A 143,877-nucleotide genomic window follows, 5' to 3' on the forward strand; every position below is an offset into this window, starting at 1 on the left:
TTCAAAAATCAAGCATTGCATACAGATGGGGTTTGCACTTGTCCGGGTTGAGGTATAATCTGTGCTGGACAGATGCTGCTCTAATGTAAGACTTCAGATGAGCATCCAACAGCAGTATAGGGCCCCGAGTCCCTCAACACATTTATGCAGAGCTTTTCCATCCCTTTCAGTTCATGGACCTCTGCAGCTTTTCCAAATCTTGTGGTTTTAAACATGCTATACACAACCCCATTTGTCTTAGTTTCTTCTGACAGACCACTCAAATGCTGGTGCTCTGGCTGAAAACCTCATGCGACCGTAACCCTGCAAAATACCCAGTCCCTGAGTAACACAGCTACTTTTGTCTCTTTGTCAGCAACAGCAGCATTTTGATAGCTAAGGTGATGAGCCACAGCACAGCAGCCAGGAGGAGAGCTGGCTGCTAATAGCTCGGTTGGGCAACACTGGCTGATGGGTCCTCAGCTGGTGGAAGAGCTACATGTGTCTCCCCAGAGACCTTGGCTTGCTGGAGACACGGTGAGTCTTCTGGAAAGAGGTAGTGGAGCTACCAAGCTGACAAAGCCACTCACCCATATAAATAATGCTGCATAGTTTGGATTTTGTGAGCAGACCTCTGTGGTGTATGGAAAACCTGCTGAACCAAGCTGGGTGTGGAAAAAGCCCCGTTCCCTGCTCTTCTGGAGCTGCTGTTTCACTTCCCTCCAGGGGCATCGCTGTGGGTTTGACTTGCAATTGGTGACTCAGTTACTAGAAAATGGAGAAGGAGGACTGAGGTTAGGCAGCCTTCCTCCCTCACTGCTGACCTCCTCCTTAGGGACAGGGCAGCACACACACCCTGTCTCTATTTTGGATTTAGGGATGGGACTCTCCATGGAGCAGTCACCTCCATCCACTCCACTGCTGTCCCTGGCCCTGCAGAAGGGGAGGATGAAGCAGGACTTCATGTGGTCTTACAGGACATAGGTGGCAGTGCGGAGTGGTAGCAAAAAGGGATGTGCAGGAGTTTTTGGGGCAGGCAACATGTGCCCCAGCAGAGTCTGTACTCCCTTCAGCCCTTGCTCCCTGTCCCTACGCTGTCATCCATGTACTTCGGTTTCTTTGTCCTTCTCTGAGTAGCCAAAACAGATTGAGAAAGACTTTTCTTTGAATTAAATGATACTAAAAATGAATTATATCAAGTACACAGCACCAAACACGCAGCACGTTTTTTAAAGCAAACTGTGTTATTTTTACAGTTTACGTTTAAAAAATAGCTGTAGTTTACATGCCAAAGTTCAGCTGTTCAAATAAACCCTTAAGCTCCTTTCTTCAGTGGCATCTCCCAATAGGTGGGTCGTTTCGGCTGCGGTGGCTGCTCTATATGTCATTGCAAGCACTTCCCATCAGCTGTGCTCCCTGGGAGCCGGAGAAGGAATTTAGCTGATAAAAACTCTGAGGTAAGCAAACAGCTGGCAATGAACTAATTTTCTAAAATATTTCTCTTTGTCTGTACAGAAACAACTGCAATTTATTTCTGCCAGGAGGCTGATGGAGCTGAGCAGTGGAGGTGAGGGTCATCCTTGAGCCCGAGCCACACACCTCTCCCAGGAGCCAGGGCCACCATCGCTGCAGGGCACTGCCGGGCCACAGCATCGGAATGGAGGATCCATCCATCCCCACGGAACAGGAAGGGGTCCATGTCCAGCTCTCCAAACACATGAAATTCAAGAAAATCCAATTTTAACTGACCTTACAAAGGTCCAGCAAAATAGCCCAAAAGGTCATGCTGGGCCTCCACCAGGATGGCCTTGGTCTCCTGCTGGTCCATACTGGTTGGACGGGGAGGGACATTGGGTCCAGCACTAATGTTGCACCCACTCCTTCTCTTAGGAGGGGACAACCCACCCTGTGTTTCATTAACACCGGCTGCAGCCTTTGGAAGAGACCAGGTCTGTTAATCCTCTTTTTTAAACAGAGGAAGGCACTAAATCACCAGAACGACTCAAGCAATTTGGTGACTGAAGGAACCCAGTGTCCCAGTTCCAGCCGCTCTGCGGGAATGTCAGGGATGCTCCTCTGGGACCATTTGGAAACGCACAACTGTCTGGGCAGCTTAGGGCCATCCTGTTGCAAATTTTTTCTTAAATCTGCTTCCTGAGTCAATTAAGTCATTGCATCAGCCCACAAAATGAGCTGAGAACAGATGTGAGTGATTCCAGTGTCAGGGGTTTGGACTATAACCACAAATGCAGGCATAATTAAGATTTTCCTCCATTTCTCTTATGTGCTAAATGGAAATATTAGATTAACTCAGCTGTGCTGTAAGACTAACTGCAGAGGGTCTCTGGAAGATGTGTTCACATGGAAAAGGTCACTACGTTGCCACTGGATCGTTATTTCACTTACTTTACCCAGTAGTTAAAATGCATGTTTTCTGTCTTTCCCAGACCGTTCATCTTCAATCGTCCAGGCAGCCAATAAGGCAGAATAAATGAGGATCATCAGAAAGTTGTACAGTTTAAGGTTTTATATCATTATGCAAAATCTGTATCTTCATTAATCACCTTTTTTCTTAATGAATTTGGGGACTAGTGTTTCTGCTGCTAAGTACTCAAAGGAGTTATTAAATTTCTGGCTGTCTGGTTCCCCCATCTGTTTCCGTAAAATTTACTGCAATTAGTATTTCAGCAAAGTTTCTAAAACCAGCCAGATTTCTTAAGAACAGGGAACCCTACTGTAAGCGTGAGGGGGAGCTTATGGTGTCTGAGTGGCAAAAAATGATCTAAAATCCACATTAAACCAGCCTTTCCTGTAGTTTGCAGGAGGGTTAAGGCAGCAAAAGGGAGAATGACAAAATGAGGAGAGGTTGGAAAAACTGCTGCCCATCCAGGTCCAGCTGTCCTCTGCTGGCTAGATATTGGGATAATATTTAATTCTTTTTCATTTTCCAAAGGAGGCAGATCCAGAAGCACATGCAACAGCCAGGGAAGTGGGCAGAGGTCTGCAGCACAGCTACTGAGTGTGCAGAGGGGCTATGGGGCACCAGGCAATGGGGTGGCTGCTGGAGGTAAGTGCCAGCCCTGGGTGTAAGTCCTGGGCACGGGACTCTGCTTCCTTGCATGAGAGCCCCTGGTCACTTGGTGTCAGGGGACCTCTTGGATTTTACTACGCTGAAGCTGTGGCCAAGAGCATTGCTGCCCTGGCAGAAATAAACTGCAGAATTTAAGTCTGTGCTTCTGCAAGAGTATGGCAGAATCCCTTGCCTTAGTGTGCGCACGTCAGGTGTTTAAGGAGGCTGGTGACAATGCTGTGTCCTGGAGTAGGAAGGACCAGTGTCACACCTTTCCAGTGCATGGAGCCATGCCGCTCTCCTATGCACTGATGTGGTCTCAGGGAAGGCCCTTTGCTCCACAGTAATTTCACAGTTCCGTAGCTGTTTGTAATAAAATGGGACAAACAGGTTTTTGATGGCCAAAAAGTTATGTTTTGTTCCTAGACCCTGAATTAACAGGCACCCTCTGCCACACTGTGCAGTGCATCACAGCCTCTTGGGTGCTGTATGGGGCCATATCATTGAAATTCCCCTCCAGGTGGCCTCCCTGGCCACACTATGTACATGCTTAGTATCAAATTAAAGGGATCCCTGCGTATTTTCACTATATTTAAGCCAGGATAAATTTTTGCAGCTGATAAATTTCCTTCTGCTTTTCACAACAGTGGGATGGGTCTGGTTTCTCAGGAAGGAAGAGTTGCAGGGTGTTGTCTGAGCTGAAGCAAAAACAACGATCCAAGAAGGGCTGACTGACTGGAAAGGGTTGGCTCTGATGTGCCTGAATTGCCCAGGAAAAAGATAATAAACAAAACAAGGAGAGCAATTGCTTTAATAAATAAACTGGAACATGTGTGTGACTGATAGCGCCAGGGGCTAATATATGCCAAGAAGTCTGTTTCTAACATCTGCTCTTCAGCAGCCTTAATATGTTATGACCAGATCAATATATCTTCTGCTGCTGGTGTCAGATGTCCTACAGCAGCTAGAGACTGGGCAGGGAAATACACACAAACAAGCACAAACACATGCATACGTATACACACACAGGCATTTTTGTACATGTGCATTGTTGTACCAGTGAAAGGATTAATAATGGAAATCGATTCAAAATGGTGCTTAAGTAGCCCTGACAAAGAGAACCCATCAGTGGCTGATATTCATTCACTATGATCTCTCTTTTTTGCAGAGTATAAGCTAGAGGATTGCTATGTTGTTGGCAGCTCATATCCCACTCAGTGCATCCACAGATGCAGTATGTTCTTTATCATACTGTAATTAAAAGACTTTTCATCTCTTGCCAAGGCTTTTATGTGCTGCAAAGGCTCAGTGAAGCAGGTAGGGTGCTGTAGGCATAATGGTCATTTTTAAAAGCACTCTTACCAGTCTGCAGCCATGGGCAGGAAAGGGCAGAGAAAGAGAGGAGCAGGGAATGAAAAAGGAGATGAAAGGAAGAACTGAGCAAAAACCCGGTGGCCACCAAGCTGCTCTGGTGCTGGCAGAGTCAGCATTGGCAGCAGCATGGACACAACTGTCTACTCTCTCTTCTGCTGCAGGGTATTGCACCCACAGTGCTGGGTAAAAGCACCACGTGGCTGTTCCTCAGCCTCACCAGCTCACCCTCCAGCCCCTGAGCTTCAGCCACAGCTGGAAGTGGGTTTGGAAGAAGGTACAGAACCATGAACCAGCTGAAAATGGGGTTGAGAGAAGGTATGGGACCATGAACATCTGTTGTTCAGGCACAATCAGGCATTTCCTTTGCCTGTGCTAGGTTTTTCTGCTCAGCCCACCTTCTTTGCTTGCAGCAGAGATGCTGGGCAGCACCCGCAGCGTTTTCTCACAAGGTAGAAAGGACGTGAGAAAACAGATCTCTTTCTTCATTCAACTTACTCTGCAAGCTTGGGGGGGGGAGTCCATTGAAGGACTTCGCACAAAGATTAATGTTTGGCCTGCGGCATTAAGCAGAACTTGTTCATTTAAGACAGGATGGTGGCTTGGAAGAATAGGAGGTTGTGACCTCTCCAATGCAGCAGCAGTTCTTCTGACAGAAGGTGATAAATAAAAAAGTCACTGCCACAGAGTGTATCTGAAAGCTTTGCACCAAGCAATGTGAAAAATGCTTGCTATGACCCCAAGAACCTTTACATCAAGAGACCTCCTGGGCACACTTGGGGATTAAGGTCTTATTTTAAATGTTGCCATCAGTGGCTTGTATGGGGATAGCAGTAACTCTAAAAGCATGCTTCATTTACTGCAGATGTTTGATTTTTCCCTCAATATCACTCCAAAGTACCTAATTTAATGACAGACATGGACTTGGAAACTGAGGAACTTTCAGCTTTTCTGTTTATTTAGCCACTTACCAGAACACCAGCTGGAAATGGAAGATTTCAGATAATTTTTATTTCTGTCTAAATAGCAGGGTTCTTTCAGAAAGCCAGGTACTCTGCTGGGTGTTACTATAATAGCTGCTCACAGTCCAGTCTTCGCTATATTACAGCTGAAATATGTAATTGTGGCTCTTGGTTCTTCCAGAAATCAGAACCAAAGTTTCCAAGAATTAATTCCCAGGACAGCAAACTGGCCTGCCTTAGGCTTCACGCACATTGCAGGCTTTGGAGGAAAGGTGGTCAGACAGCCATACTGGGGACAGGTGTCAAAGTAGTCCACTTGTTTGATCATGTCCTAGTATGAAACCAAGAAGTGATCCTCAATAAACACAACAAAGCCTAAATTAAACTACTGATAACCCACCAAATTAACGTAAAAATCGTAAGTTAGGACCAGAAAACCAAGGACCTGCCTTAAAAATCAAAGGAGGTTCAGAAATATGATACATTCAGTTTCTTTCTATTTTTGCTTGCAGAGCTTTGAGCTTTTCACTCAAATGAAAATGAAGACTAAATGAAAATGAAATGAAAAATGAAAGACTAATATCGCCTGTCTCTGGGGTCTGAGGCAGTTCAGAAAAAAATCATAGCATTGCAGGAGAGCTGTAATAAATTTGCTGGAGTTGGCAACTCCACTTTGATGCCAATCACCACGCTGCTGAGGGCAGATATTACAGGACAGCATGGTGCTTCCCACCTGCAAACACCCTTAGCAGTTTGATGAAGAGCTGAGCTGCCTGAAGGCGGTTACGGATGCTGAGAACATGAGGCATCGTCACATCCTCTGCTGCCTCGTCCAAAAGTCATCCCAAGTGATATCCTTGCAGCCAAGGAAATCTTGAACTGAAGCCTGCTGATTTTCCAGCTCTGCATGCACTAGAGTGCTCTCCAACATTCATCCCTTCTCCCTCCCCTAGAATTGTATTTCCCGTAATTTCAAGTGTGGCTTCCTGCTGGGTGAGGATTATGTTAGGACTCCATGCCAAAATCCTCTTTGCAGCTTTTGAAACCGCTGTGGATTTGAATGACCATTGTGTAAAGGGGTAGAGGCCTCAGAGACACAAATACAAAAGCATTTTTGATGGGAGTGAAGAATGGCATTTTCCCTGCCAGGGAGAGCTAACGCACCTCCTGGGAACAGGCAGAAAGGATGACCCTGTCCAGGAGGATTTATTCATTTCCCTGTGCATTGCTCCAATCTGCTGTTCACAGAACGGCCCGCGGAAAGCCCGCACAGGACGGTACCAGCAGGACCACACGTAGGGTGTCTGCGCTGCAGCCATGAACTGAGGAAAAACCCTAAGTGACTTCAGAAATGCTTTCCCCTCAAAATGCCTTCTTTTCCAGTGGACTTAGGTTTGCTTTCTGAACAGATCCCAGGGGCAGCTGGATGGAAGCACAGTCACGGTCAACACCTCAGGGCCACCTGGGCCCAGCTGCACCTCAGGAGCCAGGGCAGCAGGAACTGCCTCTTCCCCGCTTTTCTGGAGCAGCACGGCTGCTAGCGCACAGCAAATCACCGTTAAGTAATAACTAAATAACGCTTAGTGATGGGTGTTTCCGCCTTTACAGCGGTAACACTTTAGTGCGAGGCTCCGCACCCGGCGCCCCGCTCGCGCAGCTCTGCGGCCAGACGGAAGGGCGACACTGAGGGCAGCTGCCTCGCTGCCCGCCGTGCGCATGTGCAGCACAGGCGCAGTACCGACACGCTCCCGCCTGACCGCGGGTCGGGGCAGCAACATGGCTGCGTCCGTGTGCTCGCCCGGGGCACGGCTAGAGCGGGGGGTCTAGTCCCGTCCCGCGGTGGGGAGAGCCGGTCTGTGCCGCGCCGTGTCGCTGTCCTGCTTCGGCACCCCTGCATGGAGCCGCGGGAGTCCTGGGCGGCCTTGGCGGTGAGTGCGCGGGCCCGGGCCTGCCCGTTGCCAAGGCGACGCGGCGGCCTTGGCTGCCGGCCCCGCAGGCCTGAGGCCGGCGCCACGCTGAGGGGCGGCGGGAGTGCGCCTTGGTTTGTCTCCTCTTGGCTTAAGCAGCCGCCCCCGGGCGGGGGGTGTCGGGGCCGTGGAGAGGCCCGGGCCCTGCCTTTGCTGCTGGGTGTGGGCGCAGTGAAGCGCTGTGCTTCAGCCCTAAAAGCCGCTTTTCAACGCGTACTCCCAGCAGCGTCGCATGCAAGTGGGTAAAGCCTCCAGTCTTCATAGCTAGGGACCATCTGGGAAATACCCGCACTCGCTCTCAGTTCTCTGTGGAAAATCATGGACGTGGTGTCCTGGGCTAGCGTGAGGAGAGCTGCGGGCCTGGGCCTGCTGGGAGAGTTCAGCTCCCGGCCCCAAGCACTCCAGGGGCACTCGGCTGCCGTCCGCAAGATCATGGTTCAATGCATTTGAATTAGGACCTTATTTTATTTAATTGTTTTGCTGGAGTTAAGTTTAACGGATATGTTCAACTTCTGGTAAAGGTTCTGCAGCTGTTCAACTTCTGATAATGCTACTGTTACTGCAAAGTGGGGGAGAAGGTGCATTTTAGCTATCTTATTATCTAAAAATCATCCCTGTTTTCTGTGGATGGTGTAAGCATGCAGGTGTTGTTGCCCTCTGGCAGGTGCTCTATTAGCTGCTTCATGAATTTAAATGACATTTAAGATACAGAACTTTGAAAACTAAAGAAGCAATTAGTAACTTTTGATTCATGTTTTAACAGATGGCTAGATTAAATCTGATCAATGTTATTTTGAGCACATAAGGATTTTGATGAAACAGAGTAAAGAAAAATCAATGCATGCAAAATAGTCAACTAGATTAAAAGAGTAATTAACTTATTGATTAAAACTTTAGTAGTAGATAGTGAACACCTCTCTGAATTCTCTGTTGGCCCTGAAAAAAAAAAAAATCAGAGTAACACACATGTGATTTTGTTTTCAGGCAGAGTTAAAAATCTTGCAGCTGTTCTGTATGAGGTAGACTTCACACTGTGTTTTCTGTTCTGAATAACAGCACATCTAAATAATCCGTTATGAGACATTAATGTTAACTATTGATATTTTTTCTTTTCTTTTTTTGAAGTGAGTTTTTTTATTTGTTTCCATCTCCTTCTCCTGTTTTTGACAAGTAATTCTTTTCTACAGATCAGCCATATCCTGGGGAAACAAACAAACAAAAGTCATCTGGAAACACAGACAATGGAAAAAGATTGCACTTTAGTTGAGACTATTTTTTTAGGGTTTGGTTTTAAGAATTGCTTTGGATGAAAACCTATCCCTTTTCCTTATGACTTTGAAAACATCTTTATTTAATATGATTTTTTTTTTTACTATAGGCTTTTGTCGGCAAAAGAAAATAAAACAGTTTTACTTTAGGCTTTGTTCAACAAAGGAAATGGGGTGGTGACACTTTGAATGAAGAAGTTTGCTAGAAAAATGTGAATGTGCTTTCTAGAGGTGCTAAGAGGGGGAAAGCAGAATTGTTTCTGTTTTTCCCTGATCTTATCACACAACGTTCTAGAGGTGTTGGTCATTCTGTGCTGTGTCATCTTGACAAGTGGCATTCACTGTCTTGCTTTTATGTGTAGTGGGTAAGAGTTGCATTGCTTTGCTTGTACTAGTCAAAACGCTGAGATTATTTTGAAAATACCTTAAAAATGGTTTAAAAGTTGTAATATCTATTACTTTCTCTCTTTTGTTGAAGCTTCCTGGTTATAGCTATAGAAGCTATTGAGGTCCAGGTAAGACTATCAGTTTATCATTTGACCTCAGAAAGGATAGAGTCAGTAGTGCTTTGGTTTAGGCATGCCTCAGTTACATAAGCACCACAGCTTCACCCCTATGAATATTAATGCACTTCATGGTTTTGTCTTGAAGGCTGGTGGAGTTGCTGGTGTCTGTGTTGACTTGATCCTTTTTCCCCTGGATACTGTAAAAACAAGACTGCAGAGTCCTCAAGGATTTAGGAAGGCTGGTGGTTTTCGTGGCATCTATGCTGGTGTTCCTTCCACTGCTATAGGATCCTTTCCAAATGGTAAATTTTCTTTGGATTATGCTTTGTCTTCTTTAAGTGGGAACTTGTGTAGTATAGGACATTCATGTCCTTGGCTTCCTCTCCTGCAGCTGACTGTTTGGATTCTGTGAGTCCATGTCCAGCTCTGAAGAGCAGTTTCCAGAACTGTGCAGTATTGAACAAACTCTTTGAGCAAGCCTGGAATGAAGGCTGCTGCATGTTTACTCTGAAAAGCAACCCTTACTCCTTGGAAGTGTTCCTGGATATGTCTTACAAGTCTGTCCTTACCTATAGGGGCACCCTAAAGCATTTCCAGGTGCCAAAGAGGCACAGAGTCTTGTTTGCCCTGGACACTTTTGTCATGACCCACTCTTTCATGGCATTGGAAATGAATCAAAATTCAAACTGCTTGAGCACTAGAGGTCTTTGAACTAATTGCCCTGGGGATACTATGCCCGTCTCTTTTTTCCTGGAATCAACAACACGTAAAAGGAGAAGACATCAGGAATACTGAGGCTTTAAAAAAGTAAATTCTTGTAGTCCCTGGAGAGAAAATTCCTAATGCCTTTGTCCATTTTGTCTTTGTAGGGAGAGATAAAAAAGCAGCAGGCTATGCTGTCAGTAGTAAATGTTAGGAGAACTTTGCTGACAAATCCACTGACACCTTCAGATGTTTGATGTCCTTCATGAGATGATATAAAAAAATTCAGTTCTTTATCTTGTCTGCTCTGTTATCTCCTTTTGAGATGATAAGCATCTTTTGATTAGCAGAAGGCAATTCACATAGCCCTTCTTTACAATTAAAATCTGTTCCCCCGCAAGACATGTCAGTTTTTTCAGGATTTACATCTTCAAAATCTGAACTGTGGTTTTATCTTTCCAACGTATGACTGAGAACTGAAATTATCTTTAGGAGAAGGAGTAACCCTTAAGGTGCGAGTGCCTTTGTAGTTGACTGTTGCAGTGAATAAACACAGCTCATGTTGCTATGCTCAGTTTAATTTTGTATGTTTCTTCTTCACTGGACATGACTTTTATGAGTCCTTCAGAAGCTTGGAAGAATTTTTTTTATGTAGCTGAAGTGCAAAATATTAAACTGACAATAGTTAGGAAGAAGTTATTAATAACTGCTACTGGAACGGTTGTGCACTGTTGTACAGAGTGTTGCATGGTAGCATACTTGTATCAAGTACCTTGATGATTTTTGTGTTGGGGTTTTTTTCCTTTTCAATTAATCAACTTACTTGGCTTGGGTTTTTTTTACCAAAAAAGAAAGACCATTCATCCAAACAACCTACTCTCTACCCTTCCTATCTGTGAATATGGAAGATACGTTTTTTCAAAACATACTGGACATTCGTTACTAATTAACACATCTTTCCTTATCTCAATACTAAATAAGGCCTTGAGTCGTGACACCTTTGATATTAATGGGAGGTTTGCCAGTGATAGGCAGGAACATGAACTTCTGATGCAATTATCCCACAGATTGTGTTGATACTGTTACGCTCTTTTGGGGCAAAAATACCCTGTTTTCAACTACAATTGTAGAATAATAGGTGACAAAATCCACCTCTAAATGTTTTTGTGCTAGTTCTGTGATGGAGGAACAGTTAAATGACTGCATGTATTCTTGAATTTCAGCTGCTGCATTTTTTATCACCTATGAGAATGTGAAATCCATGCTGAACCATGGCTCTACATCTTGCTTGACTCCAGCAACACACATGCTGGCTGCCTCCCTTGGGGAAGTGGTAAGAAAGAAGTTCATATATTGTGTGTCTGTGGGAGGAGAGGAAACCATTCAATTATGAAAACTCAGGTTTGGTGTCATATCTTACTTTCTTGAGTGTTGACCGTCTTTGTACTTGTGACAGTTCTTACAAAAATATTACTTATTTTTTAATGAAGTGTTGGCACTTGTGAGGATTCTTTCAAAGCAAATGAGTTAGTAGCAATTCTTAGTAGGCCTATTGGCTGATCTTGCTGAGTCAGTAGATAGTTGAAGTGTGCATAGTTCCGAAACATGAATACACCTTCACATTGTAGTGGTTGTGCGTCAGTGTTAATATTCAGGAAAGGATTTTACAGCCTTTCAGCTTCATGTGGGGTAGTCATGGAAAGGATTTTTCTAGCCATAAGATGATGATGATATATGTAAAGTAGGTAGGTGCCATCATCTGAAACCCATGCACCTTGATGCGTAAGAACCAGTATTAACTAATTAATATTTATCTCCCTCTCCTTCCCTCCGTGCACTCACATTCAGCCAACACCATTTACCAAAATATTTTATTATCTGTATAAACAGACTGTCCTAGTGGATGTACAAAGTGACATGGCAGGTTAGGGCAACTGGTGGCTCTGTAACTTCACTTACCAAACAATGTGTAATGCTTTTCTGATGAAGCCTGTCTCAGTGGAAAGCGTCATGGGTAACCTAATGAACCTTTTTCCCTTGGGGTGGACATCTGTATATTTTAGTGACAGCTTTTCACATGGTCTCTCTGATAGCTGTAGCGCTTAGTTTAGTGTATTGGTTGGGTTATTGCAGGATAAAGATACATGTGAATAACGAAAAGAATTTCTATATACAAGCTTTTTGAAAACTCTTTCCCCCCACTTTTTGGAAAAGTTGCTGTGTTTCTTATCCAGTAAATCCATTAATTTGTTTATACCAGGTTCTGGAACTGGAAGTAATGGCTTGCTTTGCCTAGGTTTATGCAGTACGCAGAATAATTGGGACCAGATGCTGTTGAACGCTTTAGATGATCATTAAGGAAGGTCACAAGAGAAGCCTCTCTTGTTTTTTGATGCTTAGATTGCCCTTGTCTTGTTAACAGCATGGACTTTGCAGAAATTAATTGTGTGTGTGTTTGTTTTATGTTGTAAGTTACAAATGAAATAGCATTAACCTATTGAATTTAAGTAACAAAGTAACTCTTGCCCTCCTGACTTTCCAATCTGGCATACCTAGTTTGTTTCCCAGTTTATATTGACTGCTCCTTAGAAATCATCTTTTTTTTTGAGAGAAAGAAAGTTTTCAGTACTAAAGAAATGTCAAGGCTGTATTTGAAAGTGACTTTATATTCCAATTTAAGATCATATACTTAATTTCGTTGCCAACATGCAATACCAGGATGACTGGAGAACCTGTAGATCCACAGAGCTGAAAGTTTAGCTCTGGCAAGAGCTAGTATGTGACACTCTGTAAGAGGAACTTCTGTGCAAATAGTCTGTAGCAAGTGTTGAAAAAGAACACTTCTCAATGGGATCAAATGATGACCATTCCTGCCTGATCCAGATACAAACTCGTTTATAGGTAAATACTGCTTTATCCATATACTTTATCCTAGAAGCTTGAATATAGTGTTTTTTAAAGACTGTTTCTGAGGTTATTTGCAAACAAAAAAAGCAAGGTTGCTTTGGGTTAGCTGAATCAAATATATTCCAGGTTCAGCAAAATCCTTCTTTCCCCAGATACTCCTCTCATTTTTAACTGCAGAGTTGGCACAGTGCCCTGGCAGTGTTCGCGGCTGAGTGTTCAGCTGTAAACAGTCCATTGGTGTTCCTGCCAGCGCTGTCCACCTCCTTTCTCCTGCTTTTGTCACACTGGGTGTTCCCTGGCACTGCAGTGATGAAATGGGGTGCAAATTGCTGTATCCCCACAAGTTTGGGGGAGGGAAATGAGCTGCATGAAACTGGCTTTTCTGGCTCTTTTGCAACTTAAACTTAGCCCATGATGTGGGGCAGAAGAATGTATTGTGTCTGCGGTTCCATGTTCTGCTTTTATTGACTGAGTTCTTTCATCTCTTGTGACACTGGCTTCTTTCACTCCATTATAGGTAGCTGTGTATTTATACTCCCCGTGGTGGCTCAGCTTACTTGTAGGGTGGTCCCAAGCTACCAGGAGTGCAGAGGGATCTATGCCATTTTAGCTTAGCACCAGGTGTCTCGCTATTGTAGCAGCATAGCCTAGCTACTTCCCATGGGGAACAGTTCAGCTCTCCCTGCTCTCTGTGGGTTCAGCTTTGATTCTCAAGTAATTCTTATTCTTATGTGAAAATGATACTGATTAGATTGAATGGGACTTAGCCAGGGAACTTAATTTGACATACCAAGCGCATGAAGATAGCTGAATGCAGCACCTACTACCCACTCTGGTAGTGGTTATAGGCAGGAGTAGATAGAAGGTGATAGATTTAGGGCTGGGTGGGATATGTTTGTGTTGCTGCCTCAGGTGGATTCTTTTTGATCTTGATTAGAGCCTGTGCTGTCAGGTTATGACTTCTAACTTAAGGCAATGCACAGAACTGATTTCCATTGAAATTCTATAAAGGCTGTTAGAAATCAGCAAGAAGTTCTTCACTATGACAATACATAGCCCTTAAATTCCTTGTTTGCCTGATATCTCATGGAACAGCAGGTCCAAGAGGTGTTTTAAGCTTCTCAAGTACTGTTTCAGAATCAAGCAAAATGACAATTGTGGTTGTGAAGAGGTGAAAGGTCTTTTCTTTCGCGAATGGGTTATTTATAGTGTACTTCCTCTGCCTGTGAGGATTCTGTGAGAAAACTGTAACCAGGAAATATAATCATCAGCAGCCAAAGAACAGTTCCCTACAGATGACTCCTTGCATGATTACAGAACCTGTTGCCTGTATTTTCCAAGGTGGTCTGTAATCTCATGACCCTTACAACTCAGGCACTTACTGCTTTCATTTTCAGACTGACAAATTGAGATTCAGCATAGTTAAATGAGTTGCTCAGGGCTCTCATGTGCTTGGCTCTTGCTACTTTAAGGCCGGAGAAATATATAGTGATAGCCATTGAAATGGCAATCTGACTTTATGGTGTGGAAACTGTGATGGTGTAACACCCATTTTTCAGCTAATAAGATTCTGTTCTTTGCTAGCTTTTCTTCTCCCATCACACCAAGAGGAGAACTAAGCTGTAAAATAATTGAGATAGGGATTTAGAGATTTGCTACAACAAACCTGTAATAAAAATAGCACAAAGCAAGATCTTCTCACATTTGTTTTATATAAAGCCTTAGCCGATCAATAGAAATATATAAACTATTCCAAATTGCATCAGGGTGAAAGTTATAATTATAGTTTTATTGATTAGTCATTAAGTTTTAATCAGGGCATAACCACTGGGACTATTATTTTGTCAGTAGGTTTTTTTAATACCTACTTTTCCTCCTTTGTACACTTTAATAATTACTGTGATATAAATTGCTTTTAAGTGTGAAATAATAAGCCAAAGACTCTGTCATGTTAGGATTCCCAAGGCATCTCTTTGCATTTCCAAACTGTCTTTTTACAAAATGGAGAAATTAAGTTTTAGAGCAAGAAACCGATGTTGGATTTCTAGGTTTGCTGCTCCTTCACTGGTGAGCATAAATGAGTCAGCTACTTTCTTGTGCGTTAATAAAATGTGAGTATGTGCTAAGCTTAAAGGTATGTTAATGCTGACTAATCTGTGTTTTCAATGTGACCGAGTAAAAATAATAAAATAGGTAAAGAGGAAAAAATGCGAAGGTTGCTTCAAGAGATGTTGCAATATACGGGAAAAATTGGTCAAATGGGAGTTCTTAGTTTTTATAGCAGCCACTTTTCCGTATTGTTTACAGCCTGTGTAAATTCATGGGAAATACATTGCCCTGGAACTGGTTTGGTCCAATTTCTCAATTCCAGGCTAGGAGGCACAAAACCAAGCAGTAAAAAGGTAGTGGCTGTAGCGTGGTGTGGTGTGTTTTTTTGGTTTTTGTGTGTGTTTTTTTTTTTTTTTTTAAGGCAGGAGGAATATAGAAGGCTAACCTCATTTCCCGGAGTGAGATAAAGGAAAGTACATACAAAATCTGACCCTGGAAAACACAATTATTTTTTCCTATAACTAAATCATGCTGTACAGGGACTCTGAATATCCCATAATACATGAAAAATTGCTTACAAAGACACAGCCAAAACTCCAGAGGGCAGATATATGATATCTCGTCAAGGAAGAAGAAGGTTGAAGAATACGTGAGTTACCAAGGTGGGGAAAACCCTTGTTATACCACTTGTGTAACTGAAATTTGGAGATAGGAAACACACTTAGTGCATCCAGGGCTTCGGAATTTTTCATCTTGACTCTGCACTGCCCTGTATGTTTAGTCTGCCTGTATCTTTACAGTAAGCTGCCAAATGTGGTTGGAAAACATGATATCATAGGGAGTGGAAACGAAAACCAGATGTTCTAAAATTTTACTTTTAATATTCTAAGGCGGTGTAAGTAACTCAGAGAAGGATCAGTATTTTTAACCTACTAGGGCCCATTTTGAATAGTAACCAGGTGTGTCTCGCAGATACAGAGTTAATTGTACAGCTCCAGATTGATTTGTACAGAATTTTTATGTCAGTTTAATATGACAGTGTATACTATTAATTACAAGAAACTTTGATAAAGAGAAGTCCCTCTCTGGACCTCCCCAACCAACCTCCTGCAAACATGGTTTTATGGGACAAGTTTGAGTTTGTTCCAGTTTGACCGATGAGGTTTCCTTCATGAGTGCCAAAGTGCTTGGATTTGGTACAGTTAATTTTACATCCTGCTGGCTTTTCTGTGGAGGTGAGAATAAAGTTGTTTAGATCACGTTCTAGAGAAGCTAGCTGACAACAGCCTTTTCCATCTAATATTTAGGTATTGTTATGGTTACAATCTGAGCTTTGCAAGATATTTAGTGAAAGTTTTGGGCTGTTGCTTGTAAATATCAGGTTCATTCTTACCATCCTTCTGACCTTTTCTTTTATTTTTGATTGGCTATTTTTGGTGACGTTGTCTTTTTTCTTCCTACTCTGTAGGAAAGCAAGCTACCTGACTTTCAGCTCGCTTGTGAGAGAAAGTGTAGGGGAGGACTGAGGACCAGGATGGGAGGTAGATGTCCTGTTCTTTTGGCAGCTGGTAGCAATGACCATGCTCTGGAAGTAGATTACCATCTGAAGTTATTGAGCTGCTTTTGTCCTTTTGTAAGTTTGCAGAGTTCTTTAGGATTACAGTGCTGGAGCTGTGTTAACACTATGCAGTGCATCCCCAAGGCTGCAAGATCCCAGGTTATTTGCAATGAATTGGTGTGTCTACAGAGTATGTCATAGCACCAGACAGAAAGAGTAACTCGGATCCTGAAAGTTGCCTAGTCACATTAGTGATGCTGTGCCTGCATTTGTTTGTCCTGTTAAATTTTTAAGCTGATTCAGCCATGATACTTTAGGTTCCTCATCTGGCTTGTTTTCATTCTGCTTCAGTGTCTCTGCACTGTGGTCCCTTGAGTTGTACAAATACTGGACAAGCTCATGGGTCTAGAAAGGTGTTTCTGGTCTGGCTGCAACAATGCTAAAACTTGGGCTACCTACTAGGCTTCAGTGGAGCATGAACCTCGTAAGAAAAGATGGAAATCTCAGCTTTGCTCTTCTGAGACAGCTCTGAATGGTTAGGTAGGAACTGCTCCCTTTGAAGATGATAGGCTTGGCTGTCCTCAGCAAGAAGGATTTTGGCATAGCCTCTCGCTTAACTTTTTTCCAAAATTTTAGAAAGGAGGAATGTTGAATCAATCCGAATTGAAACATCCAAAAGTTTGTCGCTTCGCTGGGGAAAGGGGATGAGAATGGCTGACTTGTCATACTTCACATAAGCTAAACCAAGTAGCGGGGGAAACATGCTCAACAGAGCAACAGCTAAAACGTGGAAATGCAGTTGGACATTCATTTCACTGCCTCATCTTGGCTTAAATAAGTAGGCAGGTGGTGTGACATTGTCACCTCATGTGGCTCCACAGGGTAAGGTGAGGACAAGTATTTCAAGGTGAAATTCCAAGCTCTCTTGTGTACTCCAGCCACTTAAGATACTTTTGTAATAAGAGCAAAGTGTGTGGTTCATCTGTGATTAGCATCTGACCCTCAGTATTAATAACTTGGGAATTTTTTTTATCTGCTGTTGGGATGTGTCAAATAGAAAAGCTTCTTAATGCAGGAATTATCTTCCTGGGGAATTCAGATAGCTTTCTCTACTAGTCCTAACTTGTTTCTTAGAAGAAGCCAGCCCAAATGCAAGCAAGTTTACAGTTTACAACTCATGATTCTGTAGAATGATACTTTGAGTGTGGTTTTAATTCAAATAAAGAAGGAAAGTGCATGTTTTATATTATTTTAGGCTTGGGATTTTTTCTGGAAAGACATTTTAGACATGATAACATCATGTCATCTATCTCTCTCCGTGAATCAGCCCCTTCTTCCCTCTGCTCCAGCAGTATCTTTTTGAAACAGTTAACTAGTTTCAGTTTAATAGAAGAACTACAATCACTAGAAGTGTATTGGTGTGAATTCCATGAGAGGAATTCCATGAGAATTCCATGAGGTCAGAGAAGAAAGTTGCTATTAATGCCTGTTTTGAGGGAAAGGCAGAAGCATGAGTCAGACAATTCCACAGAGTAATGTCATGAAAGAATCTCCAGCAGGATAACTGGTCAAGGCTTTGCATCATTGTAAGTCCTAGAAGATCAGCTTGCAGGAGTCCAGTCTAACAAAGATGAAACAGCCACTCGCATCAGACATGGAGTTAAGATTTTAGCTATTTGAAACTCCAAAACTTGCATATTGGAAGATGTGACTTTACAGTTCAACAGGCAAATTAGATGCTCTAGGGAGAGTTGCTTCTAAATCAACAATTGTCTTCTGCAACAAAGAGGTGATTTAGCACGTATTGTGTCTAGACTTTGGGCTAATGGCTTTGAATTTTTGACTATCGCTCTTCTAAGAACTGAACTAAGATGGACAAAACTGTTTAAAAAGAGAAAGCTGCATTTTCTGCTTTGCGTCCTGTGTCCTCGCAACCAGTGGAGTATGGGTTGGCAGACCATGGTATTCAAAGTAGTATCTGAAGTCTGACAGCAGTCAAACTTTGATGGGACCTCTTCCACAGTACTTAAGCTTTTTTTTTTTGGTATTTTCATTGATCAGTGCCTGTCATTTTGGGTGTGTGTCTCTCTTACGCTGTGCATATCTGGATGCATATAGGCATTGAGAAGGGGAACGTGCCGACCCTGGCAAGATGAGCGATGGTCGGGAATGCAGCAATGTAGGTGGTCTTTTGAATTAATCATGGTGGATTTTGCAATATTCGTAAGTTAATCTAGGTGAGGTCAGGTCTGCAATACAGACGCTGCAGGATTTTTGCCAAATCCTTACGCAGAAGCGTAGCTGAGCAGTGGGTGGAAGATAGTTGTGAAGGTGAGACTGCTGCCATTAAGAGGTAGTGGAGAAGGAGCATAGTTAGAGTGCATGGAAACTCAAATTAGAGCTGCAGCTGGAAATTGCTTGTAAATAAAGATGAATGGAGGCATGAATCCACAAATGCTGCCAACAAATTCATCACACAATTAAAGGCTGAAACAGCAAATTAAGAGCTGTCAAACACCTAACCAGCCACCCATGCTGATCTTCTCTTGTATGCTCCATGTTAACTGCATGTATTACTACTTTTTCATCAGCTGACCTTCCTAGATTGCTTTGTGTTATCTACTCGATTCACGGCTTAGATGGCATGCTGCTTTGCAATACAGAGTAGAAGCTTGATGGTTGTCATCTTTTTTCTTTCAATCCTAGGGCTGATATTCAGCTGATTTAAAATATTTGTAACTCAAAGTGTTTATAGAGGAAAGCTAATTTGGATTAAAGAGTATGAGTGAGAAATAAATAATTTAAAAGTATTTCCTGATGGATTTCCTGGCTTGCAACATATTCTGCTAGAGTCGGCTTTGGAAATGTCTGTGATTGTTTAAGGTAAGTTTATTCCAAAGTAAGGTTCTGTACAGGGTTTGTCAGGGATAACTATTTTTGAATAGCTCCATATGTGGACAAGCCCGTAATTCTTTAAGTGAAAAGACTGTAGGAAAGAGTAAGGGATCAATTAAAGGAAAATACGTGATAAAATACAATGTAGTTGAAATTTCCATGATCTGGGCCAATGTAACCCCAAGAGACTGAGCAAACTGTAAAATACCAGTCATCTTTCAACAGGAGACTTAATGAGTTTTCAGAAAATATTGCCTGTGTTCTCTTGCCTGGAATCTCATTAACATTTGTCCTCCTGTAACACAGCCTGACCCCACTTGGCTCCTTGAAAACAGTTTTATGCCTGATGGGATGCACCATGCTACTTCTGCCGAAAGAACAGTTTGGCTGGTGGATGTGATTAGTTTCTTAAGCTTTTTAAAATAAGTTTAACAGACTCTCAGTGGTGGAAGAGTTGCTGGGATAGACTGGATCGTGCAGATAATTCTGTATATTGAATTAAGGGTCTACTCTTCTTTGACTTTAAGGATTTCTGTGTTTAAATGTGGTAGTAGTTTATGATTCAAGCATCAACCAGGATTTTTTTTAAAGCTATTCAGCTGTCTGATTTTTGCCACTCGAGTTTAAACCAACTGCTTGTGACAGTACTGAGGGACTCCAAAATCTGTGGAACACTTAAGTCTGTGCTGGAGTACACAAGAGATGTGCATAACAGCAGGCCACTTCTGGTAACTTTTAGGTTTAGTTTTAAAAAGGAAACAAAACTCTACACTGATTAAACTCTGAAAGACCAATTTAGTTATGCAAAGCACACAAATGTTCAAAACATCTGCAGTGAGAAGTACTTCTGTAAAGAAGTATTTAGTGTAAGCTTTGTCAGCTTCACAGACTTTCCCTGTTCTTTGCCCATTAACTGATGTAACAGTTTCTCCTTGAGAGCTCAGCCCAAATTTTCACTGTTTGAGGACAAAAGTTTTCCAAGATGTACCTGACATGGCTGGGGAGCCCACAGCAAGAGTTGGAGGGCATGTAGCTGGGTAATTGAAGAGCCATGTGCAGGGGAGGAAATCAGAGTGGCAGAAGCCCATGGTGAGAGGGCCACTGAAGTGATGGACAAGGAGCCAGCTGAGGACTTCAGGCAGCTGGGGTGAAAAGGCTCAGCCAAGGTGGCCATTGTGAAGGGAGAAGTGTGTGGTGGTGCAGATGATGCTCTGGAGCAGGAAGAAGGGAGTTCTGGAAAGCAATCATAAGGAGCTGACTTAGGTTTGATGATGACAGGGTGAAATAACACTCTGCAAAACAGCTCTGCAGATTTCAGGTGGAGTCATCTAAGGTGGAAACTTGGAGGAAGTTGAAAACATTTGTGTAGAAGATCCAGTTTTCCAAATGCTTGTGACATCCAGTCCCTGTGAATGGTCTTATCTCCAAAATAACATGTTTTTAAGCTCTGGGAAGTGTGAAGATCTGAGGCATCTTGCTGTGTGAGACTGCTCTTTGAAGAAATGTTTCCTGCTAGCATACAGGGGAGCTGCGGTTAAATTAATGAAGGCCCTATTGTGTCAGTCGGAGGAAAAGATGGGACAAAGAGCTTGGCATTGTCTAAACTTTCCCATCTAGAGCCCATTAGTCACAGAATCCCTAAGGTTGGAAAAGACCTGTAAGATCATCGAGTCCAACCATCAACCAGCAAACACCACCATGCCCATTAAACCATGTCCCATGATGCCTCATCCACACGTTCCTTGAACACCTTCAGGGATGGTGACTCCACCACTTCCCTGGGCAGTTTATTGCAGTGTCTCACCACTCTCTCAGTAAAGAAATTTTTCCTAATATTGAGTGTAAACCTCCCCTGGCGCAACTTGAGGCCATTTCCTCTTGTTCTGTCACTTGGGAGAAGAGGCCAACACCCTCTTCTCTGCAACCTCCTTTCAGGTAATTGTAGAGAGTGATGAGGTCTCCCCTCAGCCTCCTCTTCTCCAGGCTGAACAACCCCAGTTCTCTCAGCCGCTCCTCATCAGACTTGTGCTCCAGACCCCTCACCAGCTTCGTTGCCCTTCTCTGGACATGCTCCAGCACCTCAATATCTTTCTTGTAGTGAGGGGCCCAAAACTGAACACAGGATTTGAGGTGCGGCCTCCCCAGTGCCGAGTACAGGGGCATGGTCACCTCCCTACTCCTGCTGGCCACACTGCTTCTGATACAGGCCAGGATGCCGTTGGCCTTCTTGGCCACCTGGGCACACTGCTGGCTCATCTTCAGCCGGCTGTCGATCAACACCCCCAGGTCCTTTTCTGCAGGGCAGCTTTCCAGCCACTCATCCCCAAGCCTGTAGCATTGCATGGGGTTGTTGTGACCCAAGTGCAGGACCCGGCACTTGGCCTTATTGAACCTCATACAACTGGCCTCGGCCCATGGATCCAGCCTGTCTAGATCCCTCTGCAGAGCCTTCCCACCCTCGAGCAGATCAACACTCCCACCAAACTTGGTGCCCTCTGCAAACTTGGTCTCTCTATGGGGTTTAAATTAGGAGTGGAGTCACCTATTCATGACCCCAGCAGCTTTGCACAGGACTGAGTTTAACTATGCTGGAAGGGCCCATCTGTGCTGTGCTTGAGTGTGGGAGGGGAAAACAGGATTAGCATATTCTGAGGTTTTATTTTGAAGATGAACTCTTTTTTTCTCTGGGGCTAGCACTTAAGGCAGAAACTGATAGTGGACAGCACATCTATTGGGCAGCTCCTGTCATCTCTGGAGACAATCTCCTCATTAAAACAGGTGTTAATGCTTCAGTTCTTCACTTCACTTGTACTTTAGCAGGTAGAACAGCCTGCTGGCAACCATGTGTGGAAGGACTTGTTCAGAACTTGAGTTGTGATCTACAGCAAATTACAGACCGTAGAGACTTGTATTTTTGTTCTGTTTTGGTCAAAAGGGCAGCAATTATTTAGATGAAGATTTATTGGTGTTTGAACTGTTACAGGTCTGTGACTGCAGCACTTCAAGCTTCTCTGTTCAAAGAAAATATGAAACCAAATGACCAATGCTTATTTCACGTTTCTCTGCTTTTCTGTTAATTTTCCTGGTGGTGAAAGGGGTTAGGCAGTTCATCTTCTGGCTATAGATACAGCTCATGTTCCCACCTCCCCCACTATCTAACATTCCCAATCCAAGAGTTGTGACCAGAGTTTAGAAACACTTATTTGGAGGAGGAAATAATTTCCTGACTCGTAATATTGCATTAAAAAAGTTCATTTTTTCTCTTCTATCAGAGAGGGGAATCCCAGTGAGATCTGAAGAACCAAACATAAACTTACAGAGTTTGGAGAGGCATGGAAACCTGCAGTGCTGAATTCAAGGTTTGTTGAAAGCCTCTGACTTGAACCAAGGGGGAAGTTTCCCCTTCTTTTTCAGGATCCAGAGGAAATCAGTGCAATTTAAGATCTCTTAATTTTAGACTTGCCTGTTATTTTAATCATTCAGTTATTTGAGGAATGGAAAAGGACGTTCTTCATGTTTCACATTAAAAATAGTAATTTCCTATTTACAAGAGAGCATCTGACATAGAAATTGAGATGCTTAGATTATGTCATATTTATGAACCTATTTTGGGAAGCAGCATTTTTTATATTAAAAAAAACCACCAAAAAACAACAACAAAAGAAACCTGAGCTATAAGGTACCTTTTGACTGCAGAAGTATGGCCAGGACTAATGCAGAGTGCACTTAAAAAAACCAAACCAACAAAAAAACCCCCACCCCAAAAGCAAACACCCCACAACACCAAAAACATCTTTGTTGCTTCTTCTCTTTGAATGGGGTTTTAGAGTTGCTCAGTTTTTCTTGCTCTTTCTATGTTATGTTGGAGCAGGCAATCCTTCTGACTCTGAAGAATGGGGTGAGAGATTAGGATTTTGTTGCCAGATTGACTGCAGCCTAAACATATGCCCTTTGGTAAGTCGTAGCCTCTTTGTTGTAATTTTTGTGCAGCAGCTTTTTCTCCTGCATGGGTTAGTGATTATCTTGCACAGGTATTGTGAGGTTTAGTTTAAAGTCTCTGCTCTGTGGATACAAAGTTGTATAGTGTCATAAATTAGATTCTTTTTTGATTAAGAATAAACTTATGCAAATGTCATTTAAAAGTAACTCTCCCCAGGTATGTTCTCTTAGTTCTGTATCAAGCATTAAATTATATTTATATGGTGAACATCAATTAAAGCTTCCCAGCCTACTCAGACAGATAAACTCATTAAAACTAACCTCCTGCTCAGGAAATTTAAAAATAAAATCCTTTAGAAAGACAGCATTCTAAAGGGTTTCAAGCTGCAACACAAGTTTTCTGGAGCTTACCACATGTTTCTGTACCCAGTTTGCAAAACGGGCTTAGATGTGCAGACCAGAGACTTGCTTAGAGTCACTGAGCACAGGTTCCTAAATCACCAGCCACTAACGTATTCCAGAACAGTTCTCTGTCAGACTACTCTTCTCCTGTCTTGTAGCAGAATGGCTGGGTAATTACTAAGTGGAAAAAATTTTGGTTTTGATCCTCACCCAGTCCCAGGTTAGTGCAGAGAATAGATCAGCTTGTTAGCCAGGAGCACGTCAGGTGCTAGCATCTTAACAGAATGGGCTCTTAGTCTTTGCCCTTCAGTAGCCTGTTGTTTATGCATGGATAATACCTGTATCTTGTTAAAGATAAGAAGTGCTTAGACCGTATGGTTGTGGGAGCTTTTAAGAGTGTGAGTCATATCAGCTGTGCAAGGTGCATGCCAGGCTGCATAAGATGATGCTTTCTCAAGCTGCTCTCCTTAGAGGTACAAAGCTGTGAATAGTGTTGTACCAGCTGTGTCTCCAGTTCTGAGAAAAACCTGCTGTGCATCAACCCAATTTAAATACCCAGCATAAGCCCATGATAACTGCTCTGTCCTCGTTCAAATGTTCCTGGATACATCTCCTGCACAGATCGTGCCTGCAAGGTTAGTGGTCAAACTGTAGCACAGGTGCCTAAAAACAAATGCACATGTTATCTTTGGATTCTTGGCTAAATCCTACAAAACCAGTCACGTAGAAAATGGTTAGCCTGGAGCACAAAGGATGGAAGCAAAAGGCTGTTAATCTAAATGGGATATGTTGATATTTGGATAATAATATAGCTCTGAAGACCAGGAAGAGTTGTTCGCTTTTCTAAAGATGTTGTCATGTCTTACCTTTGGCTTTGCCTAAAGAACATAGTGGATAGAGGAGCAAGGACCAGCTAGTGAACTAGAAGTGGTGTCATGGTGGTTTGCAGATAAATGCTCACTTCAGAATCTGCAGTGGCAGTGCAACAGGTTCTTTCTAGTCCAAACAGCTGCTTCAGATTCTTTGTCATGTTAACCACAAAATCATCAAAAAAAAAATAATCTCCTTTTGGTTGGGATTTTTCTTCAGCCCTTTTCACAGCAGGCTGTCTTTTGCTCCCGGTTTCCCTGGATGAGCAGTGAGCTGTGTATATCTCACAGCTTCCACAGTTCCCTGGCTATTGAATCACCAAGGCCTGGATGACCTACTTGCACTGAACCCCCTTGTAAGCAGGGCTATCCCCTCTTTGTTCTTTTTTTGTTATGTGTCCTGTGTTATTGTGTAGAGAAGAATGCTTGGTAGCCTTGTGCCAATGAATTAGATGAGTACTGCCTAATTTTGAACAGCTGCTCCAGCTTTAAGCAGGATTGGCCCCTATGTAGAAGTTAGTGATTTAAAATAAGGTGTTTCCAATAAACTTAGGTGAGCCCATGCAAAAGGCTTTGTGCAGGTTCCTGGTGCTATTTGAGCAGATCTTATTTTCTGTTCCTACAGCCATGTAGGAACAGGTTTCAGATATACTGAAATAAACTGTTTAAATCAGTGTATATATATAAAGGCTTTGTGTTGGCTTTAAGGCACTTTTGAGACTTTAATTGCACTGGTCATTCTTCACCATCAGTCTGGACATCGCTCAGACCAACCAGGAAAGTCTGGTTCCAAAATGAATCTGACCAGGAGATGGCAGCATTGATGCATACAAGGAGTATCCAAAAGTTAAAACACTTTTCTCTGAACTGACAGAGGAAAAAAATTGCCTTAATTTAATTGCAAGATACACTGTCTTAGCAATATATAGATAAATGTTAAAAAAATAGTCCTATTTTTAGCTTTTGTCCCTAACTGGCTAATGAAAGTCAGTAAATTAAAAATGCATTTAGGTTTGTATCTAAATACTGGAGTCACTCTTTGACCTGGTGATGATTTAAGACAAGGTTTTTGAAATTCATACTCTTTTGTTCAGAAGTGGTTATAGTATTAAAAGGCTAGAAAGATAATAGATGCTAATATTGTCACTTCTGCATACCTGCTCTGTAAACTAATAATAGCTTTGCTTGCACCTGTAAAATCAATGTTTGTTAAAGCTTAAATCTAGAAATCCTTGAGCTTTTTGTTTCAGTGTTATTGTCTTCCTGCCCTTATGGTATGTATACATGTGCATTGACATGGGGGAGAGAGTCTGAAAACTGGAGGACTGTATTACCTGACCTGGTAAATAAGGAAGGAGCTTATATGGCAGCACCCGTTTTTCCCCTGAACTTGGTCTGTAGGACCTTGATTCTGTCTTTCTGCTCCCATCAAAAGACGGGAATAACTCCTGGCTCTAGAGCTTGCTTGGAAAAATGAGCGTGGCCCCTATCAACAGGGTGCTGTTTTCTGATGCCTTAATGTCGTCCGAGGTAGCGGAGGGCCCACTGCTCTATCCTCTCCATGGCTGTCTATGCAGGTGTTTGACAGAGAGCTAATTCATCACAGGGTCATCTCCAAAACCAGTAGGATGCACCAGGAATGGCCTGAGTTTGGCAGGCTGTATTGTGCTCTTCTGTGGCAAGCAACAGACTAGATCTATGTGAACAGTCCACAGATTAAAAAGCAATTTCTTCCCAGGATCTTGGTGATTAGGGAGGTAAATGGGCTCCCACCGTGCGAGGTCACATTATTATCTGTCTTCCATGTCTATTTATCTAGTAGTTGAAGCAGGTAAAACCATATGTGGACAGTTACTGCAGACCAGCCATGCAATTTTTTCTTTCACCCTTGCTCATGCAATTTGCTTATAGCTTTCAGATGTCTGAAAATTTAGGTATGAATTCTTTTGGTGCAGTGTTATCATATTGGTGCTGATTGAACAGATTTAGCTAAGAAAGCAAATGGTGGAGATGTGTGTTGTGTTTTTTCAACTGTGGCAATTTTATCTGGAAGGTGCTGCAGTGATTGAGATCTGAGCATAATAGATTGGAGATTTTTCTGCACCCATCTGTCCCAGGTTGTTACTTTTCTTTAACCTTGTGGGCTAATAAGCCATGTGTGAACTTAATCTTGTGTACTTCCCTTTAGAGACCTGTGTTTGACTGACATCAAAGGACTACTCAGATTGTTATTGATAGTAAGGTACACATGTAGGAACAAATAAGGTAACACATTGTAAGTTCAGGTGCACAGTGAAAATGTCACTGTTCAGTCTGATGTTGGCAGTTGCAGCTTGTGGCTTTTTTAGTACCAGAAGTGCCCTGTGGAGCCAATCTGACAGTGCAGCCTGGGTGACACAAGCTTTTATTTCCTTTCATAACAGCCCAATGTAATCACTGTTTTTGTTCTTGTGCAGCCACAGATTCACTTGTAAGCGCAAATTCAAATGGGAGAAACATGAAAGTTAATTTGAAATGAAATGCACCCCAAGTAGTCCGAGGGAAATGGAGACATTACTTTGTAGCCACCCTTCTCCTGCCAAAACTGCAACACCCCAGATGTCAGGAAGCCATGCTGCGCTCTTTGTCTGGTCTTGATTGACTAGATTGTTTTCATCCAAGCCTTTTTAAAGTTTTCCTCCTGCCTCCATATTTTTAAGGAATAAAAAGCTAATATAAGGACATGGAGTGTTATGAAGCATGAAGTTCTATAAATATTTATGCTGAACTATCAAAAAACTTGACAGTTCTTATTTTCTTGACAGATTGGGGTCGGTTGTTATTTTTGACCCTGAGAATTGAAGAGCATATGGAGTTAGATCTGTTTGTAATGACTTTTGGATATTGTTGTCTGGTAAACTTGTAGGAATGTAAGATGATAACGGGCTTTTTCTTGGACTCTTTGTGAAAATGGAACTTAAACCTTGTACCGTGTTACCCGCAGATGACCATTCAAGTTACTGTCTCTGTGCAATCTGGCAGTGAATTCCTGAACTTCCTTTGGCACATGAGGGTTTCTGACTTAGCAGCTTGGTTTGCCACTTCAGATGGACAGCTTTTACCTAGGTTGCTCTTGACTTGAACTACTTGGTGACCACCTTGATGTCTAGGGACCACTTTCATCGCAGTGTGTTCCTGAGCCCAGCACAGATGGGACTGAGGAAAGCTAAAAATCTGATGAGAGCCTGTGGTGTCTCCAGTGTTTTGCCACCAGTCCCAGTGCCGCTTTAAGTATCTCTGGGGCCAACTGAAGGCAAACTCTTCTTCAAAGTTTAAGTGCTGATAAAAAGGCATTTTCTAGAGAGGTGAGAGGCTTGTAACTCTCCGACACTTCAGGATCCTTATTTCTCAAAACCATGTGAACGCAAGCTTAACTTGTCCCTGAAGTTGTAGTCACAGGTGAACATTTTAAAGCCAGATCTGGCTTTTTCAGAAAAGCTGGAGCTTTGTGGTGGCAGCCACATTATTACATCCAGCTGCAGGGGCCTTTCTTGCCTAGTAAATTCATTGTGTAGGAAGAAATCAATCCAGTGCTTCACTTTGAGTGGAATCAAGTCTCTGTTTTAAGCTAAACGTTGAATATATTGTGTGCATCTAAAGCTAACCGGGAGTGTGTCTTGCTGTCAGTCACTAGAGGGCACAAAGGAACTACCTAGGAAAGAAGTTTGTTTTTCAAGTCCTTACTCTCCAGTTTAGATCTGTGAAAGTGGAGGAAAACATTCCCGTGGCTGCCAAAAGGCAGGATGGCTTCAAAATTGTGGTTTCGTTGGTGATTTCCACACCCAAATCTACTTCTGGTTTGGAAGTTAAAAATTTCAAGGGTACTTCCATTTTTCTGTTAGTATAGTTTTTGTTCAGAATGTACATAGCGCTCCGAGCAAATACATAAGCTGCTTTTAAGTTCAACTTGTATAATTACAAAAATTATTTCCTCATTTCTCAGGTTTCCGTACTTGGAACAACTTCCAAATGTGTCCACTATATGAAGAGTAAGGCAGCAAAAGGAATTGCTCTTTGAACGTATGGTTCTTTTGCAGGTGGCATGCCTCATACGGGTTCCATCTGAGGTTGTCAAGCAAAGGGCCCAGGTTTCTCCTTCCTCAAGTACCCTCCGGATTCTCTCCCACACCTTGTATCATGAGGTGAGTTCAGAGCAAAATTTCAAAAGTTGCTTCATTCTTCCTGCTCAGTGCCATCCATGTCCAGAAGCATTCCTGTAACTTTATTCCAGTTCTGTGCTCTCCCAGCACTTTCCTATCTATTCTTCTGTTGTTAAAAGCAATTGGCATATTATGTTTAAGAAAAACAACCCCCCACCTCCCCCATTTGCATGCACTTACATGCACACTCTAAACAACTCTTTTTCCTCCTCTTTTTATATGGGGTACCTACATTTAAAAAAAAAAAGTGATGTAGTTTTCCAGTTTCCAAAGCTCTGCTTGTATTTATGCAAACAGTTCTTCTCTGGGACAACAAAACTTTGAGTATCTGTTATCTAGAGTTTTGCTGAATGGTTTCTAGTTTTTGAAGCAGACTTTGGAGGGGATATCCTAAAAGCACCATTTCAGAGAAACTCTGTAGGAGCTCTGGAAATGAGTGCTCATTCAGTATTGGCAACTTTTGAAAAATAAGGGCTTTTGTCATCTTTTCAGTAGTTATCCTGTTCATTCCTATAAAAACCTGTTCCCCACTGTTTTTACTAAGTCTCACAAGGGGAGTTTTTCAAGTTGTATTCCAGAAGAGAAAGTGGCTCCTGAAAACACTGTGGGGAAAAATATTTTACATATTTCCGTGTGTAAAAGCCAGGAAAAGGATGATATAAATATGAGCTTTAAATGAGCCACTTGATTTTTATTTGCTTGTAAATGAAAACTATTGTGATAACCCTGCACAAGAGGGTTGCTGGAACTTTGTTCTGTGACTTGGTCAGTCTGCTCTAAAAGCTGGTGCTCTCAAAACCATATGTTTTTCCCATTCTTTGTAGCTGGCCAGAGACCCATAAGACTTGCCAAACACTGGAATAAACTGTCCTGTAAGATAATAAACATAATTTTATATACACTTATAAAATAAAATTTTAATTGTTTTTAATGTTATCAGCTGGTTAAAAATACAAAATATTTGTCTTGATAAAAGCTCTGAATCAAGGCTAAGAAGGTGGATATAGGAAGCTGTCATCCTATGGGTTCATTTTGCATGGGCTATTTAAACAGAAGGGTAGTAGTTTCAAAATATTTATGGGATAGTGGATACTTCTAGACTAAAATATTGGGCAAGTAGAGTTTGAAGTAATGTGTTTTTGTGCCTTCTTCCCCTTTTAATTTTAACTGTAAGGTATATTTTCTTCTCTACAACTGATTATTCTGAGCAGTGGTTAAATGATCTTTGAAATGAATATAAAACCTTCCAGTACTGCAAATCATGGAATACCATATACAATGTTATAATCAATATAGTCAATTTGCAAGAAGTAAGGCTGTAATGCTTGCCTCGTAATCACTGATAGATTGTGGTCTTTGGCAAAGTAATTCCCTATAGCTGATGCTTTCTTTTGTTGGTTTACAGGGTATTCAAGGACTTTATCGGGGTTATAAAAGCACAGTATTAAGAGAGGTAAAGCACTTGTCTTTCTCCTTTTTAAATTTTTTTTAAAATTGATTACTTTTCCTCACTCTGTTTTTTAACAAGAGATAGTAGTACAACTGAGATCAATTTCTCTAACCATAAGCTCTAAATCCTAGCATATTTCATTCTAGGTAAGTTCTAGTCTGTAATTTAAATAGAATGCTGATAATGAGCACTAAGAAAACCTGTGATACATGCAAAAAGTCATCTACCATCCTGTCTCTCAAATCTGTTGCTGCTAAATTGTAAAAGGATGGAAATGTATACATTAATATGATGAAAACCATAAAATAAAGTACTGGAAACTTCCTCAAGTCTTGTGATTGCATCATGTGAAGTATGTGTGCCAACGATGGTGAACTGGTGGCATCAGGCCAAATTTGGCACAGACAGATTTAGTCTTTCTTTAAATATATTTGTCAGCAGATGCCAAGAGATTATCTGTCATCTGTATATAGGGAGGATTGTGCTTTTTTTTTTAGTGTGAAAGAAATGCATTTAGTCATCCAGTCTGTAGATGTGATATGGCATTACTTAACTGTAAATCAGAAGTACTTCACTGTTGGAAAAAAACTGGAGCTAAAAATATTTTGGCCTGCGTGGCAGAAAATAGTTCCTAAACTAAAATCTCTTCATAAATGTACTCTGAATTACAGGATCAGTGTCAAGGAAGTGTTTGATATGCTGTGTGAACTGAAGGCAGATTATAAAAGAAGTAGAAAATAGACTGATGAATTCCCAGTCTAAAATTGTTCCAGAATCAGATCCCAGGAGGTCATCTTTTGACAAAGCAGAAGTTGCACCATGAGTACCTCAAATAAAGAGATGAGGCTCGATTCCTATGAAAGCATAACAGCTATTGTCCAGGAAGGGTTCTTAACTGTGTTCAATGTGATATGTGTGGGTTTGTCCTCTCCTTATAGAACTCAGCTGAGTATATTAGGTTTGGATCTTTGCTTCTTTTGTTTTTTTTAACACAGGATCAGACCTGTTGGCTGTGTTGCCATTGATAATAAAGCCAGTTGCAGAGGGTTTTTAGGCCTTCATTCAATAGCACTGCTTTTAAAAGCCTTTCTTCATGCTGAAAACTGGTTTTAGGACAGTTATGTTACCCAGCTCTTGTTACAACTGCGGAATAAGAATGGATATTACGTAAAATGAGAAATACCAAATTTAGTGTTCCTTAAAGTGCTGACAAATGATAATGCACTGCAGTCTAGTTTAGCTGTTTTGAGTGTTTAAAAATTTAGCTATTTGTGCAGAGATGGCACCTGCTTTTCTGACGTGTAACCCCTACCATAGCTTCGTCCTGTACTTATTTTCTGGCTCAGTAAACACATGTTACTCGCTCAGATTTCATTTGGAGACGGGCAAAAAAGGCCCACGAATAATTTTGATTTCTCTGAGGGGTTCTGAATAAATGAATAAATTTAGGTCCCATTGAATACAGATTTTGCATACTAACAGGTAGATAAAACACATGGTTACTACTAGGTGCTCTTTTGCTTAAAATTTGTTTTGACATATGTCAGAGTGGTAATTAATTTGCAGACCGTATTCATGGCATAGTGCGTGACCCTGCTGAGATAACTTTGTTTACTCAAAATGGCAGCACTTTGTTGGAAATTTAATGGGGGTCCTCTCCATTATGTATATTCATAAAAGATCCTTCAGAACTGATTTCAGTTGAAGTATTGCTTTTTGGCAGAATATGTCCAATAGAATGAGAAATAAATGATTACCAAATGAAACGTGCTTTCTCTTCAAAATGAAACAAATCATAAGTGATGTTAAAAAAAAAAAAATCTTTGAATCTTTGCATTTAACACCCTGTTAAGACCATTGCATTTTCTGACACTAAATATTGTAAAGCAATGTCCATTCAAGTAAGAACATCGTACTGAAGCTTCAGCTGGAGCTGTTGTAAGCCTGACATTTAATCTGGATATTTTCCCTTCTCATTACATACACTTCTTCCTTTAGGGAAAGTCTTTATTTTTAGATAAAAATCTATATTAATTCATTATTGGACATATCCAGGTAGCTGCATAGCATATATAGACTGATATTTAATTGCAGCTGACTTTTATACTTACAGCATTTGTTTTCATGCTTTGGTTCTTTACTTACACAAAACCCTTTGTTTAGTTACAGGGGAGTGGGATTTTTGGATAGAGGGGCTTCAATGCATGATTTTTCATGTAAAAAAAAATTGGAAGAGGCTGGGAATATTGATGCTTATCAGATGATGATCTTCTTGCACTGGCAAAATTCTTGAGCTGGAATTTAAGAAAGGTTAATTTTAGTTGTTGCATCAGGATAAAATCTTGTGTATTACCTAAAGCAGTTTTCAGTGCCTGGACAGGGATCTGCTTGCCAATTGCTTGGACTTAAGTGAAAATGAGTCTGATTGTTTATAAAGGGAGTGCAATGTTAAAGCCTCATCTTTTTACTATAGCATAGCAGATCTCTTCAAGACAACCTTATTCTGCTCCATGAAATTTGCATTAGCTGCTGTGCTGCTTCTGTTCTGGTGCAAGGTAGTTGTTTCATCCTTCATTTTTGATTCTCACTCTTTTATTTACACCCTTTGTCTTCTCATCAGAATACTTTCTGTACAGATGAATATTAGAAGAGAAAGAAGATAGCTAAATATATAATGCTTTTGGAAATAACTTTGAGTGAATCTCAATGCTTCGAAGTTTTGGCTGTGGCTTTTTCACCTACCTCCTTTTTGGTGCCTCTTCTCTCACATCTCCATTATTACATTTTGGTCTTTACATCTTCCTTTGATGTAGTTACACTGAACTAATCCTAAAATTGAAAGGGAAGTGAGGTACAGTGCATCATTCTGTTGGCAGTAGTAGCCCGAAAGAGACATCTGTGCTCCAAGAGGAAAGCTTTTCTGATAAAGCACAAAGTGGGAGTATGGTTATTAGGTTGCTGAATGACTTTGAATCAATGGCAGAAATCGGAGGCTGTGAAATGACGTGGAATTCCCATGATGTAATTTCCAAAGCAAATCCAAGTGAGAATTGTCCTTTCCTATGGCTGTAGTGTACCAGTGTGCATGGGTGTGGAAACTGGGTCATGCTATTAAGAACAGCCAATGAACAGGTAAATTTATTCATGTTTTCTGCAACAGAGACAAGTTCATTTGTAAAATCTCCAGCCATCTTATAACAAGGCAGGAGCAGACTATAAATCTACTGTAAATCCTCTAGAATTTCTTAATGGGAATGTAGTTCTGCTGCTGAGATCTTATATAAGCAAATGGAGCCAGATTTTTAATTCCTGCATAATTCATTTTATTAACTATGACCAAGTAGAACATCTGTTAAAATTCCATAATGTTCAGTTCATGGGAAAAAGAGAGAAACCCCTGAGTTCCCGTTGGAGCTTTTCCATTTCCATTAATGTTACAGGACTCTAGCAGATGTCTTAAAGGACATTATTATGAATGAGAGGACAACACAAAAGAAAAGGAAGTGCCTTGTCCAGTTTCCTTGTGTACAATAGCTCACTGTACAATGAGTTACTTCACTGTCTGTGTGCAGGTTGCAGCTGCGCACAAGCAGTGCCACGATTAACTGTAGTGTCCCTTTTGTCATAAGTTACCATAGTTTGGAAGAATTGAGTGAGTCCTGCGTGGGTATTCTGTGTGTTTAATCTAATTTGTCACTTCTAGAAGTATTGCAGATGGACTGGGCCCTAGCCCAGAAGTAGATTCAAAAGGAGCTAGAATTAATATTAAAAACTCTTCCTTAAAGACAAAGGGGATGGAGGGTGACTGGCTCTTTATAATTCACAGATGTCTTGAAAGAAGACTAAGAATCGCTTTCAAATGTCAGTCTTTGCTGTGCAGGTAGCCCTGAGTAAGCTTGTCTGCTGTGTTGCCTCATAGGCTCTTCTGAGACAATTCAGACTGTCTGGTGGCAATGTGAGGTGGCAATGATGTTTTACTTGACAGTGTTGTTCCAGAATTAATCTCAGAGCTCTGAATTTGAAAGACGACTACTGATAAATCTGAACCCACTCTTGTACAGCATGCTATTGATCTTAGTTTCAGTGAGATAGCCTAGTCATCACTTTTGGGACTCCTAGTTTTTTTAAGTTAGTACAGTTGTGGGCTGGGTTGGAATTATTTTTTTTCCCCTTCAGTATATGCAAGTCAGAGCTCTAAGTGGATAAAGGCAGCTACTGCCATATTGGGAGGGAGAGAGCATTCCATGCTGTATTAATTTTGTGGAGAAGGACAGCTAGTTCCAAGTATGCTGTTGCGTTAATGAGTGGCAGCAGTGTGACAAACAGGCAACAAATTCAGGGTCTTTCTAATCTCAGAAAGCCAAGAAGTAATAATGTCTCCTGAGGAGGAGGTACTGTTTGTTGTATGTATGCTGCAGAACTGATGTCCTTTTATAATGTGTGTATCAAAACGGATATGGAGGATACGTGGTGCAGCCTATGCAGATGAAGGAGCTAGCAATAAAAAGACGAACAAAAAGTCCCCTTCTTAAATGACTTACTACCTGGGAGAGGGAATCTAAAGTGACTAGTGGCAAAATGGTTCTTAAAGGCACACCTGCTGCATTTTCTTAAATTCAAAGGGTCAGTGAACAAAGGATGCTGAGAAGGGTTTGTATAAAAATGTGAAACCCAGCTGAGATACATTGACCCTGTTGACTGAGGGAGGGAGGGGATCTCTGAGGATTGAGCTTGATAGGGAGCAGTCTGCAAACAGGGAGCCTAGTTTGTTTATCCACTAGAGGTAGTTTTGCGTGCTTTTCTTTTGTTAGGACATCTTTATATAAATATCCTGTTCTCCGAGCTGTTAGAGGGTTTTTTTAAGTTTATCTCTGTTACTGTAGGACAGAAGGAATGTTATTAATACATTCTTTTACTTGCACAATTAAAACTTTGATGTTCTATCATTCTCTGTGTATTAAAGAGCAGATGCTGATAGAAATAGGCAAACAGGACACTGTCTTAATACAATATTTGGAAAAATAAACATCCTCCTTAATGAAATATGTGCAGTATCTCTCTTTTGTTATCTTCTGGAAAACTGAGCTGGCTTTATTTTATTTTGCGATTCTAGAGCGGTTAGGTTTAACGAGGAATTTGCCAGGCAGGATCCATAATACTGGGGTTTTTGACTTTTACTGAGCAACCAGCATTTCTTTGGCTTGGGTGTTTCTATATAAAACAACATCAGTCTCATGAAAGGAATGGGAACTGTAAAATGGATTAACTAGCTAGTCCCTGCTGTGTGGAAGATTGTGCAGAAGTTGTGTGACATGATCAATGGGAGGAAAGTTGAAAAATAAGTCCCTGCTTTCCCCTGCCCTTAACACTACTCTGTCTTGGAAAGCCTATCACTGGAGTTGTATCAGCTCTTGTATCACTTGTACACTTCTATCCTAGATCTCTATATTCAACGGATTTTCATTTTGAAAAGTTTATAAGGGTTAAAGGCAATTTTTGTGGGGTAAGAGCAGGATAAGTGCTCTGGGATAAGTGCTCAGGCACATCCTAGCTCATGACCTGGAACACTGATAGATGGGCAGAAGGAATAACTGCCCTTTGCTGTTGTAGGTTATGCTCGTTTACCTTCTCCCTGCAAATGCTGGAATAGTACTTGGAAGTGAAAATGGAGATCTCAAAAAGCACTTACAAATGACTTTTACAGACCACAAAATAACCCTGCATTTTCTAATTTATCAGTTGTGGGAAATAGGCTTTGTGACATGCCTGAATGGCAAATAAACTGGCCGGGGTGGACAGAGACCTAAAGCAAATTCCTTGTTGAAATTTGGCAGGGGTGTCCTTTTTTTTGTCAATCATGTGCAATGATCTTAGGTTTTCTGGTTGAATGCTCTCTCTTTCTCAGGCTAGGTGCAGTATCCATATATACTGGTTAGAAGCAGAATGCAGCCATCCTTCCTGCCATTGATTTGCAGTTTACCAATGGAGCATGCAATTATAGCAGCTGTCTGACATCAGTGGATAGCTTCAGATGAAAAGAATTTCATATGTGCAGAGTGTTTCTGTATTTTGAAAACTACAGCCTTGCATCTAGGGTCTTTGAACAGAAAAAACACTTTGAAAACTATGTGCGCTAAAAACGGCTTATGTGATTTGATAATGCAGATTCTTTCCAAATGAATGTGTATGCAAGCAGAGTCTTGCAGGAAGCATACTCTATTGCATGCTTGAGAGAGAATGTATGGAAATAGTATCTCTAAGCAGCTTACTAAAGCATTTTTGCAAGTGATGTTTTCTGCAGCATTCATCATGTAGGAATGTGTTTTGTGGGTCGGTAGCAACACTGTAGGCAAGAACAAGTTGGGAAGAAGAAAATGCATAACTTTGTCCTGGTTTTCTTCGTGCTGTGATATATTTTTGTTTCTTTGTTTTCTTTGGGTTTTTTAATTTTAAATAACCTAAGAACTATATTCTTTGGTTGCTTTTGATTTTTACATGTTTCACAATGGTTTGAAGAGCACACTCCACATGCTGTCTCCAGTGGAGAATGTGAATTTCCCCACTCTGTTGCCCCACCTAAATAAAATTATCTGTGACAAAGGATCAGGAAGTGGTTGCAAATCCCTCGTGAAGGAGAACACACAAAAAGCATCTCTTTCCCTGATGAAAAGGTGGGACTGTAACAAGAGGGAGGACAGGCACCAAGAGGTAGTCCTTATTTTAAAAGGATGAGAAAAGGTTTAAAATAGTGAAAGTAGTAAGTAGCAAATAAAATTGATTATAAGGGGTATTAAAAAAATAAAAAGCTATCTGATGGTGTCATTGGACGAGTAACATCTTTAGAGCTTTCCAGGGCAAACTAAAGATATTAAAGTTAATGGAATAACTTTGAATCTCTTCAGTCATTGTAGCCTGATACCATGACACTGAAGTCAGGGGAAGCCACTCCATGTCTAATGGGATTAGACAGTTGTGCCTACTTCTGTAAAATTTGGCTGGCCTTAACACTTGTGGCTGTTCAAAAGCAAAATGAAAGAATCAAACAAAAATGTGTGGAATTTTTGTCTGAGCGGTGGCTTTTAGCTTTAATTCCACAGCTACATTCCACTATGGGCAACTGTATTTTGTCTGTCTAAATTCTTTCTGTAGTTCTCAGTGGGAGACATGATTTCGTGTTTCACTAAATTGTAGAGTTACCCTGCCAGTGGCTGAAGGGTTGCCGGGCTGTAGCCAGTGAAGACCTTGTTTTGTTCATGGGTGAAGCAATTTCTGTATACCTGTACTGAAGTGGGTAATTCTCTAATCCTAAAAAAAAATGTAGTATATCTGTTTATATAAAATCTGTACAAAGAGACATATGGATACATGTAAAGTATGGTATTGTTTATTAATAATACCTTGTCAAGGGTCTTGCACTCTCTGAAGCAACTAGTCCTGTAAATGTGCATGATCGGTCTGGAACAAGAAGCAATTTAGCAATTTTCTGAAAGTACAGGACTGTCTTTCAAGGATGAAATTCTTGCCTGAAGTAGACCAAAGCATGATTTTTACAGTGGAAGACTTCCACTGGCAGAATCACACTGCTGTCAGTATTAATAGCAATTATCTGGTTTTCATACTTGGGCTGCTATTACCTAGTTTCGCTACATCTGCTAAAAAACAGAAGCACAGTTAAAAGAATTAGCAATCCAAGATCAAAGGCTCTTTCCTAAAATTCCTTGTATGTTATTATCTCAACCAGCAGTTCTGCTTTAACACAAAGACCTGAGTGTCTGCATTGGTCAAGAGAAGATGCACTTCAGGACCGGAGGGCGTAGTGGGAGTTCTGAGGAGCGGGGCTGGCATGGGACCAGGAGCCCGGGCTGTCTGCATTCTGCCTGCCCTTGAGCTTGCCAGTGACTGAGAGCCTTTAGCACTTGCGAGCCTCCAGCTGCAGATTGAGTGCTGGCTGTCATCTTGCTTTCCCTTTTATCAGAAAGGTGATGTTTTCAGAAAAACAATGTTTTTCTATTCTGTAGGTTGTTGAAATAGTTCAGCAAGAGGGAGGGCTGAGGGCATTGACACATGAACTGTAGTGATTGTGTCACTGTAGTCCCCTCCTTTTTGTTGCAGGGTTAGCACCTCTGTAGCTTAAAGTAGCAGAAAGCAGTGGGCTTTGAGCTGGAGTTCAAAGGAGGGCCTGACATATACTAGCATGTTCTGGTTACAGCGTAGGGAACCTCTGGCAGTGGGGTGAGGCAGGCAGCTGGGGAAAATCTTTCAAATCATCCTAGCATTGATTATAAGAATCTGCCATCCATACCCTCAATATGAAAATTTGGGTCTGTATGTATCCATATTAACATGCCTGTCAGTGGTACTGGTTTTGGTGGGAGCCTTAGTCCTTGAATTACCATTTCTGCAGATTTTTGAAGACAGTAGTGATCATGATTTTTCATCTGTGGGTACAATAGCAGATTTAGAGGGGTGTAGCTAAAGCATGTAGAAAGGAAACTGATTTTAATCTAGACTGCTGCTGCTGAAACCATGCCTTCATTTGACCATAAATAATACCACCCAACCTTGACATGTCACTAGATTTTTTTTTAAATACATATATGTCTATAATACTTGCTCTGTTACTTGTTTATATTATGTATAATGTATAAATAAGTATTAGGCATCTACTGAGAAATGTGAAACTGAAAAGTTGAATCGGAAATCCAAAGGTTATGGTAAAGGTGTAAAAAAGAAACCAGATCTGTGGTAGAGAGCTTATGTACTTTATCACAGTTATGATAATGTTTGGAAGCACAGCTGGAGAGGCATTTGTCAGAGTCTGCTACAAGAACAGTTCTTCCAAGTGCTTAATACAGATCATACTTCAATTTTTTTGAAAGAGCAGCTTACTATTATCTTGCAGGAAATAAGAATTGATTCCAGTGTTTTGAGTGTAGGAGAAGTGACCCTCGAAAAAGAAAATACTGAAAGTCATACCTAGCTTCAGAATATTTTAAGGGCCAGATGTGTTGGTTTTAGCTAATAGATGAAACAACTTTCCTAGCTTGTTTAAAGGGGAATCTTCGGAGTGCACTAGCAATCAATCCTTAAAGTAAAAATTTTGGCTGGTTAAGGGAAGAGAAGTTAATTTTGGGCATGGGAACTTTTGCTTCTATTTAAAAAAAGGAAAAATTGGAGCACGGTGACCTTTCTTCGGTTTCTTCCTTGCTACGGGCATACTGACTTCAGTGCTACAAGCCATCATACACTAGAGGGCATGCAATGCCTGCGCCTGCCACAGTGCCAGCCCAAGGAACTGCCCATCACAAGGGATCTCATTTTAGGATGACCTGTGGATCTTGGAATTGACTTTGCTTTAATCCTGCCTTTCAACCCAGTTGCAAAGGGAACACAAAATTTAAAATGTTATTAATTTTATTGGACTCTGGGGGCTAGTCCCATTGAATTTCCTGGGACTAACTTGTGTGAGTAAATGGACTGAGATTTAGTTTGGGAATGATTTTATAGATTCCTATTTCTTAAAACTGACTAGGTTTTCATTTGATACAAATTGATTGAATAAGGTCTGTAGGTATGTAGCATTCCCTGTGCATTCCTGCCCAGTGCAATTATGCCTGTGTGATCATAAAGAAGAGAAAGGAGGTTGTATGATCATGACATATTATTACAGTGTCCATGCTGAGACTTCACAGGTTATGTAGTAAGCGATTTAAATTTTATTTTAGCATCAGTTTTTGCCAAGATTCTGCATTTCTTTAGCTTATCTAAGACAAATACAGTAAGCTTTATAATCTTTGGGATAATCACCATGTGGTGTGCACCTTAATTTGAGAATCCCGTGTCACTTTGTATGTAGTTGGGAATGCTTGTGGGGGATGGAACGGGAGAGATGGCTGGTAACATGATTTTCATTATTTTTATAGAAATATAGGGAAAGCAGGCCTGGTGTGTATACTGCAGGTGGAAATAGTGTTAGTAAACCAGGTTCTTATCTCACTTTTATTTTTCTGTTAATTTTATAGAAACCAATAAAGTGTAAGCTCTGCAAACTTTCTTTTCATGCTGGTTGAATATGTGAAAATTGCATTCTTGCTTTTCAAAGCCAGCCGGTCTAGCCGCAATAAAGTAGAGCTTGGCCTGAATGTTTTGGCATCACGCTGCAGATACAGCAATGCTTGGGTCACTCTGCCAGATCTGGCTCTCCCAGGCTTGAATCTTTCTCAGTTAAAGGCTGCTAGTGATGCATAACACAATATGTGACACAGATGAATTTCTGTCATGAGTAAACTGAGGCTTCTCAATGCTCTTTCAGACAAAACAAACTCCCCAAAAAGAGGGAGAAACGTAAGTCAGGATACTACCCCTGCTTTCCCATGCGAGAACAGCTAGTACATTGTATTCTGTGTTTGCATTTGACATAGTGCAGTCTCTTAACTTAAAAAGTGAAGAGCAAATAAAAAAGTATCCATACGTATCAGAATAAATAGTATGCTCGTACCTTAGCGGGAGGTTATCTGCTGCGTTCTTGCTTTTGCTGATACGAAATCCTGAAGTGCAGGAAAACACTTTAGGAGTCTCATGAAATATAAGACCTTGAGGCACTTAGCTGAATCTTGTCTTGCTGACTTTAAATGTACTGAATGCCAATTAAAGCAAGATTTGGCCCAGTATTAATTTTGCCACTGGCTACATACCTCACAAGTTTTGGGTGGATTTTTCTTCTCCTTTTTCTCCAACGTTCCCAGCATTTTGCCTTCCGGCCTGTACAGCTGTGCTGCTAGTATACTTCCTATTTCTGGAAATGACCCATGCAGTTAGGTCAGTTTGTTTTAGCCTTGCTCCTTGTTGCTGAAGTAGAATAGCGCCTTTCCCTTAACTGCATGAAAGCCAGGGCAGACAATCTTGATAAATATGATTAATGGGCCTCTTTGGTTTGCTCTGCAGCTGAAGGCTTCCTGAGGTTCTGTGTCAGCTGGGCTACAGCTCCTCAAACCAACCTTTACATAGAAAGTATGCCTTAGGTTCAATAAGTTGTTAAATATATTTTTATTCGCAGCTTTTGCTATAGGAAAGTCTTTGCAATTGAAATATGGTAATAAGAGTCTGAAGAGGTAGTATTGGCAGGAAAAGCGATTCATAAATATGGGTGAGTTGGGATTTTTTTTTCCCCTTCTGTCTTGTTACCTAGAAGTTTGTTGGTTACATTTCCTGTGACCGAAGTTAAGTCTGGGGTTAAAGAGGTGTTTAATTCCTTGCCCTGATCAGCAGGATAGTAACTATGATAGGAGATAGTAGCAAGTGATGGTAGCTTTGAGTTGATTATAACTTGCTACTACATGGAATATATTTGTAGGTTACTGTTATGTTTATTTCCAGTAATGTGACTTAAATATGGCATTCACAGAACTTGACAGAAAATATCTTTTGTGTTGTCACTTTTGTTAGAAGGAAAAACAAATGAAGTATCACACTATCTTGATGAAAAATGCTATCCAGAGACTCCAGCAGTTATGTTTCCCCTTCAGAAATGGAATTAAAGAATATAGGGGGAACCCCCCCCCCCCATTGATGCGAGTGGTAATAAAATAAAATGTGTGATTGGCATCAAGGAACATTCAGCTTGCATATCTCTTAATTTTTGAACACTCATATTCATGAGGGTACTCTGCAAGTTGTCTTTAAAATTCAGAGGCCAGACTTCTGCCCTGCATGTGGGAATTGCTGGCTGCAGCACAGGCTGAATCCATCTAGCTTTCCTGATGACTGCTATGCAATTGTGATTGCAGGAGCACATCAACATTCTCAGCAATTGAGTACAAGTCTTAATAGCAAATAATCCTCTTGAAGTTGTTCCCCCCCCTCCACTGCAATCAAAGGAGGGCTTTGTTAAGGCTTTACCAGTATTTAGCAGCTAATTTGTTAGTTAATAACCTATTTCCCATAGATTGCATTTTAATTATAGCCTAAGCTGTGTGATTCCTGAAATCACTTCTTTGGCAAACCAATGTTTGTGGTCGTTTCCAAGCACTGGAAAGTCTTTACTGATATCAGAACACACTTTGCTTATATATTCCTCCCTGCAGAAATACTTTATCAGTGTTTCTTTTCACTGTTGTTAGTATTTTAATTTAAATGTATTAGATTGTGCTGTGAAATTGTTGTTTTAGTTTTACTTCCATGTACAATATGTCCTCATTAGATTTTTAGACAGCATAGATATTTTTCCACTTAACTGTTACATGAAACTTTTCCTATGAGGGAGGAGGAATTAACCACTTTATTTTTATATCTATTGGTTAATGCAGACTATTTATTTTGCTAATCTGTGTCACAGCAACCGTTTAGAAAACTAAATGATGTTTGGTTTTTGGAGGGAGGGGGTATTTTTTTGTATATTCATTGCTTTTCCTCCCCAGGTTTCAATAAAGGCTGCATGTCTTCCAATATGTCATTCTGCTTCCCTTCAAACCTGACTTTTTTATAAGGGAGCGCAGCCATGAAAATTGGCAAGCGTTAAGCATGATAATTAGTTCAATATAGTGACCAATTCTGTGAATTACGAGTTCAAAGCAACATATGGACATGGATGAAATCAGATTTTGGCATTTCTCACTTAGATTGTTTCAGGACACTGCTGGAGCTTCTTTGATCTGTAAATAACAACTGGAGTTCAGTGCCTTACTTAAAATACATCAAACGCATTCATGACTTTTGCTTTTACATATAGACCTCACTTCTAGTTACAGTTTTGAATCCGATTAATAAAGCTATTCATGTTTTGAGATTTCATAGAGAAAGCTACCAAAGATAGCTCTTTTCATTCTTCCTGTTTTAAGAGAAGCAGTAAACATTTCTCTGTCTTAATGTGCACCCCAGACTACATCAACAGATGCTTTATGAAGTCAAAAGCGACCACCTCCTGTATTGCAGATCCTCTACAACCTGATGGCAATGGGTGTCTTCCTTTACTCTTTCAGCAGTATAAAACAAGTGAACCAAAAGTTTATTTTCACTGCACCATTCACTAACTTACTTCAGTAACTCCTTTCCTGGCTGTAGCTTGCACATAACAGCCTTTTTCCTAGTTCTGAACTTTGTGGTGGTTTGAACTGTGATGTGCCATCTAGCAGACAGTAGCTGGAGATAACCGACAGGCTCTGTTACTCCTTAGAGATATACACAGCTGCTGACCTAGTTCAATAAGCAGCATTGCCTTTCAGTAGTTCATTAAATGCGCTACCTCTGCGTTTACCAGTTAGTTATGAAAGGGCTGTATGATTTCTTGGTAGCGAAGGAATGTGGGGAATTACAGCTTCTCAGTGTTTTACCATCAGCTTTCCAGCTGGGTAACTCCATTGCTTCTAATTTAACTCCCAGCACTTTGCTTATAAATGTTAAGCATTCAGTGGTAGTGCAGTGTTGTTTTTTTTTTTTTCCTGCTGCATAGTTACTGTAATTACCTGAGTTCTACGCAAATGCTTAAGAGTTGTTTTCATAGTGCTTTAGGGTCTCTGGGGATAAAGTTCTTGTCCTATACAACCCCTAATATACAACTTTGTACTCAGTGAAAATTCACTGCAACCCTCCATCCCCCCAAAAAACCCACAAGCTTGAAACTTAACTGAAAGACAAGCTGCTTTTCTAAGCAACCCTGTCCCATTTCTGTTTAGAGTCCCTCGATAAGATGGCAGATGCCTCACACTTGGAGCATTTATTTCTGAGAGTGACAGATGAGAAAACCTGAGCAGGCAAGTTAGACTTTGCCTGATGGGATCAGCCCCATGTTCTGTCCAGTATCTTGTCTTTCCTTGGGGCCAGATGTGAAATCCTCAGGGAAGTCAGGAGGTAGGAAAGGTGCCCTGCTGTGTTTCAGGCTCACAGCTGGCAGCCTGTTAAAAGGCAAGCATTCAACCTCCCTTCAGTGAGTCCTTGTTCCTACCAGCACCCCCAACAAAAATGACTGTAGAAGTAGGTACTAAAAATCCCAAACTTTTACATTAACCCTTTTAAATGGATGCAGCTGGCTCAGATTTCTTATACCAATGATTGACATTTTTTTGGGAGCAGCTTATATTTATTACCTGGAAAAACAAATGATCCTTCCTACTTATTCCCCACTTATCTTTCCCTTCAAGCCTTTCCTCCAAAACACCCTTACTTATTTCTGTATCCTGCCTTGCAAAACATCATCTTACACAGCTAAAAGTTTAAACTTTGTGGGCCAAATGATGCTCCCATCAGTGTTTTCCTGCTGACTTCCCTCTCAGCAGAATTGTGGGCTGACAAGTTGGGCACAACCCAAGACCACGTGTCTCCCGGACCTGTGTGGCAGAGGCTTCTCCAGGGTGACTGCATGGTGGTCCCTCCCCTTTGCTGCAAAGTCTTCTGAACATTGCAGTTTGTTGTCTGAAAAGTAATAACCAGAAGAAAAGCTAACAAATGTATGGGCAGAGAAGATGTTTCAGAAAGAGAAATTCTCACCTTGAGAATTCTTGGTAGCTTTGGAACAACTTCATCCCACACCTGCTGTGCTTGGCAGAGGATTTCACTTCCGTGCCGGGGGGGGGTAAGCTGTACACATCCAAAGAACCCTGAGGTATGTAGATACAGTGTGATGTGAGAGAAAGAGTTGACATCAAAATTCAGCTGGAGCTGTCATGAAAAAGAAAACAACAGCAGAGGACAAGGAAAACCTGAGGAGGGGCAACAGCAAGAACATTGAGGTGCAGTGAAAGGAACTGGTGCTCTTAGTGTTGTGTAAGGTCTTGTGTTTAATTCCAGACTTGGTCAAAACCTGACAATGGGAGGAAGATTTTTCAACTGATTTTGTGCTTTCTCATCTCCATTGATTTCCCATTGGGAGCAATGCACTGGCTCATGGACACTTGAGGGTTCTTGTCACGTGCTCTGGCTGTCTGTAAGGCCTTGTGTTTTGCCAAGGGAACACCCTGCAGAAAGGAAATGGGTAACGCATATAATTTTCAACATGAGAAATGTTTGTGGATGCTTTCAGTGTGGTGTTTTTTTCTTGCCAGTTCTAAAGGCCTTTGGTTTCTGTACTGGCTTTTAAAAATGAAGAGAGAATGCCACTGCAGGGACCATCTGTCTTTCTGGTTTTAATTCCTTCAGAAGTTTTGATAGACTCTGCGTTTTCTAAGAGAAGTGATTCAGTGAAATTTTACTCTTTAGCTTGAGTAGCCTGTATCATTGAGCTACTTCATTTTTATTTTGCTCAGCTGGCTGTTCAAGCTGACCTTGACCAGTTGGGAAAAGATGGGCTCAGTGGGTTTGGAATTGGCTAAGAGGGTATCATGAAGAGGGAAAGGACAATGAGGGCTGCTCTGAGAAGGTAAAAGGGGTGCCTCTGTGAGGGCTTTGGGATTGAATCTCAGCAGGATTTGTTTTGTAAGTTAATATCTTAAGTTTCTGGGATTTGGTAGAATGAGATTCTGAAGAACGTTATTCCTCTTCTGGTCGTCTCTAGTATTTGAATCAAAATGGTATCGCACAAGATTATATTTTATGCATTTTTACTTATTCTTTTTTTTCCCCATTTATTTACCTTTTTTGGTGCTCCGAAATGCATGCATGTTTTCTATGAGTGCTAACACTTCATCTTAAAGTAATAAGTAGGAATTTTGTTTTGGATTCACAGGTCTGTCACCAATGCTCTCTATTGTTTTTTCACTTTGGTTGTAAGTATAGATGTGTGTTTAATATGTTCATTTTGAATTTTAGATAGTTGAGAGATACTTATTCCGAATATTTAACAATACTAACCGTTATTTTCAGAACATGTAGTTTCTGAAAGAATGCAATTAGAAACTAAGCCCAGGAATTTCTGTGGCAGGTCAGGCACTTCTGGCCTCAACTGTCATTGACTGGAAGAAGAATAAAGCTCACAGTGCCTCTACAAATCACTGAAGCATTCCTTTCCCTGATGTTATGATACATGTCATACGCTCTGTTGAGAGACAATATGAATGTGCCTGGTGTATAAATGTTCTCTGGATAAACTTGGATGTTACTGTGTCTTCTCACTGTGCCTGTTATGATCCACACCTCTCAGACTGATGTGAATATGTAAAATATTAGATGCTTTTAAAAAACCAGAAGTGTGTATACATCTAACGACCATGGAAAAAATGTCTGAGAAGTGTAGTAGATGCTATGGTGAAGTTTCAAACACCAACTAACAAAAGAGCCCTGATGTGTTTGTGTTAATGCCTGTACTTTTTAGAGCCTATTTCATGATAGTTGATGCTTGATTCAGAATTTTAGGAGGGCACTCGAAGAAGGCAGTGTAATTGTGTGATTTAATAGGCTGGTGAACCGCTGCGGCCTCTGTGCGTGGTGACTGAGAGTAAACTCACCCTGCCTAGATATTCCAGATGCCTATGAGAGAAAATAAACAAGGGAAAACAACAACAATTTGGGGGAGGAAGAAATACTTAAATAAATATTTGGGATTGGCAAACTATGGGGAGAGAATTCTGCATGACATCCTACAGGGCAGTGGCTTTTTCAGAGTGGTGAAAGGCAAGATGCCAAAGATCTTTAATCCTTTTTTTTTACTCTAATATCTGAGTCAATATGTTGCACAGATCCATGGGTCAGGTGAACATAAACTGGGCTGTTGGAATTTATCCGGCCAGTAACTTAACCTCTGACTCACCCCAGCAATGGTACAGCATTACAAATGTAGTCTTCAAGGAAGGATGAACAAATTTCTTAAGCCATTGGGCACAAGTAAAACCTTCAAAATCAGTCAAGAATACCTCCTTGTTCCACTGCTCCATCACCCCTCATGGCCTGGGATGTAGTTACTGCGGCCAGCGCTCAGAAAATTCAGTCTGTCCATTTGTGTTCTGTGCTCGTAGTGACTTAAAGTACCTTTCCTTGTTTTGTCCAGCTTGTGTTTAGTTCTGTGTCCTTTTAAAAATTTCCAGACCACCAAGTGTGATGATTCTCAGCTAAGCATATGACTATCCATGGTTTGACAAAATAAGCTCTTTTGTTAATTTACTTCAACAGAAGGGAACATAAAGAAGGGAATGCAAAAGCATGGTTTTCTTGACAGTCCCAGCAGTTTAGGAATTAACTAATTCAGGCCACAGGAATCCTGTGCATTACTAAGGGACCTGAAAAGAACATGTTCCCTCACCTGTGATTTTCATTTTACCTTCATGCTCTTCAAAAAACCACCAGACATGCAGAGCTCCCACTAACAGTGGGGAAGGAGCTTAGTACTTCCAGATACAAATAAGGCTGCTTCAGTGCTTAAATATGGTTTAGCTCTTTAACTGCTAAGTATATGAGTTGGAAATGTCTCGTTTGTGTGTAAGGGAACTATTCCCATTGCTAAATTTCCTTTCTCTGGAATTTCCCCCCATTTTTAATTAAAAAAGGCAGCAGAGCTGGGTAATATTGGTAGGAAGAAGCCAGCTCAAGGATACAGTATGAATTTTGTGCAAAGTAGGTAGCTGGAAGATCCTGCCTGGGTTATGGGGCAGACACTGAACCATGGGACCACTTGCTGAGGTTAATGTTTGATGGGATGGCTTTGAACAATTTAAAGTATTTATTTTCCTAAGGCCTGTGAATTGCCAACACAGGGAGGACTTTTACTGTAACAAAATACTGTGCATTTAAAGAGAATTCCTTTTTTCTCAGGACAAATGTGACCTTGATTAAATTATTTCTATTTTTAGTCAGCTTCAAGGTCCCTGGAACTTCTAAAGTTCTTAGCAGCTGTTCCTCAGATGTCTGCTGGCCTGTTGGCCTCACAGATTTCCCCATCTCCTCAGGAGGACTACGGACTCTGAACACGTCCTAAACAGCCAGAGATAACATTTTGTGGCCACGAAAAGAGTAAGTGGTGCCCTGAGCTTGGGAAAGGGCTCTGTAAATGGTCTCCAGAGCTTCCCCACAGAGGCTATATGTTGGAGAATCCTGTTAAAGAGCACTTCAGCTTTAATAGTTGTACACTGATCCCCAAACACTGGATCTTCTTTCTGCTGCCAATCTTTCTTTTGTGCGTTATGTTTCCTTTGAGAGCAGAATACAGGCAGAATCTCTTAGGCTCTTGCTTTACTCTTTAATCCAGCACTACAAACCAGAAATCCTTGGGGTTTAAGCAGCTTCACCATTTATTTACACAGGTCTGCAGTGGCTTTTTGTTTTCTTTGTTGTTTCATCTGTGGTTCCCCCCCCCCCCCCCCCTGTGTTTTGGATGGTTCTGTTTTCTGTAGGAAATTCTGAAAGGCTGTTTAGCTGCATGCATCCCGCCTTCCCTGTACATTCACCTAGTCATCTCTGCACATGGTGCAATGCATGTCCAGCATACTGTTCTCAAGGCCGTAGTACTTTTACTGAAGTAGTTCAATAAACAGCAAACCCACGCTTTCCTGTGGACCTGTAATCCACAGCGCCTCTGCTTTCCCTATTGCACTGGTTCCAGCTCTGCTTTCACAGCCCCCAGGCTCCCTGCCACAGCCCTGAGCTGTTGATTGAGCAGGTGGTAACAGATGCTGAGATGCTTCCCCAGGTATCCATGTGCTGGTTGCCTGCCTGTGCGTACTCACTGATTGCCTGGCTGGCAACCACACAAACTATTGAGCTCCTTCTGCAGCCTTTCCTGCAAAGTGGGCTTGCCAAATTGAGTCTCTCGGCTCAACCAAGATGCTTACAGATGTCTCTGAGATGCTTCTTTGATGTTCACAGAAGTTTTAGGAGCTTTGTCCCTACCTCTGTCTTATTTGCCTGAAATCAGATGATGAGTTCAAAAGCTAAGGAGAGGGAAAAAGAGGGCAATTTCATGCACTGATAGCAAAGCAGTGTGAAAATGCGCCTCTATACAGTCAGAGAAGAGATGTCAGTAAATATCCTATTGAATGGCTCATGTTCCATTACTTACTGGTACAACAGTGAAATAATTAAATTTTTTGAGCCAGATTATAAGCATATGGTGGAGATGGAAACCGTAGTACTAATTAAGTATTATTATCCAAGTGATTAACTAAAATTTTACCATCCAGACATTGTGTAGTTGGAGCTGGTGGAAGGCAAAACCCAACAATGCCAATGAGATTTGGATCAGGCCCAAGTTATAGTATTAATTATTGGCAAAGGCACTGAATTTTACTGTACTAATCAAATATTGTCATTTATCGTGTCTCAGGCACCCATTGAATATACATGGGCTACAGTCCAAATACCTGTGGAGATTAACAAGTTGAAGGTTTAGTTCAGGGCATTCCTGAAACCACTCAGGTATTAAAAATGAGGAATACTTCTTGGTACAAAATGTCCTCAAACTTCATCAGCGCAGATGTCCTTTCAGTAGTTGTTATGGATAGTCTGCGAGTAACCAAACCATGACGCAGGTCTGAGGTACCACTTTCCTTTTCCTGGTAGATATGAGACTGTTTAATTGAAGACTTAGTTACGGAATTTTCTCTCTATGAGCAGAATTCCATAGTTTATTATAGTGAAATTCCTGAAATAGCACAATTAAAAAAAAAAAAAAAAAGAAAAAGAGGATCAGGGAATTTAAAGCCAAGATATTAGAATTGCATGGTGTTGTATGTGCATTGGGTTGTAATGGCCCTTACCCATCATGAATTAGACTTGCAAATGCTGTATGTTTGCAGAGGTGGAGTTTTGCCGTTGTTGGTTTATTTTCAGTTAGTTGTATCCATACCAGATAACTGTTACAGGTACTTGAATGGGCTTAGAAATCTTTCTCTTTTGAGATGTCTGGTACTTTGCTGCTTTTAAGCTCTAGCACTGGTAGTCAGGTTTTATGTAAATCTATCGATGTTATTTCTACCATTGGTGATCTTATTTTTGACTACAAGCATTACTATTTAATTCTGTCAAAGGTGTTTTCGTAATTAAATCTATAATGCAGCTTAATAACAGTTTAGAGAGCATAAAGCTCCCAATGTGTTTTAGTTCTATTTGAAAATGGATACCTAGCCTACAGTTTGGATCACAGACAGTAAAATTGGGTAGCATTTTGTGACCCTAAAGCTTTTCTGTTCAATCACGTCTTAACATTCCATGTTACTAGAATGGAAAAGATTTTTGTGCAAGCATGTTTTGAAGTATTTTACTACAGTAAAGAAAAATCACAATAAAATAGCACTGTTGGCATTTCTCTGTGTTAAGAGCTGTTCTGCTCTCCAAGCTCCTGTTAAGTGTGAACTGCTTGAATGAGATGTTTGCGGGGTCAGGCTGCTTCCAGGCATCTAGATGGAAGAGATCCTGGTTTTCTTTACTTGATGAAGCATGTTGAATTAACAGGAAATTACTAGTACCTCATCTCTCTCCTTCTTGTATTTTTCTATGAGAATAATCAGGAGATAGAAGTTTATTGCCTAACAGAGAAATGATAAAATTTTCCTTTGTCAGTAAAGAAATGACAACATTAGAAAATCCTATTGACCAAAAAGTATTTTGCAGGTTTTGGAAACTGAAGTATTATGAATATGGGCACAGTGCAGATGCCACAGCTTGAGTAAATTTTCTGATCAAACATACAGGTGTACCTTTGGACGAAAGAATGCAGAGTTGAGCATTGCTCCCTTTTTAGCATGAGCTTTACCACAATATATCCTTTAATGCCTGTGCTTACACTGACAGAAAACCTTTTGATTACCAGTGCCTATAAAGAGCAGATGGTATCTTCTGAATGTGTTTTAATATGAGAAGGTATTGAGTATAGATTGAGACCGTGCATATTTTAAATCAACTGTGTCTGTAAACTCCATTTCACTGTTACCTGTGCTTTGAAGAACTTAACGATATTTAATATGTCTACAGACATCCCATAAATTCTTATTCACCCCACCTGCCTCCCTGTGCTAAGTTCCTGCTGTTACAAGTAGAGCTTTGATGAATATTTAGATTGCACTATAAAGTTCTTTCCTTCAAAGGTATGGATTTTCCTCATGGAAAAAGCTTTGTTTCTGTTCAGAAGCATATAGGAGAGAAGGATTGTCTTATGTCCACAGCTCACCAGTGTTGCAAGTGGGGTGGGAATGACTAGTTCTTCCTAGAGCAGTACAGAGCAGTGAATACAGTTTCCTATTACCCCAAAAGCTTGGTCAAAAAAACAAGTTTAGTATATACTTAGGATTTTTGGTATTAAAGCCATCTCTTTCCTTAGTTCTGAAATGATTGCAATAATCCTCATCCTGACGGATATTGTTCAGTGTTTGTTACATGCTTGTTAATCTTGTGACCTTCCCTCCCCACCCCCCTCCACCTTTCCAACCATCCATCAGAAGTATCAGCAGTCTCAGTCACAGGAACCTGGCTAGGTAGGCTTTCTTTGTTTTCCCTCTTCAGGAATCAGCTATTTAATATGAGATAGAGTTTTACATATGCAGCTGTCTGAAATTACTTTATTATGCCTCTTCTGAAAGGGGATGTTTACTGCCTCGTTAATAACAATTCGAAGTCCTACTTTATAGCATTACATTAGTAGGAGCAAGGTGGAAACGTTAGTGGAAGGCTGAGGTCTGAGATTTGCATTAGTACTTTTGAGTGCCGTTACTGTCCTTGTAAAGCTACAGGTAAGCCAGTGTTCTTGTGAGAAATGTGTGCCCCTTATCTGGCCAGATGGTTTATAGAGCTTTAGACTTATCATTTATCACATTCCTTGTCTTTCTACACAAATGACCTCTTTGTGAAGCTTTCTAGTAGACAACTGTTTGATCAGAGTTGACTTTGAGAGGTGTCCCCTAGAACTTTCTGGAAGACCTCATCATTTAATGGTTTAATTTTATCTTGAAGCATGTGGGCTCCATGGAAAATCTCTTGTATGTGTGTACATACACCCCGTAAGAGGAGAGCTGAGATCTTGCAGCTACTAAAAATGTTTGTGTTACAATGTCAGGATCTGACCTTTTACAATCCTGATAGAGGGCTCAGCAAGAAACCTGGATCATGTACATGCTGCTTTAGTCTTCAAAGCAAAACTGGAGATCTGCGGACAGAATATGAATGTCCCTTGTGTTGCTGGCGAATAAGATCCATAGGTGGAATGTATTCTTATAGAAAATGCTTATCCAGAAATGTTTCTCTTCAGGGAATTTATGCTTCTGAATGCAACAGTAATCATTAATGGAAAGAGGTTGTGTTCTCAGGTGGACTTCATGTGTGTTATCATCGCACATTTCAACTGGCACGTTATGTTTGGGTCCTTCAGCCACTTCTGTAATATGAATAATCCATACAAACCAAATCAAAAGCAAAGCCTTACTATTTTACTGACTGTCCTCTCAGCAAAAGGTCATCTTTGAGCTGATGACCTTCTAGTCCAATGGACAAGATGAAGGGCTGCCATTTTTTCCAGATGTCAGATCCAGAAAGATTGAGTGCTTTGCCTGAGGTTATGCTCCTAACTTCCTATGCAGTTGGGGAATTCTCATTGCCAGACCAGTTTCAGAAATGAAAGACTATCCTACTGCCTCACTTAAGGGTTTTTGTTGTGAACTAACAGTTGAGCACGCATATGGCATTTTGCAAGGCTCTGAGGGTTGAAACTGTCACACTGTCTGACTTAGCTAACGATCTACTCAGAAATTCAGTGTACGTATATGGTGACTTCTCTCCTGTTCACTTTTGAGCCCCAGAATAACATAGTCCTGTAGCTCAAGCTTCTGCACCGCAGCATGCCTCAGACTACACAGGCTTGCACAGACTCTTAGGGTTATACTTGTTTCCCACAATTTTCTGCATGTTTGTCTCTAAACGAACCATGAAATGATTCAGTGCCCGCATGTGGTTTTAATAACAGGCGTATGTGGGCAAATGAGAAAATACAGAATGTTCGACTGGAAGTTTCCAGCATACGGTATGGGTTAAAATCGAAGTAGGTTTGTAGTACAGTCTTTGTCAGAGTTGGTTAATTACTTCTGGGTTATATGACATTTTAGATGAGACTTCTCTCTATAACCTTGTAACAACTGTTGAGTGGTGGAAGGCTCCATACTTAATCAAGGGCAGATTTGGAGCAATAAGCTCCAGTTTGATCTTCACTGGGATCTGATTGTTTTTCTGGGAAGTTTGTCTGTTGTTGTTGGCTTTTGGGTTTTTTGTTTTGCTTCTTGTTGTTGGTTGTTGGGGTTTTTTGGGGTTTTTTTGTTGTTTTTTGGGTTTGGGTTATTTTTGAGAGAGAGAAAGTGCAGCAAGTAGCTTTCTGATCTTGTTTTACCTGAGAGTTATGTCAAGGGCTTATACTTCTTTAATAGAAAGTCACACTAGGCATCCGCATCTTGAAAACTACAACTCCTGTAGATACGTTCTGGCATCAGGTGGTCTTTTCAGAGTCCAGAGCAATCCTTCCCTTCGTCACATATCCTCAGCTTTGCAAAATGCTTCTGAAAAGGTTTTGTGTCTTTCATTATTATTTTGTTAGACAGCAATAAGTTCTCAGACTTTCAAAATATAGTTTTCTATTCTTTTCTCCCACCTCAGACATGTTCAGCTCTGATGTTCCTTCTTCTGTGCATACTGAAGGGAGATTGTGACATCCCACTAGTCCGAAATTGGAAGAAGAAATTTATTGCTGTCAGATGAGAGAATCTCTTAGGCTATTCTGACTCTATATTTTCTTTTTCTCCCAAACTTGAAGGGTTAATGTTGGTTTAGACTTAACCAGCTTTTGCTAACAATCTGGCTTAAGCTCGCTGATGAAATACACAGTGAGAATTGCCTTTGGCAGTCTTTGAGACTGATGTCCTTGTGTGCGAAAGGGAGGAAAAGCATTGGAAAAGCCACAGGGAGGAAAAATGATAAATAAAGACAAGTACTTGAAAATTTTCTGCGAAGGAGAAAAGAAAAATCTGTTCCTATGCCTGTGATGAGAAGGTGAAGAAGTAATGACTTGAATTGCTCTGGGGAACTATCCAACAAAGCAGCACCTGAGCTGATCATCTGTGCACTGATGATGGGAACAGGCCCTGCCCTTGGTCAATGGCCTTTGGATCTTGTTTTCTCCATAATACTGTAACTCCCGGGAAAGGCAGGTGTAGTTGTAAGAGAAGGCGAACAAGAATACAAGGGAGCAGAGCTGTTCTTGTGACAGCAGTGCTTTGGGTATTGTGTAGAGTAACAGACTTATGTAAAGCAGGTGGATAAAGCCTACAAAATTAGTTAAACTCTGCATTTCTCCACTTGTGTTACTGAAAAAATCTCCATAGAAAAACAACTCTTCAGTATCTAAATGATGCGTCAAGGTGACTGCGGTGTGTAGAGGTACCTGAACTTGGTGCGTGGGTATGGATATAAGCTGGGCTGGGCTGCATTGGTTTCTTCTCACTGTGATCTTTGGGCACCAAACTTGAGGAGGAGTTACATGGCACACGTATAGATCTTTTTGCTGCACTGTGAAGAGTGTAGGTCTGCTGGAAGCTCTGGTCAGCGTAGAGGTCTGAAATGACAGCAAGGAAACCGCAGTAAAATTTGCTACAAATCCTGCCACCTCTTTAATTGACTTTCATAAAACTTCCAAAAAGTATTTTTTGGCCCAGAAATTTGAAACCAGTTGTATGTCATGCAGGCATATAAGCTGGAGAAGGCCAAGTGGTCTGTGTTTTGGGAGCGCAGAAGATTTCAGTACACTGAGGTTGAGGGAAGAGTAGTTCCCCATGGCTGTTGTTGCTTTCTGCCTTTCTGTGGAAGCGGACCCAACCCCAGGCAGTTTATGGGACTTCTCATAAAGTAAGGCCTATAGCGTCGAGGCAAATATTTGCATGTTCTAGAGGGGAAATGCACTTCTCTGAAGCACAAACATCCCAAGGTGTTGTAGATGGTAACACCTGTATGCAGTTATTTTATCTCTGGGCTCATCGGGCTTTAGGAGTGGAGCCATATCTTAAAGGAGCTGTCACAGCAATCCTTGTTTGCCTCCAAGGTGTCTCCTGAAGTGCTCCTGCAGGTAATTAATCACCTAATAAAATACACTCTTTGACAGTGGGTGGAATTTGGAAATTAATTTGCACCCCTTAAATGAGGCTTCTAAAACTATAATTATCATGAAAGGAAGGAACGAGCTGTGTCAGGTGTATAAATGATTTATTTATCAAGAATAAGCTGTCACCAAAGTGGCACTTAAACTTGCATCGTCTGTGCTGCATTTCTTTTAGGTGAATTAAGCAATGACATTTGCCTTCCCTCCCTTATTTGCAGGTCCTGGGGCAAATCTTCAGTTGTTTGTGAAGTGTTTGGTCCAAAAGTGACCTGCAACAAATTTATAGCCGCCTTTTTCCACATTCTCTTTCTCTAATGTGTGATCACTTCTTGCTGCCCCATCATTCCCTGCTCAACGTCTGGCTTCCCCAGAGGACGCTACAGACCTTGTGCAGCCCAGGTGGCCATTCAGATTTCTCATTTCTCTCTCCAAATGGTGGATTTTGTCAACTGGGTGTTGGTAGCATCAGGAAGTAGAAAGGAGAGGAAGTTTTAACTAGTTGGCTGGACTGTGTATGGTATAAGTTGCCTTGAGTAAGAAGAAAACAAAGATATCTGATTCTTTTTTTTTTTTAATGATACAGGTTGAAAGATGCCAGAGAGATCTATTTTTGAAGGTTGTGAGAGGGCAATTCTTTTTTTAAATCGAGAGAAATGTGAGAATAGCAACATTTTAACAGTGAATCATTTACAAAAATATTTACCTTCAAAATTGAGCAAATACCATGCTAAAAATGTGTTACCTACGTGTCTGACCTGTGCACCAGAGCATCTGAAGACTTATTTCAGCTGTGTGGGGAAAGGGGACATGGGCTTCACTGCAGCCTTCACTGTGAAATGGCCACTAACAACTGTTCTAGTTGCTACAACTGAAATGTATTTGTTGCTGACAGTGTGTAATTTCCTGGGTTCAAAGTGCGCATGGTGTGCCGATGCAGTATATGTAGTTTGCGTGACATGGAAGAAAATTGTCTCATTATTACATATTAATCTTACATTATTGGTGCATTAATTTCTGAGAAAGCCCAAGAGGATTTCTATTCGTGTCAGACTGACTTCTCTAATGCACAGCTTCTGGGAAGGGCCATGCCTGATTATTTCCCCCATACTTGTTTGCCTGAAGTTAAGTTGGCTTCAAAAAGGTATGAGGGTGCTCAGCACCACTGGCTTGATTCAAAAGTCTTTTCCACAGAGTGAGAAGATTTCTTAAGGCCCCTTGAGAAAAACTGGAGTAAGAGTGAAATAATTTACAGTGCGCTTTTTATTTACATTTTAGTAATGTTGTCTCCTACCCCAGAAGTGGCTTTTGCTGGAAAGCATCACAAACACAAACAAAATAGGCTGCCATTCAAAAAACTCCATGTGAAGCTATTAGATTGGAAATGCCATATTTTAGTTATGGGAACTGACAGATTGCAAACAACTTATGTGAGCAAAAAATACTTGTGATTCTTACTTTTTGCTTAGGAGTGTAGGTTGGAATAATGCTGTGCAAAATCCTTTCAATATAAACTAATACCTTTCTTCTCCCTTCTCCAAAGTTTTACCACAAAGTATTTTTACTGGATTGCAGAATTTTGTGGAAGTGTACTGGAAATATTTTTCATGAAAACCAAGTGGCAAAAATTAAATGCTCTGGAATGCAGCTGAAGGGGCAGTCCAACTACCTTGAGCATGTCCTGGTTTGCTTGAAATATGGTTGCCCTTTACAGGCACTCAATTCATCTTGAGGCCAATTTTAACAGTGCACAGTGTAGAAATGACTAACTGTTATGACATGCCCTGAACCAGCTCCAGTTCAGCTTGTGTAAATTCTACATGTGGGGTGCTTTTGGAGCTGACAGGTGGAATTTTATTGTGATTGTATTTAACTATTCCGCCACAGTAAAGGCTTTTGTCATTTATCTTACTGAGTTGCTACGTGTTGCAAAGCAAAGGCACGAGTTCTTTACTCTTTTTGTTTTTTTCTTTCCAACCAGCACATCTCGTAAAGATGACTGCTCAGGGTAGGATCTTCCCAGTGTTCAGCTACGCTTTCCAAATGGGTACTTACCAGCTGGTCTGTGGTTACAGGGCATCGCTTCAGGGTCTTCTCTGGGATGACTGCTGCTGGGTGCACCATGGTGATGGTGGAAATAGCTCATCCTTGGTTTAAGCCTGAGAGTGATGTCAGCCAACATTGTCTGTACCTTAGGCCGTCCTCAGAGATCCTCTTCTGGCTGTATAGCCGGCTGAAGAGGTTACAGCCCCCTGTTGCTAGTTGCCATCGTTAACCTGGCTTATTTGGCACGAAGTGGGGACGGAGCAGTTATGTGAGGAGCCAGACCAGCGCTTGGGACAGACGGAGACAGTAATGTATGGAAGGGGTTGTGATAAGCACTTGGGAGCAGGATGAAAGTGGTAACCAACCCCTCTATCCCCATGGCTGCAGTTGGAAGAAGTGCAAGCAGACAGTAGAGGTAGAGCTCATTCTGTCTCAGATTCCCTTTCTTAGTCTACTGAAAATTTCCTTCCAGTGTAACAGGCTGTTTGCACCATGTCTATCAGCATTTCAGCATGAATTTGGGAACCTCCTTTCCACCCTAGGTTAGTCCTAGGCCTAAGACGCTGATAATATTCACTGCAGGACTTCCAAATGAAATCGAGTTATTTACTGGCCTCGTGTCAGCTGAGCTTTTAAAATTGTATGTGTGAACACAGAATCAGCACACTGTTCTGCAGGTTTCTTAACTCTTTTCATGATCCCAAAGACCACTACCAGCATTGGTGGTACTATTTAAAGAAAGGTGTTAATGGTATATATCTTTTGATTGAAAGCCACAGTTGATTTTCGCTCTTGTATGGGTTCTGCAGATTTTGGTTGTTTTGTCTGAAGTGGTCTATTAGTACTTGCGCTGAGATAAAAATTGTGTTTTAAGTGAAGAAAGCATTCTGGCACAAATTAGAAAATCCCAGGGAAGATAAATGAAAAATGTAATTAGATGCCTTGAGGTTGAAACATTATGGGAATTGTAATGTATAGCTTGCTAATCTCATTAGAAAAAATCCTGGTTTAAGTCACCTGGATATATTATATGCTGCTAATACCAGTCTGTTCCTTTTCAGCCCAAAAGGTTACGAACATTACACTGGAAAAGTAATTTGCTTTAAGATCAGCTCATTCTTTGTGTTAGGCAGTAGCATTGCTTTCTTTCCTTTTTTCTTTGGTCCTTAACTTGCTTGCTAATTTTTCTTTTCTGCACTGCATGTTGCCCAGTTCTTTGAGTTCAGCTATGTGCAGTGCAACCTCAGAGACACCATGTCTTTGAACAGGATTAGTATTTTTTTCTTCAGATGCTGCCTTGCAATTTTGTTGAACTAATTTGGACAGATGCATCTCAGTTAGTCTCAGGGTGAGAGGAGCATCATGCATGTGTTACGGGGTCTGTGGGTGGCACCCAGAACAAGGCATCCAAATGCTACAGGAACAGAAACAGTTCTAGAGACCTACGTAAGGACAGGTTTCTCAAGAAGATACTAAAATACTGTCCACTGAAAAGATAAAATTTCTGGGGATTCCTCATGGTTAGGGAATGTCTGGCTATTTCCCCAACCAACATTTTCGTGTTTGATTTTTCTTTCCCCTCAAGTAATGCCTGTTAGCATGAAAATTATTTCATTGCTGATTTTCTGTTTCCCAGCTGGAAAACAATTTGGAAGACTATGGTTCAGATCATATATATGTAAATGCCATCTACTGCTGTGTATCACAGCCAAAAGCCCATACTAGGCAACGCAACTTAAGCCATTGCACTGTGAGTTTTATGAATCTACCTATGACAGCAGGGAATTGGCGAATCTGCCGCTTGGCTGTGATGGGCATTTGACATTGCTGCAAAACCAATGAGGAAAAGAAATCATCTCAGTGGAACCTTCTGGATGCAAAATGGCCTTTAAATGAATTAAAGCTGTGAGAGCAGCATTTCCCATCCCTTTCCCTCTAGAGGCCACACTGCAGTGGGCGTGCAATTTGGCTTTCTCCTTTTGGTGTCAATGTTTTCCACAGAAGTACGTTTCTTAAAGGGACCATCAGTGCAACAGATGCTGTGCTCAGACCTGCTGCGTGAGAGAGGAGCGTGCTGGAAATGGTGGGATCTGATCCCATTGTGGGGCCCCGGCAGTTACATTAACTGCTTGGATTTTTCTGCTGCTAGTTGCGATGCTAAAACCTCTTGGTGGAGCTGCAGTTGTGTTGTTACCTTGGCTTATCCTCTGTTGGGTGTTTGAGGTCACTTTGAGTTCTTTGTTGTATATCTAAAGTAACCCACAGAAAAGTTGACACTGTTTTCTTTGGCTTTTCTCTTCATTCACCACATTGGTTACAGCACCAAATTAGCAGAAAACTTTGTTTAGGCATCAGTTCAACAAAACACTTTGGCCCAGCTCCAGCTCTGGAAGAGCTTTTAGATTAATGGGAAGTTGGGAGCGTAAAGAAGAGTATGGAGTCTAAAAATTTGTTTGGGTCCGGTCTTTAATGTTTTTAAAGTGTAATCTTGTTCCTATTCAGCAACAGTGAAAGTTAAGCAAGTGCTTAAGTGCTTTGCCAAGCATGGAGGCAATGATTTATACTGGTAAAGTGGAAACTTAATAGTATCTACTTTGCTGATCACAGCTATAACCAGGATTTCATAGAATAATAGTTAGCTGCTGTCATGCTCTGTAGTTCAGTTCCGCTCAGGCTCTGAAGACAGCACAAACCTATAGCTGGGATGGGCGGACAGCCCTGAAGGGTAAGCATATGAAGAAAATAAGGGTTTGTGTGTGTCTGGGATGTTCCAGTTGTTTAATTCCTGCCCACCAAAGCACCCTTGCTCCTCTGGATTCTGTTCCCATGCTCTTGTAGTTCGGCACACTTTCCTCATGTCCAAGCTGGGTAATTGAGTGTGAGAAATAGTTTTGGTTTCGTTTTATGGCTTCACATTGTGGTTATGATAGATCCTCAAGGCAGACAGAAATGAGATGGCTGTATAAAGACATGCAAATGAATTCAAAGGCTTATGGTGAAAGCATCTTCTCCATAAATGAATGAAAACAAATCATTGAGAGTGATGGCTTTTATTTCCACAGGTCTTACAATGGTGGTGCTGTTGTGCAGGCAGGGTTAGAGTCCTTTGAGGAAGCCTGCAAGTGGTTCTTGAAAGCAAACCTCCCTGCTTTCTGCACGCTGGATTTGCGTATGCAGCCAGCCTCGACTAAAGTTTTTTCCCAGCTTGCTGACAGGCAGGAAATTGGGGGATGCAGGCAGCAAGACGGCTTTCCCAGGGGCTCGATTGCCGTGGCTGAGTCTGCAAGTCCACACCTGGGAGGGCAGCGAGTCCCAGGCGGCCCTGCAGTGTCCGACCCGGCATCGGCATCGTGCAGCTGCTGCCTTTGGGTGGGGGTGGAAGAAATGCTCCATTAGGAGCAGAGTAGCTCTCCAGCTGCATAGGCAGGGAGGTCTGCCGGGTCCAGGGGGCTTCCTGTTTAAATAGTTACAGAGTCTGCAGAATTGGTTAAACCATCAAAAAAAAAAAAAATCATAGAGGGTAAAAAAAGAATAATAAAGGAACCATCCTTCCTGTATCTGTACATGCGTTGTCTAACTGTTTATTTGGGTTTGATCAAATGCTTGTTGAGATTTTTCAATTCACTTTAATGGGTTTTAGATTAGGTCTTTTGTAATGTAGAATCAGGTTGAAGCAGTTCGGGAAAGCTCATGCTTTAATGCATAAAAGCCAGGAGAGATCATTGCATAAGCTAGTAGGTTCCCCGATGTAACATAGGCAAGTCATTTCACTCAGTGACTTCTGCAAGCCCATGTCTTATGGTTGGGCTAAAGCAATGCAACTGTTTATTAAAAAAATAAAAAAGGTAGATGAGGGAGAGAAAATAGTCCAGTCTTATTTCAGGCACGCAGCATAGTCAGACTATTCAGTACAGGACTTAAGGACATATTTAACAGCTTCTCTGTAAAAAGGCGGGAAATTAGACATGTGTTTTAGTGCTTTGCAGAACCAACTCCTATTCAGCTAACACCAAGGGAGATCATACGTGGCGAACTCTTTCAAGGAGCCTGTGAAGATCAGTCCTTTAACTCCACCTGTAGTGACCTGCCATTTGGGCTGCTGTATGACGGACCGCTCACCCTGGCCTGCTGAAGCTTCCCCTGTGTTTCCCCTGAGCATCGTTTCATTGGCATCCATTGGGGCACTGCCCATGAGACCGTGAGCGCCTTGCAGGACAAGGCTATTTCTTCTCTTACCGGTGGTGTGCAATGCAGATATGGCTCTTCCTAAATAGTTGAAAATAGCAGTCACAGAAGGAAGCTTAGCAATGCCCCATTTTGTGAGAGATACCCACAAAATTTTGAATGTGTATACACATAAGTGTGTATACACGTGTGTAAGGTAAGTAAAATACCTTTACGTGAATTCCTTTACATGAATTCCTAAATTTCCTAAATTTGACATTAATCTGCATTTTTTCTCTCTGCCACATGATGGAGATAATGGTGTAAGATATGTAAACAGTGCTACATGGGTCACGCACTTCAAAGAAAGAAGTTTCAACTTGGTGGTTTATAGCAGTTTTTCTGTTAATGTTGGTTTTGCACTAGCCTTGATGGAGTAATTTTCTCATAGTATCTGTGGGGTGTTTTGTTTAAAGCAATATTTGGTTACTTGTCTTGTTCGGGGTTTTTCGGTTTGTTTTCACACATGGCAAATATGCAGGAAAACCCTTACCAAATAATCAGGGCTATCGATGCAGCAGAACACCAAAAGTTTGTGTTTGGTAAAACATTCAAAAGAATTTGCTCAGCTTGCATTAACTTTATTGGGACTTTAAGCTGTACTTAAATGTACATGGTTTGGGCTCTGATACAGCTACTAGTAGGGCTGCTGTGTCCGCTTCTGTAAAAGCAGGGAATTTGCAGCAGTTCCTGCTTAAGAAGTTAAAAAGAGCACATCCTAGGTCCTGCTGTCATCGTGAGGCTGAGTCTGTGCATCCTGGGAAGGACACGGTAGGATCCGAATTAGTTGATCCTTGTGTTGTATGCTAGAACCCTTGCATCCTTTCTCTCCTCTTTTCTCCATCTTGAGCATGGGTCCTGCTCCAGAAGCTATCGAAGCCACATGTGCAAAATTCCCAGCTATTTCAATGAACTTTGCCCATATGCAAAGGCAGAGAGAGATTTTCCCATGGAAATTTCTTTAGTGACATTCAGAAATCTCCTGGTGAGAGATGTATTTAATTTTTATGGTGAGAGCTGCTGTGTTATATTTGTAATCATAATGTAGTAACAAGACATTTCTAACAAAACTGCTATAGGTTGAGATACATCCAGGAAGCGAGAAACACATGTTTCTTCCCAGTCTGTTAATTTTTTTTGTGGCTGTTACTCTGAGGACAAGAGTTCCTATGCTGGTGTCAGTGCAATTACAGCTGCACTGTTGTCGAGTTTCTTTGATTGAATATTTGCTGGATGAAGCAATACTCTTACTCCTCTCCATAGAGCCACCTGTCTTGTGAATCAAACATGCTGCTTGTTTAACTCCTTGTGCTTAAGTCCTTGTATCTCCTCCAAAATTCTCGTCTGAGGAACTGTTCAACTCTGTGATACTGCAAATCTGTCAGTCCAGTGTCTGCCTAGAATTTTTTTTTTCTTTGATTAAAGTTTGTATTTAGAGGCTTTCCCTTGATAGGTGCCTTTCATAAGCCATTTTTGTAATTATACTTACATCTAAAATGTTACATGTATGTAAAATGTATGTTAAAATGCCTTCAAAGTTAGCGAACTGGCGTGCTTCCTGGACAGCAGCACATAACCATGCGTGTGTGTGTGTCTGCACCCACGTATTGATGTAATAGTTTCTCCAAATGTTAGGGTTTTTCCTCAGAAGACTTTTTCCAGAAACGCTGCACTCCATGCTCTAGGGTTCTGCTCCTGTGTTTTTTTCATGAGAACAAAGATTAGTCCTTCATGGTCCGAAACTCAATGCATGTGCATGACTTAAAGGCATTACCTACCAATAAATAAGAGATTAGCTGCGGCTTGTGTATTTCCTGATCAGTTCAGGTTTTTTCAGATGGCTCGTTGTTATCCCGTTTCCTTTAACGATGGGACAGTTTAATGAGTTTGCCATCTGACATACATCTGCTTCCTGTTAAACAATACCTTCATTCTTCTAGAGCTGCTAAACTCATCTTTTATCCTGCAAGATTTTTATCTGCGCCTTGAAAACAGCATATACAAATCGATGTCAGCATATTCTTTTTCTTGTTGAGGATATTTTTGATATGTTGTTTTTGAGAAGGAGTAGCAAAACGGGCATCTGCTTTAGTGCTTGTTTGTTGGAGAATGGGAGAACATGGATATTATTTGTCTAATTAGGGTCCAATCAGTCTAGCTCCTGTTTGAAGTCCAATAAGATAGACTTCTGTGGCTAACATTATACAATTTCTAATAGTTATTCCGTCCTGCAAGCAAAGTAAGGGACTGCTGCAAAAGGAGGGGTTTTGAAGGCTGTTAATATTGTTTCTTTGAGGAATGAGCCTTCAATAGCTTGATGATGGTCTGTCTCACGCGTGTGCAAAGTTAGTGCCCTGTGATCATCAGGCGCTCTTAAATCAATCCAGCCTGCATTGAGTTTGTGCATCTGCCTCAGTGCTTCTCTTTTTTTCCCATGTTTTGGGAACACGGAGTCATGCCGGATCTCTGACTCTGTCTTTCCCCTTCGCTGGTCAACATTGCCCCTCCAGAAAAACTTTTCCTTTTTTATTCTTTTTTCTTATGTTAATCATAAAACCTTTTTCTAGTGGAGGGAAAACTGGATAGAATTTTCCTTGTATTTATCGGTCTCTACATGATGTCTTTTATATGTTGCTTTTATAATGAGTGTGCGGTGCTGTTTAAAAGAAAATCCTGTTGTATGTGAAGTTCTGCCACACAGGTCCAAAGGACATCTGTGAGAATGGCTTGTAACCAAATTAAGCAGCCCTGTGGGGCACATAATATTTTGTCTCAGAAAGGAATTTACTTCCAGACATTCACATGTGCCAGGTGACAAGTGGAAATACTTCAGGTTTAGAGCTGGGGAAACAGAGGAAGTGAGGTGCAAATATTTATTTGAGGGTTAGTGGATGCTTGAATCAGAATAATGAGTATAATTCAGAAATTTCTTCTTTCTTCCCATTTATAGCTTGCAATTGTCTCCCAGTTGACACAGGGTTAATGTTATTTGTTTGAAAATGAAGGAATTGCTGAATACCTGAGGTGGCTGCTGGTGCATGATCTGAAACCTTTTTTAATGATACCTTTGGCACTGTTGAGATTGGTATTTCTACCACTCTAAATGCTGTTCCTTTGCTTCTGGCAATGCTGCAGAGCCATGCGTTCATCTCTGAAGAGCTGTGAAAAGTTGTTTGCTGCAAATGCAACTTTATGATAGTTTTACCTCTGATGGCCCAGCTTCCCATGGGGTTCCACCTCTCTTTGGCTTCATGCAGTCTTATAGGAACGTGCTTTATGTGAACTTGGTCTTTCACAGCGTCCCTTAAGGAACGGAGCCAAGAGAAGATCTTCTCTGGTCAATGATATACTAGTATTGTCATACTTGCCTGAAGAGTTTTGTTTCTAATTGCATCAGTGTTTATTAACAAAGCCCTCCATCATTTATTTAACATCTAAACTTGTCCATTCTTTCACCACACTCACACCTTTACTTTCTCGGAGCTGCAGGAACACGGCTGATGGCTTTGACAGTCTTTCATCGATGTTAAGATTACAAATTCCCTTCATTAGGTTCCTTGTGGAGTCTGCAATTTATCAAGGAGGATCTGGGAGGCAGTATTAATCAAAGCTTTGCAAGAAAATAAGTCTGCTCTGTCAGCTTTGGGGTATACCATCGATGATGGCTGTGCTGAGCTCCTCTACACCCTCACCTTTAGTCAGTATTGTGGAAAGCTCCAGGTCTTCACAATGGCATCTATTGCTATGACTTCTGACATGACCAGGGGAGACGCTTACCTCATTTCATGCTGTCTTTTCAAATCCCATCATGGGGAAAGTATATTTATAGCTGGAACATAAGTTTATCATAATCCAGATGTATTGGGCAAGCGTGTGAAGAATTTTAGGAGGACAAGACACTGAACCAGATTTACTGTGATTATTAACAGAAATGTTTTGGTGTTAACTCCAGTGGGCAGACAGGGTTGTTTTATTCTACTATAACTTGAGCCTGTTTGAAAAGAACCATCTTTTATAAAGAAGCTGATAAAAAAAAAAAAAAAGAATGTAGAAGGGACTTAGGTAAAGGGAAGATTGTTCTCCTGAAATTTGTGGTTTATGTATCCTTGGAAAACAGTATATTTTTTTGATACTCAGAAGTGGGTTATTAGGCTTTTCTTTGTAATTACAGTGGAGAAGGCACAGTTTGGCACCTGCAGCTCAGGCACTGTGGTGGAGTACTGTTTATAAATACAGGCTTCAACGGTGATAGCATCTCTATGAGCCTCGTCAAAGCGCGTAAAAGTTGCAGGTTAGGTGCAAGTTTGAGAACTACTCCGTGATGACTGCAGTACGTTTTCCCTGAAGGGAACAGATGTTCTTGCTGTTGGCCTTTGTGGTGTTCTGTCAAAATCCTCTTCATAACTGTTGGCTTTTCTCCCACTGCTGTTAATGTAAGGAACAGTGGAGGTATGGGTGAGAGCAGTTTCGGGGACGTAGGTACGGTTTCAGGAACATTGAGAAAGCTCTTACAAGGTGAGCCTGTTTCCTCCTCTAGCTGTTTATCCCAATCTCTCCTTTAGTATTTACTCTAACGTTTGTAAAAACAGATAGTCTTCTGGAGAGCAAAGCCCGCTGAACTGGAGACAGAGAAAACCTGAATAAACAAACATGTGCCACAGATTAGTAAGAACATCTGTAGGTTTTATATTGTTTTGAGAACACATACCACATAGTTTTTAATTTCTTATGCTTTTCTAGTTTCTCTCTTTCTTTCTGTCTCTCTGTTTTCTTCTTCTTTTTAAATATATTGCTAATAAAGGTTGGAGGTAGAAAGCACAGCTGGACTCCGCATGACATGCCACTGTTTAATTTCTAGCTCGGAGGATGAGAAGAAGAGTAGTTTTATTGTATCCTAGAAGAGAATAAAGCCACATGCAAATTCCAGCCATGGACATCTGTTTCCTCTTTGTGTGCAAGAATTCTCATATTTGGAAGGGAATCCCAGTTCTGAAGAGGCTGATGAGTTGGGATTTTTGTCTTTTTTTTCTTTTGGTTCTTCACCCTGCTTCTTTGCCACTCCTTCAGCATGTTCCCCTTGCTCCCTGGCTGCTGTGTTTCCTTCAGTACAATGTCAGCTTGCAATTTAGCATCAGATATTGAACAGGTGAATTTTGAGTTACTTTAACATGTTGTGTCGTAGTTACAAAGAGTATTAGTAAGCTCCTCCTTAAATTTCTTTTATTTAATTAAACAGTATTTGGTGGGAGGACTTTTGCTCTGTCATCAATCTTCAGTACTTGCAGGTTGGTATTTTTTTTAGAAACTGAGATGTATCTGTTGCTCTGGCTGTGAGGTGCAACTATTTCTAGAAGTAACTTATTAAAAATAATCTTTAAAATCCTTCTGTATCAGGGGAATTAAGTAGATCTACAGAAATAAGAATCTGCAACGTTCATTACATTAAGTTAGGCATCAGGTGCTAAGGACTACAGGGACCAGAGTAAATGACAATTTCACTAACCTATAAAACATTTTAGAATAATTATTTACAGCTGTCTGTGGGCTTTAAACTTTTTTTTTTGTGTAAGAGTTGACTCTGTTGAACAAACAGCACAGTTATATAACATTAGGCCAGACATGAGAACTGGTACTCTCTATTTTATATTAACGTCAAATGAAAGGTTGGTGGAGCTCGCCAGGGTTTCATATTTGCTGGCAGAAAGTTACCCACATGTGTGGACCACATTTTTATTGTTGCCTTAGCCTATTTCAGGCATAAATATCGCTGCCTGGCAGGGTGTGATTCTGTTCATTGCTGAAGAGCTTTTCTTTTAAAAAGCAAAATATGAAAAGGAATTAAATGCTGTAAATGTTCAAATTAAGAAGCGTCCCCAGACTGCGAGATTTTGTCACGTGTGTCATGGTAGAGGAATAAAGGGCAATAAGACATCTAAAGGCTATTTCATTGTTGGATGAGTTACCCTTGCAGAGCTATTTCTTTTTGCATATGTTAATCCTGCTTTTGGGTGTGGGCTGTTTAGTCTGGTCTCTTAGGAAAACGAGGCTTATGCAAGCAGGGTGTACGCACACACGAACGCACAGCAGCCTGCACAGCCCTTGGACATGTTGGCCATGGAAATGTGGCCGAAAGGCAGAGACTGCAAAGATAAGTAGAAGTTCCTATAAGTTTCTTGAAAATGTGTGTGTGAAGGGAGAATAAAGGCAATTAAGGGGTTTGAGGGAAGGCTTGCAACAGGAACTGAACTTTCAACAGGCGCTGTGGAATAGATGTCGAGAGGAAACGTGATGGAGGTCCCTGTTGCAGGAAGATTGCTGAACCTGGCTTGGAAATTATTTGGCTTCAGAGAATCTGATGACAAAATCCAAATCCACAGGAAGCCAGACTCCCTTTCATTCCAGTACCCATGAAATTGCTTGTGTGGGTTTGTTTTTAAGTCAGGATGTTGTCAAACAGGCTCCAATGGATGACCGTAAGAAATGGAGGACATCTTGTCAGGATCTTCTTAGTGCAGGCAAAGGTGCTGCTCTGCTTGTTTTTGTTGGTGGCGGTTCCTAGTTTGTTTTTTGCAAGTTTTCAAACTCTATTAAAGTGGGACTTACGAATGTTTAGGCCCTTATCCTGCAGGCGTCTTAGAGAGGAGGGAGCCCAGCGGCTGTGCGGATCCCACTGACATACATCTGAAATCTTCCCAGGCATTTTGGTAGCCTGCACATCGCAGCATCTTGTGGGGTGCGCAGGGAAAAGTGAAACCGATAATCCCCATCCAGTTCTGGTCCCTGCTGAGCGGGACATGGAAAGCAAACACCACTAACGCCGAAAATCTAACAGCAGTCGTGAACAAATTTCCTCTTTGATTGAAATGCTTCTAGCTAGGAGATAAAAAGGGGTTTAGGTCAAAAGCTTCCCTTGTTGTCTCATTAACAGCTGCATAATTTTACCACTCATTCATGCATATAAAGAAACAAAACTTGGAGACTGTATTTGAAAGCTTGTTTTGTTTGGTGTGCAGCTGGATACAGAGCATTTCCTTTTCTCTCTTTTAACAAATTTGAAGCAAATGTAGTGGGTATTGTTTCTGGTTTTTTTCTATTTTTTGGCCTAGATAATAGAAGATTATGTTGCTTTTCATTTTACATTGCAAAGAAATCATGCCATTTAACTCCAATTCAACAATGATGCAGCAGCATGTGGAGATATATATATCTTCTCATAAATATATTACCACACATTACTGTCAAATAGCTGGACTTTTTCACCCAGTATTAAAAACAAAATTTAATTGCTACACAAGAGTTTCAAGGCCCTGATAAATAAGAGCCATGTCTGACCTTTATTGTGGGGCTCTGAGATGCCACCAGGGATATTGCTCATTGCTCAAGATGACAAACTTCCTCTGAGATTTCAGTTTGTCAGCTCAGTGTACAGCAGTGACATTGATTTCTTCTCACTGCCGTTTCCTGCCTGACTAGATAACAAATTTTCTGTGGCAGGTGTCTGTCAAGCTTAGTTTTGCCTGGCAGATTAACTTAATAGACTCATTTATTAATCATTAGTTGCAACACAGTGAAGCAGACAATACTCTTTAACTCTTGTGATGTTGAATGGATGTACCATTTCAGATTCCTTTGTGTAGCTTGAATTTGGATTTAATAAGCTGTTCATATCTCTGTACTGAATGTTTTTAACCTGACATTACTCATATTACAAAGAGCGAAGTTTCATTTATTAGTTGTGTGACCCATTTTGAGTGTGTACTACTTTTCATGGCAAAAGGTGCGTTAAGTGCTTTCTGAGACTAATGAAATGATGCACCAACTACAAAATCAGCCTACATAAAGGGGAAGACTAATCTGACATGCATCATGCTTGGGGAAGGAAAATAAGAGTAGGAGAAGAAAAGAGATACTTGGAATAAGATTTGAAACTGGGGCTGACCCTGGGGTTGACTGGCTGTTGAAGTGGAGGAGATAACTGCGGAAGCATTTAGGAAGAGGCAAAGTAGACCTGCAGATACAGCTGTAGGGCAATTCTGGCACAGGCTAGGATTTTCATAGGGACTCCTTCCTCTGAGATGTCTTGAGATAGATACCCGGGCTGGAGATAGCAAAGGCAAGGTTGGTACCAGAGGTTGATATTGGACTTGGCTTGTCAGAGTGGTGAAAGAGGAGAAAGAGCCAGAAGAACTTAGTGGAGAGATTGGAGGAGGAAGAAGCTATAAGGGAAGGCATAGCCTTGGAGAGTGATTTTCCTGTTGCAAAGAATCCCTCTGTTCACGGTGAAAACCGACTTACTACACGTTGGCCCAGTACAGTCTACAGAGCTGGGGGAGAAGTATGTTTGCTTTTTTCCCCTGTGTTAAGAGAGTTGGTCACGATGTGTTTATCAGGGTAAAATCTGTAAAGGAGCTAGAAATGCACAGACACTGCTGGGGGCACATGGCAGCAGGAATTAGCCTAGGTAGAGATACAGGCTGTTGCTGGACAGAAGAACCCCTCATCATAGGTGATGAGAGAAGAACCACCAAGCTTCTCCCTTGGGTTTTAGTTGGGTTGTGGTAGCTCTTCACAATCTGCTTTTAATTCTCTAGGGAGCTTGTTAATGTGAGATCACCGGGAGATGTTCAGGAAAGTTTCTGCAGCTGATGTCCAAAGTGCAAAGCCCTGGTTGGAGCACAACTGTTTTCAGCTCAGCATTTGTGAGAGTGTGTATTGCTGAAGATGTTCTTTTGCCAGGCTGTGTTCCTGGCCTTGGGAGCATGTTTCCTGAACCATCCTTAGGGCTTTCTTGGCTAAGTGTCAAACCAAGAATGTCCCTGCACTAGATCATACTGCTTATTGCTCTTCTAGGCCACCCTGGTAATAATACATTAACCTCTCAGCAGGGAATGTGATAAACAAAGTAAAACTGCTTTAGTGAAACCAGTCATTTAATGGCAGCGTACATAAAGTGTCCTTAAAGATTTGTAAATGTAATAAGCTGCAGTTCACTGAGTGAACAATAACTGTTCCTAATTTAGCCAGTCGAGGAACATGCCAACCTAATTTGCTTTTGTAATGTTATGTTGTTGGTTTTTTTTCTTTTCCCACCTCTGCAGATTCCTTTCTCTCTGGTACAGTTTCCCCTCTGGGAGTCCTTAAAGGTAAGTCCTCTTAAATGATAGAAATATAAGTTATACATTTCGCAGAGGCTTTCCGTGGTAACTTATCTAACTTGATTATCACAATTATGGGCATGTCCAAGAATCAGTAAGTGTGTACCAACCTACCTGTGCATGTGAAGATCATTTGCCTGAATACCTGAAAATTAACAGGGAATATCTAACCACTGACATGTGGCATACAGTCTAAATTTTTACTTCCCAGCATGCCAGAAATCTTGTCTTCTGCTCTAGCTTTATTTACTGATTAAAGAAGAGTGGGAACCGTGTTGTGTTGTGTGATACTTTTTATTTTAATTTTTTTAGTGTTTCACTCTTCAAAGTAACAGGAAATTGCAAATGATGCAGAGGAAACTGATTGAGCCTGGTTTTGTAGACAGGGAGAGACTCAGTGCATCACTGACAAGCTATTTTGATTGGCTGCATATACTTTATTTAAAGATCGTTTAAAGAAGGTGTCAATTGGATGATGTTTTAATAGTGCAGTCTTTCAGAATGATGCGCTGTTCTTCCACCAGCTGGTCGCTTTGTTTATCATGGACAGAGTCAGGGTCTAGATTTTTGAGCACAGAGTTGGGTTCGAAGTCATGTAATTTCTCTGTCCCTCTGTTTTTCCTTTAACTCACTGCAAAAGATGAAGGAAAGTCAGGATTTTTCAGGTGCTTTGAGATCCTGGCTTGGAAGCACAGAAAATTACTGCAGATCGTTAAAAGCATTGTAGCAAAATATAGTATTTGTAAGAGAGGACCTGGAGAGAGAGTAATTTTCTTCTTGTTAAGGATGCTGGACTTCTGAGAAAGCTTGTCACTGACATGCAAACTGGGCAGAGGTACTGGGAAGGATGGGAACCGGTGGTGATCTTCCTTGCCCCTTGCTGATTCTATTGAGGGCAGAGGGCTTATGTTCTCCTTAGTCCTTGTATGCTTGATCGGGACAATAGCTTGTCCTCTTGCTGTGTGTCAGTAACTTGGGTTGTTCTGGAGGGACGAGCCCACAGTGTCAATATTTGCATCTAGAGGCTTCAGGGGGTCAAATATAAAGGGGAGTCCACAGGCAGGAGGAGCATGAAATACATCAAGAGCTTTCACAGAACTGAGCTGTGTTTTACAGTGGATTCTGTAGGTACTTCATGAGCTCAGCCTGATGTAGTGTCTGGGTATCGTCCCATTGCACAGGGTAACTTTGGCTGCCTTATTAGGAATCTGTTTCCCTGCCAGTGTCTAGGAATGGCTTTCTGTAAACTCTTCGACAGCGATACTGGCCTGACCTGCTAATTGTTAGCGCAGCAGCCGTGTTTGGGAGCAAGAGGTGGCAGTGCTTAAAGAGAAGAACTGCAGTATTCTTGCCAAAACCACATAAACCAGCAACATTGTGTAGCTGTTTTCAGAATGTAAAGTTGTTTTAACTAATGTCCATGTAGCTGTGACAATAAAATGTATTGTTTAGATTGCAGGCTTTAAAGAAGACAGTTTGAATTTAGCTAGCTACAGGAGTGAGTCACCTAGGATGAGACATCATGTTTAATCTGAAGAGGTCAGTGCAGATCTGAAGGGAAGCAAAACTGGGTTAGTTTGTTCCACGGACCAGTTGCCAATACATTTTTCTGCCTGTGAAACCAAGAGTAGAAAATGGCAAAAAGCAGTCTTGCATGCTCCAGTCACTTTGGCTCAGCCCATGGAGAGAGCTCAAGGTTTGTCACATTAAAGCCAGGCAGTGAAAGGAGAATATGTTTTGTTTAACTGCATGAAGCTTTTAAAAAAATTGCCCTGACGGTACAATAAAGGGGAAAAAACATAATGGTCCCATCAACAGGCTGGATGAGGCCAGTAGCATCAGTAGGGGTACGATTCAGGCTAGGGCTTCTCATGGGTGCACAAAGAGACAGTAATTAAGAAGAGGTAGAAGTGCAAAGGACAAGAGACAAATGGTGCACAGCCTGAACACGGACGAATTTACTGAAGCTGTTGGTTAGATAATGTCTGAGGGACTGTTCTGCACTGTATTAATGGGATTACTTGGGAAAGGAAACGCGGGAGCCGTTGTGTATGATGTGTGCGGATCATCTCACAGAAGAGCACAGAACAAGTGCTGTGGCTGTGTCATTTTTAAAACTGTTAGTACAAAGTTACATAAGCTGATAGATGATAGATTCAGTCTTACAATTCCCTGAACAAGCTAATCATCATAAAAATGAGAAAAATATGTTTCCACTGTAAAGGACAGCTAGCAAGGCACATGGAAGAAGAGAGTTTCCTTTTCCTTCACATAGATGCTGGCTGCAGCCAACAGCAGGGTGTTAAGCTTAAAGAAAACTAATAAAGGCTTGTCGTAGGCAGCAAATCAGGTGTTTCTATATCCCATTTTCTCTGTCTGCTTTGCTCTAAGCTGATATGGTTATTCTTTATGCTTCCAGCTGGCTTTAGCCACATAGTTTACATGCACAGTTTTCTTCTGTCTGTGAATATAGACCAGCTGTCCTATGTGAGAGTAACCTTGCATATCATACACTAAACTAAGTTAGAAGAAGAAGAGAGAGCATTGTGTAGGTTACTAAACTATAAGGTTATGTACACTATGGGTGCTGACAAAGGGGGTATTGCAGTAATTTGCAAGAAATAAATACTGTTTCAAATATAAGCCTTACTGCCAGTTACCCAGGTGAACACACAATTTAAAACAGTTATTAGGTTCCTTTCTTAGTTTATAATGACTCAGGAAACAACAGTAAAGAAATGATGATGATTTTAATAAAAAAACCCCAACTCCTCTTTTTCTGTATGTAAGTACCATCCACTGCTGTAATGCATGCTTAACATCCTTTTGCTTCCCAATTCTTCATTGTTCCCTATTTTCACTTAGGCACAGGTTATTGATATAAACCAAAGGGGAGAAGGAAACTGTGCTATGGTGTATCAGATTTCAGGACACTGTAATTCTCTTCTAGGGTGAGTTAGTGTCGCGCTTCTCTGTCTTTTGAGCCCAAGCCTTATAGCTAAAACAATTTTGAAGTCTTCTCAGAGTTCAGGAAAAGAAGGGGCATTTCAAATCTCATTCAGTCTCTGCTACGCTAACCCTCGGATGAGTACCATGGCTGATTACCACTGTGGAGGTTTGATCAGGTTTAGGTTCTTTTAGGTGGGGCTAATGCTTCTGATCGCACCTCAAAGCCAGCTGGCCATGAAGAAAGGCAGCAGAACATAGTTGTGGTGTGCTTCCCAAATGCCAGCTGAGCACATTGCCTTCTGTATTCGTTCAAGTTTTGGAATACTGTGGTAAGATACAGTCCCCTTGTATGCTGCCCTGGAATTTCCAGGGTGCCTCTGTAACTCACTTTGGAAATATTATGTGTGTTCTTCATTGTGGGAATTTCAAATTACAGGGCTGCCTATTTGGCATGAAATCACTGTGGGTTGCATGGAGTCTGGCGCAGCTCTCTTGCTTTCACCCTGCTGCCAGGGGTGTGACTCTCCACTCAGATGACTGTAGCACTGTGGAGTTCACCCCTTCTGTATTATCTTCTATTCTGCTCTGTTCAGGTGTTTTATTCAGCACATCTAATAATCATATCTGGGTACCTACCAACAGCACAGAAATTATTTATCATTTGTTTCATGTAGCATTTTAATCCATAATTTTTCTCTTTTAGACCTAACTGAGAAAAAAGACAACTTTAATTTCTGCTGTGGGGATATTGCACAAATACAGGGCATCAGAGTTTTTTTAACAAAATAGAGCTTAAAAAAAAAAAACCAAAAAGCAGGAGCCTCTGGTTAGGTTTGAGTCCAGAAACATCTTGTCAAAAATGCCTGCTTCTCATGTCTGAGTGGAAACAGTCAGCTCCCTCTGAGAACAGTGCTGTGCGTAAGATAAACCCGTCTCAGGTGAAACAAGACTCAGTCCTCTTGGGTTTTATATTTCTGCGTGTTGGCTGCGCTTCAGAGCCTCTGAGAGTTACTCCAACACAGCTGTACATGGAGAATGCTCTCTTTATAGACCAAATGTATTGTATGTCTGGAGAAGAGGCTCTGGTAGCCAGTGAGGAGGGAAAGAACAGGCAGGACAGGAGGACATGAGTCTCAAATGAGTAGACTTGAAAAATAAGGGTCTTTTTTGTTTGGTTGGTTGGGGTTTTTTAAGGAGGGAAAACAAACCTACTATCCTGGGAACCTTTTGTCTTTTTCTTTAGACACATCCGATTCTGAGATGAGACACTTGGACGTTGCTAACATCAGGGTCAGGCTGACTTCACCCTGCAGACTGTGTGTGCCAGCGAGTCCTGCTCTTGCACACACAGCCTGTCTGGGAGGGCTCGCGCAGACTGTGCTGCTTCACTGGCCCAGGACCTGCAAGGAAAGGTCAAAATCTTGGATTGACGATGCTCAAGGTGATGTTCTGGCTCTTCTGGCATTCAGTGGGGGCAGGATTTCCCTCTTTGTCTTGGTGCTGGGCAAAACCTAAATCTTGTGGGATTTTGTAATGACTGTGGTGGCATGTGATAGTGGTGTAAGATGCTGAACAAGCAGAGGAATGCGGTGGTGGCTTCAGGAGAAGAGAATGGTTTGAAGAGTACACACAGGCGTACTTCCACCCTGTGAAATAAGCGGGGCATCGCAGTAAATCGCAGTAAAGAGAATGGGGAGAGTCCAGCTGTTCCCCTGTGAAGCTGAGCAGTAGCAGAAGGTTGGTTGCATCAGAACAGAAGTTCCCATGTTGTTCCTAAACTGGTTTCTGCCCACATGATGGAAAGCAGGCTTGGGATTGGACTTACACTTCCTTAGGTCCCTTGTTTTCTGTCCAGGTTCAGCTGTCACCCCGGGCACAAGGCACCTGTGTTGATAGTGAACAGAGCTTGGGATATCTGCAGGCGGACTGGATATAGATCTACACGAAGGCATTGGCACATGTAGTCATTTGCTTGGTTCTCTTGGTTCCCCCCTCCAGAGAGCTCAACTTTTAGGGGCTGGTATAGGAGTATAGGGTGTGAAGAAGTCTGGTTCAAGGGTGGGCTCAGCCTTGCTTGTAGCTGTCAGTGCAGATATACCTTTGAGGCATACCTTGAAGCATGCTGTGCAAAGACTGCTTGGTGGGTTTCTGTGGAGGGCGAAGACTCTTATCTTGGTTGGAGCTCATTGCACCTGATTTTTAAAGTTAATCAGAATAAAAACTTTACAGAATGCTTCTGCCCAGGCAGCTGGGGTTCTCGGCAGTAATACGTGTTTATAATTCCACCATTGAAACAATAAACCACATGCTATTTCCCTCCTAAAATTTACAATCAAATCTGTTGCTGTTTAACAGGGTAAGTAGAAAATAGAGGAATGTAGCCAAACTGGGTCTAAAATGGCTTTCCATGCTCTATAGGTAGGTGACAGCTTTCCTTTTTTCCTGGAGAAGCAGTCTAGTATTTCTTTTCTGCTGTGCTCAGCTGCATGTAAGTCAAGAGTAAATGAAACCCAGGCCCAGCTTTAAACCCATTTCCTTGCAGGCAGTGTAGTAAGTGTTCTACCATACCTCACTCCCTCTTTGAGTAATGATCGGGCTGATTTAGGGATTAAGTCCTAATCGTTAAATAACGCTAACGTGTCTGCCATTTGCTTAGGTGCTGTATCAGGAAAACAGATTTCCACGGCAGCATTTCGAGGCGTGATGTAACTTGCGGCCAACGCGGCGTGTGCATGCCATTAGCATAACGGCTGCATTTTTCTCACAAAAGAACAATGTACCCAACAGCTGTTCACCAAACAGCCCTCGCTTTTTTAGTGTCACAATAAGTGTCATTCACACAGTCTTGAAGCATAGTCGAAGGAATGCTATATGCCATCTGCATGATGAGAAAGAAACAAATGCAATCCTTACTTACAGCACTGCAGACACGCTTGAGAAAGTCAGATGGTCTTGGATCATCAATGCAGCATTTAAAACGGCAGAAGTAAAACAGACTCGCGCAGTCTGTAGATACAGAGCCAGATTGTGATGCTCTTGGTCATGCCTAGACCACAAGCGGTTCTTTAGAAGTCGCTGAGCTTGCCAATGATGTCTGGGGACATTTGGTAGAATATAGAAGTAATCAATGTGAAGGGGTCACCATTTGATTCGGACACTTGCTTCTTGCTGAAGAACCTTAAAAGACTCATGTCATGCCTCCATGTAATTTATTCACACAAGCCTGCATGAAGCACGGATTTATTAGCAGGTAGTAGGAGTGCAGATGTTCAAGGCAAGCCTTCCTAACTTCGAAGTGATTTTTCAGAAGTGCATTTTCCTCCCCAGACACATATATGGCCCTTCGTGCCATGGAAACTGAGTGTAGCTGGTATATTATGTTCTGCCTTGCCATGGGAACACTGTTTCGAAGAAATTTTCTTTAACCAGGCTTTTAGCACATCCATTTTGATTTATGTCCAAATGGGTCACAGACATCAATGCAGTATTATATGGAGAGAAAAAGGGAATGAAATGTTTTTAACGTGAAAAATATGCTGTTGCATATAGGCCAACTTTTGTTCTCTTTCTCTCAATTTATCTAGGATTTGGACGGGTTCAATTCTAGGGCCAAATTCAGTATTGGCATAAGTGAGTACAACTCCATTAGTGCAAATGGAGTCTCAACGTTTATGTCAACAGTGAACTTAGATCATTGAATTTTTCCCATGTTTGGGCTTCCATGTTTCCTGAAAGATAATTTACACACGTACTGCACACATGCTGCACACATGCACATAAATATTCACTGGGGAGGACATTTGTCTCTATGCTTTTTGACTTTATGTATAGAAACTGCAATCAGCTCACGTATTTTTTGCTTCTCCTGTAGCTAATGTGCCATGCATCTGTAAGGATCAACCACGCAGAATGCTACGTTGCAAGTAAAATACCTAGTAGCAAAGGCAAGCGTGAAAATTGCTTTTCTTTCCTCAGTCGGCAGGACTGCACATGCACACAAATCCATGTGATTAATTCAGAGAGGTTTTTCTCCCCTCTCTTATCATGAAGTTGAACACTGCCTTGAACAGAGGGGTATGTAGAAATATTACAATTCACTCCAGTGATAAGCATCTGTAGTACTAACTCAGCTGCAGGCCTCAAGTTTAGTGTATGCCATGAGGTCTGCTTGCCTCTTAGTGCCTGAAGAATAGCGAGGCCAAGGCAGAGATGTCTCATTCTCTGCAATGTTTCCTGTAGCATTTGGGGTATTGGTCTGGTCATCAGGTTTGAGAGAGATGCGAGTGTTACATTTTCCCAGAATCGCCATAGCTTAGGTGTCCTGAATATGGACCAAGACCCAGCTGCACTGGGGACACAAAGCTGACAGATGATTTCTGCCCCGAACTTTTACCACAAACGTACAGCAAAGGTGACAGGCATGTGCGGGTAAGGAGTTGTGTGAACTAGTCAAAGGTTATTGGCCCTCTGGAGGCCAAGTGGCCTCAACATGTGAGGAGCCTACGTTTCTGGGCACCATATATTTCCTCCCTGTATTTAAAGGTGGGTGGTAATCTTTTCTGGTTTTGTTTGGTTTTTAGATTGAAAGGCCTTTGCTATATCCTAAAAGGGACTTGTCCAGTGCGTCTTCTGCCCAGCAAAATGGGGTGTCCTTGTATTCTCAGGATCAGAAGAGCTAAATAACATTTGTGATGAGAAGTAGAGGACACTGGCCTATAGAACAGTATGAAATGGAATCATTAGGAAGAAAAGTAAGGCTCTGCACATACATAAAACTTGACCCTTCCCTGCAAACATTATCCCTGTGAATAATTGGAAATCTGCATTCAGGCTTCCCACTGTGTCCCATCCCTTGAGGATACACCCGCTGCATTGCTTTACATGGTGCGGCAATGCACAGCGAGATTTACATGTATATCACATAAAAGTGTTTACCAAAAAAATTAGCATGTGATTGAGCTGGGAAGCTGCAGAGGGCCCCAACTGTACAAGTTTCCATGTGCTTCAGCCAGAAGATTTATTTCCAATTTGTTATTCATAAGGGAAGAGCAAGAGATTGGGATGGGGTCCTTTGAAGTGGAAAACAAAGTCTTCTATTCAGCCTTCAGCTTAATAGAATACACATGACACAGGCTTGGCATGGCGGTCCGCTTTCATGTGATGTGCTCCTTGTCATTTTGCTTTCCTAGGCTATGAATACTAGTGGGAATGGGTATTGCCCTGGAAAAGTCTCGTTATCTCCTGCTGCCTTCTGCAGGAGGAGTGCTGCGTAAGCAGGTAGGAACTATTTGGTGGTGGTGGTGGGGAAAGCAGGCTGATCCAATTGTTGCAGTTGTGTTGCTCGTAATACCCGGTTTCTCTTTCATATTGAAAGAGCACACGTAGGAAAAGCAGTTTAATTGCAGGGCTTCTGCAGGTATTATGCGGGTGCTTCTGCCCATGCTTACCCTGTTCAGAGGCCCCAAGCAGGGAGCAGTGACCCATAGGCTCTGAGCCTACTTCTGACACCCATCTTCTGCGTCACCGGAGCTCTTGCTGTTATCCCCCCAAGTGGAAGGGACTGAGGGAAGGCTCTTCTGAATTTGTGCAGCATCTAGGATGGTGGAGCATGATCTAGGTACTGTATCACTGCAAATAACCAGTAATTCAGTCCAAAGTCGATGTTTTCGGGATATGTGTATAAACCCAGTATTTCAAGAATGCAGCCCTGGTTTTACAGTCATGTTGTTATTACCTGTATGTACAAGCCTCTAATAGCTTCTGTGCTTTGCCCTGTGTTAGTAGCATTAAAAGCGTGCTCAGTGCAGCACAAAGGTGAGTGTTTTTGAAGAATTTACAAGCCCAACTTACTGCAAAGCCCTGTCAATTAGTGGGTCCATGGGCTATGAGAGAAAACATGTGTGACCTTCAGCACATCAGCTTGGCCCACAGTGTGAGTGTGGTTAGAAAGAATTTGGACTAGAGTCCTGCCGGTCCTCTTGGCCCTGTGACACTTGCTCCTCTCTGCTTCCTACAGGATGCTGTCTTCACGCTCTGCTTCTCTCTTGCTCTTTTGCGTGTTCAGGTTTGGAGCTCTGGGTGAATCACTGAAATCAGAGATGGAAAGAAATGCATGAAGTCATCTCATCCTGCCCTTGCCAATGCAGGATTATTCCCCACAGTACAGTCTTGAGTGCCTTCTCCAGTCTATTTTTAAATGACTCAAAGGAGAGGGCTTTCCTCTCCTCCCTGGGGAGGCTGGCTCTGCTGTTCAGTAGACCTCACTGTTGGGGAATTTTCTTCCTGTTCTCCAGCCTCAATTCTCCTTTCCCCTAATTTAATTGAACTGTTCCTGGCTCCACCCTTCTAAACAATTTTCCGTATTGCATGACTGTTGCAAATACCTGTTGTCAATTTGCAGGCATAACGGATGGGAATTCATCACCATTTGCCTTGCTTGGCAAAGGCTCTTTGTGCAGAACTGTACTGGGAAGCCAGGCTTTATCAGAGACTAGATTTCAGAGCTGCATGCCAACAAATAAGAATGACCTTTTCTTACTTCTTTGGACAATGCCATTATCATAAAACCCCAGCATGACTGAGAATAGGCTGGGCTTCTGGCAAAGCCATGAATGTCTGTAATAATGTGCTGGTTTTCCTCATAGTCCTCCAGCAGATCTTCCATAATGCTTTTTGCATGACAGAAGTAACTGTTCTGAGTTTTTGGGTTTAGTTGTAGATGTACACACGTTTGGAGAACATTTAATTAAAATACAGTAATTCTGTTTTTATCAAGTGGCTCCAGCAGTTATATTTCTAAACCCTGACTTTCCATTTGAGATTTCTTAAGCACCTGAAGTGTTTTGAAAATGGGTCTTGGAGGTGGGATTTATGCTTTGACAATACCTAGATGCCTTGGAGTGTAACACCCTTTTTCTTAGGGGGTATGTGTCCTTTATCCAGCAGGACTGACTCGCAAGAAAACTGTGTGTCCAGAGTGTGAGTTATTCCAGAAAAGCATCTTACGGGTTTGAAGAATTACGAATCTCTTTTTATTTATTTATAAGATGAAAATCAGTTTCTGCTGTGGGTGACAGCAGAATAGAAGCCCATACTGAAAACACTAGGAAAAGAATGGCTAGCATTAAAGAGACTGAAATCCCTTTAGTGCTTTCGTACAGCGGAGCTGCAGCTATTTAGCTATGGCAGGATACCAAACAACATTGTGGCTAGCCATTGTTGCTTGAACAGTTTGATTTTTAAAACATTCAACTGAAATATAACCGCCAGCCAAGTTGGAAGAAGCGAGTCACAAGGACAGCGTGTTAAATGAAGAGTCAGCAAATGAGGGAAATGAGTTCTTGTGCCCCGATGGAAAGTGGCTGTACTGCAGACCAGGAGCCCGACAGCATTATCTCAGCCTAGCGTAGCTATCGGGTTGCTTTTAAGAAAATTTTCTGGTATAGAAATAATGAGGCTTTAAAAAGAATGAGATAGTGCCGCAGCTATAAAATAAAATTACTGATTTCTCTGCGGTAGGCCTCAGAAGGGCCATGGATCCCATCCGTTTTCGGTCAGCGCTGGTCCTTGCATCATAAACCAGAAACTTGACCTCCAGAGAACTTCCAGTGTTAAGCATTTCAGGAGATGGGAAAAGGGGTGATGGAGCAGAGTGGAGGAGGAAAGAACAAAGTGACCGTAGCTGGCATAATAAAAATCATCCCAGCACACATTAGCCTTTGTTGCTGATACCTATCTGACTAATCAAACTGTTTGACGTGATTCTTGATACGTGTTTTTTTAGAAGGCACTATTCTTTCTGGTGTTTTTTAAATGTGTATGTTTAAATGATGCTGTGAGTTAAATGGATTGGAGCATGGTGTGTGGGAGCAGTGGAGAGAAGGGTGTGTGGTCCCTAATGACGCCAAGTGAAAAACAGACACACCTGCTTTGGGATATAATGGGAGTGATAAGAGTAATTTCTTAATGATGGGGGTTTTTTGGGAGTGCAAGGGGAAGGGTTGGTTCAAGAAATGTAGGGGGGCAAACAGGACTTCTATCTTGCTGTGCTGGGGACTGTTAATTTTGAATGGGAGTGTTTGGTACATCTGGGCTGAACTGATACTGGTTCTTGCATGCCACCCCCCCCCCCCCCTCAGTGTTTTGCTTTGCACTGTTTTATCTGCCAAAAAGAAAATAAATTCACAAAATATTTTGCAAAGTTGCATGGCCACAGGCTTAAATACATACATATGAAATCCCTGAAAGCAATTTACTTCAAGCCCTCCTCAGTTCCAGACATCTTTCTCACTCCATCTGCTCGTTCAAGTACACAAGTTCCTTGGGAAAAATCACTTATTACATCACTGAAAAATGCCACAAAAATAGCTTTTCACTTAAGTTCCCATCTTCGGAGTTAACTCACATGGGGATCAGATAGATTCAAACATTTAATAACTTTTTATTTTCCTTTCTCTTTAAACACAGGATCTCTGGTCATGGAAGCAGAGTCACGTGGTGGATTCTTGGCAGTCAGCAGTCTGTGGAGCTTTTGCAGGTGCAAAGGATTATATGTTATACTGGGAAAGACTAAAGAAGAAAGGGAAAAATGTGCAAATCTATTAAGTATAGCAGAACAACATTCCTTTGTAATTCAAGTTTGTTTAGAAGAAAACGGATCCAGTTGTTGTTTGGAAATAGGAAAGTCAGCAAAGGAAAGAGAGAGAAAAAAAAAATCCCAAGACTGAAACAGGGTGTCTGTTTGAAAGACAACCAATTTGTTTTTGACAAATTTCGGTTATTTAGGAACGAGGGGCCTGTCAGTCAGGCTTTGCGATTATTTCAAAGTTGATTTGTAAAATCCTCATCCAGGAGAAACTTTGCTTGGGTGAGGGTTTGTGCAGCTGTCTGCTCTGAGCACTTCCCCAGGGGTTGAAGTGATTGCAGCGAGAGGCCATGATTCACCATTCATGTGACAGCTCTGACAGCCATGTAGATTAACTAGAGTCAGGAGAGCAGAGGCTAGCACTGCACAGCCTGGAGGCAAAAGCCTTCCACAGCACAAAAAAAAAAGAAGTATGAAACATCTGGGCAATCTCCAGACACTAGAACAAGAATAAAGAGTGGCAGAATACAATACTGCACTATTTATTACCAAACAAGCCAGAAGTTAATTGAATTTTTCAGTAGGCTTCTTGCTTGATTTTAGCCTACTGTAGTTGTTTCAAGAAAAAAAAGAGAGAAAAAAATCAATTAATGACTCATCAGTATAGCTGACAAGTTTGAGGGAGGAGAGACTCAACTGTCTTAATAGAAAAAACAGATTAGTAGTTAAGAGATGGATAGCCAGAGCTTTTCCCCAAGGAGCTGAAATACATTTTGAGATTCCAAACCAGTAACAGAATATGTGGAAAAAATAAATCCTGTTTAAAGAGAAATTATAGCATTTCTTGAAATAGAGATTATCAAAAGCAAAGCTTGTTCTTTGATGCCTTACAAAATCAGAGCCATTACATCGTATGTAATTTTTTAAAAATAAGCTCTGTTAGGGGAATGGAAGTATTAATAGCAGCAGAATTCCAGCAGAGACTGAGGCTTCGTTTTGATGGGTGCTGTTACTGCACAACTGAGAGAGGGTGTGTGGTTGTAACTGCACACAGTTTAGTAGATTGGGCATGTGAGCTGTGAGGGAATGATTTAGGTAGAATTGATTCCATTTTGGGGCAGAGGGGGTATTTTAGATCACCTCTTGTGGTCTTGTCCAGCTGTATTCTCTATGTTTAGTGATGGGAAGGGAGTTTTATTCTGCTTAAAATGCTGTCTACTGTTGGGTTTTACACTGACTTCATCAAATCAGTGCAAACAAAATCAGAGTGATTGAAGAAGATCATTCATTTTTGTTTTGAAACAAAACAAGCTATCAGACTAAAAATGCTTTAAAATGCAATCTGTACGTCTGCAGGTGTGATAGGGGATCATTAATTTAGCTCTGTTGATTTTTTTACAGTCAGATTGATACAAAAACTGTGTTCGGGCACGTTCAGAGAGCTAGAAAGGTTATCTGATTTACCCAAGGCCTTGCAGAGTAATTTCCTGAAGTCCAATTTGGTGCCTCGATTGGAAATTCAGCCCAGTGCCTCCATTTCCTTCTCTGTATGTCTGGATTCTGCCCAGTTGTGCTTGGACTTCCTACTCTTTGGTGGATGTTCAGTAGTGTCCACTTGCTTTCTAGCAGAAATGTCGCAGAAGGAGCTTCCAGAGGTGCGGTTGTGCATGAATGCTTCACTGCTGTTTGGCTGATGCTGGGGAGACCTAACACTGTGCTGAAGGAGACACCGGGTCCTCTGTGAAGCAGCACAGAGAATTCCAGGTTCATGGTGGTAGCGGATGAGGCAGTTCAGCCTGGCTGTCTTCATAGGCTCTATTTCCCAAGCATAAATCTTTGCAGAGCTGGAGTGCTATTTTGTAGATTGTGTTGTAATTGGTGATATATATCTCTCTCTGGGTTATCCTTCCAGCTTCACTTCCTCCAGCCTGGTTTTCCTTCTTTGTTCTTTCTTTCCCCTTTTCACCAGCAGTATTTTAACCTTCCTTTCCTATGTCTCCTTTGAGGACTTGCTTCAAAACTCATGGGGTTCAACTCTTTTTGGATCAGAACCTTCCCCTTCTGTCTCCATTGGCTTCTGCTGCAGACATGTTAACAGCCAGGCCCTGTATTGATCTGATCTGGTACCGCATCCATTCTGCTTCACTGAAAATATTTAGCCTTCTTGCTGAATGGAGGCAGTGGAAAAATAATTTCCTGCTTTCTGAAGAATGGATTCCACAGTTAAAAATTATTAACTACCTACATACAGCTTAAAACAAGGGAAGAAAAAAGAGACCAAACTCTTTATGCCTTTCTTTCCACCCCAAAACAAAAAAATCAAAAGCTCACCAGTACCCTGTGAATAAAATAAGATGGATGTGTGCATCCGAATGATTTAAAATCATCATGTTATAAACCTTAAAAGGAGAAGATTATCCAAAAAAACAACCTTTAAACAGAGAGATGCTGTCAAATGCCACCATGGTAGTAGTGGGATGGCGAAATCACACAGACGTGCTTTTCTCCTGTGTTCTTTGCTTGAATTCAATACTTTCTAAAAATATGTTAGAGGTCCTGAGGGGCAGGGTAATAAGCTGAAACAAACTGAAAGAAAAGTCCTGTTTGGCTTCCCTTTATGGCGCGCACACACATAGATGTGTGTGTCTTTGTGCATTGGTTAGTTCCTAGCTAAATCGTAATTGATTATTTGGCGAAGACAGAACAAAGAGCAACAATATATTGAATTCCATCCCCGGTGCCTGTGAAATGGCAGCAATTTCAGCCAAAGTTCTGTGAGAGGCCCGACTCTTCCTTGTTGAGCGCACATGTGTAAGATGTGTGTATGCGGTCCATGGGCTTTTTATAGAAACTTAATAGGCATGAGCATAAATATCAGAGATTTGGAATCCTCTCTGTCTCATCTGTTAATAATTTAATCCCTGGAGGCCTTGTCCAGCTTTATCATCATCTGTGGTGTCTTAACTAGAGGAGATGTTTGGAGCAGTCTGGTAGTGAGAGAAGGTGATATCTGAGCAGCCGGTGAGCAGGAACCCAAGGATAGATCTACATGATATTTTAAGCCTGAGGTTGCATTTGAACCAAACCTTGCCTCATGCCTGAGCTGTCTGGACACCAGCCCAGATTTGGGCACAGACTTTGGCAGGCTGGAGGCAGAGGAGGGAAGCATGTCCCCATTCTGTGGGCAGGCCAGGCGTGATTGTGGTTGCACACCATGCTTGAGTCTTCTCTGGGCTTAGGCTGCCTGGCTGGACTACTGCACCCCGTCCCTGCACCGTACCAGGGCAGGCTGTCCTAGAACAGGCTCTGGATGGTTTTCATGCGCCCTCCATGGAATTGGGCCAGTGGCAAGGAAATCCTGCCATTGGGCATTGGCTGTTGGGAGAGCAGAGTGTTGCCCTGGAGCAGCGAGGTAGTTCCAGCTTGTCAAAGAACCGGAGTGTCCGTTGAATACGATTGAAAATTGCCTCTGTTAAAGACGCCTTTTTTCTCCCTACCGTAAAAAAAGTGTGGCTTAACATTAATCATTAATGCTCCGTGGTGACAAAGTCACTGAGAATGGGGGTGCAAGCCTAGTGAATAATAAAGCACTAACGAGAGCTTTTTGCACATTAACAGGGAAGACTTCCCATCACTTTTGTTTTGATCTAATCAGTTCTGACAAGATTACACACTGTGTCTAAAAGCCTCTTTAACTCTATAGCTCTGAATAAATTTTTGAGTAGTTCTCAAGATTTCCCTGCAGTGTCTGCTTGGACCATGCTTCTAACCCTGAACTGGTTAAATCACTGGAAGAGCAGTGCTTTGCTGCTTGGTATTTCTGTTGAAATCCGAAGGGTTTCTTGGGTCACTTTGCTCTACCATTGGCAAGGTGTTCCCACAGTGATAAAGGACCAGAATAAACTTCCTCTTAAAAAAACCAAAACATAATATCAATAAAATAAAAGTTCAAATAAGACCTGATTAATTGAAGAGCTCTGAAAAAGACTGTTTGTGAACTTGGAAATCAGTCAGTGTAAGAGGATGCTGTGAGGTTTAGTGTTGGACCTGTGTGACTCAGTTTTTCAACCCCGATTTGGGATTCAATCCTGAATCAATCCTGGGTAACCTTCAGATGTCAGTACAGAAGATAGTAATGGAGACAGGCAATAATACAGCTCAACCTGGATTTTTTTTTCTTTTCCTAGGGTAGGCTAATTCAAACAAGGACATTAGTCAAGCACAAGTTCCTATCTCTTGAAACGAGCTTGACCTACCGAACCAGGTTGGTGTTGCAGAAGAGGGTGCCAGGGGTCCGGCCAGATGACAGAAACACAGAATCAGGAGGAGCCCCTGTGACGGCCGGAAGGGTTCCCTGGACCCTATAGAAAGGGTGAGGGGAAGTTAAAATGGTACAGAAAAAAAAGATACAGGGACTGAAGAAGAACTTGTCTTCTTCCCTTCATAGGTTCTTATTTCAGGAGTGTGTCAAAGAACCTGTGAAACATTTTCCTATAGCAGCAGCAAATTCTGCAGGCAGCCACCTTACCAAGAGTTATGTATTGTTCTCAGGTGAAGTATTTCACTCTGTTCTGATGCTTCTCAGTTTTTATTTGCATATGACAGCTCAAAAAGGGTAGGAAATACCAGAAGGAACCTAGGGGAATATCTTAAGTCTTCAAGACTTTTTATTCTTACTGCCAAATAAAGGTAAATCATTCTCTGCAGATGGCTGTCACTAGCGTTTCCGTCAAGAACTGGTCACTGGGAAAGTGTGAGTAGCAGAGGGATTTTCTGTTTAACACCCTGAGCTTGGTAAAGTTTAGCTGCTCAGCTGGCATGTGAATATACAGTGTCCATTGTAACTTCTTGGGAGACAGGTGATGAATTTTCCACTACTGCGTGAAGTTTTATTTTCCCACTAGAGGAGTTTGTCACTCTGCTAGAAGTATTAACAAGCCAAGAGCTTTCTGCCTTGTGAATATCCATCTTTATGCCTACTTGCTGAGCCCAAGTCATCACAAGATCCAGGGCAAGGGAGAAAGGAGCCTTCCCCAGGAGTGAGTTGGTGAGTCTGTCTGGGTGCAGACTGCCTGCAAAGGTGCCTTTTTCCCTGTCAGCTCTGCAGAGAAGCCGGAATGATTAGGAGTGTAAGGCTGGATGTGTCTGGGCCTTTCTTGCCCACCTGATACTTTGATGTCTGCTTTTCCTGGTTGTGGACTGCTTGAGCAGACTCCAGCCTTACGTGGCAGCTCTTGGAGAATTCAGCAACAGCAGGAATAGACTAAAGGAGTGATTTAAAGATCTGTTGGGCCTTACTGTGTATTAGGCAGTGCAGTGCACAGCACCTCGTAGTTTGAATGAGTAGACCCTGGCTGTGCTAGTTTGTATCAGTTGTATTAATCTGATGATTGGCAACAGTCCTGTTCTAAGTCCCTTTACCCAGCCTGAGTAGGTGGGAGTGAGCAGTGCCTCGCTAGTGCTGTAGCCTGTTCTTGGATACCTATGTACTAACGTTGAAGTGGTCACTCTAAAATTACCTTGGGTGTTTAGGGTTAAGGCTGGAGCAAATTCATTTTGTCAGACTCACTGCCTTCAATAAAATGCATTTCCCAACAACTGCTAGCTTTAATCCTGTGTTTTTGTCAAGCATATACAAACTTGCATTTAATTTAGCCGCTATCCTGCTGCTTGTTGTGCTTATGAACCATTTTATTGTTGCTGTTGTCATTCTAAATTGATTGGTAAATCTGTACCAAATACTTCCCAGGGATGGAAAAAGAAACATTGAAATGTTAATAACAAAAGAGTCTGACAGATCCAGATGTTAGCTGGGGAAAAAATGAAAACCAATCAGCTTTGATTAAACCTTTCAGAAAAGAATTTGGGAACATCATATCAGGATAAATTGTGTTTGTTCTAATTGCTCTATCATCCAAGATTGAAGCTTCTGCCAGTAAGAAACTCTTAGGAACAAATGCATAAAAAAATTACCGGGATCTGATAAGGGAAATAAGTTAGTCTGACTAAAGTGTTACCGTCAACTCTATAGCTAAGTGATGCATTGAGATTTTTTGCTTGATACAGGCCTGACAGCCATGTGGTTCTCTGTTTAATTTTATCTTGGTCTGTGGGCAAAGGAAGGGCTTCTACATCCAGACTTGGAAAGCCACTATTTTCCATGGAGATTATTTTTACTGTTCTAAAAATACATTGCTGACATGAGTATCAAAGTTTCTATCCAGACCATTCTCTCAAAGCCTTTGGGTCACTTACTCAAGAACTGGCTCACAATAAAAAGATTTTTGACCTTAAAGAAGGTCCAAGAATGGGCTGGAATTTAGTTTAACTTGCTCATAGTTTCTGCTCTGGCTTCTTGAATACAACCCATTTTTCTGCTTTTTAGTGAGGTATCACTGCTAGAAAGCTTCGGGCAGAGTGAACTGGATGGGCTGACCTTACGTGAGCAGAAGCTGCTCGTAAACCAGGTGTTCTGGGCTGTTCGCTAACTCAGTTTGCCTGCTATTCTTGTTTGAGATTCAGGGAACTGCACATGTGCCTTACTGCATCTCCTGAACTGTCATGGGATGTTCCTTAGTTAACTGTAAGAAGTCAACGTAGGGTGCCAGCTGGCCCAACCTCCTTTCTGACATAAAGCAAGGGTTTAATATGTTAAAGCTAAGGTGGTTGAGAGAGAGAGAAGCAGGTAAAAACACGAGCTGGAAGGGAAGATGGATTTTTTCATTACTTCACAGATTTTAGAAGAAATGCTTTTCCCCTCTCCCATCCCAAGAAAAGAGAGATCAATTCTTCTACATTCCATAAAACTTGGAACAGAAAATAGATTATTTTTAGCTTATTCCCTGGGTACTGTGTAGGCTTCAGTCTTTGGAGTCACTCCGTTCCCTGCTGTAGCAGATGCAGAATTTATACAAGCTCCAGAGAAAAAAACATGAGGAAGAAGGAGAGATTTCAGAACAAGTCTCTGTCTCTTTTCTTCCCCCCTTTCTTTCTTCACTTACTGCTGGCCTGCTCCTGCATTTTAAAACTTTCCTTCACTTTGGCTCTTCCTCAGCATGAATTACTTGCTTGAAATATTGTGAACAGAGGAGGGAGAGAGAGATTAGAGTTAATTTTAGGATGGGGAAATAAGGCAAAGGGAATAAGATCCTGGGAGAAAAAGCAGCAAAGCTGGTCTCTAGATAGCACGAGAGGCCAGGCTGTAGCCACAGGGTTAAAATATGAAGACAGACACACACACGTTTGTGGGTGAGACATGCAGATGGATAAGCTGAAGATTTCTGGCTTTCAGGAAGAAAGCCACAGCTGAGCTAGCTGGCTGCTCTGAGTGAAAGTAATGAGCTCCAAGGGTGAAGTTTGGGAGTGATTAGAGAGAATAAAAATGTCCGCGAGGGGAAGATGGCACTTGTGGCAGCAGACTTCTGACAATTTCCGAAGACCTTTGGGCAGGTTCACATTGTTGTTTTCCAAAATGGAGCTGATTTAATTCATTGGAGATGAACTCCATCCCAAACACTGGCTTGTCTTTTTTCCTTGAAACAGAATCCCAGGTCTAACAGTTGAAGTCCAGATCCAGTCTGTCTGTATCTTATGGATGGCTTTGCCCCTGAAGCATGTGCGCTTCAGATGCAGAGCACCTTTCCTCTCTATTTTTCTAGCATTTGAATGGTCAGAGTTCAATTCTCAAGGCAGAGGGCAGTGTGTCAAGCTTATTTTCTGATCTCCGCAAACGAGTGAGCAGGTTCTTCCTTTCAGGCTTGTCCATAGGTATTGGAAGTGGAATCCATTATCCTTACAACCTTCGTGTGTTCATAAATGTACAGAGTCCAAAACAAAAGGACAGTAATGTCAATGGGGATGTTTGGATTTACAGTTAATTAGTATAGAGCTGTTTTCCTTAAGTCAACACACAGGAATAAAACACTCTGTGTAGAGACCTTCAACAAATGTACCTGGACTGTGACGTGAGGAAACATGCTGTAGGCATTAATAATGGAGCAGTGTTGACCACAGCCAGGGGAATTATAGGCAGCATGGCATTCATATTCAACCAACAATGTCTCACTTGTGTTTGGTATTTTAATTTGCTCAGGTGGATTTGCAGCTGCAGTCACCACACCTCTCGATGTAGCGAAGACGAGAATTATGTTGGCAAAGGTAAGAGCGAAGGAGGCCGGCGGACACGCAGGTGAATGGCTTGGGTAGTTCCAGAGTTTTTGTATGGTCATAACAGAATGAAATCCAGCACATATTAGTAATGATTTCTGCTCTTGTCCTTGAAGGCAGGATTAGATGTGAACAGGTACTGCATGGAGAACTAATGAAATTGTTGTGTTCCTTTCCTTGTATTGCTCTTCTGGTCCTTTCCCAAAGGAGCTGAGAAGGGCCTGTGCTTGTGCTAGACTTCCAGAGTCTCATGCAGGGTCTTTAGGAGAAAATCCTCGTAGAGTCAGAAGCCCAAAGTTAAACTTCCCATCAGGGATTTATTCCTCTGGTTTTTTGATAATGGTTGGGCTTGAGCATGTGTGTGTGTCTTTTCTGAGGAGGGCTTGGCGCTGGATTTTCTGTCCTAAAATTTTAAGGCACCGAGATCGTGATGGCTTACATCTGCCAGCCAGGGCAGAAGGAAGATTGCTTATAAGATCAGTAAGTTTAGTAAGTAGTTAAATTGCTGGTAAGTCTAGTGTTCCTGTCATTGTCTTGCTGACCCTAGAGCAGAGCTAAGCAGCCACATAGCTAAAAGCCCTCAGCCTTTCCCTGCCCTGAAAAGAGCTGTTGTATTGGCAAAGGTCAGGCATCCTGGAATTTCTGTGGATGGTTTTTACCCTATTGCTCATGTCCCTCAGTACGGGGATGTTTCTTGTTGATGACATGCACCTCCCCAGCCGAGTCATGCACATCTGCGCTCACCATGTTGCTGTGTTGTGTATCTCTCATTGCTGGGTGTTGTACCTGCTGCAGCTTCTTTGCCTTTGGATAGCGTGGGTGATAAAACTGTTAAGAACTGGGTTTCATTTCTGTCTGCCGCTGCGCTGAGCAATCAGGTCAGCATTGGTAAGGGAATGACGGTGCTTTGGGATGTTCTGAGACTGTTCAGACAGCATCTTTATATTAGTCATCTCTCACTAACTAGATCACACATGTAATTTAATTGTCTGTAGTCCTGCTGTTTGTCCTCTGTTCTGCTCTCAAGGCAATTTTCGCATGCAATATACTACTCGTGTTTTTTTAAGTATATCTCAGTCCTCTTGCAGTGAGCAGCAAAGTTGCTTGTTGGTGCTTTGAGAGTGTGGTTTTATTAAAATCTTACTCCAGTGTCAGCTGCTGGATGTAGAATCATAGAATCATGGAATCGGTTCGGTTGGAAAAGACCTTTAAGATCATCTAGTGCAACTGTTAACCTAACACTGCTAAGTCCACCACTAAACCATGTCCCTAAGCAGACATGTCCCTAGAGCTGAGTGTAGTGCACAAAGGGCTGGATACCCAGTCCTGAACTAACCAGCTCTCTGACCTTGGAGTGATCGTTTTGTTCTTCTGTGCCTCAGTTTCCCTTTCTGCCCTTTGCCTTATTCCTGGAGACAAGGAGCTTTTGCTTGTGCCTGGGATAAGGAGGTCGTTAGGATGTCTGTAATTGCTGTAAAGTAGCACTAACCAGGGACAGGGAGCTCAGTAAATAACTAAACCTCTCTGCCAACAGTTTCCAATCTCTCTCTCTGTGGTGCAGGCTGGTTCCAGCAACGCTAGCGGTAACGTTCTGGCTGCCCTCAGTGGCATCTGGAGGACACAAGGCCTGTCGGGGTAAGGACGTGCTGCAGAAGCACATCTCCATGTGTTGTGTCTCTGTGTGTGTTGGGGGGTGGGAGAGGACGGGATGGTCTGCTTATGTTTAAATCTTGTCATACAGAAGAGACTTTTAATTGCTGTACACATGGCCAGGGAGCAGCTCTCGGGTCACTCCAGAGAGGTCTAGTGTCCTCGCTTTAGCACTGGCTGCGAGCAATGTCCAGGGAAGAGCACAGAAATAGGGCGTTATTGGGGATTTATCCATGGTACAATCTCTAAGCTTAGTTGCAAGCTTCGGAGGCAAGGGTGGCTTTGTGTTTAATGGACTTTTCTCCATGAATGTGTGCATTTGTGTTTTGTATCCATTTAAACTTCGGGCATGCGCATTGTCTTGTGGCAGTCAGTGCCACAGATTGATCTTGAGGTGTGTGAATCACCCCTCCTGAGATGTCGGGGAAGGCCAACATAGGAGCCATGTGTCCCTTATGGACAGTCTTTTCCTCCTCCTGGCAATTCCCTACTGATTTGAAAATACCAGCAAGGTCTCCTCTGTTCCTTTATGTTCGCTGTTCTTACCGTGAAGCGTGATGGGAGCAGGCAATGCCAGTGTGGTGCCGGCAGTAGGGACAAGCGGAAGCAGAAGGAAAGGAGCTGTGTGCTCCCTAGCTTGTCCTTTGAGCCTCCCGTCAGGTCTGGGCTTAAGCATATGCCTGCTTGGATTTCTCCAGTGAGGCACTTGTTGCAAAAATGCAAGTTTTCTGAGACAGGCTTGAGTGCAGTGAGTAAGTCTGAGCAGCCGCAGAGCAGCTCTCTGGCTGCTTTCCTTCTGTGACTGGGGTGTAGACTGGTTTTCTGCTGACTGGTCGGGGAAATCTGGGGTGATGTCGATCCATTCTCTTGACTGCCTCACTTTACCCATTCCTGAGATGGAGAATTGCTCTTCTGACGTTGGAGTGGTGTGGTGAACAGAAGGTCCTGTGCTAGCATTTGGAGAGCATTTTGAGGTGTTATGGGCTTATAAATTATTATTGATTTTTACAGACACCTGCTTCATTTACGCCACATTGCCCTCTTTGAGTCATACCAGTTGTTGGCCACTCATAGTGAATATATGTCTTAAACCACTCCTCCTATCCACAAGGTTCGGCCTGTGCTTCCTTCAATAGGGCTTGTGTCCCACCCGCCCTTGGCCTGGAAGAGAAACAGAGGTTTTTCAGAAGCTTTACTTGGGGCTTTTCACTGTAATTTCTCATAGGTTTTTAATCTGCTTGATGTGGCTGATACTTTCAGAGTGCTGTTTTAACATTTGTAAACTGTCGCTCGAAGCAGCATGCACACTGCAGCTTTGCGGGAGATAGTTTTCTCTTAACATCTGATCTCTGCTCACACAACTAATAAAAGTTCAGTCCTCTTTCTACACATGTGGGAAATAATTCAAAACAAATTGCAGGAAGTTCCTGAACACCGATTCCAGGAAGGCGTCCAGCTGTGCCCCCCGGCAGCGCTCAGAGATGGGTTGTCTCAGGTTTGCTCTTTGAGATGATGAGGTGACCCGGTGGTGGACGAGCTGTGGGTCCTACGTGGCTTGGTAGGCTTTAGGGCATGTTTTGAAAGGGACTGGGAGAAGTGAGGCCACGTCTGCCGCTGATGGCAGTTGGGCTCTGAAGGGTGTGAAGAGGCATGGATTTGGCTGGGGAAAGCTCCCCCTTTCCCCAGCCAACAGCAGGAAATAAAAATGTATGTTTGTGTTCTTTTCAGGGTGTTTCAGCAGTGCCCTTTTCTAAACAACCCAAAATTAAACTCTGCCTAAAGATAGTACCCGTGGACTAGGACCAAAGGGAACACAATTCAGTTGAAATCAAAACAATAAGCGATCTGGAGAAAAAGTAACATGTAAAGGAGGCCAAGCTGCGTCAGCTGCAAGGAAAAGGAAGAAAGTCTTGGGAAAAATAAACGCAGAGGCTGCCATGCCTGCTGCCAATTATAAATCTATTAATCAAAAACAATAAAAATGTCGGGCTTTTTTGGCCAGTTGCAACATGAAATGATTTATGGCTCCTCTAATAAATCTCGTAGTTGAAGAGGAGGAATTCTGAGGGCAGAAAGACGCATTGCTTATTGCCACCTTATTAAAACCAGAGCGCAGGGCTCAGCTTCCTGGTCTGCACCTAGTAAATCCCTCTGCTTCACGCCAAGAAATTTCACATCCCTTTCTGTCCGGGGAGAGCCAGGCTTGTGGCAGGAGGTAGGATAGGGATGGGGTGAGCGGATCCGTACGCCTCCTTGCTCTTGCCAGCAGGGTAGATGAGCCATTCACATGAAAGCAGGTTTACATCTTGTCCAACTGCTTTTCACTCAAGGAGGTGGTGGCATTTGAAAGCCGTGGATGAAACTTCACAGCTCACTGGTGAGAAAGACAAGAGTGCCTTTTCCAAAGGGTAACTTCAGGGGTCCTGGTTAGCCTCTATTGAGGAAGAATTTGCTTTGTGTTGCCAAGTTGCAGCCCAAAAATGTCATCTTTGCTGCTGGAACCATGAGACTAGGTGTATTGCTGAGCTGGGAACCCTGAAACAAAGAGCATGCATGCAGTTGGGGGGGCACACGGTGCAGTTTTAACACCTACAGCCAGGCTTCACCCTGGGATTTAAATGTGATTCCCGAATTTGTGACTCCTGCCAAGCCGTTCCTCGCACGGCTGGGGAGAGTGTGATGTGTCTGTACCTGAAAGCCTGCGTTTGGTCTTTGCCAGTCACTGACACGCTGTGTGTTTATTGCAGCTGTCGGTGATGAGAAGGCAGGGGTGAAGCCCTCCAGCCCTTGGTGCTGGATCCGACCAGAAACTGGGAGAGTTGCTTAAGCGAAAGGGGGAACCCAGGCAGGGAGTGAGGAGTGGCAGGGTGCCAGGTGGAATCTCTGCAAACAGATAGCAAATACAAATAGACAGCAGACCTGTGCTCCCTGGAGGGGTTTCTGATGGGGCCAGCAGAAAAAAAAACCCCAATTGGATTCATCTGCTGATGAGGGCAGGTGTGGCCCCAATGGGCACCAGTTTGGATCAGGCCTGCAGCAGAGCTCAGCTCTCTGGATTCGAGGCAGCCCCCTGCAGAAGGGAGCCCATGGGGGAAGCGTGGACTGGAGAGGCCACGAGTGGCAGGTAGGAAAGGGAAGCTGGGGGGAGCAGGGCCAGGATTCTTGGAAGTGATGATTAGTAATAGAGGTTGCCAGGGATGCAGCTTCTGGGTAACTCAGTTATCTGCCCTTGTTTGTGTAATAGCTGTGTCTCGAGTGGGCTGTTCTGTAAATGAATGTCTGCCACTGCTGCTGTAATGAGGGCTGCCTAATTTGGCAGGAGAAGGATGGTGCACGTTTCGAGAGCGGTGGTGCACCGTAGGATTTACCCTATCAGCGCTCTGTCCATACATGCCTTGTACAAATTACTCTGTTTTAAAGCTGTCATTATGGTAATAGACCCAATTGCTGTCTAGTAAAGCCATAAAATGTTTCCATCTGCCTGTGTGCTCCAGGCTCCTTAGCAAAGCTCATTACAACAAAACCCAGAGTTACTGCAGCCAGAGGTTTCCCCAGCGCAGCGTGAGCAGCCGGGCGCAGGCAGGGAGCAGAGAGCTCCGGTGCAGCCCTGGGGGTGCGTGCATCTCCCACGCAGCCCGGTCTCACCGGGAATTACACCTTGTCCCATTGTGGACACACTCCTACCAGGGACCATGCAGCGTCGGAAAAAGCCGAGGACAGTGTCCCCGCGGAGCTCAGCCAGAGCGTGCTGCGAAGGGCTCCTGCCGTGCGGGCGATAGATCAGTGGGGGGATGCCAAACAGATTTGAGCCTAATATTTAATCCTTGCTTGCAATGAAGGAAGCCTGTAATCCTCTGGGAGGACACACTGGCCTGGCCTGAAGTTGTTAAACCAACTATGAGCTTAGATGTGCCGAGCAATTGGCTTTGCACGAATTTCCTGTTAACTTCCAAGAGCTATTAGGATGAGGCACCTGAGAATCGTGGTGGCTGAGCACACAGCCGTTCCTGCTCCCTCCCTGCTGGCCCCCGTTGGGTGTTACTGGGAATGAGCCGCTGCGGTGAGCAGGGCTGTCTCTGCGGTGGGGGAGCTCCTGGCAGAGAGAGGGGGTCCCTCTGCCAAGGCTGGATGGGGGCGGCAGCGGATGGGATGCTTCCCATCTGTCTGCAGATCCCCTTCGTGGGGATGTGTCTGAGCTCCTCGTTCCACAACATGGCCCATAGCCTCCTGCACCTTTGCGCCTGCACTTGAGGAGTGTGGAGAGGGGTTAAAAATCACAAGGCTTGGGAGTACGCTGTTAGGGAAGCTCAGGCGGGTTCCTTCAGTGAGCAGCGGGGTGGGATTTAAGAAACCAGCAAGAGAGAATTTTTCCTGGCTTTGTTTTCCGAAGCCCCTGCAGCCAGCCGTGCAGCATCCGCTCTCCACTCATCCTCTGAAATCCCCTTTCCTTCGCCTTCAGCTTGTTCGCAGGTGTTGTCCCACGGATGGCAGCCATCAGCCTGGGAGGCTTCATCTTCCTGGGGACATATGAGAAGACTCGCCAGCTGCTGCTCTGACCCAGCCAGGCCGGTCCTGCCGGTGGCCTCCGAAGAGCTGGAGAAGCCGCCGAGCTGGAGGAGGAGTCCGCCTGTGAACGCAGCCTTCCTCCTGCCGCCCCTCGCTGTGCCGCAGCAGCTGTTCAGCAGGCTGAGCACCACTTTCACTGTTCAAGAAAAGTAAATCCTCCAATAATCCAATTTCCCAAACATGAAATTTTCCTGCATGAAAAGTGAGTGAAGTCATTGGGAGAGTTGTGCCAAAAAAGTAATGTTTGGGGGGTAAACAGCTAATTACAGTGGCTGAGAAAGGCGTTATTAGAACTCCTGCAGGGGAAATGTTTTGCAAACCTCCGGATCGTGGGCTGAGCTGGGAGGCTGAAATAAAGCGAGTTTTCATAATTCAGTGGCACCTGCCTCATAACACGGGGAGGGTTTTTTTGGTCAGGGAAGGGGCCGATAGAGTTACAGCCTGCTGCCCTCCAACAGCACTGAAACTATTCCAGGTTGGGAGAGCTCTTTCTTTGTAAAAGACAATAATCCATTTGTTTCTGGTTTGAGCCGTATTTGTGAAAGTTTATATTCCTGTTTATACCTACAGGTGCTCAACAAGCATTCCTGTGTGGTAGCCAGTGCAGCTTTATTAATTAGACTCACATTTCTCCAGTAAAAGCATGGGCTTGTATTATTTTACAGCTGTGCTTGTGCAAAGACATGCAGCTCTGCCTTCTTTTGGTCTTCCTCCCTCGGCAGCCGAAGGAGCAGGAGGTTGGAAATGCTGAAGCCCAGGAGGGAGGCTGGGAAGGCAAGGCAGGGAGAGCGCACGGGTTCTCCTGCCGATGTACGGATGGATCCTGAGGGTTCTCAGGGGACTGCTGGCAGACAGAGCAAACCTCTGCTCTTGGTCTCCTGTTAGGAACGAGAAGCTGTGGTGGCCAAAATGGTGCAGGGATGAGCTCGGTGAAAAGGCCTTACTGAAATGACTCAAATTTATCACCAGAGGAGTCTGGAAGGGGGAAACTGGCCAAGTTTACACCAGCAACTTGGCTAGGTGGTGCTTGGAAACGTTTTAGAGATGGAGGGTGTTTTGTGGGGATGCCTGGGCACTCAAAGCCGAGCTGCTGCAGCGAAGACGACCCTCCTGGGGCTGCGCCAGCGCGGTGGGATAAGAGGGGCCAGGTCAGGCGGTGCCAGTTCACACGTTTGCCCTGGGCTTAGCCATGACACTCGGAGGCTGAGGGGCCCCTCGCTGGTGGACTCGCACATGGGGTGATGAGGTGGGTGCTGCCTGCTGTGTAGCGTGAGCCGCACCGGGGTGAGCGGGGCGGCTGTGCGCCAGGTGCTGGGACTCGCTGCACTGTGGGTGCCTGCGGGCAGGCTCGAGAAGGGCGGCGGAGCCCGGCTTGCGCAGCCATGGCGGCACTGAGGCCATCGGCTTTGACCTGATGGCACTGCACGCCTGCATCTGAGTTAATGAGGTGTACTTGTGGTGACGTGCTCCCCTGGGGTGCTGTAATTTAACATTCTGTGCTCCCCATTAGGAAGGTGTAGGGAGTCTGGGGCTGAGGGAGAACAAATGCCAAACCAGGTTAGTGCATGAATGAATGGGGCCAGGCTTACTAAGGCTGCATGTTTTATTACACTGTCATCCCATGACATAGTAGTAAGACTTTTTTTGAGGCCAAAACTTAGAAAATAATTGGCAAACAAGTAAAACATTCAGAACAAAGGACATCATAATTCTTAAAAATAATCTTCAATTAAAATGGGGACTTTCAGCCAAGTCCTGTATTGGCTGGTTAATTCTACCCGTTTCCATGGCACGGTGCAGCAGTGCTTCTTGCCGCTTTTAAGGTTGTCTCTCTTATGGAGTTTATATATAGCAGAACCAATCTGGGTGGGGAAGATTTACTACTCTGTCTTAAAAGCTAACTTATATTTTCTGTTAAAGCTCTTTAAATATGATGAGCGGGTTAGCACTGCACTTTGTGCATTTCATTACTTGAGCTGAAAATAATCATGCCTCATAATCTTTGGGTCCAAATGCTGGATTGTTGTTTTTACTTAATATTTGCATAATCAGTTTTTGTTATCACTGCTTTTATTTAAAAAAGGGGGGGGGGCAGGTGGGAGAGATGGACCCCCAAGTGCTTCTTTCCCCTTCGCATATGCTGATGGACTGGCTCTGCACCCCTGACCACCGCAGGAGGGACACAGTCACCTGGGAATGGCAGCGGGCAAGTGAGAGCCCTGGCAGGTAGCCAGGGGCTGTTCTGCACACACTGCTTTGTCTCATCCTGCTGAAAGGGACACTTCTAGTTATGGGACTACGGGGGGGGTAAAAACATAAAAATGTGTTTGTTTTTCCCCTACTGCCTGTTTGCCCTGAGTTATAGTGATGTTTTATTTCAAGTTTACCAAAACTTGAAAAATTCATTTTAACCTATTACTAGGATAATGTGGATAACAAAATTTGAATCTCAGACCAGGCACCAGCCTCTTAAAGTATTTTAAATAAAAAAGAGCCTTTAACTCATACATGTGTTAAGGGACTTATCAGAGTAGTCTCAGATAATCTGCTTTATACCCAAAGATATAGTTTGGAGGAGGAAATACTCTATGTTTTTTAAATATACAGAAACTGAATTGACATTTTTTTAGTTAAAGCAAGAATTCAAGCTTATCTCCAAAGCTGCCTCTGGAATTTTGATACAGGGCAGGGTTCAGTTTGAGAAAGCCAGAGCTGTTCACAACTGCAGCTGAGTTTGGTGCTGACCTGGCCCCATTTCTCTTAGACACACATGCACACCCCCTCTGCTCTGTTTTCAGATAAGGGTACTTGCCAGGTACTTAAACAAGTTGATATATTAGATATAATATATATATAAAATAGATATATAATAATATTATATAAAAATATAATAATAAAATATAAAAAAATATTATATTATACATAATATGTATTATTATATTCTTACTAGTTCTTTGTATCTTTCAATAGAGCCCCCAAATTCCACCCTATCCACAAGTCAGGCTGCCAGAGTCTCATGCTGATCTACAGTATCTAATGTTGAAGCTGCAGGTCTAATTTTGGCAGTTAGTCTGCATTTTCATCAAAGACAGAAAAGAGTATAGCAATCGATTAGAATTTTATTTAATTTTCAACTGAAACTCCCAAAAGTTCACTCTCAACAAAACAGCTGTAATATTATTATAAATGAACCTTTATTAAAGACACTTCAATGCCGTTTGTTAGACACTTCAATATCTTACATGTTTTTCAATGTACAACATTGTACCAAATTTTCTAATAAATAAATAACTTTGTACACAAAAGTAATACTTCCTCTTTCACATTGCCTCTTAGAAGCAGCAAATTCACATATTTAGTGGAAGTCATAACATTAGGCAGTTAACTTTATTCAGAAACATTACTTTCAAATGTTAATGTGGCAAATATGCTTTGTATCTGCAATGGTGATGACATTTCCGCCAGCAAAATGAGTCAATTACATCATTCCCGTCTTCCCTGTGTCCCCGGTTCCACTGTTTTCACCTTGTGAGTTGGTTCTGAAGCATACTTTTCCCTTGAGCGAAGGGAAAATTATGCTCGGTTTATAATTTTTTAACATCCATTTCCTTTGCTTTGAATAAACTTGGCACTCAACATAATTCGCCACCTGTCTCAAAGTGCAAACGTGTCAATAGTCAGGAACTGATACAGACAGGTACCTGGCTGAATTATGCCTTGCTTCATCGAGGTCGGGTTCAGCTGGCTAGGCTACAGCGAAACTGGCCATCAGCTACTGGGCAACAGGCAGAGGTGGTGACTCCCAAGGTGAGGCTGGACAGGACACGGTAGCCCTCGGGCAGACCCCTAAGTGATGGATCTGCACAGAAAATTGTTTCTGCCCTTATCGCTGATGCTTGTTTTCAGCCACAGCACTAGCAAAGGTGGATTTCCACCAGACTCAGCTTCAGTGGAACTGGCATTTGAGGTGCTCCTAAGGCAAAAAAGTAACAAAACCCCCTAATACACCTTCCCCCAAAGTAGTCATCACCAGAGTTAGCAACCTTATGTTAGCAGAACTCAAATTACAAGTAACTGGAAGGGAGTCCTCCATCCACAGGTACCAACACCAACAGAAAGCAGCCTTTCTATAAATAAAAAGCGTCATAGTGAAGTTAGAAGTGACAAAGATCTGTTTGACCAACGCGGGTATTTCTTTTTCCCCCCATTCATGGATGAATTTAAAAGACCACATAAAAATACTTGGGACATTTCCATTCAACAGAGTACTTTCAACCATAAATATACAGTTTCCCTTCTACATGAGTATATTTCTGAATAGCCTAGAATTGCTACACAAAGCAGCATCATTCATTTCAAGCAGATATTTTCATACAAAGAGTCTGGCTGCAGATGGGGGGAATGGTGTTCAACAAGAAAGGGTAATATTGTGCTGCAGGAAAAAAAGTTAAAAGTATCAGATGAATTAACGGTACAGCCGTCAGCTTAGGAGTGTGATTTTAGTTGTGTTGTCAAAACAGCTCTATGGTTTCAAACCCCCTCCAGAGCAGATGTATTTTTTTAGGTGTGAAAGTGCATTATACTGGCATAGGTTATTCCTTCTAAACAGGGCCAGGCTGTATCGTTGTACGCACCTCACACAGGTAAAGCTGCATCTGTTTGGGAGGGGAGGGGTCTGCAGTTAGCTCTGTAGGTGATCAGTGCTGTAACAGCACATGGGGGCAGATAACGCCTTCTGCTGTGAAGTTTTTGAGTGATGCAATGTATGAGACCACCCCACAGTCTACTGCATGAATTACTTATTTTGGTAATGATTGCTCACTAATCACGACAGCCTTTTTGTCTGGTTGTGTTAGGGCTCTGCACTGTTGCTGAATTACTCAGTGCCTCTTGTGTGGTCCACTCGAATATATCACGCAGTCACAGTTCAAATCCTAACTTTTATGCAGTTTTGAAAAGTAATGGAATTTAAGTTCTTCCACCAATAGGAAAAAATCAGGTTGCTATGTAATTTCTCACTGCGTGTTTTTTTTCTCATAAACTTTGTTTGAAACGGTTGAAGATCTCTGTTTAAATGTGTTAAGTGCAATAAATTTCAAAGGGGAAGGGAATTTGTGCTAAGTAACCCAATTGATACTTGATTTAAAGGAACTTCCATTGAAAAGAGGACAATCCCTTTGGAACAGTCTGGCTTTTTAAAGTTCTGCTTATTCATTTAAGGCACCAGAATTATTTCTCTCACAAAGTTTAACAGCAACCTGATACTGAAAACAATATTGCCAAAATTGTAAAATTTCACTCAGTTTTCCATGCACTAAAGATTAAAATAGCCTCTGTAAAAGATATATATATTTTTATATATATTCATATATGAAAACTCTTATGTACAATTGTATCAAATACTTTTCTCTTTACACAATAATCCCTTGCATTTATGTGCTTCATATGCAAGTCAACTTTTGAACGCTTCATACTTCTCAGGGAAGTTTTAAACTATGTACAGACAGATGACGCTCGAACAGGAGTTTGTTCCCCATACAAGCTTGTTTCTCATACCTCAGTTGTTTGCCGTTGACAGGTCATCAGTTCAAGATTTGAGGTAGAAGTAAGTAGCCTATATACTCTGTGCAAAAAAAAAATTAAAAAAAAAATAATAGCGTGTTTGTTAATTTGCACATGGCAGTCTGTCGTCTCAGTCCAGCGATCTGTTCGGTGGCTTCAGCTCATGAACGGAGTCGCACAGCTTGGGTGCGTAGCCGTTGGACAGGAGAGCCTGTTTCACTTCTGCTTCGCTCTGCAAATCCAGTAGTGTTGGGGAAATTTCAGGAAGCACGTTCAGTTGCTTTAATGACCCTCCTGCCGGTGAAGCTCTCACCAAATTAAGGTTGTTAAGCTCTGAAGACTTTGCTACTGCTTGTGAAGAGCCTGCCAGAAACCAAAGAACCAGCGTGGTTAGTTGATGCTCAGCCTGCCAGCGCTCCTCATAAAACCAACCCTGCCACCACTATCATTCATGCCCTTCAGCCAGTTAAAAAAGCTGATGGGAGAAAACGGGGCTCCGATATAACCCTGATGGTATTGTATCCCATCTGGGGAGAAAAAGACGTCCCCAAGGAAGCACATACCATGTTTATCTGCAAGCAGCGGGCTGGTCATGCTCACGGGTCTTATTCTGTCGTGGTTGCTGGGGTAGAGGGTCCCGTCTGTTTCCATCCTCTTGCCGCTGGCAATCCCGTTGCACGGCTGAGGATGAAGAAGGCTGGTGCCTGCACCCCTCTTCCTATTTCGTTCCTTGCTGCTCAGTGCGTTTGGGTAGGTGTTATCCATAGTCTTAAGGCTCTCAGAGTAGTACTCCGACTCCTTGGGGTAAATGTGGACGTTCATGCTGTCCGTGCTGCCACTGCAGTCCGTGCACACAACTGGCAGGCCATAGCCTTTAAGGGAGGAAGAGAAAACGGCAACAAACGAAGATTAACCAGCTGGAAGTTGTCAGCACTGAAGCACAAAACTTGCGGAAGGAAAAGGCAGCTGTTTAGCTCATCCATCCCTCAGCAGTGTGGGAATCTCTCTCACTAAATAATCTGGACATTTCTCAGTTTTACACAGGGCTAGTAAATACCTGTGTTTTTCAGAACTCTGTAGCTATCACTAAAGGTAGTTCCAATTAATAGGTTTAGTAGTTGGGTTTTTTTACTCCAAAGAAGTTGTGACTTTCTTGTTTTTAAATAACCTGTGCATTTATTTCCTTTTCCAAACTTTCTAGTCAGGGTAGTAATATAAAGTGGAACCTTCCTGTACCTGCTTTACCTTTCTTACTTTTGTGCTGCTGCTTTACAGGGATCACTGTCAACTCATATTGTTATCTCAAGATACGTTACTACTGTTAGCAGTAATGACATGAGCAGAATTCAAAGAAGCAAGCAGGAAGGAGTTTCTAAATGTTGAAAGTTAATTTCCTTACTGCACTCAAAAACTTTCCATTATTAAACTTTACAGTTTCTCCTGGAGAGAAAACTTGTTTCACTGGCTGTTTTTCTGTGGATGTTACAATACAGCACCAGAACAGAAAACACATTCTAAAAATAGAAAAGTATGAGTGTAACACCCAAGAAATTGGCAAAGAGCAGAGGCAGGTGTAGTGCCCAAAACAACCTTTAAATTTTGAAAATTAAAAAAAAGCTGAGCTTTGAAGTTGACAGCACCTTTTAAGAGCATGAAAAATTTTAACACCTTCAGTTTCAAAGTGCTCTCACATTTTAGGAATAGCTCAAATCAAAATACCGATCAGCCAGCTGCAAGCAATGGCGATCATGAGCTTCAGTCTGCCTCTGACTGTTCCTTGAATTCAAACTATCCAAGCTTGATAGAGGATCAAAGCAAGCAGGAGAAAGTAAATTTACTGTGCTCACACCTGAGAATCATTCTGGGCTTTTTTTTTTTTTTTCTGAAGGTAACAATTTCTTGTCTTAATGCTGTCTGACTTGGAGAGCTTTCTGATCTGTACAAACACGAAATACCTTTCCAGATTAATAGGTTTTGTACCTGTCTTATCTGGAACAAGCATTCCATCAGCCACGTCTTCAGTTTTCCAAGTATCTTTATTATAGCCGATACACAGCTTTGGCTGCCTACAACCTGCAGTGGGAGCTTCAACATCTGGACACCTTCCAGCATCAGTCTGACACATACCTGTAACAAACGAACCATCTGGCTAAAGATTACAACCATCTGCTCTCAGTTAAATGACTTGTTAGTCTTATTCCTACCGTAAAAGCTGCAAAAGGGAGAAAAAAATAGCAGTGGAGATAATAGATAATTTTAAACTAATGTTTAAGAGAATAAACGCTGTACAATCTCAGGAGAATCTTAGTTCAGAATGTTTAACTTTCCCTTCCTAACGTGCTGTGTTTAAATATTGTAAAATCCCAGCATTTAATTTCTAAGCCTGAAGGCAGGGACAGGCAACGCTAATGTATTTTCTAGTAGAGCTTAACTATGAGTAACTCTGGTGCCAAAGAACTAATCCAAAATTAGCAAAAAAGTAGTCCTTAGGGCCTGGCTGAGCAGTTTCTGAAGCAGCCTGCTTGTACGAACGCTGTTATTACTGGGAGAGGATAGCTTCGTGAAGTGAAAGACAGATCCTTGTTCTGCACAAACGCAGTAGCTAGAGAATTACATTATGAAGATCTTTCAGGTAACTTATAACAAGCACAGAAGTACTTTGTACTGTGATTTCTCCCTCCTCATATCAAGTTCAGATACAGCATTACAGAAAAAAAATAATTAAACCAGTTCTCACCGTTGCTGTCTACGTGCCCGTTAGGCTGTTGGTTATCTACTCGGACGACCACTTCCTGCCGGTCAGAGAGGGTCCCTTGTGAAGACAAGTAGCTTGGCACGTCAGGAGGCACAATAGTCTCATCTAGAGCAACAGTAGCAGAGAAATGTCAGTTCCTAGTAGCATATAAAGGCTTCCAGTTTCAATGGCATTAAAACAATCACATTTTTAAGAGGGATTTGGGACCAGATCTTTTACGGGTATTTTCTGTAGATGCAATGGAAACTGAGCTGCCTAAATACTCCATTCCCCTCAGACTCCCCAGTCCTGATTTTTCAAAGCTTAAAGCTGTGAGATATAGTGCTGATAAAGCCGTTCTGGGTGTTCGCACTTGGCACAGTCAGTACAAGGTAGATGGAGGTGGAACTGCCTCTTCAGAACAAGCAAATCCTTCCTTTTACCCTGAAATTCAGAATACCTCATTTGACTCAAGTTCTCTGTCTGCCAAAGTCATGAGTAAAAGACTTCTGGAGAACAGGGACTTCAATTCACTTAAGCAGGCAAGTAAGTCTAAGCCCCTTAGCTATCCTTGGCTTTCTCCATTATTATGTATCAGGCAATTTCAGTTTCCCCAGTCATACTAACTCACTCAATTATGCTAGGCATGAAGCCCTAGATTTTCAGGACTGGAAAAAAGGGGGAGAAAAGCCCCACTTACACATCGCACTGGTCATATGGTAGCCAAGAATTCCTGCCGAGCCCACGTCTTTAACATCCTATGTTGTACTATATCTAAAGCTAAGGGTAATATAGGAAGGCTGCAAATCCCAGCAGGGCAGGAAGCCTTAGGCTGGCTCTTCCATACTGTTGTTCAGAGGCTGTATAACATTGAGGGCAGGAGAGTTTATTCTCAGTGCAACACTTACTTCAGCACCAAATTATCCCCCTTGAATATCAGGAGGAAGCAATAAACACTACTTTTCTTCCCTGAAAAAGTGAGGGATACCCCTCATCAGCAGGGCTACAACAGCTCTTACAGGCAACATGGAAAAAGGGATTCCCACTCCAAAGTCTGATTTTTCAAGTTTTGAATACAAAGTCTTTGAAACTACAGATTCCCAGGAAGAAGTAAGACAGGTTCCCAGCATCGTGGACATAATCCAGACTGTCTCCAACAGTTATCATTTATGGTCACGGAAAACCAAAGTAGCAAAGCAATGGCTGAAACTACTGCCAAGTGGAAAAGACCTTTCTGAAAAGCAAGCCAAGGGGAGAAATGCAGCTCTGAACATGCTTCAATAGCAAGTGAAAGCTGGTTCCAGCTTTGTGAGCCAAAAGAACCACTGAGGTAAGCCAACTGCTTTTCCAGCGTGATTGTGTGGCTACCTGACGTGCCGATTCAGCCTCAGTGGGAAGTCCGACAGCACAAACAGAGAAAGCCTTAGCAGGAGACTAGGAGCTACCTGTGTTGGTGACACTGTATTCTTCACTCTTCTTCCTGGTTTGGTAGATGATGCAGACCCAGACCAGAGACGTCAGCACGATGCTACACACCACGGCAATGGTGATGATGCCCACAGTGGTACGGTCCTTCCTACAGCCAAGAGACTGTAAGATGCTCACGTGGCTGTGTGCGCGCTCTGTCCCCAGCGTGTTGGACATTTCACAGGTGTATTTCCCAGCATCCTCCAAGACAACATTCCTAACGATCAGCAGCTGGTTGCCGGAGGTAAAGTGATGCCTTTCTGTCACGATCAGGGGCTGGTCACCTTTCAGCCAGGTAATGCGGGGAGGTGGGCTCCCTGTGGCTTTGCACTGCAGAGCCACAGTCTCACCTACAGACACTACATGGTCTTCCAGTGGATGAATCAAAGACGGCGTCTCTGCAGGAGAATAAACACAGAAATTAATTCTTGGGGACAGTGTAACAACAGATTTCTTTTAACAGTATTGAACATAACCGATGTTCCTGCAGACAAATGCACAGCAATGCACTACGCAGCCGTACGCCCAGGAGCATGGCGGCTGCAAACCACAACAGATCTAACAGTCACAACCAAGGCCTTCCCATAAACAGTTGGTGTTAGTCTTCCCAACAAAGAAACCCCCGAGGACAAGGGGCAACGGCTGATACATGAATTATTTCGTAGGGCAAAAGAGATGGAGTGCAATTTCCTTTTGAAGTAATTTTCCTAGGCAGGAAATAGGGTGGTTGGAGGGGCTTCCCTGGCACAAGAGGAAATGTGACTCACTGCTCCTTCTTTTAATTAGCAGGGTATTTTTCGTTAGTTAACTAGAGCATAGAAGAATGAAACAAGACTAATGCAGAGCACTGCCTCTTTGTCCCTCTTCCGTATCTGCAACTGCTGAAGAGCTTGAACAGCAATCCCTTCCAGTTCCTGTTTCCAGGCTACTTCGTCTCCTGGGGCACTAACGCATCTTACCCAGTACAGTCAGGGTGGCATTGGCAAGCACAGACCCCGCAGAGTTCTGTGCCGTGCAGCTGTAGACACCCATGTCTTCTATCTTCACATCTGTAATGAAGAAGACGTCGTCGTCAGGCATGACGTGCATGCGGCGTTCTCGGGCCGCAGGGAAGTCTGTGCCCCCATCTTTCTGCCAGGCGATTTGTGGGGTGGGGTGTCCTTCAGCTGCACACTCCAGCCGTGCCGTTGTCCCTGTCCGGCTGGTGATGTCGTGGGGAGTTTTGATAAATGAGGGCAACACTGATAAAGAAAAGAAAAAGGGATGAGCAATTCCATGGGGAAAACACCATCTTCTGGGCAGTTCTGTCTTCCTTCCTAAGCAGGAGATGGATATGATAATCACCCATAGGCAAAAGGATGGCAAGCTGCTTTTGCAGGATATATCTAAACTGCTGGGGACTAACCCAGTGTTTCTACAGCACATACCTGTCTGCAGTGTCCAAGACTCCCCACTCAGGATCATTAGAGCTGGGATTAAAGCTAATTTTCTTCTGTGGTTAACCTGGAAATAAACCCCGTTCTCTCTCCTACAAAGCGCTTTCAATCACTATAGTCCCTCTTCTTTGTATCCTTTTGTATTTTTGTTTTCATTTGCCCATTTCATTGGGTAAAGACTCTACCGGAACAGCCAAAGAGAGGCAGCTAAAGCCGTTAAGAACCTGCTGAAGTGCTTGGCTGGATGGCAGCCATCACAAGCCTGGCATGTGCTCCTCACATGGCGTTTCTCAGCATCCACTGAGATGCAAGCAGCTGGTGTGAAGATGTTAGGAGCTCCTCAGCATCAGGAATGGACCCTCAGGAGTAACTGCCTGCCGAAACTGGGTCCCAGAGAATTGTACCAGCTCAGGCTGAGGAAAGGAATGAGAAAGCAGCTTCCTACTCACCATTAACAGTGAGTCGGGCCTTGCTGGAGTAAGTAGAGCCAAAGTGGTTGGTGATGATACACTGGTAACGCCCTTCGTGGGCGAAGGTGACGTGCCGGAGGTGCAGAATGGTGGTGTACTCCATCACCTCGCCGTCCTTCGCCCGCACGTGGGCAAAGTTCTCAATCTCAGCATTGTGCAGCATCTCATTGTCTTTCTTCCATGCAAACATCATGGGGGAGCTGCTACTGCTGGCGGCCGAGCAAGTGAAACGGATGTCCTTCCCAAGGACAGCCACTGTCGTCTCAGGCTGGATAATGATCTGTGGCTTGGGGAAATCATCTAAGAGAAAACAGCAGGCATAGTTAGTTCTAGACTATGAGGAAAGACTGGAGCGAGCAAAGAGATGCAATGAGAAATGAGTAATGCGTAAGTGAAAGACATTATTGCACATCTGCTTTTACATCCACTGTTGTCTACACCAGGAAAGCAGCTTGCTCTTGCAAAGCACTCCACTATCGAGGCTGGCTCTGTAGTGCAGATGTGCCATGCACAACTCCACTGAGTGGCTGATCTAAGCTAGGACTCTCATTCCTCTGGTTCCTTCTGTCATCAGTGGACTGAGATGGTCGCTTTGTGACCTCAGACACCTACAAGAGGCCTAGCTCTCTTCACCAATGTAGCTGAACCTCAGAAAGATACTATGGTCTAAAGAAAATATCCTTCCTTGTACAATCCATGCATGAAAAACAATACTGAACTTAAAACTTCACCTGCAGGCCTGCATTAGCGTGAAGCAGGAGGGGAGAGCAGGAGGACAGTTAAAGAGCTGCAAATGCCACCTCTAGGGACAAAAGCTCACGAGCAAGGCGACTGCAGCACGCGCTGTCAAAGCAGAAGCAGCTGTATTTGCCTGTCACCCGTCTGGGGTGGAAAGCTTTGCACACTCTCTCTCTGCCCTGAAGACTGTTGGTTTTAGCAAGGTTCCAAGCAGATTCATTTATTAGATTTCTACAAATGGTGTAATTTAATATTTGACTAAGGTTTAATTAAACAGCCAGGCCTCTGGAACCAGGAGTACTAGTGCCTGGAGGACTTGGCAGGCACCAGAGAAGCAAAGCTGTCTTCGCTTTGTGATGTTGCTGTGGGGACGGAGCCTTCTTCTTCCAGATGAACACAGCAAGCCTCCCAGACTCGCTCAGACAGAGGCCACCTAGGCAGAGCCCTACCACTCTGGGATCGAGAGGGACATGGGACAGCAGCTGGAGCAAAGCTTTTGCTCCGTGTTCAATGCAAGTCATGCATTCAACTTAGTTAAATAGTGTTTTCAAAAGCTCGTTTTTCCTTCATCAAACAGCCATGTGCAGCTCCACCCAGGATCCACGCTGGCTGGCTCCACAGCACAGAGTTTGCCTCACCAAACCAGGCCTTTATTTTGCCCAAAAGCTGGATGCATGAGCAGCATCACTTTGGCCTCCTCTGATCATTTACATTTCTTTTCTTTACGAGAGGAAGTAGCTGTTTGTGTGTGCTGGGTATTAAGTAAAGCTGCTTTGCAACCACAGCTTGGGTGCAGAGTCAGCTGCAGTGTTTGGGTGGTAGGTGCTGTTCAGAAGAAAAAACAACTGTAGGAGAAATAAATATTATAATGCAGTTGTTAGCTGTCAGTTGGTTCATGTGCAATGCCTTACTGGCCCAAAAAAATGAGCTGTGATGGAGAGATTCTCCTCTGCTTTTTTTTTAACCCTTTGTTATTTCCAAGAGAAGGAAAAGACAAGTGAAGAACACAAAGCCACAGAAGCAGCTCAGAACGCTGCAGAGTGAAAAAAATTACAGCTGCAGTCTTGGTAGTATCAAACCAAGAGGACTGGGGAAGTCTCTGTGCAGCCCCATTTGGAACTGGAACAAGCATTAGTCCCTTTTGATTTAATACTCAGGGAGCCCTGTAAGGAACACCCTAGATGCAAGCAATGCACTGTGTGGTTTTGGTGGGAAATAAGTTGTAGCCAATGACAAATTTTTAAAATGCAGGCTTGGGCTTCCTTTGATCCCACTGAATAACAAAACAAAACAGAAACTCTCTCATAATAACATGCTAGTAGTCAAAGAAAATGTTTCCCAAGTGAGTCCTACCCTTCATACAACCTCAAAACACACAGGCAAGACTTACCACACACAAAACTTTCTGGCACGATGGCAAAAATGCTCTTGCTTTTTAGTGACTCAGGATGGGCGCAGGTGGCCACCACAAAGGATTGCAGCTCTTTCTCAACTAACCACTGGGGCAACCATTTCAGCTGGCAATCGCAGAGGAAGCTGTCGCTGTTTATGTGGCTGCAGGGAAACAAAACCAACACGAGCCTGCTGTGAGTCCCGCAAGGAGAGAAGGCTGGAAAGCTCACAGCCCTTTCATGTTAAGACACATTCCTCCCTCCCACCCCCAGCATGGGTGGAAGGAAAAAAAGCACTGCAGGGTTGTCCTCGAGGCACTACTAATGGTGTTAAATACAAAACACATTTAAACAGCATTTCATCTCCACATAGAGCAGCCCACTCCTGTACTCCAGTGACACTCCCTAGCGCCTTATATTTATTAACCAACTTCCAGAGTGATGCCCAGGAACAGACGACAAATGTCATCCCTGGCTTAAGTGAGGGAAACCGAGGCAGATCATCTACAAAGGAGACACGCAGCGGAGGCACAAGTCAACAGTACAGCCCATTCTGCTCCCACTTCTCCTGTCTAATTACCACACATGCTCCTTCTCTGCCTCTGTGGTTTGAGCATCTTAGGTGGGGACTGAATTCAGGACTTAATTACGGAACAGTGAAAGGTTGCCAAGTTCCCGCTGTAAGACCTTTAGTTCCCTCGGTGGCCAACACCAGAGGAGTAAGTGGAGAGGCCCCTGCCTGCCTTCTGTAAGGTACCTGTTTGCACACCAGCATCACCAGGGAAAAGAGGTGTAGCTGATGTTGTGTTTACTGATTAACAGAAGCAGTGAAAGAGAAATGACCAAAGACATTTGTGTAAACCCAGTACAAACAGTGACTCATTTGGAAAGCTAAACACGAAAACATTTATCCTAACAGTAACTTAGCACCTTCTGTTAAGAAAAGGGCTGTGAAAAAGGGGCAAATAAAAGCGGAACCTCAGGATTTTTTTCTAAATATTCTGGGCCAAATTGTGGCTCAGCATAGCTCTGGGGCCAGTGAAGTTTACAGCAACAGGGAATTCAGACTTTGGTCTGGTTTAGTCTGAGATCCTAGGAAAACCCAGTCTGATCCCTCAAATCGAGTATGAGGATGCCTCAAGAGACTGGGAAAATGGCCCTGGACAGAGAAGTCCTGTCCTGCAATACTGCACATTGTGCAAGAACAGGATATCAAGAGGACAGCAGAATCCCAACTCCAGCACTGTGTGGTAAGAAGATGTGAATCTCCTCCCATTTTTCTACCTGATAACCTCAGGAAATCCTGAAATCTGAAACTAGCCAGGAAAGGGGAAAAGAAAGAAAGGGACTGGAGAGGGAGGGAATGAGGGAACACAGGGATCTGATTTTCCAAAGTTGTCCACTTTGTCCTAGAAAGATGTGTAGCCCCTAATACAAGTGATAGCATAAACACTGCTGGCTAGCTGGGACAGGTCAGAGAGACCCTTAGTATTTAAGACTTCAGTACAATATCTGCATGTACCCTATCTGAAAGCCACCTTCTCCATGGTATAAAGGTTCCTTCACAATATCTGGGATCCCACAAGCTCTTCTCTAATAACATCAATCTTTCACCTCAATTTTGTTTCAAGAGTCAGTGCAAAAGATAAGGTGGTTAAACAAACAATGGACATGCAACATTTATCTTATTCATTCCCCAGTCACTGGTATTAAATGTCGTTGCTAACATCGACCATCCGATTCCCATTTCCAAAGTCAGGAAGAAGAATCTGAACCTGCCCAAATACCAAATAAGTGATTTCTTGTTCCACAGACATTGCACTAACTCCAGAGTGTAGCAATGCACTGACAATGGATTAAATATTTATGGAGAAGAAGAGAAAAGGAAACCAGGCAGAACTGGAAACAGTGTCCGATAACAGTGCAGAGCCCCAGCTTGGAGCACAAGCAGCAGCTCTCATAACACATCTGTATTTTTACACCAGAAGGCTGGATGACAAGTGGATCCAGTTCAAATGGTGCTTATCACTGACATGTCAGTACTGTATGCAAACCCCAAACATAGGTACAGCGAAGGAGCAGATGGGCCACTGGGAATTAAATCAGTGGCAGCGTGAGAAGGAGAGATCGCAAACAGGACCAGGGCTGGACTTCCTGAGCAGAGATGAATAATTGCACAGATGCGAACCTGCTGGAAGAACCTGTTCCGATGATCTAATTTCACTCACTATTAAATGCAAGATGTTCCCGTGACATCTACTCATGTGTAAAAACACCCTGCAGAGGAGGACGGGGGGAGGAGGAAATAAATGAGTGGTAATGTGAATAACACCCCATTGGAAACAACGTGCTACTTCTCACATCCAGGACAAGCAGCATCCCTGCCTCCTTAATGGGGTGTACAGAGCAATTACTTACAGCTGCCGCAGGCTCTTCATCTTCGCAAAAGCGTCTGCTTGAATTGAGCGGATGGCGTTATCGCCAAGGTTCCTGCAGAACACAACCAAAGGCAATGTGAACTAAAGAGATGCTACGGCTGTGATAAAGTCTCTCCATATTTAAGCAATGACTCCAATAGCAGGTGATTTGGTAGCTTCTTTTTAAGACCATATTACTTGTGGCTCATAGAAATGGCTTTCCACAAAACACTTTAATGTTGAGTAAGTATTGCCGAACAATAGTCAACCAGCAAAAATTATGGGAATGAATCACTAAGTCATTCTGTACCCCATCTTCTCACTACACTTTCTCAGTCTCAGCTACCTCCATCATCCATAGCTCAGAAATTCCTCAGCCCCCTCGATAACCAAAGATAGTCAGGAATGTCGTATCCCAGGCTAGACTTTCAGCAAACATAAAGAAAGCAAATACTTGCACTAAACGGCATCTGAGAAGTTATTTGAAAGTGACTTTGAGAGGATACTATCATGTTCAAAAAACATTGCAATGTTTCCAAAAGAAGGTATTCTTAAAAGTTCCCCTCACAACTACTGCTAATTAAACAATTCACTTGTCCTCTGAAAAAGGACAGTGTCAGATGTAGGGCTTAAGTTTACGAAGTGAAGTGTAGGACAGACAAGCACTGCTTGCAGAGGAGAATCTCAGCAGACCACTAATAAGGGATCCTTTATCTGGGAACACACCCCCCCAGTCAGGCAGCCCTACCCTTTCAGTATGTTCTTAATGGTCATAACATTTCATACGATCAACAGCCAATAAAATATCTAGAGCAAAATCACATATACTTCAACTTGTCTTAATTCAGAAAGGAAGTTGTTCATGAATCACTGCTGCAGTCATCAGCCTTGGGACACAGAAAAAAATTACATAGCAGCAGCCAGAATTTACTTCTTGCAAATCGCTCTAAGGCAGTTGTGCTGAATGGGGATGTTCGGTGCCTGCACCGTAAGCAGTCATTTGCAACATGCGTCACTGCCAGAGCCTAGATTTAGGAGGAAGCTGGGGCAAGGGAGGAGGAGAGAGTGCTATATCTGAAATAGCATATCTTCATTGCTAACAGCCCGCAAAGAAGCAATATGCAAGTCAAGGCGATATTTATCCAAGAACAAATCAAAAAATTGGGAGCATGGAGATTTGCCATATGTTCTATAACTTTGTTCCTGGCACAAAAAAAGGCCAAAGTTGAGGCGGACTTATAATGAGAAGGAAGCAGGTGGCCCCCACAAATGGACTGGCTTCTCAGTTTACAAAGACACTATTAAATTGCTAGCAGATCTCTCAAGCAGCCACTTTTGGCAGACCCCCCTTCCCAAACTCTGAGGCATGGTGGGTTACTCACAGGTGCTCCAGGGCCTCCAACCCTGAGAACGCTTTCTTGGCCACTGACTTGATCTTGTTTCCAAACAGAGTTCTGCAGTTTCCAAACATCCAGTGCCAGATAAACAGAAAGAAAATGGGGAGGGGGCAGAAAAAAGAAGGAACACAATTAATGTGGCTTTATCTGATATAGGTGCTCAGTGTAAGTCCCAGGAAATCTGAACTGCATGGAGATTAACAGGGCTGAAGTACACTCGCTTTCCCACTCCTGAAATTAAATCCTTTTATCTGTATTCGAATTTAATAGTGATGACAGCACAAAAGGGAATGTGCCATATCATGTAAAAAGGCAGGTTTGCTCCAGTGCTTGGAAACCAGCTTGCTGAGTTACAGAAGGTCCCCCTTATTCTTTGCAGGCTGGCTGTGGACAGGATTAAGTGCAATGACAGTTTAACAAGATTTTGGTCTCTCCCTGCAACACTTTTCACTTCTGACTTCTTCCCAGATAGTAAAAGAGTGGTAATTTATTCACTGCTGCTTGGCCTGAACGGACATCCACACACAAGGGCTGAGGGCTGTCTCTTGGCTGCACATTTATACAGCAGCTAACTGAAGTGACTGCAGATTCCCTTCCTTGGCTTATTATAAATACAACAGCAAAGTAATATAACGCAATAAATAATAGCCGAGTGGTAATTTCAAGGAGCAAAAGGAAGAAGAGAAAAGGCAATGTACAGAGCTGAGGAGCGTGCTTGCTTGCATCTATGACCAGAGAGCACTCCTCTGAATCAGGAGGCAGTGCTACGCAGCGGCAGGAGCGGGACGATCAGCAGGCAAGAGCCAGCTGGAGCGATCGCAGCCCTGCTGCTATCTGCAAAGTAACCATTCTCTATAAATATTGACCAGTGGTGATCGGTCAGGGGCAGGGTTCATGCAAAATGGATAGTCTCCTCAACTGTTTTAATAAAACATCAGCCAATGTCATTAATTAGGAAATGCGTTCCTTCCCCAGGTTCTCTCTGTCTAAGGTTTAACTTCCAGGTGCGTCTTTTATCACCACCTGCTTCACATGGTGTCCAACGCATGTCATCACTAACACCTCAAGTAAAAAACTGGCACATACAGTGCTGCATTTGATTGTGTTTCCTTCAAGGTCTTTCCTTCAACATAGGGTGTAACCTATATTTGCACCCTAAAAAGGCCCTAGAACTATGATGGCTAACACTGGCTTGGGGAACGGAGGCTGGGGTACAAGATGGAGCACGTGCGGCCATTATACGAGCAAATACATTTGCAGGAGCTTGTTAGAGCTTTCCACAAAGCACCCTTCAAATGTCAAGATAATTTGGTGTCTCAACACTGGCACTCAGAAAGCCCAGTTTCTGTGTGGATGAAAGCAATGGATGCCATACCAGGTAGAAAGCAAAAATGGGGCTCATCACGCTGGCTGTTACGACAGGGAGGACTGAGACCGCATCACAATTTGTCCTTGCAGCCTGTTGTCTTTGGAGGGAATTTGGGTGCCTGCCACTGGGCAACACCATGACCCCAAGTAGGTCCTCACAAAATCAATCACCCTGACAGCGGTATTGCCGGATGAGCCACCACTCTAATTCTTGAGTAGACAGGAAAGGCCGGTTACTCCTAGCTCCATACAAAAGGTCTGTGGCCCCAGAATCACAAATCTTACCATTCCAGAGCAAAACACAACCAAAAGCTTCGGTTTCAGGCAAAGCCACCTCCCAGCCTCCCTAGTGAGACACACACTCAAAGCCCCTTCTTATGGGCAGAGCTAACTTGGTACAAAACCACAGCTGAATTTTCAGAGGTGTGTCCCTTCGTTAATTATTTGATTTGAGGCGAGAATAAAGACAGCTATCATAGGCATGCTGGTGGCCAATTAAAGGCTCCAGATAGCTGCAACCTGCTTAATCGACAGTATAATTCTAAGTATCTACAGTGAGCTTTACTGAGCTCCTTGCTACAGCACCAAACCCAGGGAATCAGAGGTCCTATTTATTGCGTGAGAGCGTGTGTGGCTTTTTGCTCTGGGTGAAATACCCCAAGCACCAAAGGATGTGTGCAATCATGTGTACCATCATTTGGTAAAAGGGATGTTGTATTAATGAAGGCTTTGAAAAATCCATTAGAATGATTAATATAGTAAATAATTTACTATGTGCAAACTCTGGTCATATGGCTGCATCCATACACACTGATTTCTGGAGCCACATTCCTAAATGAGGGTGTTTTGCTGAGCTTGGGTTTGATAACTGGAGATTTCTATTTATTGGTTACAGTGGATCTTGGACTTTCAAAATTGGAGATACTGGTGATATCTGTTTATTTATCTGCGCAGAGCTAAGCAGTATGTCTGGGGATGTCAATACACAATGTATACACCACTTGTATAGGTGCATACAATTTTATGGCTAAATACATGAGAAATACGTAACACGCTGGTAATAACGCCATGCCCCAGCAAACTCATTAAAATCATTACACCTTTCAAATCTCAGCTAACCACTTCTCCAATTCTGAAATGGTTTGAACCCAGCGGCCCCCTTCAAAGGGCTGTGTGGCACGCTGGAATGCAAACGCGGCGGTATGCAGCTCTGCAATTAGCCTGCCTGCTGCAGTCCAGAAACGCTCCTCCACTGTCGGCAGAGCTAGGCGCAAGCATGCTCTCTTGGTGATTGCATAAGTGTAATTACACGCTAGGCACGCAATTCATTAGAAAGCAGCATTTTCTCCTCCAGCCAGTTTTGCACCTGCAGGAAGATCTCAGTCACTGAGTGAGCCATCAAAAAACCGGTTACATTTAGCAGCTTGAATAATTAGGAAACTTGTTGTTCCCCAGTGATTCCACTGATGCTTTTCATGCTTCGGTGCTTCTCAACTCCCTCTTTCTTGAAGCAACCTTTTAATTTAGGCCTGTGCTCTCCGTCCTGGAGAGCTTCATATATAATTCAGAGAAGGCTAAAGTGACTGGCCTCCCCACCTCTCAGTTTAACACCTTCATTTGAGTGAACAACCCTCTCTGTGCTAAATCCTTTCAGAGGCTAATCTGTGCCAGATCAAAGGGGAACAGCTTTTAAGGCAATCTCCACAGAGCTGAGGTGATTATTAATTCATTGGAAGGCCTCCTCTGAAGTGCCTATTTATTTTTTTATGCTAATGCATTTAAAGCTGGTTGATGGTTTAAACACAGGCCCTAAATCATGCAGTGAATTGTTTGCTGTAAAGGCTGATATTCTATTTTATTTAGGAAAAATCCTGCCAGCAAGAGGGATACTCACTTCAGCCTTACATGAAATTACAAGTTTGGGATTTACGTGCTGATGAGCTAAAACAAACCTAAGCAGAACCCTTTAAAAGTGACTACTCCCTAGTATCCCCAAAACACCTCAAAAAATAAAATTAAATAATCTCATATTCTGAGCATTTTTCTAGCCACACACTCTGGCTGACAATGAACAATCCCAGCAACCTGTCTGTCCAACAGCAGGTTTGCTCTGTTAGGTAATCAAACCACTCCTGTCTGCCCAAGACCAACCTGATCCACATGCTCTTCCAAAATTCACTGCAATTCTCCCCACAAACCACGGGCACATGTCTTTCCCTGCGTTCAGCCAGACCCAGACTTGCCCAAGTCCACATGCAATGGAACACAGAGGTCAACGACGTGAAAAAAAGATGCAAACCCAGCTTCTTTAGACGTGCACAAGCCCGCGTTGCACCCTTTGCTAACAGCAGACAAAACCGGACATCTTTTGAAGCAGCTCCTCGTGCCAGATGATAAACATCAGATCAGGCCATGGCTATTTCACAGGGGAGCGATAGCTGCTCTGCCCAGAGCTCCAAACACACAACCCTCACAACCCCGCGGGCTGCCTTTGCTCCCTTCCTTCCTCCTCCTGCTCCCTGCCGTACCTCCTGGCCTCTGCCTGACCCCCGCTACTCATCAGTGCTCAATTCTCCTGGTTGCTGAGTCAATCCTTTTGCTGAACTCTTTCCCTCAATGCTCTCCCCTCGGGCTTTTTCACCTCTCTCCTGTTATTTGCACCCAGCATTTCTAAGATACCCGAATCACTTGAGACCGCCACTTTTGCTCCCATGCCAGTGGCCACGTTGGAGGGATGCCCTACAGTGGACGTCCCACCAGGACAGCTCTCTCTCTCCACTCCTTTCCTCCACCTTCTCTCCCTTGTCAAAGCAGCACTACAGACTCACAATCCTACAGCCTGCAAATCCCTCTGGACAAAGCCTCTGCTCCCACTACCCTTCTAGCCACTCCCATGCTTTCACTAGTTTCTTCAGACAAACCAAAGACTTCAGCAACAGCAGCGAAGGACTCTCCCAAACACCACATCTGCTCCTCTGCCTTTTCTCTAGCAACCTGTGGAAAGATATCCTGACTCCACGTGCACAGCGATTCCTACTGGCCTCTCTCTCTCCCATACTTCGTCTACCTCCCTGCCTGACTCCCCTGGTCCTTAAGTCCTCTCTGCCTTCTGCCTCACTTTACACACAGCTACAACTCGGTTCCCCTCTTCTTGGATCCAGTGACTCCCCTCAACAATGATCAAATGCCCTCTACGTCTGTGACTTCAAAATTTTTCTTTTCCATCTAAGCATTACATCCCCACAAATCCTGCCACGACTCTTCCCACTCCCCCAGGAGTCTCTAATGCGATCGTGACAATATACCGCCTGCCAGGATTCATTCTAGCCATCTGCTATCCATCGAGGTACTTTTACTGCACCTCTGGCTGTGCCATCTCAGCATCAGAGACAGCGTGATGGGGGGTGCCGAGAACTTAAACAAAGGCAAGAGGTAATGATTAGAAAGACTCTTGATTTGTCACAAGCCATCAGAGACTTCTCTGACAGGGCTGATTTATATAGCTGATTTCAAATGGAATACGAACAAGCACAGAGCAATGTGAAAATACTTGCGAAGGCCAAGCAAGCTATAAACATTTGCAAGGCGCATGCTTGCCTTAGGTTTCTTTTCATCTCTTCAAGAGCCTATGCCCCATGGTGCCTTTTATTGTCGCTGCACATGGAAGCAAGCCCAAAAGATCACTCTCAGACAGAGTATCCCACAGAAACGAATCCTGTTTCAATCCTCTGTTGTAACAGGAAATGGGGTGATTTTTCTCTTCTGTTTATTGTTATTTGCTGCATCAATCAGTGCTTCGCTGAAGATTGTAAGGGGTCTTTTTTGGTGCTGTTTGCTTTTGGAAGCAAAGAACAGTTGTGCTGAATCTTACAGATGAAAACAAGTTTCTCTCTCCTGCATCTCTGAACTACAGTATGGGGCACCGTCTGTTCATCGCTTTAAAAGGACTATAATCGCCTCGTATCTGCTTAGAAACACAAATGCTTGATAACCACATTTGCACTCTTGCAGTAAGCCTGCAAAACTACTACATCTCAGATTTTCTGTCAAGTTTTATCTTGTTCCAAAGGGTGGAAGGCTACATTGGAGAGACCCGCTCCCGCACAGGCACACAACGCAACTGCTTTGTAGAACTTCCAAGCCAGGGATACTCACAGCTTGCTTAGGTTTTCTAGGCCTGTAAAGGCTCCGCTGGTATCTTCTATTGTGCCTGAGATGTCATTGTGGTCCAGTTCCCTAGGGAGAGGACAAGAGAGAGAGCTCATAATCAGTGTCTTAGTCGTAGGCTCATCGTTAAAAACAAACAGAAGGAAGTTTGAGAATGCCACATGAAGAGCTTCCCATTTTCTCCTGACAGTTACCAGAAAAAGCCGAGTCCTTCAGCAAAGCAGCACTAATCACTTTTCCTGCATTGACCCATGCTGAGATGGTGCATTCCAAGAAGAGCCCTGGCTTTTTCCTAGCTGAGACCCTCTGTTTCTGAGACAGCAGCAGTAGCAGACAGCTACTTTTTAACAGGTCCTTTTCTAATTCTGTGCATCCAAACAAAAGGAGGAAGAAGAAGAAGAAAATAAAGTCCCAAAACTAAACTACAAGAAACAGCTGTTCTTAAATGCTACTATCATAAGTTAAGATAACTTTGGCTATTCCAATATATTCATCTATAGCTATATCTTTGGAAGATAATTTGGTGTATTTTCTATGAAGCTGCATTTTTTTCTGGCAATGAACTTGAAACCTCAACAAAGGAAAGCGCTATCATCACTACATAAGCCTAACTCTCTGTATAACCACCTTCTTTAAAAAATGAGTAAGAATTCCTTTTTCAGAGTTAGCTTCTTTTGGCTTTCAAATTGACCATCAATTACACGAGTCAAAGAGGTCTGAAGAAAAACAAGCACACAGAACAAACAGAGATCCACAAAAGCTGTTTAAACAGCCTGTTTAAAAATCCTTCCCTCCTAGCTTTAATTCCAGCTAGCAATGAATACCCAGCAACACAGACAGAAATTCATCATTTCTAATGTTAAGTAAAAAGAAAGAAAGAAAAAAAATAAATAGGCTTTGTTGGTTTTGTTCCATCACTCTGATTTAAAACCTAGAAAAACCAACAACAAAGCAAACTAAACCATCCAGATAACCCCCCTGAACCCTCAGGTACTCCTTTCGCACCTTTTGAAGATTATTATCAGAACATTTCCAGTTTAAATATATAAAGCCCAAAAAAGAAAAATACTTCCAAAACAGAGCCCCCTGCATTTTGCAACATTCCAGACACAAGCATCATAGTGTAGCTTCTGAGCTATGTGGCACAAATACACAATAACCCAAAAGAAGAGAACAGAAATTAAAAAAAAATCCCACGGTTTCAATATTGGCATGGTTTTCCTCAGCCGAGACGGGGCTGAGACTTTTGCTCTCAGTACCTAAGCTGGCTGCAATCTTTGCTTGTTTCTCTGCTTTGGTGTGTGAGCTGAAGATGTGAAGGGAGATGGTGAAAAGCCACAATTCCTGTTTCTCAGTGGGCTTCAGCGTGAGACCTGAGTCTCGTGTCCCTGGGGAACCCTGGCCTTAGCCAGAATCATTGCGGATGTCAGGGTGATCTGTGGGTAGGTCCATGCCAAAGGGATGGATAAAAACTCAACATCCCCGTGGGGTTTGGGTGCATATAATGCTGTGGTGGCATAAGAGACATGTCCAGGAGAGATGCTTTGATGTGCTCACATTTTCAGTGCTGAGTGGGGCAGGAGCAAATATATCCTCCTGGAGCTAAGGGTCTATGTTTCCTCTATGGTTGCCAAGCCAATTCCCGTCGTTCTGTTTGTTTTTTAAGGGCAAATCCCTTCTCAGACATTTCTCCTCTTCAGTTCCACCACAGGCTACCGGTCTTTGGACCAGCAAACCCTTTCCCATGGCAGAGACAGACAAGTGGGAACAGCCTGTAGGAGCTCTCTGACACACACTTTTATTAATTGACTGCCACACATTGTGTTTTCTTGAAAAAGGAAAAGAAAATGGTATTGCTTGTTCATCCAGAGGCAACTCAAAGGTTTAGTGTCAGAAAGGAGGAATAAAAACCTTTTTAACAAATGAGTGAAAATAGAGAGAGAGGAAAAAAGAGTGGGGTATTTTGGCCTAGCTCTCTTTGTATTCAAACTCCTCTCCCAGCCCCTGTTGCCAATTTCCTATTCTTTCTGGCTGGCTGAGCTTGAATGCTTGCAGCCTTGTTAATCATTGTGCTCCGAGGTCTCGGGGCCTGACCTCTATTTGAATAGCTCCACATTTCAGCAGTTTCACACCCACCAAAGGCTCCCCAACAATAGGCCATAATTAAAGCATGCTCGGGTCTTTTTCACCAGGTGCAGGACCCAATAGGCCTTTCTCTTTATTAAATTAGAGCTCGCTCACACACTCCCTCTCCTCCTCCCCCCTCGGCCCTAGACATAAAAGAGGCTCCACATTCACTGCAGAGCAAAGAGAACTACCAGCTCCCCTTCACCTCCATTTTTCTTTGGAAACCTTTAGTTCCGGTCTTGACAGCTGCCTCAGAGAGGTCCCTTTCTGAATGCCCAGTGGCTGAAAGACTTTGGCTTAAGCTTAAAAAAAAGGAAAAAAAGCAAACAAAACCCAAACTCACTTTCCAGTCACTTCCTTCACTGTGAACTTCAATAAAGGAAAGAGTAAGATGCAAGAAGTACTGTAAAGAGGGGAGATCTTTCTGTTCCCATTTCCTTTTCATTACTCAGGCCACAATGGGCTTCGGAAGAGGAATAAAAGTATCAAAGTGTGGTTTTTTCTTTTGAAAAAAGAATTAAATCAGCCTGCTGAACTCAACCAGCCTGGGAGCTTGGACGGTGCTATAACACAGGCTGTGAGAACCTTGTGGTGTGCCAGATGAAGGTGCTGAGCCTGCAGCCTCTGGAGAGAGGAGGAGAGCAGCCAGCAGCTCTGCAGGTACAAATAAGGGAGACAGAGGCAACACAGCTGCAGGAATGAACAATTAAAAGAACTGGATTCCCCATCTTCTGATGTTTTTAAGGCAAGCCCAGATGCACCTCAATCTAATGTAGCTCTGGGCTTAACAGTGGGTAATGGTGCAATTCTATAGCTGGCAGCCCAGAGGAGGTCAGATTGATCTGTCCAATGGTCTCTATTAGCCCTAAAATCTAGAAGTTGCTATCTTCTAGATGGCAAGCTCATTTCCAGCATGGCATTTCCAGTTATTATGTTGTGTCAGTGATAAATAATAGTGGTAAATAAATAAAAGTCTCTGGTAAATGGCCATAGCCACAACTGGATGGATCATTTTGCAATTCAGTATTAGGGCACAAGAAACTTTTCTCTTGATAGCACAGCAACTTTTTCGTAGTTCAGAGGTTATCAAGAGAATCAAAGCAACAGAATGTTTCATGACCCAAGTGAGCCCAATCCTGCATTAAAGAGAAAGACTTCTGGTTACTCACATGGTATCTGTAGCAGCTTCCTGCTCCCAAGGTTGGACTCAAGACTGGGTGAAGCTTCACATGTTGTCACACTTCTAGTATAATCAGATCCTACACCCAACCTCTGAATTTCTTTGTTTTGGCATTGTTTTTTTCTTCTCAACACCATCTTAGCCCAGCACTTTATATTTATTATTCAATTTAAAAAAGAAGCAACAGTATGCAAAAATGCTCAATAGCACATTTAAGAGGATACCCAAATTTCCAGAGTTGTCATTGGAAGGAATCACTCCCTCCTCCTGAGTGCAGAATGACCCAACGGAAACTGTCCTTTTCTAAGAATTTCAATTAAAGTCAATATAATGGCAAGAGGAATTCTGCTATTAGCTGAAGGACTGAAACCTCAGGGATTTTTACTCAGCTTGGCTAGATTCAGGATCCTGTCCTACGTTCCTATAATTTTACTCTGGAGTCCTCTACTCTGAAAGCACCCTACAACACTGCGCAGTCCAACTGCAATTCTCCTAACTACTCTTAATAAAAAAATTACAAGTTCACTGAAGTTGAATAATGGGGTAAACACAACAGCTGCTGAAGACAACCGAGCAAAGTGTAGAGGAGTTTGACACTGAGGACACAGGCACCCAAAGCAACTGCAAAGCAGAACAGTTTGACAGAACACAATCTGTGGAGGGAAGACAGGTGTTAGCTGACAAAAGCTGGGGGCAACTTACAGGACACGTAGGTTTTTGAGTCCCTTGAAGGCACCTTCTGCAATATGATTGATGGAATTGTGGCTCAGTCGTAGTACGTGCAGTCCCCCGAGGTCTGCCAAGCTTCCCTCATCCAGCCTGGTTAGGTTGTTGTAAGAGAGTATTCTGAGGAAAAAAACAACAGCCCTTGTCAATCCAACCAGTATTTTCCAAACTCCTCCGTGCCAACCAGTGCGGGCCTCCCACAGCCACCTTAAGAGAGACGATGTGTACTGGGTGGATATGCAAGAGATTGATTAGGAAATAAGACTGCAGTCTGCAAATATTCCCACAAGATACCCATGGGACAGCCTGGATGACCATAAGGGAGCAAGAAGCATTTGGTACCCAGTTATAGGGAAGTCTTTCGTACCGGCAACAGCGAGAGGCTCCTCCAGAAGTGAATGAGAGCAATAACCTAATACGCATGCTGTCAGTTATGGTGGGGATGAGCTACTCCTTCTCCTGTATGGCTAGGTCAGGGCCTGGGAGCACCACCCCTCCTCAGTCCCCAGATATATAGGTAACACTCCGATTATCAGTCCTGGTTGTGTTCAACCCTCACTCCCCTCTGTGGCTTACAGGAAAAAGCAGTCCCCTCCTTCCCCACACCCTGCGAGGTGGAGAGTGACGTCAAACAGATGGATTCTGAAGTTCACACGCGCTCTTGGCAGGGTCCAGACTTCTGGATTCAGGTGTCTTATCGTTCTGCACTTGTGCACAGCAAGCCCCAGGCGTCTGGGTGTGGATGTCTCCACAGCCTGCTCCACCCCAGCTGAGAGCCAAGAGCATTTCACCACAAGGCAATTGAATGCTTCCTTTCATGCACAGGAAGGAGGTCTCTGTTGTGAACCAGCCGCCTTCCCTCCCGCTCCCCTCTGTCAAGGAGCGTACAGTCTGCTTGAAATCTTCTCCACTTACAAGTGACTAATATTGGAGGGTTGGTTTTTTTCCTAGTTTTCCATCTATGTCTTCCCCTTGCCTGTACTATCTCTGGTTTTGGAGATTTTTTGTTAAGCACTACTCCTGTTGCAGTTTGGAAGCTGGTAGGAAGAAAGCTGTTTTTCTCTCCCAGCCAGGGTGCAGATGAGGCTTCTGAGATTTGACACCGAGGGCAGGGCATGGGAAGCTACAAGCCACTGCAGACACCTCACACAATATGCAACCACCTTCTATGTAAGCAGTAAAGCTGCAGCACTGCAGAGGCTGAAGGCCAGCTCGGCTCATCAGATGAGGGACCTCCTGAGGTAGCAGCAGGCAGAGTCACTGGTCAGTGATCTTCAGCCTGAAGCATCCACCCACAGCTCCCTGCTGTGAGTATATTCCTCCTGATCTCTGGACGTCACTGCAGCTGGGTAAGCCCTGCGAGGCTACTGGCAGGTGAGCGTGACCAGCAACAGTCTCAGCTTTAAGTTGCTTGCACACTGACACGTGGGGTATAAAAAGTGGCATTCAGCTACATGCTGCTACTTACATTTTCTCAAGCTTATCTCTTTACAAAGGGTGGTTGCATAGGATTTTCGAAAATACCTTAGTGACCTGGGAGCACAAGTTACTTCAAAAGATGTGAGGGTTTGGGCTGCTAAACTTTTCAAAAAGTGGAGTTATGCAGCTTTGAAGAAGCACTGAAATCCTTCATTGTACGGACAACAAGAAAAAAAAAAACCTCGCTGAATTCCAAACCCCCAAATTCCTCTTCTAGTACTGCCTGTTAATGAGTCTGCTTAAAAATGTGTCTAGGGCTTGCATGAAAGTCACTGCAAAGCCAAAACTTAAGTCAAAACAGACACGTACTCCGAAGCACTGAGAATGTCATTTACTTGGCAAACGAGCCGTCTATCTTTTAGCTGTGTGAGTGGGCAGAGGGCAAGCTTTGGAAAAAATTCACCAAAGATTAATGAGTTTGAAGAAGGTATGGGACAACATACTTTCATTCCTAAAGAAGTTGTAGTGTTAGCAATGAAGAACTGGCATCCGGTCAAAATTATGTCCTCACCTGCGATTAAAGAATTTGGCTTTTTAAAAAAAAAAAAAATGTTCAAAAGTAACCCTAAACCTGACTGAGAAAAAAAATAGTTCCTTTTGATTCTACACAGAAGAGTTCCTGCCACAACTGGTGAAGGCATGTTCCCCTCCGTTTGTCCTGACATCACCTCAAGACAGACGGACAGCAGCAGTCTTTAGAGGGCTCTCTCAATAGCTGCAACCAGATGGAGGGTTTCAGGAGCTAAAGCACCTGGCAGTGGCTTCCTTCAACATGTAAGGGCTCTGCTTCCTGCCAGTGGGACAGGCCAGTTTGCAAAACAGTGTGTTCCCCTCCTCAGCAGTTTGGATTATCTGGGTTGAGAGAAGTCAGCAGGTCTCTGCTTCTTCCCCTACCTTCTCATCTCTCTACCACTGAGAAGCCACTGGAACGAACAAGTGGAAATGTTTGTCTACACAGCCCTTTTGGCCTGGTGAGGAAATGGGAGAGCAGCATGCCAGAAGTGATACACAAAGGGGTTAACCAGAAACCCGTTGTGCAGCTGGGGCTCCTGCTGCCAGCCAGTTCTGGATCAGGTACATCTAACACATTTCATTCCCACTGACCAAACTGTAAGTAAAAAGTGAAAAGAAAGACCCAGCAGCCAAGTCATCATTTACCTCTGATGAAATCCTATGCTCCCATTATGGATTTTTCCATGATGTTGATGCCCTAGCACCTGACTGGTGAATACAATCAGCCCTTTCTCATGCCCATAACAGGGCAAGAGCTCTCTTTCCTTGTTAGCTTTTCCATTCAGACCAGAGCCCTGGGGTCACGTTTTCTCCCAACAACTGAAGGAGAGGCAACTCATCCTTCAGATGACCACCTCCTTCTTTAGCACAGGTAAGCAGGGGTCTGGCCACCTCTCTTTCTTGGGTCGAGGACTTTGAAATTCATTCTCTGTACAACCAGAGACTGTTTTCTGGTAACTGAAACACAGCAAATTTAGCAATAGGGGAGGTGAGCAAGGATCTTTTAAAAAGGAATGAAACACACACATTCAAAGAAGTGCACAGAGGCAGTCTAGATGTATCTAGTGTTTCCTTTCCTCACCCTTCAATTTCAGAGCAGACCTCTCCTACAAGTGCTCTTCGGCTGTGGGAGTTTCAGTTAGGAGTATCAGATGGCTCCCTGCAGCAGCCTTACCCTAAAGGCAACACCTGCAAGAGCTTGTAATATTTTGCAGAGATGTGTGCTAACACCCACATAATCACCTTTTGAATCTCAGCTAATGTCATCTCTGGCCTTACACTCTAGCACAATCCTGTTTGACAGGCCAAGCACGCCGCAGTGGCTCCTACCACCTCAGACCACCAGGCATTGTCCAAATCTATCCCATTCTGCACCAGAGCAAGTGAGTCCTGCACTGGGTTTCTGCAGAGGATGGCTTTTAAGCCACGACAGCTCACCATCAGCACTACTTATTGGCACAAGATCCCAACCCATACCTGATAAATAAAGGACTCAGCATGACGTGCAACCTCCCACCTAAACCTTGAGGGTTTGCAAAGACAGTGTCAGGTAGAAAAGACAAGCATAGTTCTCCCTAAAAAAGTTCCGACGTCAGCTCTGCAAGATGCAAATGGGGCTTACCCATCCCATCTGAACCCAGGCTGAAATAAAGCTTCAACACAGGCACCAGATATTGGGTCCCTGTGAGCAGAAAGCTCCCAGAGCTGTGCTACTAACACAGGGTAGTGATCTGAATTTGGCTATTCCAGGGGTCCAACTGTGAGTGCCCTAGGAAGGCAGACTCCCCTCTTTCTTGGTGCTTCAGATTTAAGCAGACCACAGGCGGAGCACGGTGCCGATTCTGATCTGCTGCCTTGAAGATTTCTCCATTGACACTGCCTTCATCTAGTAAAATATCACTTGAGGATCTGCACGTGAAGGAACTGTAGCTGTCTATAGCACTGTGCCAAGCAAAGGAGCCCTTTAGGCATGGGCAGTTTCACAGCAATTTGAAAAATTAGGTGATTAAACAATTACATATGTATTTAACTAAAACCAAAATTAAAATATTTCCTTGTGCCCCAGAAAAGTAATCCACATCTGAATGAATAATTTGGGTTCAACAGAAGATCATAGCTGGTCACTGGGCTAACACATTAATTCTACAGCTTCTAAACTTACAGGAATGACATGTGTCATGTCCTCCTATCTCTGAACCCACATCCCAAAAGACTAGGGACTCACAGCTAGGTAGGCAGATACCGACCTTTAGTGTGAGTCCAGAGTGAGGCCTCTGAAAGAGGAAGCTGCTTCACCATACTGCTTTTTGGTGGATAGCAGAATCCCTAACAATGTTTAACAAGAGATTTCAGAGCACCAAGCAGAATGAATTACAGTTCCGCTAACCACATGTGTTAAGGTCTCCAAAGAAAAAAGTAGATCTTTCCACAGTCCCACCGAGGGGATGACAGCTACTTCTGTAAATACTGCAAGCATTCATGTGTGTCTCTTCAAAAAGGCATTAAGCAGTGCCACAGACCCAAAAGACACCCCTGTGGGGCTGTCCTCAGCAGCAAGGCTTTCTTTCGTTTATCAAAGAGACTGTATTCACAGCTGGAAATCTCAGGAGAGCAAAGTCAATGTATTTACTTTTAAACAACTGAGCCCTACAGGGAGCTTAAAGTGTAAACAGGAGAAACAAGGAGAACTGCCTTTAAGGGGCCAAATTTCTGCTGGTTAAAAACACGATTGTTCTTTGTAAATACCGAGGATAAAGCAAAGCTTCCTTCAGGCTGCAGTGTCACTATATGGCAAGCTGTGCTTAACTAGCTAAAAAGCATTGGCAAGCCACAGATTACAAACTCTCCAGGTCTTGTGGCACTGTATACTTTTAGTGGGTTCTAGTCTTTGTTTCTGGTGCAAACATACTTTAATCAGGTACTCTGAAGGTCATAACGTCATGAATAACAAGGGCATCACTTAGGAGGCTGCAGTTCCTGCATTTCTACAGGCTGATACAGCAGGAGCTCTAAGCCATGTGGTTGGGAAAAATCCTTACTCCCCTTTCCTGCCAACATTACGTTAGCATCAAACCCTGCCCAACCAACCACAACAGAAACCAACTTACAGCTCATGCAGCTTCTGACAAAAGCTCCAGCCATCAGGATTGATGCGGGATATGGAGTTGTTACTGAGGTGAAGCTGGTGCAGAGACGAAAGGCCATAGAGAGAGCCACTGTTTACTTCCGTCAGGCTGTTATACTCCAGGTGGCTGTGGAGAAAATTCGGAAGGAATTGACAGATAAGCAGCACTCATCAAATACCGAAGATTTTCCAACAAGGACAGGGATTATAGCCATTCCTACACACCCTTCTACACACTCGTCTGGATACATGCATGTGTGGGCATTTCTTGTGCAAGTGAAGGATAGATACTCTATGACAACAACAAAGGAAATGCCCAGAATGAGCTGTGACTGCAGAGGTATGCTCCACCGCAAGCAAACTGGGCTTAGGGCATCCCATTCAAGTTTGTATTTGCAGAGTCTCAGTCGTGCAACACCAGTGTCCAGAAACATGCTGCCTCGATCACTTGTGACCTTGCAAACACACTTGAAAGCCAATCATGTTGGAAGTTTCAAGCATTTCTCTGCAATGACTATTCAATTTGTTCTCTCGTATGGAAAGAAATTAGATAGGCCAGCTTGGTTTCTAGGTATCCCAAGAGGCAGAATTACCAGGTCTGCAACACAGAGTTTCCACGTATCAGTCAAAACAAATGTGCAGAAGCCAGATGAACTTTTATTTAAAGACCAGTTGAGATCTTACTGAATGTTCAAATCCTCAAACTTTCAAAGGAATACTGCCACAGCTTGGAAAACAGGACTTTTTTTATTAAACACCTGGTAAAGCAATGAGCTTTAGTAAACTGTGGGTCAACTAAACAGAAGCTGCTGTAGCATGGCAGAGGTCTGTGCATGCAGGACATAGAAAGAAGCACGAGGACTGGCACAAGTGCCCACAGATCTCTGATGGGAGTCCTTGCTAAAATGCAGAGTAGGACATGATAGCAGGTGAAGTCTAGGCTGTTTAAGGGAAAAGAGCCCATAGCTCCAACTTACAGAACTTGCATCTTGGCTAGACCCCAGAAAGCTCCATCAGTCAATTTGCTTATGTTGTTGCGCTGGAGTTTCAGGACTTCCAAACTGTCCAGTCCCTGGAACGTCAGGCCTTCAATCAGGCGGATGCGATTCCGGTTCAGCTCCCTAAAATCACCAAGGCCGTACAAGTTTATTAAATCCCAGTCCTTTCTCACGAAATCATCTATGCAGCATACAATGGGGACAGCAATGCCAACAACTCCTCTGTCAACGGTTCCCAGGAGAGAGCAGAAGCGCACCGGAAACTTTCAATCACAGAGCTAGCCAGGGAAGTCAGCTGGGTGTGATCGCTTAAATAAACTCACCCTGGGACAGACTTTCACTATAGAGAAATAACAGAGTGCAGCAATTCCTCTTCATCCCTCCTCTCTCTGCATTTCTTTTAAGCCATTTATCCTTTTCAACAATTTTCACACATCATCTTCTCTCAAGCAGAGACACCATTTGAATGAATACAGTTAAACCTCAGCATTACTTCCCTTATAACGCATTGTTTTTACAGCACTTGTAATCGCCCAGTAAAAATGCGCTCTGAAACAAGCGGGTGCCATAAGAACTGTGAGCCCAAGAGGAAATTTTATGGCTAAGTTTGAAAGGAAAGCTTTCAGTTCCCCTGACAAATTTCACATATTTTCCTATTATAAGAAACTAATAAAGAGTAAAACAAGTTGTTTCCAATAACAAGGCAGTCTTAGTATTTTGTGTATACAAAGATCTCCAGCTTGGTTCATTAAATTTCTTTTTTTTTCCCCCCTGGGTGGGGAGGGACTCCTAAATTTTGGGAATACCTTTTTTCTGAATAGCAATATGAACATCATCGCAGCACGCTTTACCAACCTATATCAAACAGTCTTATGAATTGCTAAACCCAGACATACCAGATGAAAACTCAGTTCCATAAAGTCAGTGGAAAACTTCATCGACGCAATGCACTAAAGCTGAAGATAGAGCTTTTAAAATGGATACCTTTCTGCACAGACAAGACTAACTGAAGAGTAGTTCCCTATTCAGTGTCTGTGTTGAAGAAAATGGTGGAGGTTACAACATCAGAATTTGTTTTGGAAAAGGTGAGGAAGCCATAGAAACATCAAGCTTACTTTTTAACTGCCTAAAAAAGCAACACTGAACTTCCACTTGAGCGTAATTAAAGCCAAGTAAGCAATTAAAAAGTTTGCAGGCCTAAAGACTCTTGCCTTACTATACTTCCCCAGCTATTAGTGAACTACGCTTTGCCAGAAAAAGAACTGTACATAAATTCTACAACACATCAAGTCTGTATAACTTGCAATTCATTCATGTTTATCTATAGGGTTAAACAACCAGCTGTGACATTGTCCTTAAGAGTACCAACTACTCCAACTTTCAGTGAAAACTATGTTCCATACAGATTGAGTTGACCCTTGTTTTTATTACAGTTTTGCCCATGATGCAGATGAACACAGTGGATTATGAGCTCTCAATCAATGGACAGTAACTTTCAAATGAGAGGCAACAGACTTTTAAGATGCATACACTATTGTCTCACACTGTTCAATCCCAAATTAGCAATAAATCCTACATGTATGCAAGCACAAATGCACACCCATTCCTTAGAACATCTTGGCTTAACGATTTGTCTCTCAATCAAGATGTTGCCATTTAGAGGTATGAGTTCCAACAGCTTTTGCGGACTTTATGTTAACAGACAGAGGTTGACCTTTGCCTATCAAATTTGATGGAAAGACTGCAACAGGCCTCAGGCTGGGCACATTTCTCCAACAGCAGCAGAAGGGAAAAGCGAAACCATTAGTGCTACTATTTTACACATAAAGCATATTTATAGCTGCAGATGCCTACGTGTCCCCATGCAGCTCCTGCCATACAGACCGCAGGCAGAACAACAACGATGTGTGTGTTAACTCATCTAGAGTTCTATTTTCTCTGCCCAAGTATCACTGCACAGTTTAACAACCTTCCGTCATTACTTTTTTATTGCCACATAAAGATACCTGTGTGGTCTTGAAAAAACTAACATGGTAGCTGAACTCTGTCACTCGCAACAGAAACATCTTCCAGACCTCCCTTGCGCCCCAGACACCAGCAGCTTTTAAGGGAATGGATTTGTCTTACACTGTCAAGTGCACAAGATGCTGATGTCGGCCACAGCATCCCTCCCTTCCCACCTGATCAAAAGAATGGCCTGAAAAGCCAATAGCTACAAGACAAAAAGGACGCTCTCCCAACGTGTTTTACTAGGTGCTGGCAGAGGACTACTGCATAGTGTATTCTAAGTTTTATAGATAGCAGGTGAGAAAGGGTGACATTTGGTGTGTTTATCCTCAGGGACATTTTGTCTCCATAAAGTGTGGCTGAGCTTAATTAAAGTGCACATTTCTACTCACAGTTGTGTTAGCCTGGGTAGCCTGAACGCCTTGACAGGAAGCTGAGTGATCCTGTTTTTACTCAGACGAAGTGTTAGCAGGGACCGTGACAGACTATCAAAAGCACCAGGCTCCAGGGTGCTGATTCTGTTGCTCCCCAGGTAGCTGCAATAAATGACAGCAGAAAAATGAACAGTTTTGTCAGAAATCTCCTTTTATCAGCATTTGGTTGGTCTCCAGACAGGCTGGTGAAATTGCAGAGGTGGCTTCAAATCAGTTGGATTTCTGGCTGCACAAAGAACACAGTGCCTTTCCCAGAGCCATGTGACAAATGTGGAGAAGTGCTGCACGCTTCCCAAGAGCTCCTTGATACCCTCCTACTTCAGCAAGGCAATCGGGAGTGGAAGCCAGAAACTGGAGAATATTCCAGTGCAGGATGACTCTATTCATTCCCCATTTTTCCCTTAGCATTTGTCCCAGGGCTGTTTCTTACCTGGACCCTAGTCTTAGCCACAGAGGCTGTTTTTACAGGATACAGGCAAACATCAGTCACAACACCACTCTATCACTTAGAACTGGGGCAGAAACTTTAGTGCAAACTTTAATGCAAGCAGATTATCTGTCTGCACCTCTTCAAAGGTACCAAAACCAGATTATTTTATGTTTCCCTGGATAGGCAAACATCTCTATTGGGCAGGTGTTACTCTGCTTAACCCCGGCTTTCTTCAAATAACCAATGAGATATTTCTGTTCTTAACATTCAGTAGCCATTTTAATGATGACATAGTCATTCCCCCTCCCCTCTTCCAGATGCACATGGGCTTATCTGGGAATCAGCATATACACTTCCCACTGGGGAAGAGACACAGACAGTTCTTCTGGCTTCTAGGTTTCCAGCTGTAAAGACAGCCATACCTGAAGGATGCAGGATACCTTTTCTCTGTTGCAACATTCCCATGCAACACAATTAATAATAATCTGCATTCTTTACAGACACAATAGAAACCAAAAAGACAGAGCTCAAAAAATAACCTGATAGTAGGGATGACAATGTGCTGCCTTCTAATTCTCCTTTGCACTTAAAACCCTGACGAATAACCCCATACTTTGTATGTTCATTCCCTCTCCATTTTTTAAAGAAGGTTTGAGGCCCTTTTCTCTGCTGTGGTAACTCAACAAAAGCTGTTCCCAACAAGAAAAACTCACAGCTCCTTTATGTGAAGTCCCTGCGGAAAGCAGCCGTTTCGGATTTCCGTGATGTCATTGAAACTCAGGTCCAACGTTTCCAGGGTAACGTAGGGCTTCAGTTGACTTGCTTCAATGCTGCGGATCCTGTTGTGATGCCTGAAACATTCAGGAGGAGAAACGGAGACAATTTAGTTCTCTTGGAAAACCAGAAAGAATATCCAAGGCTGCAGCAGGCCCACAGGCTGGCCCCTGAGTTCACACACACAGACTTACGGTGCTTCTTCAACAGGTCTCCAAGGAAAAACCCACACCAGAGAGATCTTCCCTAATCCCCATGCTGTTCCTATGGCTCAAGAGACTAGCTCGCAGATGTGTGCAAGCTTCCAGACACTTTTTTCTGGTATGGCACAAGACTTTTCCCTTCTACAGAACTATTGACTCCATTCATCAGTTTTTCTTCCAGTAATTTGGGCTCAGCCTCCTACAAGCCTGCACTTCCAGAATGGATTTGTTACATGCAAGGACTGCAGGGCTGGATTTTAATCCCACAGGCAATGAGTGCTGATCAGTGGTTTAAGCAACCTGCAAATTTTTTTTACACAGAGAATGGGATTTTCAGAGCAGGAAACAGATAAGTAAATATGATCTCAGCAGAAGTTACAAAACATTATTTCCTTAATTCCTAAGGATTCTTCTGAAAACTCCCAGCTTTGGACTATGTTACAACGATTAGCAATGCACAGAAATACTGTAAGAGAGCTTGCAAACGTTCTTGCAAACGTTTCCTCATCTTTTGCTACCTTTGTCCCACTGAGGACAACTCCACAGTGCCAGTACTCTGCCCAAGCACCAACTGCAGCATCAGACCCTATAATGATCACTTGCATTTGCTGTGCCTTACCAGTACCAGCCTGAAGGATTTAATCTAATGTTTTTCTTTAGAGAAGGTACTGCAAGCTGTCCTCAGGGTTTCCGCAGCCATCAAACAGTTAAGTATCTCTAGACCTCATCTGTACTCAAGAAGGTCTAACTAAAAATCCCCTGAGTCCTTTCCTCTGACTCCTTTCTGGCCTGAATCAGTAGAGAGAACAGTAACCAATTAAAAAAATACATTGCACATTAGTCACAAGAAGTAGAGCACATGCCTGATGTGAATTTAGACCAGTCACTGATATTACTGGCAAGGCTGTGAGTGAGGCACTCCAAACAGAGACGCTCACCAGACACTTGAGAACTTGCTGAATAATAAGAGATAGTAGAGAGGGTTCAGACAAGTACTGTGCCTTAATCCGGCCAGCTACCCACTGAGTAACCAGAAGAGGAGACAGCAGCCAGCGAAAGCACTCTTGAATGCAAACCAGGACGTCCCAGCTCTCCTGACAAAGCATCAGCCCTTTGAAACAAAAAACTGACGGAGGAGCCGACCACAGCCTTCCAGGCACTGAAGCTGATGGGTGTCTAGGAGCCCATCTTCTCCAGCCTCACCCTGATTTCAGGCCCTCCCAGGGGCTCAGACAAGCCCTTTTCAAAGAAAACCTCTCCCCCCAAGAGAAAATACCACTAGCACATGGCAAGGGACCTCCTCCTCACACTGTGATCTGCTCCTTTACCCTCCCTGTTACTAAAACCAGATTGTTTCACCACCACATTTGCTGGTGTCTGTTAACAGGGAGAGGATAAAAACTGCATACCCAGAACAATTTGCTTTCTGGAGACTCACCCTTTAAACAGCCAGCACACGGTCCTCGCTTATACTGGGGAAACATTCACAGAAATGCTGCTTTGACTAAAGAGTTTAAATGCTACTTAATTAATTTAGTGCAGGCTCACAAAAGATTAAGGACAAATTTTACACCACTATATCAGTGTGCTGCCAATACGATGCAAAAAGGTATCAAGAAAATCAAAGGGAAGTCACAACTTATGTTCCTGAACTGGTTATTCCATGGGTTACAGGCACACGGGTCTCTACAACCACAAACTGTATAAAAGGCAATGATATGGCTACTATCCAAATGACCAATATTTATTTACAGCTAAGAATAAAGACTGAATTTTCACATCCATGCACATAGTAGAACAGAGGTCCAGTAAAATTATACTATAGTGACACTAAAATACAGGAAAATTCGCTATAGCCAGAATTTTGTGACCTCCATAAATTGAACACATGGGCGAGGGGGATTTCTTTTCCCCAAGGAGTAGTTTCTTTTGCAAGGAACTCAATGAGTAGAATCAGCAAGTTCAAAAATTTAAATCTTTTTTCCTCCTCAAAAGAAGAGAGTCCATTAAACGTGTGTGTAACCCTGATTCAGGAGAGTACCTCAAGACAGACATAAGTGAAAGCAAACACCAAGCCTGTTTTCTGGAGCTCTCCTGAAGCAGGGGCTGTGAGTTCAACTCTGATCTCATCTAGGCTGTGATGGCTGCGATGAATCTGGCTGTAAATTAACAGGAAATGAAGGCTTGTACAAATGAACGTGGAGAATCTATGAATTACCTGACAATCCCTGCACAGGGCAGCTAAGTCTACAAGAGACTGAGAGCACAGAGTGAGTTTGGACATGACGTGCTCTTCAGAAGCCAATGTTATTTTTTTAGAGTATTAATATTTCTGTGCTGTAGTTGCTCAACGTATATCCAATCTGCCCGCCTGCCAGATCTCCCAGCCCGTCCCAGAAGACAGACTTTTAAGAAGGAAAGAAACGGACAGGAAAGAACTAGTTTGTTTGAGCCATGTTCGCAGTTTCCAGGTGACTTCTGTCCATTTGCCTCTTGCTTTTCATGTGCTACAGCTGGCAGACTAGATGGATGCATTATTTCACACAGGAAAAAAACCAGGCTCCTTTCTCTCCCTCTCTCTGTCTCCTTCAAACATGGGCTGACTCCAAATGTAACTCTCAGCTCCAAACACCATCCCCAGCCAGTCCCAGCTGGGGAATGTCAGACAGTTTGCTGCAAAGCACGGCACCCTCTCAAAAGCACTGCACTTCAAACAAAACCAAGCCGGCTGACTTTTCCTATACACAGCATGTGATACGAATGCAATATCGTCCAAACCTTTTACTAGCTTGATTACATTTTATTTTTCATTCCTTCAGTAAGAGCTGAAATGTGATTTAACCCTTGCTGTTATTACTTGGATCCTTTCAGCTCGTCTGCCTTTGTTCCCGATCTCATCGCAAGGGTGTTTTACAGAAAAAAACACCAGTGACGTTACGACTTTACCACTCCCCTTTAGCAGTGACTGGAAAAGGGTTGGATTTTTCCCAACTAGCTCCTTAGTTTACACTTCGTTGGCTTCAAAGGTGAGAGATCAGATTTTAGTACCAATTGCCGAAACCAGGCTTTAAAGCACAACTTATCGGTGCTTCCACAACCCATTTGCCTCCAGGTGTCTTTTCCTCTCCCCACTCCTTAGGTATCACAGCCTGGAAACAGCTTTCCCTGTCTCACTTCAGCCAGTGTTACCTCAAGAGTATACGATGACAGGGCTTCAATGTGAGATTGAGCAATTACAGCTCTGAGCGGGAGCCAAGTCTCTTATTTTCTATTCCCAGCTCTGGCACTGACTCATGGGCCTTGGGCAAGTTTCTTAATCCCTCTCTACCTCTGGTTTATCAATCTGTATGGGAATGTAATTCCGGACTAGGATGATGCAGGACTGCCTTCACTGAGGAGTAAGAATTTGGAGTGAAAGCAGCTGAAGCGAAAAAGAACTCATAGGAACTAAGGAGCCCATCCAAATCCATTTGGGTTTGGTCATAAATATGGGAGGATCTGGCTAAAATAGTTGAGCTTCCCAGTTCATACCCGACCTCATTCCCGGAGACACCCCGTTTGCAGCTAACACAGATCTTCAACTGCAACGTCTTTGTGCCAAACTAAGGTAACTCAAAGTCAGCAAAGGACTACTTTCAGACTGCGAGCTGCATACATACGGCATTCGTTCAGGAACTGCTATGCCCTCAGGTCAGCAGCAGCTACAGCTGCTAAGGAAGGGAGGAGAGCTGAGGGAGGCTACCCTCCAGCCACCGCCACTGAACCCGCCTGCACCCCTGCTCAACACCCTGAGGTACCGCAGCCTCTCAGCCCTTGCACTTTGCACCGCTCTTGAATAGACCCCTCAGGATTACAGGAGATTTGGATTAACCTCAGCCAGCTCTTTGCTGAACCAAGCCCATGAGGACAACTTCAGGAAGCGAAGATGCTCTCTGCGCTCCTCCGGGCTGCTGCGAGACAGAAAAACACGCCAAGTGTTCCAGCAAAGCCAAAGCGTGTTTGGGTTTGCTCTAAGCGGGGAGGGAGCCGAAGGGGGTGGCAGGAAAACAACAGGTGGCACAAAGTCAAAAGCTTGCAGCGTTTCCAGGAATCTCAGCTTGTATTTTAGAGGTAAAGTTACACTTTAATCCCGGTGGGTTTCCTCATCCGAAGCATCTTTGTGAATATTTATTTGATAAACAGGCTGTGAAACATTTTCCACTAGACCTAATAGGAGAAGAATTCACCTTCCCCTTCGCAGCAAGCCTGTCCTTTGGAGAACGCTAATCAGTGTAATTTAGACCGTGGCTTCAAACTACTTGTGTGAAATCGATGCAGAGAGCAGCGCAAACACACTCCTTTGTTGTTCGAGCCACATTCACTTCCCTTCAGCAGCTGCCCATTAGAAAGCTGACAGCAGAAAATCAAAGCAAGCAGACCCTCAGATGGGAACGTACGAGGGGCTTTGGTTGGACTGATTTAAATACAATCAGCACAAAACCTCCTGGTTTAGACAAGGCTTGAATTAAGGCTGCCTTGGCTGCTAGGAGCCTGCAGCACAAATGTTTGGTGTGAAGTGAGGCTAAAGGCAGGGAGAAGTCACATGCTTGGCCTTCATGTCGTGTCAGCTTACAGAGCTGGCTGGGCTCACCAAGAAAAAAAAGCAAGCCGTAATACAGCAAACCTATTAAACCCACACCTGTTATAGGCATCAAAAATAAAATCAAAGCTTCAAAAGAGAGGCTCTGCACCTCGGGTAGGGTTCTATTAATATGCGAGCACATTTTTAAAATTAGCATACGAGGGAGATCACAAGACTAGAAACAGAGAGATTAAAAAGTTCAGGGTTTGGTTAATATTTCCATACTGGGAAAGCATTGAAGAAACCAAATGCTAGAGCCAGAAGGGGTTATGGGGCTTGCTACTGAAGGACAGGCAAGGTTTGGTGTCAGAGACAGGCCATGCAAAGAGAGTGAGATCAAAGGCACGGTAACAGGAGACGGATCACATACACTGTGACTAACCGATGCCCGGAGTTACCTGCCCTCCTCCTCCTCAGTTCAGAGAAGGTGGAGATTTAATATTGACCCTCCTAGAAACACTAGAGAAGATTCAAGACATGGGTTCCTATGCTCTCACCTTAGATGATCTGCCATCTGATTTTAGCCCATCCCTCACTACACACACACAAAAAATTAAAAAAAAAAAATAATCATAGCTTCAGAGTGGAATGCAATGCCTGAGCAATTTTCCTGACAAGGATGAATGGGAACCGATAATGTAGAAGATGTGTTTGTGTTCACAACAGCAGCAACATAAATGTTTCTCTTTGTTCTGGTCAGGTTATTACAATCAATAACTAAAGATCTGTCCCAAGTGCTTCTTATTAATGTATGGAAAGAAGGAAAGCGGAGAAGATCATTGCGACCCAGACATCAGCTTTGACTCAAAGTTCATACAGTTCATCAACGCACAACTGCTTGCATGACTTTAACATGTTACTTGTAAAAATTTTTTTGCTTCCAAAGGCTTTTATTCCAGAAAGATTCCTCTGCTGTACTAGACCTTGTGAAAGATCTGCTTTGGAGTAGTGAAGCTATTTCTGCAGCAGAAGATGAAGTGAACACACAGGTGACATGCTGGAAATCTGTGGCACACCATCCCTGTAAACAAGACCTTCCCTGAAAGAACTGCCTGAAGTGCGTAAGCCCTCATGCTTCCCAACTGCTCTGGGAAAGCCCCACTAGCCGTCTCACGCTTTGTATTATCATGTTAGCCTCGCCAGGACAATCCACAAGGCTCGAGATTTTGTACCATCACAAGAATGTACATTTTTATCCAACACAACATGCGCTGTATTTGCTTATAGGAAAAGTCCCACTGTCCTTTCGGAGTAAGGCTGCATGGGTTATTGTCCGGGCAGGAAGCAAGGATACATGGAAGCAGCCCCCACTTTTCTCAGACGCTCTGAATCACTCCTTCCCTGAGGAATCCTGGCGGATTCCCAGGCTGCCGCAGATACAGCTCTGTTTGTTCAGGTGCTGGCTGCATGCACAAAAGCAGAGCAGCGGCAGGCCAAGCAACCACCGCATTTTCAGGTCAGCCACAAAAAAAAAAACCCACTAAAAAAACCCTTGTGTAATTTTTACAGGTATCCTACCTTTGCCTTAAAGATTTACATGCTCTGCCTGAGTCCGTATGTGAGCATCTTCCTTCTCCCTAGTACTCCTTCAGAAGAAAGTCTAAGATGCAGCAAACAAAATCTGTGACCATTCTACACTGTTTTCATTCAAAACTGTCATATGTAAGTGTAAAGCAAGAACAGGCTGACAGACTTAGTCCAATTATATCAAACTATGGCAAAAAGTCTAAAGAGATTTCCTCATCTGCTGTACATCAGCTTCAAAACTGATATATTTCAAGGGGCTTTTGTTCATCAGGTTACGTTCTTGCCTTGTGTTGGTGGGTTAGAATGTACAAGCAATGAAGCAAACTACACCTATACACAGGCTGGGACAGACAGGGGGTTCAAGAAAAAGTAGTTTTATTCCCCCCACACTTTTTTTTTTTAACAGAAGAAAAAAAAAATGCAACCTTTCATGGTGAAGTGACTGCATTTCTGCTCCAGGTCATGGACACTTGGAGTCAGAAAGCAGCCTAGGAGATGGGATTTGCTCATTCATCCCTTTGGACCCAGGAGCAGCAGCCACCTGCCAGTCAAGCCAGTGACACTGCAAAGGGCTGCGTTATGAACTCCTTATTCCCACAAGCAAACTATTACTCACACAAATTGTTCCACTGCAGTCAACAGGACTATTCATGTGAGACCAGTGTGACTCAAGGGCTATCTTTTCACTATCTATTAAGGTCTACTCTGTGGCCACCCACAGGACCAAACTCATCTGCCTCTCACACTGACGGACTGCAACCGTTGACCCTGGTGCAGTCCAAGCGTGTCCTCAGAGCATCCTTAGGCCCTGGGTACCTGAACACGGGCAGATATCACCCTCCTGCCAGGCATGCTCTCATAGCTCTTTCATGAGGCAGCCATACAGGTAAGAGTTAGGTAGAGATCAAGCACACACTTTAGAAGTTGGCTTTCAGAGCAGCTGGACACAACCAAGGGCCTAGATTAGATGAACACTCATTAAGGGCTTTTGTTAGGTTCAGTATGAACTGCATGAAGGAAAGCCTTTCTTCTAGCATAACCAAAAATGCTCTAGCAATGTTTATGTAAACTTTCTGACTTGTTACATGACCTTACACTATGTGTTAGATCCACTGAGGTAAGTGATGTAATTCTTAAAGGCTCTCTCCTTCACTTTGATCTGCATTTACTCTCACTAGATTTTTTTTTTTTGACTTGCCGTCATACAGTTTTGGGTATTTTTTTTTTACAATACACAACTTCCCAAGTCTTCAGCATTCAATACCATTAGCAGAACAAAATGTGTGGGGCAGGCAGGATTAAAAGTTAGTCATCTTTAAAACAGAGGCTGTCTTATCTCCTCAGCAGATTGCACAACCTGTTATGACATCAAAGCAAATTAAGATTCCTGAAGACAAGACAGTCTCTGTTATGGGCACAGTCCCCCCATCAGCAACAGGGTGGTTCCAAGAAGACCAGTTTCTGCTCTCTTCTGGTTACACTGGATGTTTCATGAAGATTGTACTCCGCAGAAGCTTTTTAAATGATGTATTCACAAAGGGCACAGATCCATTAAAAAGGCTGTGCAAAGCATCTTTCGTTGTCTGTCACAGCCTCTCTCTGTAAGGAGCTTTCCTGAGCTTTTATGAACTCAATACCAGAGCACAACCCTGCCTCCCTGCACACAGCTCTACCTCAAAACATGTCAGCAATTATCTTCAGAGTCATTGTGTGCATCCCTCAATGGGATGATGCACTTGCTAGTGTTGGGGCCAGGGACCTTCAGCAGGGGCTGTCCAACTTGTAATGCAGTTTGGCCAGTTCTCTGGAATAAGGGAGGAAGAGCACCTCTAAGTCACCGAGCATAATCAACGCTGGTTTTGAAACAGCACGTTTGTGAACAACTCATGGCCATGCTAGTCTTTCACCCCCTTCTCCTCCAGCTCTCAATCCAAACCACTGCTCGTCACCCTCCTTCTTCTCACATTCCCTGACCTCAGTCTGGAGCAAGCAGTGAGAAAGGCTGCAAAGGAGAGGAGAGGCCCTGCTGCGTGCTGAGCTCTGCTAAGGAGAACTGTCCTACGGGAATAGAAGGAAGAGTCATAAGGTAAATGGCAGTTTTCATACAAGAATGCAGGAAACCACATGGCTCTGCACCGGCTGTCTGAATGGGGTCATGGGGCTCAGCAGAGCCTCTTTGAAGGAAGGGCTGCATCAGTATTTGAAAGGGGTCATTCAGTTGCTGGCAGATGACAGTCAGGTCAGTGTTTCTATGTTCTCCATCTTCTTATGCCTTTGGTCTGACACTCTCTTGCTCTGCCATTGGCTTTTCTTCCACTTTTACCTTGAGGGCTTTCCTCTGCTGATGATACCTGCCAGCCAAACTAAATTTTTTTTTTTTTTAATCACAAATTAAATGCATAAGCCAGTCCTTGAAGCCAAGAAAGAGCCCAGCTTCCCCCCCACTGGTTTGCTGCTCTGATGAGTTCCTGCTCTCCATGGCCCCACACTTGCATAGCACCCAGCTCAAGGAGCCACTCCACGTCAGGGGTGCTGCCTAGCTCCCCCCCATCCTTATCACTGGCCTCAAAGATGAGTCAGGTTTGTGACGAGGAAGAATAGACACTACGAATCAGATCTAGCCCAGATGTCAATTTAACTAGCCCAGAGCAGAGGCTGGAACAGCTACCCTGTCCCACTCCCAAGCAGAGACAGCAGCCTCTTTTCATTTTCATCGCAGGCAAGTTTTGTGCCTCTAATCAAAAAGGGCAGCATTTTCAACTGAAAGCCAATAGGGTCCTGGATCACAGGGCATGTAGGCACTTTTATCCTTAAATCCTGGTACTGATTTTAGTTTCTCTTTGTGTAATAAATGATCAAAGTAAAGAAGATCCACCACAGCCTAGTGAGCGTGTGTGTTTTGTGGGTGGCTTTGTTTTGCTTTTGTCTCTCCACAGGAGCAAGGAGGGGAAAATACACAAGTGGAGAAGCAATTTAAGTGCAAACCAAATGTAACGACTCTGCCCATGATACTGGGACATTAATCCAAACTGTAATTACAAGCAGACTTCTTGATAGCATGCACTCTTTGTGCCTGAAAGCCATGATGTGACACAGGAGCTTCTCCCACCTTTGACAGGAGCACAATGAAAACTGGTGGATTTAACTACACAAGAGCTCTGTAACCCCGATACTAAGGCAGGTAAATAAAGGACAACATGCTTGAATATATCCACTCTCCAGACCAAACTCTTAAGTCTCACGGAACTGGCAGCAGAAGTTGCTAATAGACTTGACCCTTGAAGAAGGCAGCAGATGGAGAAACACATTTTTGACTGGCCAGTCAAACTCCTGTTAACACTTTAGAGATGTAGATAGGCTGGCTAGTTAGTCTGTTCCAACATGACACACACTTGTGCTCTGTTGAAAGGGCTTATCTGTCTTGTCAGCAAGGTCGCCAGAACAGAGATAGCCTCTGGGCAGACTTCACTGTGAGCTCTGCTCAGCTGAAACTGTTCAGCCCACAAGAAGGAGCAGCTCCTATGTGGAAAAGCAACGGTCAAGTTAGCAAAGAAAACAGCTCTTAACAAGTCTAGGCACCCTGTTATTAATAAAGCATGCCAAGTAGAAAGGATGGCTTCAGGAAACTGCAAAACAAGGTCTGAAAAGATCCACGGAACAGAAAATTTGAGCTCTGAAGTAGAACTGCTACCGCGTTAAGCCGGGCTGCTGTAAAACACTATCTGTTCAAGATTGCCTAGAGCAGATCTTGTAAAATAAGTGGTAAACATTTACCACCACTTAGCCAATAAGTTCTTCAAGTTTCTTTAATAAGACTGTTTACTTCTTCAGTTGTTCTTATTTTGAAAAGGACAACAGCTGTCTCAAGAACATAGTCTGGAGTGGAAAAAAAAAATCTTCAGTAAGACCACCAAAAGGTGTTCCTTTTCCAGGGCACCTGAAAAATTACAGAAGGTCCAAGCCCTTTCCCTGGCTGTTTATGCTAATCAACCCTCCATTCAGCAGCTGCTTCCAGGCAGTGTGTGATCTGCAATATATGGATTGGACAGGAGAAGATATTTTAAGTCTTAAAACAGCGAGCCATTTACAGATTCTTTCTTCTGCCATCAACTTAATTCTTCCCCTCTCCCCAACTTACTTTTCTCTGCTCAGATCTCTGACCACTAAACCAGTTC

General features: G+C 42.9%; 2 protein-coding genes across 3 annotated transcripts in view; one reads left to right on the forward strand and one right to left on the reverse strand.

Moving 5' to 3' along the window:
- Window positions 1-7,242: 7,242 nt before the first annotated feature.
- SLC25A26 (solute carrier family 25 member 26) lies at window positions 7,243-96,920 on the forward strand. Of its 2 annotated transcripts, XM_059823239.1 has the most exons (10): window positions 7,243-7,310; window positions 9,269-9,425; window positions 11,049-11,158; window positions 28,521-28,625; window positions 30,049-30,096; window positions 70,441-70,485; window positions 81,913-81,982; window positions 90,123-90,187; window positions 91,758-91,831; window positions 96,306-96,920. In XM_059823239.1, the coding sequence occupies exons 1-10, from the start codon at window positions 7,278-7,280 to the stop codon at window positions 96,400-96,402; spliced, it is 804 nt and encodes a 267-aa protein (XP_059679222.1). In that variant the 5' UTR covers window positions 7,243-7,277; the 3' UTR covers window positions 96,403-96,920. The 2 variants fall into 2 exon arrangements, with proteins under 2 accessions (XP_059679222.1, XP_059679223.1); XM_059823240.1 differs by lacking the exon at window positions 91,758-91,831 and having other exon boundaries at window positions 96,306-96,397.
- A 4,900-nt stretch (window positions 96,921-101,820) lies between these two features.
- The window catches only part of LRIG1 (leucine rich repeats and immunoglobulin like domains 1), a 93,297-nt gene continuing 51,240 nt past the window's right edge, over window positions 101,821-143,877 (reverse strand). Inside the window, exons 5-20 of the mRNA XM_059823488.1 lie at window positions 133,291-133,428; window positions 132,106-132,249; window positions 129,686-129,829; window positions 128,692-128,835; window positions 123,569-123,712; window positions 119,548-119,628; window positions 114,010-114,081; window positions 112,629-112,700; window positions 110,210-110,373; window positions 108,061-108,381; window positions 107,135-107,416; window positions 106,154-106,573; window positions 104,712-104,834; window positions 103,955-104,119; window positions 102,538-102,846; window positions 101,821-102,337 (exon numbers count right to left, since the gene is read on the reverse strand). Of these exons, the coding sequence (XP_059679471.1) occupies window positions 102,105-102,337; window positions 102,538-102,846; window positions 103,955-104,119; window positions 104,712-104,834; window positions 106,154-106,573; window positions 107,135-107,416; window positions 108,061-108,381; window positions 110,210-110,373; window positions 112,629-112,700; window positions 114,010-114,081; window positions 119,548-119,628; window positions 123,569-123,712; window positions 128,692-128,835; window positions 129,686-129,829; window positions 132,106-132,249; window positions 133,291-133,428 (2,956 nt within the window). The 3' untranslated portion in view covers window positions 101,821-102,104. The remainder of the gene's footprint in view (window positions 102,338-102,537; window positions 102,847-103,954; window positions 104,120-104,711; window positions 104,835-106,153; window positions 106,574-107,134; window positions 107,417-108,060; window positions 108,382-110,209; window positions 110,374-112,628; window positions 112,701-114,009; window positions 114,082-119,547; window positions 119,629-123,568; window positions 123,713-128,691; window positions 128,836-129,685; window positions 129,830-132,105; window positions 132,250-133,290; window positions 133,429-143,877) is intronic.

Source organism: Gavia stellata, chromosome 12 (assembly GCF_030936135.1).
Source record: "Gavia stellata isolate bGavSte3 chromosome 12, bGavSte3.hap2, whole genome shotgun sequence".
NCBI classification, from domain to species: Eukaryota; Metazoa; Chordata; class Aves; order Gaviiformes; family Gaviidae; genus Gavia; species Gavia stellata.

What these genes read in the sequence shown, in the direction of transcription:
- SLC25A26 (XM_059823239.1), top strand. Translation starts at nt 7,278, where the DNA reads ATGGAGCCGCGGGAGTCCTGGGCGGCCTTGGCG. An exon ending in CCCTCTGGGAGTCCTTAAAG is followed by an intron (nt 70,486 to 81,912) that starts GTAAGTCCTCTT and finishes CTTTAAACACAG; the next exon opens with GATCTCTGGTCATGGAAGCA. An exon ending in AGTCTGTGGAGCTTTTGCAG is followed by an intron (nt 81,983 to 90,122) that starts GTGCAAAGGATT and finishes TAATTTGCTCAG; the next exon opens with GTGGATTTGCAGCTGCAGTC.